Source organism: Perna viridis, chromosome 3 (genome assembly GCF_037379345.1).
Source record: "Perna viridis isolate PV_CMFRI_1.1 ecotype Kerala chromosome 3, ASM3737934v1, whole genome shotgun sequence".
NCBI classification, from domain to species: domain Eukaryota; kingdom Metazoa; phylum Mollusca; class Bivalvia; order Mytilida; family Mytilidae; genus Perna; species Perna viridis.
Genome location: NC_142447.1, coordinates 47,591,002 through 47,723,003, shown reverse-complemented (window position 1 = coordinate 47,723,003; position 132,002 = coordinate 47,591,002). Strand labels below are relative to the sequence as shown.

Below are 132,002 nucleotides of genomic sequence, written 5' to 3'. Positions count from 1 at the left end.
GACGAGTTACAAGAGATCCCAAGTTTATTTCAACAGATTCATTTAAAACTTATCATTTTTAATATACATCTGTTGACACTTGAGCAGGGATTAAAATAAGATGCAGCTTTTTGGTCAGTTGTGCTCGTCGTTCTCGAATATCCTTGTTTTTGAAGTTGACAGATTTCTTCAACTACAGTCTTAGATATAAAACAATATACAAAGAAGAGACTTTCCAGTACCTTGTAAGGTCAAGCTCACCCCCATATGTTGTATTCAAAGGCTTTATAAAAGGCGAGACTATAATTCGCCACGTTCAGAAACAGAACGAAAACTAGTATTAATTGTGTTGGACACCAACACAGATTCCTATTGTCACAGGAGATCCCAAAATCAGCTTTTTACGGCTCCAGGAATTTGTTAGTTTGGTTTTTTTTTTTTGTTTGTTTGTTTTTTTTTCTCTTTATAAAATGCTCGACCTGCAGCCATCTTCGAATGGCGGCCATTTTCAAAATTTTAAATTTTGCTGATCGGAAGTTCTTTTAAGCCAAATATCAAGTCTCTACATTTTTTCTCTCAATTTTTTTTATGATTTTTTACGTCTTTAAACGGTGACCAGGTTTGAAATTTCAAAAATGTTTGGGAACATTTATATATGGTCCGTATTTCTGTGCCAAGTTTGGTTTAAATTCATTCGGCCGTTTCAGAGGAGTTCCGCGGACAAAAGTAACAGACTATGCAAACTAAAGTTGGAACAAAAACAACTTGTTAGCCCGCTACGTTTAGGGAGCTTAATTAACCTTGTAGACTTATTGGTGCATTCAAAAACTTTCAAAAGTAGATACCGAAATTTAGACATTTGAAAAAATCATGCTTGAAAACTTCGGAGACTCGTAAGTTAAAGTAATGATGTATTACAGTGAAATTATTAATAGAAAATAATAGGAACCTTTTACTGAATGCAGGTTTAAAATATTTAAAGAGAGCGATAATGAAACACGTCGGAACTTACTCCAATACATAATCAAAAATGCATTTTGGTCTTTTGTAGTCTATAGTTAAAATAAAAACTTACAAGGAATTCTTACAGAAATATAAAATGAAATGCAGTTAGATACACCCGTAGAGGTAGAACCCTGCATGACAGACGGGGAAAAATATGGACACACAATTTAAGCTAGCTGAATACATGCAGCTTGGAGTTTTTAATTAGTGTAGAGATATCACTGAATATTGTCCAAACATTGGAACTATCCTGTAGGAAATCGATCTCCAAATAATATTCATGAGATGGAGGTGCGTTCGACCAACCCGACTTAGATGATATAACTGTGAAGCTACCTACATGTATATACAAATTTTAATAGTGTATGGTCTGAGATAACCTCCGTCCACCCCACTAATTAACCAAAACATGATTCTCAGGAACCCTTATACCTCTCATAGACAAATCATTTTATCGCCAACAAATAAACTGAAGTATTTTTTGTATTTTGTGGGCACTTTTAGTACCTCTTAGAGGCAAAAATCCAATGTTTTTTTTATTCTTCTAACTTCTATTTTCTTCAAATCGAAGTACATTTTGTAAGACAGCCAAATATATTAGCTTTCCATTGGTACCAAAAAAGTTGCAGTTAAAAAAATACGTACAACCTACCCCATCGAAAAATCGCTTAAATTGACACATTTTTTTTTAAATGTTAAAACCCCTAAAGTAATCATACTTCAGTAAAAAATGGCTTATTTAGTATTTTCTATTTAGTACTATCATAATTAATACTTCTAGTGTTCTTTTGATGACTTTTGTCGATTTTCAAAGTCAGAATTAATAAAAAATTGCAAAAAAATGCAATTTTTGGACTATATATAACCAACCTTCTAGGCATTTCTTACACCAGAGTCCCTTTCAGTTGTAAAGTGTTTTTATATCAAAATAAAAATACTGAAAGCAACCCATATATTTCTAAAATATTTTTTAAGATGGAAACGAATGTTAACCGTACAGAAGGGAAAGCGCTTTCAAAAAAAACGAGCTTTTAACAAAATTGCAGTTCGTTCCCAACTAGTTCGTTGACATATTCAAGCATCTTAACGAACCTTCATGAATATTTATCGAATTATACTGCTTTTTCAGACTGTTTCAATATACAAATAAAACAAATAAAAGAGCACGCCAATAAATCAAAGTACTCATGTACTGAATCAATTTATATCCATTGAATAAATTCAACGCCTCAAATAATCGTCAGATTGTAAAAATATGGGATAATAGGAAAGTACAGGGGTCGAATTCAAACGTATCTAAACACAAGATTACTGTTTTAAATGATTAATATTGAACTCTGGTATATTTTTTGAATACACCATTCTGATTACAAAGGACATTACAAATAAAACACACACACACAAATTGATGATGCATGGTAGCAGTGCACCGATTTGCGTGATATTCAGATTCGATGTCGCGATGAAACAGGAAGCAGTTAATTAAGCGGGGATATGGGGCCCCCTATGCACTCAGAACCTCTGGGTTATTTGACGCAAAATCCTGCTTTCTAGTTACCAGAATATGTTTGCTGACACTTAAATCTACGGATACACAAAGTTCTTTTTGTTGGAATATTTGAAAAATATGAAAATTTATAACAAAATGTTTAGGTTTAATATATTTCCTTAAGGTTTAATAGACTTTGGAATTTGTCTCACCACAAAAGAAGTGACTGAGAATAAGATGTTAGTCAATATATATTCTATAGCTTATGAACTACGTTGGTGTCTAGTTAGTAAACATATGGTAGGTGATATCGATTCTAGATGGTGAGCATAACGGTATCTCGTTACAGCACAGTAAGAACTGGTTAAAAGTTGAGTTTTATCATTGCACCAAAACGGGACTACAAGACGCCAAGTTAAGTACATATGAAATTGAAATCAAGGAAGCCGGGATTCGAACGGCGACTAAGAAACATCAATGACGGACAATAAATAAAATATCCGTTTCCAAAAGTTTTACAGGATTATTTTTTTCTTTTCTGATTTCTAAATAAATGTAGATCCGGTTTTCCCATTTCCAAATTAAAACGTGTCACCACACTCCTTTTTAGGTGACTTTATCGCATCACAATGTAAGTGAAGTGGGAATGTAAGCCTTAGGTTATTTTATGCATAAACGTTAACCTTGAGTCTGGTGCAAAATGCTTTTCCCCCGTACATATACATTCTGATAGGATTCCAAGTGTATTGTCATGCTAAACACTGATAGAACATATATAAACTTTTGTATTACAAATGTATCGATGAAAAAAGAAAAACCCCTAAATTAAGAAGTTTTTTTCTCAAATTTTAATTCAATTTACTTATTTTATTAACAATAATACTTACTGTTGCCATGCTTTAAACCATGTCTAAGAGTAATTTATAATATATAAGATATAGGGCACATATAAAGGACATTAACTTTTTTGTAATTTTAAAAGATAGGAAAAGGTTTTTTAATGAGAATATGCATCGCACCCATCCCCACAGCCGATAAATATTGACGGTTCCTTTTTTCTCTCAGTCACAGTCTCTTTTTCCTTCAGTTTTATTGTGTTTGTTTGGTTTTTTTTTTTGTTTTTTTTTTATCTTGTGATTTCCCCCACCCAAACGAAGTACTTACTAATTTGTTATTTATATAAATCGATTGAGTATCAATATTCGAACAAATATTATTACGGTAATTAAAGATAATTTTACTTCTTATCGGAAGTAAGGAATCACTGTATTCATCCTGGATGGAGAACCACCATTTTGAATGGGAAAGCGTGTAGAATTATTTGCAGTCGATGAAATGCACACGGCGAGTTAAGGAGGGGTTCCCATAACATAAGTTTTCTCTCAAAGTGGGCATGGTGCTGTAAATCTCACAAGAATTGCCCAACCTGATAATTTATATAGGAAATACATCTATTTATTTGCAATCTATTGATACGAAGTTTGAGAAAATCCTCTTACATAATGAACCAGTATATCTAAAAGGGATCCATCCTCCTAACGGTCTTGAATAATCCACCTGACAATTGATATGTATTGTATCTACTTGCGTAACAATATCTTCGTATTGCATATATTACATGAATTGCATCCAAGTAAAATTCACTTAACGGAAATGTTGATGAAGGGTTGGCTAGGAATATTTCTATGGATCAAGGGCACATTGCCAAGAAATATGTCGTTCAGTTATTATGTGATTATGTAAATCTTGCAAATTCTTGTTTGTTTTCCATTTTCATCACCCACATGCACCACTAATTAAATCTTATCCATTAAATAAGGTCACTATATGGTTGTATCAGCCTTCAGTCAATAAACACCCAATAATTAATAGATACACTTAGACAGTAATATATATTGTAACGAAAGGCAAACATTATACACATTTTTATCCGAATATACAATACTAATTTATATACATGTATATGTAGATATATCATGACTGATTCACTGAAATAATTTAATTGAAGAATTACAAAACAAAATGTTTTCTCGAAGTTTTCTAAAAAAAAATGTTGAGTCTTTTCGAGGCTTAGCAACTAAGAAAGTCTGCAGACTCAGAACTATACTAATATCGAAACTGGTAGATAACGAGGTATAGAAAGAAAACAAAAACAGCAAAATAATCATTATGTAAGAATAAATAAATAGGCGATGAATCGAAAGTTCTTCGGTTCTCTCTCGGGGAAAACCATCTTTAAAATCATAGCAATACATTCAAATTTTTGAATTTCAGATGTCAACCAAAAAGCCATTTGTTCTTCATAACCTTTTTGGTTTGATAATATTGAGAACTTTCCTCTTCTATCATATTAAGTGTTCATGATTATTCTTATAATGTTTTACAATATTCAGTATACTTAATTTAAGTTTTGTAGGATCTTGATTAAAACTTTTCATTGCCCAGTAAATGTGAGTCTTGATACTGGCACTTTTATTCTAACTCGGGATGCCAAGTTTGCCCCTCTTAGTACTTTGGCCCTGTACAAATTGGTTTAATTTCCTTTGCAATGTTTTTTGTTGCATGTATCATTGGTAGATTTGGTATCCATTCCATCGCTCCTCATGAATTTGTTCACACTTGTATTTCTGTCATGACAATGAACACGGATTTTTACTTCATACTCATCATGTAAATTGTTAAAATACTCGTATATTCTTTCTGTTCCAATCAGTTCGTGTTTCTGTGCACTTGAACAATCTACATTAGAAATAGTTTCGACTTGTAACACTTTGTGAGTTCTAGAACCAAGACATACAACATCAGTAAACATGGAGTTCTTCCTAGTTTCGTGTCTAGCATCAGTAACAATGTCAATGCCGTCTTGAAATTCTTCATAGGAAGCAATTTCCTCGAGAAGTGCTGTTTTACATAACTCATATACTAAACCTTCTACCACTGGTGAATATTTTGGAAATATTCCATTTAGTGTAATTTCGCCAATACATCCAATATTTGAGGCCTGACAGAATCTTGAGTACTGGTTTGGTAAAATACAAGAGACATAAAATCCAGGAGCCATCCGAAGGTGACAAAGAAATTTGTCACCAAGGTAGGATGAAGAAGACCAAAGTAGATCATATTGTTCATCTTCACAGTTGATTTGACAAATAAATTGCTCTTGCAGATTTTCCCGTGTTACTCTCTAAATGACGTTTTCTATAGACTTTTCACCAGTTATAAAAAGCTGTTGTTGGGATGCATCAGTATCACAATCTGTTAACGAACAGTCTAAAAATGTAACATACTCATCATCATTTTGGTTCTCAGGGTCCAACTTTTGTGTTAGTTTATTTCTCGTATAAAAAGAAAATACTTCCAAAAGCATGTCTATTTGTTGTTCTATTAGGATTCCCACCACCCATGGCACACTTAATGTCATTGGCCATTTTATATATACAGTCTTTTTCATCATTGAATTCACATGTAAAATTAATTTTTCCATCAATAGGTTTTGGTTTATCTTTTCTGGCAATATTTCTCTTCTTGACACTTTCAAAATTATCTTTTGCGTATTTCATTTTTTCTGGTCGTTGATTATTTTCATTATTTATATTAATATTCTGAAGAGGTAGTGCTTCCATGACGATACATTTATTTTCATTTATTCAAAATTTCCCTCAAAACTGTGACAGTTACAAATTTCCCACTAAAACATGAGCCATCAAGGAATTTATAGTTAAGCATTTTATTTATATTAATTGATGTATTTTGTCAGGATCACCATTACCTTTTGACACGTTTTACTTTTGACAGGTATATACCTCCCATCCGATTGATTGTTGCAATGTTGTGAAGACTGGGATAATGATTAAAAATCTCTATCCTTTAAACCGGACCTACCGCATACAGAATTGACAGGGAACTACATGTCTGAACTCTAAGTCATTGTTATGTATTTTTCCCGATTGTACTGTATGTTAGCACCAAATTTTGGGGATCAGAATTCGAGGTAGAGAAGTTGAACGGAACCACAACGTTGCAACAATTAAGAACAATCAAGGGTGCACTATACAGTTACATTACGGTGGGTGCACTGTTTCGCACACCAAGTTACCCCGGTCAGATTTTGTAAAACTTAAAATAAAAAGTTGAAATTTGGTGGATATATTGTTTAAATGTAGTTAAGCATTTACACATAGACAGATGTAGTATATGTAATGGTAAACAGGTGTAATTTAAAGGAAGAATGGTATCTAGAACGTTTCAGTCCCCTGCCGTATTAGGTTCTCTCCTCAGTACCAGATGGTACCAGTATCGTATTGCATATCCCTGAGCAGGTGTACGTCAAAACATGGATGCTATAAAAATATAGTGCATTTTCTTTTTGCCTCTCTACAAACTAATATTTTGTCAAAAGATATGAACAATGACTTATAAAATAGAGCAAACATCACACTGTAAGATAAAGAACTTTTTTAAAAGAAAATCTAACATAATATCATAAAAATGTTCCACTGAAAAGGTTGGTTTGGTGAGTGCAAAACGAAAGTGAAAGTAGGGAAAATGGCTATTTATAGTTCGAGACTACTTTTCTGTCCGATCTTCGTGGACTCACCCTATTTTCTTTGCGGGAAATTATTTTTTCACATGTCCTTAGAAATGCTACATAAGTGAAAGTTTTATTGAATCAATTTACATATTTTTTTAAAAATCCTAAAAATATGCACTTCACTATAGAAGTCTATGGGAAAATTAATACGATACTGAGACCAGATGGCTGGTTTTCAAAATACCTTATTTCGCATAGACTTTTGGAACTAAAATTGTGAGAGAATGAATCGAAAAGGGTCTTATTATTTTTACCCTTTTTCCAACTACTCATGCATGCTTTCACCCTGTGGTAGTGTCTAAGTGCCTGATATTTTGCAAAACATAGTAATTGGCTGTTAGTTTTGGAAAGACACCCCTGATTTGTACTAAAACTCAGTAATATTTTTTTTTTCAGAATGTTACCATGGCTACTGGATTTTATAACAAAAATCACTTAATTACTTATAAATGACTTGAACCTCCACACACCAAGGATTTAAAAAATATGTACTTTTTATGACAAAACACTAGAAATTTCTGTTTGGACTGCCTCAAAACAGCTTTATTAACAAAATGAGACCAAATATTCAAAAATGACCTAAATGAATTGTACTACCTTATGGCAAGTTTTTGGGAACCCTATAGAAACCACAATTTCTTGTGTAGGTTAAGGTGCACTGAGTAAGAAAATGTAGTTTGTGTCAAGAAATTTAATTGTTTGGTGCAAATAAGTCCTTAGCAACCAAATTTTCTAAAGTTTCATCATTTCAAATGCGACGTCATAGAAGATATTCTTGTATCTTCTTGCAATATGTGCTATTCTAACCTCTTTTAAGTAAAACATGTTACTTCTTTAGCTTATAATAAATAAAATGGATAACCGAGCAAACTTTTTCTGTGCAAATAAGTATTGCAATGCAGAAAAGAAAGTAAAAACAAGCTTGTTAGTACCCAGTCTTAAGTTTTGGGAAAACGCCATGATTTTCTATACTTTCATCCTCATATGCTATTTTTGGGGTATGAAAACCAATGATGAGATTAAAAAACATCAAATAAATACTGTTTTCAGTGCCCAGAGTGTGAACAAAATCTGTGTCTTAATGTGTTTTCTCATTTTTGCCATGTATACAGCCTTTTTCATTATATGAATGCATGTAGTAGAACACAAGGCAGAATTATTCTCAATCTGGGGGAGCAGACCAAGTATCAGATTTGCTATAGAATCAATATCCTATGTTCAATTGTAATAAATCTGGTATTTATTAATTCCATATAAATAGAGCTTTCCAAAAATTACAAGACATAAACCACTTAAAAAGTCCCCTTCTCCTTAAGGGTGCACTATAAGTTACAGACCACCAATTCAACCAATGAGCATTTGGAACGTACGCAAAAATAGTCCTACGCAGAAATTACCCCTGTTCCTTATAGTGCTATAAAAAAAAGTTCTTATCTTATTTAAAAAAAATTAAACAGTTTCTGAAAGGAAAAACATTTCTGTACATTTTATAGGTGCATTTTGCTTCTTGTGATGTGAAGCCTAATCTCCATAATGATTTCTAAATATACCCCTATCTTGTGAAAACACTGGGATTTCCCATGCTATTTATAGACCCTTCACTTCCGGTGACCAATACTGCACTGCAAGTCTGCTAATCCCCATGCCATTCTGAGGATTGTGAGCTGACATATGTGGAATCATGCTGATATATAGTCCTCTGCAGGTTAAAGTTAAGGTTAAGTCCAGAGAAGCCATTGAATATTGTGAAATTAGCATAGAAGCCTATGGGAAGTGGAATTAGTGGTTTCTAGCCTTAAGCTCAAGCCATGGCAAAATGAAAAGTTTCTTGAAATAGCTTTAAACTACTTGAATGTGTTGTAAACTTTGCCATGAGAGGAATACACTACAAAAATCCTTCAAAATAGGCATTTTTTTTAGTTATAGGTCCAAATTATGGAAAATTGGTCTTTTTGGCTGATTTTTATGTCCTATCTTGTAAAAAGTGTAGAAAATTTAGTAAAAATATCAAATATTAAACTTTGAGGGCTATATTTACCTAAATATGGTGGTAATCAGCACTTGAAATCAAGTTTTGTGTAGATTATAGCAAAAATTTGGTTAGTAATGAGGAAAAACTCACTTTCATTACTACGGTTAAGGGCATATAAGCATTCCCCTATGGCAGCATGGAAAATCCATTATTGAGTACTTTTTTTGCTTTAGGTGCCCTTTACTGGTCATGTTTTAATGTGCAAACACTGTATTTACAAATTTATAGCCAAAGATATCACCTTTTGTGAAAATTTAAAGATTTAGGGTTTTTGACGTGATCAAGAAAAAGGAGGAGGCATGTCAGAAATAAATTTTTAAAAATAGACCAATTTTTCAGAAAATGATTACTTTTAAAACTATCTCTTTATTAATATTGTTAAAAACAAGTTGTGATTTTATTTGAAAAGTCAGAAAAAGTTCTTTGCAAATATTTGATGCATTTAAGTATGGTAGAATATTGTCACATTTTTGCTTGCGCGACTTGGTTACCTATATTTAAAAATCAAATATTTATAAAAGTGCTTGTCACATTTCACTGAAACTTTGCAAATGCATTCAGCATGTGTGTAGAAAGATACCTGTATATTTATTTATTTTTTTCTAAGACAAAAAGTGACCTTTAGGTTACAGACCACCAATTCAACCAATGAGCATTTGGAACGTACGCAAAAATAGTCCTACGCAGAAATTACCCCTGTTCCTCATAGTGCTGTGAAAAAAGTTCTCATCTTATTTTAAAAAAATTAAACAGTTTCTGAAAGGAAAAACATTTCTGTACATTTTATAGGTGCATTTTGCTTCTTGTGATGTGAAGCCTAATCTCCAAAATGATTTCTAAATATACCCCTATCTTGTGAAAACACTGGGATTTCCCATGCTATTTATAGACCCTTCACTTCCGGTGACCAGTACTGCACTGCAAGTCTGCTAAGCCCACATGCCATTCTGAGGATTGTGAGCAGACATATGTGGAATCATGCTGATATATAGTCCTCTGCAGGTTAAAGTTAAGGTAAAGTCCAGAGAAGCCATTGAATATTGTGAAATTAGCATAGAAGCCTATGGGAAGTGGAATTAGTGGTTTCTAGCCTATACAGTTACATTACGGTGCACTGTTTCGCACACCAAGTTACCCTGGTCAAATTTTGTAAAACTTAAAATAAAAAGTTGAAATTTGATGGATATATTGTTTAAATGTAGTTAAGCATTTATACATACAGATGTAGTATATGTAATGGTAAACAGGTGTAATTTAAAGGAAGAATGGTAGCTGGAACGTTTCAGTCCCCTGACGTATTAGTTCTCTCCTCAGTATCAGATGGCTGATTTTCAAAATACCTTATTTCGCACAAACTTTTGGAACTAAAATTGTGAGAGAATGAATCGAAAAGGGTATTTTTACCCTTTTTCCAACTACTCCCTGCATGCTTTCATCCTGTGGTAGTGTCTAAGTGCCTGATATTTTACAAAACATAGTAATTGGCTGTTAGTTTTGAAAAGGCACCCTGATTTGTACTAAAACTCAGTAATATTTTTTTCAGTATGTTACCATGGCTACTGAATTTTATAACAATAATCACTTAATTACTTATAAATGACCTGAACCTATACACACCAAGGATTTAAAAAATATGTACTTTTTTATGACAAAGCACTGGAAATTTCTGTTCGGACTGCCTCAAAACAGCTTTATTTCAACAAAACGAGACCAAATATTCAGAAATGACCTAACTGTATTATACTACCCAAGAACAATCAAACTCCAAGGTAACGTCAAGTATGGCTTCCAGTGAGGACCCAACTGATCTGCCTTTTAAAGATAAAGAAAGTAAAGATATTATTATAGAAATTCTCAAATCTATTAGATGACTAACAGATAGAATAGATAAAATAAAAAAGGAAGTAGGTGAAATTCAAGAAATTAAGGATACATTATCGCAGCTAACGAGTGGAAAGAAATGAACAAAGTATAAGTGATATTATTTTACACAAGAAACAGGTCGAAGAAACCGTCGAAGGAATTGGACAAATTGTCGAAAATATAATCGACAAATGCTTGGCAAATACAGCGGATACATTGCAAGTAAACGAGAAAATGGGATCAATGGAAAAGAACCACACAATGTCATCAGAAGAGAGCAAAGAAATAAAAGAATTAAAAGAAGAGTTAATTGATCTAAAATGCAGAAGCATGAGCGAAAATTTAGTATTCTCGGGTCTTTCATACCAGCGGGATGAGATTTGCATACCCAAAATTCAGAACTTTTTACAGCAAGAACTTAGTTTACCGTATAGAGTTTCACTTACAAAGACACACTGTTTCGGAAGAATTGGATTTAACGGCGTGAGACCGATAATAGCTAAATTTGTCTATAGAAGATAATTAAAAGATGTTCTGAAACACACTTTCCGCCTAAAAGGCAAACAATATGGCATCAGCGAACAATTCCCCGTGGAAATAGAACAGAAGAGGCGTGAATTCTATCCAATTATGAAGAAGGCTAAAAACGAAGGTAAGAAGTGTAAACTTGTTAAAGATTATTCATAAACTGAAAACCATATGAATAAAAGACATAGAGCAATGGAGGGAGCGAGTTAAGAGAAATCTTAATACAACAACGGGAAAATCGATCGCACGAGGATAAAACAGAACCAGTAAATGAACATCGCTTTAAAAGAATCAGACAATCTTCCGGGAATGACGAGATCAACAACGAATCAGTTACCACTAGAATGTAGGACAGGTCGAGGGAATTCATAAAAAAAATCAGTGACAGAAAAATCCCTTTTTATGAAAATTTTAAGTCTAAATTGTTGCGGATTAAAATCAAAATTAAATTACCCAGAATTTACCGAATTACTAAATACTTCAGAAATTGCCTGCCTAACGGAAACAATGGTGATCTCGATGATACTAATCTTAACGGATATGAATTCTTTTTAAAATCAGGACTCATATATCTGCGAGACGATCAGGTAGCATAGCGGTAGCTTTTTAAAATACTCTTCATTATGAAATAGAAATGATAAAAACGGATGGTAATTTTATTCTAGGGTGCAAAATATCGCAAACTGTATGCAAGGGGGAGGACATACTCCTCGGTGCCGTATACATTCCACCAGAGTATACAACATATTCTTCTATAAAGGCGGTAAACGAAATTGAAACAGAATACTTACAGTTATCACAGTTCGAAAAAGTTCTTCTTGTCGGGGATTTCAATGCACGAACAGCAGCGGAAGACGACTTTATCTAAATTTCAGAATTTGAGTCAAATACAGATACGAATCACATTCAGCTAAATTCCGTCCCCCTCTTAGAACAATATGGTTTCTCAATAAAGAGAAAAAATGGATAAAATAAAGAACCGATTTGGCAACCAATTACTTCAAGTTTGCAAAGGGAATAACTTCTTTGCCATGAATGGTAGAACAAAAGGGGATATGGACGGTCATTTTACGTGTCGTAGTTCAAGTGTAGTTGACTATTGACTTAGTAGTTCTAAATTCTTACCAAATATAACTGACATGAATATTGTCGAATTTTCGCACCTCTATTCCAATGTGCATAACGCTCTAGAAATTACCGTTAAGCGTACCGAAGATGGTAATCTCCAGAAAAAAAAGAACAAAAAACAAAACACTATACCTATGGAAACACACAAGAAAATAAAAGGCTGGAACAGCAATCTTACTACAAATTTCCTTGACAACTTAAACCTCGCAAATATAGAGAACATAAATCAAGTATTAGATGAACTTGAGGATGTTACTCAAGAGCAGATAAATTTTATTGTCGACAAAATTGGCAAGCTTTTGATAGAACCGGCTGAGAAAACATTTGGCACAAAAGATCGAACAGTTTTTTTCTCAAAACCGCAATAGAAATAAACCGTGGTTTAATCATGAATGTAAAGAATCGAGGTCAAAATACCAAAAAATAAAACGGAGCAAACATCTTTCTATTTTTAGCCGGAACTTAGCATTAGATGCAGAAAACAGTACAAAAAGACAATTGATAAAGCTTACAGAGCTATTTGAAGGAAAAAGATAAATAACCTCAAACAATTAAAGGTAAAAGAATTGTGGAGAACATTGAAGGGAAACAAACACATCTGTCAACAAAATATTTAATTTAAAAAGAGAGTTATCTTTAAGAACTTAAATAGTACTAGCAAACGATGGCGAGACTGAAATGCAAGACGCAAACGCAAACGAAATTATAAATGATGAGCTGAACAGTCCAATCACAAGAGAAGAGATACTAAAAGTTCTTAAAAATCTTAAAAAGAACAAAGCTGAAGATCAAATACGGAACGAATATTTAAAATCATCCGCATATCTTCTTATTGACATCTGCGTTAAGCTGTTTAATTTGATCTTTGATCCCGGAACCAGTAAAATGGGCCCAAGGAACTATTAAACCTTTTTACAAAAATAAAGGGGAATAACCCGAAGAATTACCGTCCGATAACTATCTTAAGCTGTTTACGTCAGTGCTAAATAGTAGCCTTCAAAGATATTCTGACAACGTTTCTCTGTTAAAGGATAACCAAAATAGATTCAGAGAAAACTACTCAACCATGGAATGTATTTTCGTATTACGATCAATTATTGAAATTTTACATTATAGGAAGAAAAAACTCTATTGCGCATTTGTGGATTTTGAAAAGGCGTTTGACACCGTTAATCGCAACGCCTTATGGTTTAAAATGCTAATTAATAATTTAAATGGAAAAAATGTATAATATTATATTTAGTGTGTACCAGAACATAAAATCTTGCCTTAATTATGGTGGTAATACTTCCGAACCATTCCCATGCGAAGCTGGAGTGAGACGGAGAAAACCTGTCACCTTTTTTATTCTCGTTATACCTAAATGATTTAGAAGAATACTTGACGATAGAAATATAATGGGAGTAAAAACCTTAATTGAAAATACTGAAGAGAAATTATGAATATTCTTAAAGCTGTTTGTGATTTTATATGCAGACGACACTGTTATAATGGCAGAGTCAGCCGAAGGTCTTCAAGACGCTCTTAATAAATTTGAAAGGTACTGTGACACATGGAAAATGAAAGTGAAAGTAGAAAAAACAAAAATAGTTATATTCAGAAAAGGAAGGATGACAAACTACCCAATATTTCTCTACAAAAATAACCGAATTGAAATAGTGGATGACTTTAACCATCTTGGTATTATATTTTCAAGGACAGGGAGTTTAAAAAAGTGCACAATGAAACTAGAGCAAAAAGCGACAAACGCCATGTATGATGTTTTCAGAAAAGCAAGAACACATAATTTATCAATAAAATGCCAAGTAGAATTATTCGATAAAATAGTGAAACCAATTTTGACCTACGGATGCGAGATTTGGGGGTTTGAAAACATTGAACTTCTGGAAAGAGTACGATTAAAATTTTATAAACTTGTCATGCGCTTAAAACCGTCAACCCCAAGTGATATGGTCTATGGAGAACTAGGACAATATCCCATCGAAATAGATATAAAGTCCAGGATTGTTACATTTTGGTCCAAAATCTTATTAGGCAAATATACGAAACTGAGTGCTGCTATTTTCCACTACATGTACATTCTAAGTCAAAAAACAACGTTCCGATCAAAATGGCTCGACAAAATTAAAAATATACTTGATACTTGCGGTTATTCTTATCTCTGGACTTGCCAGAATACAACGTCGAACTTACATAAAATAATTAAAGAAAGACTGGAAGATCAGTTTAGAAAATCCTGGTTTGGAAATATACAAACTTCACCTAAATCCATAAACTACCGAATATACAAAGAATCTTTGGAATTTGAACATTATTTGGAAATACTTAGTGATAAAGACATAGTAACATTAGCAAAATTTAGGACAACAATTAGAGACAGGAATGTGGATAAATATTCAAAGAGATCAAAGACTATGTCCTTTGTGTAACACAACTATTGGGGGTGAATACCATTATATTATGGAATGTACTTTATTGAATGACGATCGGAAAAAATACATAGATAGGCAACTCATAACAAGTTGCAATGTTGTTAAAAAGTTATCAAGGGAACCAAGGTTATAGCGGTAATCAAAAGAATGTAATCCAGGGACAAAGACCAGACATGGAAAACAGACATGCACAACAAAGAACATAAGTAACTAAAATCATACATACAACAAAAGTAACAAAAGCAAATGAGCAACCCGGACTCCACTAAAAACTGGGAGCATGGACCAGGTGCACCGGTAGGGTAAGCGTCCTCTGCTTTTCTAGAATTACCCGCCGAGTTGCTCATAAAAAGTCAAGTCCGGGGTAGACAAACGAGGAAAGGAAAACTATGACCCGTTCAATAAATCAGTTTTCATGGTGCAGATGGATACACCATAACGATCCACGAGTTCATGATGACGACCATAGAACTTCTGTAGTGCACGACTTCAATCTTGTAGCAACATAACCCTGTTCCAAAAGCCTATTTGTTAGAATTCTAGTATATAAATTCGAGAAAATAATGAATCAGAAAAAAAAAACAGTCAAAACTGAAAAACTTGTGTATATTTATTCGTAAGATAAATGATGTATTGGATTCTCTATGACGTTCCACCTACATTATCTTCTTCCTATTATTTCATTTTGTTTTAACTTGTGTATTCATATTGAATAAGATGTTTTATCCCTCCTCGTCAACTTGTACAAATAATGATATTTTGATGTAATTTGTTTTTCTGTATACCTTTGTACATACATCGGTTTATCAGAATAAAGTTATATATACTATAACCTTGTTGTCAAAGGTCATGCATTTTTGTTTCATTAGAGGGAATGATATTTTCTAATTAAGTCACCTAATAATAAAAAAACAATCTGCCCAGAAAATAAAATTTTACGAACAATGAGAAATAAATTTCTAGCATTGACATGTGGTAATCTTTGGTCAACAAGTAATTCATAGTTAATATTATAGACACTTTACCCACAGAATAACCCCAAAATGCCCATAAAGTTGATTCTGACCCACTTCAGTAAATGATGACACGTCAACTTTGTAAAAGTCAGTGAAAATGGAAAATCTGCAGAATGCAAGTATGCTTTCTTTGGCTGTTACTGAAGAACAAAGATTAGCTATACAAGCTTTTTTCAATCACAATAATTTGGATTTTAATGAAGTTAACCCGATGACGAAAATTGCTGTATCGGAGAACCAGCTGAAAAACACCAACAGAAATGAGTCTGAAGAACAACATGTTGATCTGCAAACTTTTGAAAGTGGGCCAAACCATCAGGAAGACATTCAGCGTGAAGTAGATTGGGATATGTGTTTGGAATGTTTTTGTACTCCATGTGTAACTATAAAAAGGCAAAGTTGGCTAGGTGAAGGGCAAAGGGCTCACATTAGAAATAGTGCTATTAGGAAAACCAAATACAAACTATTTTGGAGGATGATGCAGAATAGAGGAGCCTGGAGTCATGAGCAGTACCTCAGAAAAATAGTCGTCTTCTTAATAGAGATAGAGTAGATGACTCAGTAGTGGTTGTGAGGAGAGAGGTTATGCCTATCTGTGTTTTAAATCTTGTGAGAGAACTTAATCCAAATCCTAAGTCAAAGCCATACATGGGCACAGATGGTAATGAAAATTGCTAAGTGTTAAATATGAAACTCTGTTATTTAGATAGACTTTTCACTTGCAGTATATTAGAATAGATTGATGTTTGTGTAACATCTTATTTGCTGACATATTCTATTCTTTGGATTTGTGTTTATGGATTTTGGTATCAGTATTTACTTGGAATAAGGATAAAATTACATGTATTGCTAACAAGGTATGTGAAGCATGCCTGTAACCACTAACTTGCATGTGCAGTTGTTTACAAACAAAAACAGCTGATACCAACTCCTCCCACTAAATTTGTACAAAACTGTGTCCACTTCAGATTTTTCAAATGTAATTTCTCTAGAAATATTGAACAAATAGGAGATATGTTTTCACAATTTGTTTATTGTTAAGGTAGAAACATTTGAGACAAAGATTGTCAATAAAATCTGCTTCTAGCTCATGATATTCTAAAATTATATTCTCTGATCTTACCCCTGTCAGTTACAATAAGATTTTTGAAAAGCAAGGGATGCAACCCTTATATACCCAGGCTGCTGGTTTTTAAGGAACAAATGTTATACAAAATAAAAACAGTTTGAGATTCACGCGAATTACAATTTTCGAAGTTATGATATGAATTTATTTTATTCAATTTTGAGTATGAGTAAGCTTAAAAGTGAATTAAGTGCTTTATTAATTGTGAAGGATTTCCATTGGAATTATGATAATCCAGATTAACTGCACTGGTTTTTATAGTTTGGGATTAAGTACCATGTTAATAATAATTTTCATCTGTGTTATATTTTAGGATTTAGTGCATTGAGTTTGATGGAAATTATAATTTGGGATTATAAGTGCAATGATTTTCAATGAAATTTAAGATTTGGAATAAGTGTTATTTATATAATCAAGAGAAAACGGACAGCCGGACCCCTTGGACGTTTTTAGTGGAAACAGAATTTTATTGAACTTTAAGTGCTGGACATATTGTTTATTTTATCGTTTTAAGATTTTCTTCATATTTATAGTATCTATAATAATTGATTGACATTTATTTATTTTTAGTTGACTTTGGTCGCCCATTGTTCTTTAATCCCCTGTTAATCTCTATGTTTGTCATTGAGCTGAGAAACCGCCCAAAGCAAAGTTATCAATATAGCAATTATCGCTAAATGATGTAATACCTAAAAAAAATCGGAATGTTGTGTTAGTGTTTTATGATCCTCTTGTAAAAAGATAGAATATGTTTTTTGTCTAGTTGAATCGAGGAGTCTGTCCCTGACTTCCGAACTGTACACATGTATTTTCACCAGATGTAAATAAAGTTGTACATAGTGTACTCGGTCTTTGCAATTATTGCATTTCATGCCGTAAACCGTTAATTATAGACCAAATGCATAAAGAATGTGTAACCCGCCAATTTAAAGGGTTATATTTACATTGATTGAAACTTCGATCTTTGGATTAAGTGCAGTTCATTGAATTTACAGCCTTGGATTTAAATGCTGTTTTTCATGAAACTTTTGTGGATTATTAAAGTGCATTGATTTTCATTCAAATGTAATAGTTTTGGATTTTCATTACCGTAAAATGTAGTTTGGGATCTACTGCAATGGTTATTTTTAAATTAAAGATTGGGATTCATTGTTTTTTTTTCACTGGAAGTACAGCTTGTGATTACGTGAAATGATATACATGTAGCTGGAATTATATGGAGAATATTTCTTAGTCTTATTGTCATTGTAATTGTTGTTCGGGATTAAGTGGTATGATTTACAGCTCTTATTTGATTGTTTTATGTGAAAAATGATTTTATTGGAATTATACTTATGGTGAAGTGCATTAAATTTCATCAGAACTATATATACTTTTTGCACATGTACATTTTAAATAATATGAAAACATGTGCAAGAAATTTATAAGAATCCGAACTATTGTTAAAGTAGATACTTTGAAGGAGTATATTTCAATGCATATATTTAAAGAAACAGTATTCAACGGATTCTGCTTTGAGATGGGACAATTCAAATAATACAATTCAAATAAATAGTAGGATAACTTTGTAACTTCAAGTTAATGTTCATTCCATGAAAGTGTTACCACTTTACCATTTCATATTTGCTATCCACTTGAAGACCTGTGGGTTTAAAGCTTTTTTTTTCTTGGAATAATATAAAGTTTAACAATATTCACAACCAAGTTTTCCACATTAGTACTTTTCCTGTGTTAGCAAGTACAAAAAAAAAAAAAAAAAAAAAACCCACAAAATTATGTAGAAAAACACATTAAATTCCCTCAAAATACGTTGTGAGTAATATTCACAATGTGAGAAAATTCCATATGATGTGAAACATAGCCAGTATTGGGTGCCAGGTAAATTTTCTTGGGTGAGTGGCTACCTATTCATCAACTGTCCTGATAGCTTTATCAGTCCTTGTTTTGTTCAGCAGATTGGTAATACAAGAGTGTCATGGTTGTAGGAAAGTCACTGTAAAAATAAAAATCAAAGTGTCGATTTGACCGAGTCCCGATTTAACTTGTTAGTACAGGTGCCAATTTAAACAAATGGCGATTTGACTTGTAGCCAAGCTTTACGTACACACACAAATGTGTAAGTACTACACGTATTGAAACAGTGTATGATTTTTTGTTTTTGTGAATGTATGTTGTGTTGATATAAGTTACACATTTTGGTGTGTTCCTGTGATATAGGTAAGAATTACAAAACAAATGTAATATCGATATACAGATCTGATCAGTGTGCAATAATTATAAGAGGTCTGTGTCCTCATAGCAGTTATCAATACAAATTAGAACACTTCAGTTGAGAGCCAGATTGGATGTGATTGAGGCGGACTTTTTTTTTTATACAAAGTTGACCCGGAAGTAAAACTCAAGAATAAAAGGCGAAACTTGGTGGAAATACTTATTGTGGGTAGTAGTATGGCAATCCAAAAAGGACATAAATCAATATTTTGTAATATTACTATTAGAAAATAACCTTTTAATATTACAAAATCATTTTATTAATATTAGAAATTCATTTTGTAATATTAAAATTCATTTTGTAATATTAAAATTCATTTTCTAATATTACAAATTCATTTGTAATATTACTAAATGTGTGATATTTTGTAATATTACTAAATCAGGAATTTGTAATATTAGAAAATGAATTTTTAATGTTACAAAATGAATTTGTAATATTAAAATATCTATTCTAATATTGAAAAAATGATTTTGTAATATTCGAAAAATTATTTTCTAATATTACAAAATATTGATTTTTGTCCACTTTGGATTGCTATAAAAATCAGTCAATGATTTTTTATATTACAAAATGATTTTCTAATATTAAAAAAAATCATAATTAAATACAACAAATCCACTATCTAATATTAGATGATAAAATTTTAATATTAAAATATCATTTTTTTAATATTAGAAATTCAATTGAATTTTTAATATTGAAAAAGGGTTTTGTGATATTAGAAATCCAATTTGTAATGTTAGAAAATGAATTTGTAATATTAGAAAATGAATTTGTGATATTAAAAATCATTTTTAATAGTAGAAAGCACTTATTTGTAATATTAGAAAACAAACTTTTTTGATATTAGAAAATCAATTTCTAATATTAAATAATCATTTTTAATATTAGAATTTCATTTTGTAATATTAAAAATTCATTTTCTAATATTACAAATTCCTGATATAGTAATATTACAAAATATCACACATTTAGTAATATTACAAATTAAATTTGTAATATTAGAAAATGAATTTGTAATATTAGAAATTGAATTTGTAATATTAGAAAATGAGTTTGTAATATTGAAAAATCACTTTGCAATATTGCAAAATCAGTCACATTTTTTAATATTGTGCAAAATGATTTTCTAATATTAAAAAAATCTTAATTGAATACAACATATCCATTTTCTAATATTAGAAAATTAATTTCTAATATTAAAAAATGAATTTTTAATATTAGAAATTCAATTGAATTCTTAATATCAAAAAATATTTTTTTAATATTAAAAAAGGAATTTGAAATATTAGAAATCAAATTTGTAATATTAAAAAATAAATTTGTAATGTTAAAAAATCATTTTTTAATATTAGAAAATACTCATTTTTGTCCACTTTGGCTTGCCATATAGTAGAGCATATGTAGCAATCAGGGGCGGGCCCAAGTTAGGGTGTAATGGGCGTACGCCCCACACTTTTCAAAGAAAATAACCTCAATAATCTGTCGTAATCTGCACGTGGTAATCTGCTAAATATTATTATGAATATGGCAATTTGTCATATTCATTCATTTTAACATGTCGTAGCTTTTCTTTTATACTGATTCTCGTAATAAACTAATTAGGGCTCCCCTTCTTAATATCCTGGATCCGCCCTAGGCGATTCTTGTGAAAAAGTGTAAAATAGTGTTAAAACTATCCGGAAAAAAATCAGGTCCTTACCCGATTGGGTTAGATCTCTGTACCAGTTGGCTGTTTCGCAACAATGCATTATTTTGCACGAACTTTAAGAGATAAAATCATGAAAAAAAACGAGCGGAAAAGGTTTCACTTTTTTCCCAACAATACCATACCTGCTTACATTTCCTGGTATCCTGATTTTATACATCCTGTCATTTGACAGTCTATTAGTTACGACCTAGAAAGTCAAAGAACTTTAATAAGTGACACATTTCTTAGCTTTATATATATATAATTCTGATGTTTACAACCTTTGGTTTTATCTATTGATAACAAATGTGCTTGTTATATATATATATATATATTATTGTCATTAGTCAGGGAGCATACATGAACATTACTTTTCAGTCTCCTCATGGAGTACATCAGTCTGCAATGTAGCTGAGAATGGTTAAAACTCGGACATATCTTTCAGGAGCAGCTTGTGTGGCTCTGACTTATTTGATGTATCGTTTCTTTGATGAAATTTTCAACACCCTTCAGTTCAATTTAAACATAGATAAAAACCCTCTCTATATAAGACATGAGAGATCCAGTGTCAATTATTTGCAAGAAATGGCAGAATTGAATCAAGACAAAGTAAGCATGGATGACCCAAGACTGATCAAATTGATTCGAAACTATTGGATAGAAAATCCATCCGACGATGAATACAATCTGTCAAAGCCAAAACTTCTAGATCCTTCAGCGGGACAAGCAGCATTTGTAGACAATAGAATGCAGTTCAAGGTGAGTGCAAATTTCACCTTAAAGTGGAAATAAATCAATGATAGTCTTTAACCAGTAAAATGGTAAAAGCACATAATCAGTGACATAACCTAATCGCTTTTAGTCGTTATTTGGCAGATCTAAAAAATTATTACTATTATTGAGCTCATCTGGCCAAAAGGGTCTTGTGAGCCATTGCAATCACTTGACATCCGTCGTCATCGACGTTGTCGTCTATGAATTTTTTTTTCAAATATCTTCTCTGAAAATACTCGACAGATTTTAATGAGTTTGCTTGAATTTTCCTTAGATTATAATGCACAAAATGTACGTTTGGATTTTCGATACGTTGAAAAACATTGCCGCTATGTCTTTTTGTAGAACATAAGGGATAAAGCCATTTATTTCAAGGTACATATCCAAAAACCATGAGGTAAAGAGAAAATGAGGGCGACCAGTCTTCTTCGGCTTAAAGGACTTTATAAAAGCCTCCATTAGATCAAAGTTGTAGGACGACTCTTTGTAAGAGTTATTGCCCTTGACAGACGAAAATTACATTTTCTTGCAGTTTTCAGCCAATATCTTGATAGCCATAGTAGATAAATTAATGGCATTAATGAAATAATGATCATTATGATAAGGCCTACAAATGTCTCTATTTGGATTGACGTTGTAAGATGACCCCTTTTTAGTTATTACCCTTGAAAGAAGAAGAATGACATTTTTTGTAGGTTTTAGCCAATATTTGGAGAACCATAGTAGATAGAAGAAAACCTTCAATTGATGATATGCTCTACAAAAGTCTTCACAGGTGGTAGTTGTAGGAAGTTTTAGAAATCCAGTTTTTAGTCGATATCTATAAAACATAGTAGATATTAAAAACCTTTAAATTGATGAAATGATCATTATGATCAGGCCTTCAAAACTTTTCAATGGGTTGAGTTTTGGGACGATTCCTTGTTAGAGATGTTGCCCGTGAAAGGCGAAAAATTGCATTTTTACAGTTTCTATACGCCCGTCTAAGACGGGACGTATTATGGTATACCATTGTCCGTCCGTCCGTCCATCCGTTGTCCACACTTAGGACAATAACTCAAAAACACTTTACCAACTTTACTGAAACTGGTGAATTGTTCATATCTATTGATGTAAGCTCCCTTTCGATTTTGATAAATTTCATATTTTTCGTTTCTGTGTTATGAATTTTTTCCTTAAAAAAGAGGGATTTTCAATTTTTCGAACAATAACTCAAAAACACTTTCACCAACTTTTATGAAACTTTGGTGAATTGTTCATATTTATTAACATAAGTTCCCTTTCGATTTTTATAAATTTCAGATTTTTCGTTTCTGTGTTATGAATTTTTTTTAATAAAAAAGGGAGATTTTCAAGTTTTCGGACAATAACTCAAAAGCGCTTTCACCTACTTTTATGAAACTTTGGTGCATTGTTCATGTCTATTGATGTAACTCCCTTTCAATTTTAATAAATTTCAGATTTTTCGTTTCCGTGTTTTGAATTCTTATACTTAAAAAAGGGGGATTTTCAAGTTTTCGCACAATAACTCAAAAACACTTTCCATAGCTTTTATGAAACTAGTGAATTATTTATATCTACTGATGTAAGCTTGCTTTCGATTTTTATATTTTTCAGGTTTTTCGTTTCCATGTTATGATGTTTTATTCTTGAAAAAAGCCTGAAACGACCAAGGGAATTTTCTTCGTTGAAAAATCGTTTAAGAGTAATCAAGGGAACCAAGGTTACAGCGGTAATCAAAAGAATGTAATCCAGGGACAAAGACCAGACATGGAAAACAGACATACACAACAAAGAACATGAAGTAACTAAAATCATACATACAAAGTAACAAAAGTAAATGAGCAACTCGGACTCCACTAAAAACTAGGAGCATGGACCAGGTGCACCAGTAGGGTAAGCGTCTTCTGCTTTTCTAGAAACACCCGCCGAGTTGCTCATAAAAAGACAAACGAGGAAAGGAAAACTATGACCCGTTGAATAAAGCAGTTTTCATGGTGCTGATGGATACACCATAACGATCCACGAGTTCATGATGCGAAGGTACATGGTAACTTTCATGTAAATCATGTAAATTCATTAAAAGCATAAGGACAAGTTAAAAAGGCAATCGGCGTATCATGCGCGTAAAGCGCAGTTCTTTATTAGACAATGTCTTGAAAACCATTGTTGATACATAAAAATTGAATGGATGAAAAAATCTTTTTATGTTTTAAGGTACGAGTTCACAATTAATTCCCCTTGACTTTTCGTTGTATGCGAATATAGTTCCTGTTTTTTAGTGTGTTTCTTCCTGATTTTTTTCTTTGCTGTCATAAACTTTATTGCTTAGTATTTACTGCAGAAATCTAGGGCAAGGATCAAATTTACAAGGATTTTTTCATTCTGTAATTTTATGTGGAAGTCGTGATTTGGTCCTATGAAAGAAGGTCAAAATTTAGGACATTTGGCAGTGGTCACTTTTCATGTCTACGGGGCCTCGAAGCAAAGTTGCTAAAAATAAAAAAAATGATGGTGAATTTTTTTGACACTCGTATAGAAATCTGCTTTTATACATGTTTCCATATTGGTGAAGATTAATTGAGTTTGAAGCGGTGGAATTTTTTATATGTCAAGATGGGTCTGACGAAATGCACTACGAAATTAATTGTGTTCTGGCACCAGAATGCAGTTCAACTTGTAGGATGTCTCCTGGTTTGAGTTATAGCCCTTAAGGTAAAGATACATTTTATTAACGTCGGTGATAACAAACGTCAACAACTAACATAAGCTTTGTAGAGCTTTTTAACTGATGGCGAGATTAACGACTGTTTGGCTAATGTGAGCGTCTCTCATGGTCGCCAGGCTTGTAGGTGGAAAGTCCGATATTCCAGGCTGGAAAATCGGTGAAACCCCCGGGCTAGGGTAGGTGCCAGAAAACCTGGACACATGTGGGACTCTAACCCTCGTGACGACCTCGTGATTACAAGCTTAAGTTCACCGCCTTAACAACTTGGCCGACCTGCTCATCTTGAAAGAGGAAAATAATGTTTCATGCAGTTTTTAGCCAATATATTGAAAACCATAATAAATGATCTTTACAATAAATTCTACAAAAGTCCTCTTAAGATTGTTATTGAAGGTTACTTCGTGATTTAAAGACAAGACATTGTTATTGTTGAATGGCGAAAATAGACGTTTTTTTCAGCTTTTAGTATGAAATCTGCCATGAAGTTGTTAGATTGGCTGTTCAGAGAGTGGGCTTTCTTTCTTGTTGTTGTTCTTCTAAGCTTTTCTTACAGTATGTTATTAGGCTTTCCGTTGTTCTGTGTTGTTCTGTCTGTAAGTCGTTGTTCGGTGTTTTTTTTTGTTTTAAGAAAAGTGAAATCTGTCATGAAGTTGTTAGATTGGCTATTTCTTTCTTGTTGTTCTTCTTAGCTGTTCTAGCAGTATGGTATTAGGCTTCTTGTTGTTTAGTTGTTCTGTGTTGTCGAAGTCGTTGGTGGCTTTCTGTCTTGCTCTTTTTGTTCGGCTTGGCTGTTCTGGTTTTAAGCTTACTGACGTTATTTGGCGGTTGTCATACTGTTGATGTATTAGCCAGTGTTTTCAGTATTCCACGTCTGTGCCGTTTCGTTATAACTTTTCCAATAATTGTATTTTTTATTTTTTTTTCTGTCTGAGTATTTTCAGGATATTTTTTTTTTAAATGTCATATTGACTTACAACATTTTATTGGAACTTTTAACACTGGGCTTGAATGGCAGTATCAGTTTATACAAGTATAATGAATTGATATGCCAGGCAAGCCCAAGCAGACTAAAATTTTAAACTTTTGAAAAATGCCTCATCCTGGCATCATTAATTCAAAAGTCTTTAGGAGATGTCACGGAACTTTACATGTTTTTTTTTTCAATTATTCAAAAAATGGACCGGTGCACCTGGTCCATGCTTCCAGTTTTTAGTGGAGTCCGAGTTGCTCATTTACTTTTGTTACTTTGAATGTATGATTTTAATTACTTTATGTTCTTTGTTGTGTATGTCTGTTTTCCATGTCTGGTCTTTGTCCCTGGATTACATTCTTTTGATTACCGCTATAACCTTGGTTCCCTTGATTACTCTTTCAAGTTGATGGAGCCCATACACATTTTTATACCCCTGATTTGAAGCGGGAGGTATATAATGATCATGGTGTTCCACCGTTCTTTAGTTTGTCCATCTACACTTTATTATTTATAGATCATTCCCATTACCCATCAAACACACTTTTTTTATTTTACCAGACGCTTTTTATAGGTATACCATATCGCGGACATCACTGTTAACTCCAGCAATATTAACTTTCTGTTTGACGACTTTGTAAGGAGCGCGGGTGAGGGTATCCTTGTTTTTTCTAGTTTTTAAAATGTGATAATTGAGATTTATTGAATCACTTGATCTACTTAAAACATTCAGGAGCATGGATTCTTTGTTGAATGTGGTGCTTTAGACGGTGAATTGAGATCTAACACATTAATGTTAGAAAGACTGAGAAGATGGGATGGTCTACTAATAGAAGCTGACCCAGACAACTACAGATTGCTAAAACAGAAACACAGGAAAGCTTTCACTATTAACGCATGTCTTAGTGTTTATAACTACCCTGTCATAGTAAGTAGATATCAGTTGTGTAATTACCTTAAAACCTAACATTGTAGGAAGTCCATGTGTAGTACTTGATTATAGCTTGTCAAAATGAAATTGGAAAGTTTATAGTAACAACTTCAGCATGCTTGTTTGTCTTTGATACGACAAGTCAACAAATTGATACTCCAGCAATGCTAGTGGTTGTCTGGCAAGCTATTTTCTGACTTGGTGCCATCCTAACCTCTAGCATCTGACATGTTGAAAGCCATCGCAGATGTTAATTAGCTAAACTTGTATGGCAAACCGTTGTGGAATTTATTCCCCATTTATTGATATCAATAAATTATTTACAACTTTTGTTTTCTCTGTATTTATTTTCAATTGCCAATTTTCACAATAAATTGCGAATTTATTCAACAAAACCTGTCACATGTATATGAAAAAAAAAACAACAACAGCAAAACCCAAGCCGTGTCGTGCCCTTAAATTGAATTACTTTCTCAAGGGAATGGGACTCTTCAACCGTAACTATATGATTTATTCTAACACTTCAACATTATTATTATATATACTAATAATAAATCAAATATGGATGGTCACCCCTTTGCGTGTCTTGAAGTAAGCTGTTTCAATTTCATACTGAATAATATAGCAGAATACACACTTGCACACTTAGACCCATTTGATAACGAAATATACCGTATATAACGGGTATCTGGTTTACCGTTGTCATGTGCCGAAATCGATTAGTACCGAAATGACAGTAACATTGGATATTACCCGGCATGCGAGTCTTCCGGAAGAAGATTTAATAACATGTTAATAATTCGTTCTATTTATTGATATTAATAAATGATTTATCAACATGTTAATTATTCATCTATTTATTGATATTAATGAATCGTTTATGCACATGTTGATAAATATTTATTAACATGTTATTATATATTGATTAACATGTTATTAAATATTTATTGATATCAATAATGGGGAATAAATTCCACAACGGCTTGCTATAAACATGTGTTTTGAAATACTTTATGTTTTTTATTTACATAAAGAAGTTTAACCTACCGGAAATTGAACGATAAAAATCCTAAATATTTGTTAAACATTTGAACTGAAGACAGTTGTCAAAATGACCAGCAATTTTGAATTAGTCACTAATTTTACGGAATACAATATATTTTTTGACAAAACGAACTTAAAGTAGGTAAAGGCAATTCGTTGGTTTATTTGAAGTGTTCGTTTCGCACATTTAAAAATCCGTAATTTTATCAACCGGAATTGCACACTCATAAAGCTAAAAAACCAAATATGAAGTTCATTTTAACTGCTTATTCAAAAGATGTCCAGGATTTCTGGATTTTATCATCAGGTAGGTCATTGTTTTTCTTTAGTCACCTTCTTCTGTGTAATGGTAAAGAAACTGTGTAAAACGTTTTAAATGGAAAATAGTTTACTATAATTCTGCCGATTTCAAGGAACGGCGGAACGAGCGTTATGCAATATGGCGCTCGGAAGTAAGAGGTTGGGTATGGAGGAACGGAGTCCCAACCTCCTAATTTGTAGGAGTAAACAAATTGACAGAGTTGTCTATTTTTCTCTCTATGCCTTGGTCGATGATCAGTACTTATGAGTGAGCGGCAATGTCAAAGCTAAATAGTTGTAAAGCAGTTCCATGAACTATGAATCGGCGTGCTTTCATACATATGCATCACACATGTAGGAATAGCAAATATTTATAAACTTAGTCCCAATTTTGTATTTGTAGATGCGGTTTAAACAGAGGTTTAACCAAGGGAAACTTGTAGAAAATGATGCTGACTTGGGCGGAAAGAAAGGAACAATTATAACTGTACAGTGCTTCCCTTTATATTCAATACTGCTAGCTCTGAATGTAGCTCAGATAGATTTCTTTAGTCTGGATGTCGAAGGAAAGGAACTTGAAGTGCTTCAAACAGTTCCGTTCAATAAGTTAAATATAGATATGATGACAGTTGAATTCAAACATATAGATTTGGGAGAGGAATACCTGAAAAACTATGTAGAAAGTAAGGGATATGTTTCTCTGGTAAAAATAGGTCATTATAATAACTGGGCTAATGATATAATATTCAGGAAAATGACAGAACCACCGCACAGGCATGTTTTACAGGATTAGTGCTGTCATTTCTATAGAATAACATCAAAGCACCGTAGAACTATGGCAAATAATACTGAAGAAGAATGCTGGACTTCCGATTATGGGCTTATATGACAGCTAGAATACAAATACACAAACGTGATTAAAACATGTAGAAGAAAGTTGTATATACATGTAGTTACATAAGCCGTTAGATGACATCACACTGAGATATTACTTCAATGTGGACTGAACAACTCTCAAATACATATAAAGGTTTAAAAAAAATGAAGTAGGAAAATACAAAGGTCCCCGGTATAATGGTAACCTAATGCCAAATAGTTCATATAAATCTGTAGGATGCCAACATAATGGCACATAAAAGTAAATGTATGGGAGGTTTTTATAAGCAGATGACCATATTTTAGTGCTTGTTAATTCTTTTCTGTCATGAAAAGTGGTAAAAGAAGAATTCATATTGACTGAACAAAGTTGTGCTGTTTTGGGGATAAATTGAACTTCAAGTCCATTACTTTCATTGTAAACACAATTTCTAATTTATATCCTTCAGAAATCAGAAAGTTTTATCGTTTTACTACTAGAGAATTTCTAGAATTTTTTAACCGTCCTTCTCTGAACATAAAGCACATGCTTATCCTTTAAAATGACCGTGGTTTGTTTTTATGTGTGATTGTGCTTACGACTATTTCTTTCCAAATTTCTGTTTATAAGGCCTGTAATACTAAATGTACGGTACAAAATATGTAATCCGTACCCAAAAATGTTTTGCCAATTATTATTACGAAATACTTAGTAGTGCGATATACATTTTATATCTTGAAATTTGACCCTATGTTAATGTACTGCTTTGTGATAGCAAGATCAAATTCCGGCAGTTTCAGAATATAATTTGATAACGGCGTATGTATTATGGTGATTTTTGTTACTTTACTCTTATTTTGTCAATCTCCGATATTTTCCCACTGTTTCCAAGTTATCTACTATGTTTACATCATGATGCTTAGTTAAAATTAATGATTTCGCCCTAGTGTAAATGGGGCGGAGCTGCATTATTGTTGCCAGATTATTACCGGATTATACTCGCTTGCAATATGGCGGCTGACGACACAGGCGAAGCAGGACATGCTTACCCTTCTGGAGCATCTCGTGTCACTTTCGTTTTTTTCTGTGAGAGTTCATATTGCTAGTGCTTTAGTTTTTTTTTATAGTTTTTTGGGGAAAGGGGGGGATGCGTCATGTTCCCCTTATTTTCATTTTTTAGTTGTGAATATATCTTTTCTAATTCGGTTCGCAACATTGTGTATGTAGATCGTTTCTCTATCATGTTTTCACGTTTAGACCATGTTTTTTTTTGGAATTTGACGTTTTTGAATCACTTCGGTATTTTTTTCCCCGATATTCTGAAAATTGCAGGAGATGCACAGAAGTCCGTTTCAATTCATTACAAGTCATAAAGATATCTATATTTTTCAAATATTGTTTTTATGGCGAATTTTCTGTTTTCAAAGGGTACAACATGTGTAACCAGAAAGTGCCAAACTGATAATTAACTATTTCTCACTTTCTTGTCCGAATTTTACATTTTTCTGAAAACATTGAGAGGTTTTAAAAACTTCAGTTTAATACTTTGGGTAAATCTTCGACACATTTTGGTGGTATGTCGGAGTGTAATATCTGTACCGTACTTAGAAAGTCACATAACTTTATGGACATATATTTAGAACTTGGCCATTTTCCTCTGAATTCTGACCTTATGTAGGGCCAATTAAAAAAATGGACGAAATTTTCATTAGAGACTGTAGAAAAACCCTTTATTGGTGAATCTGTGAAGAAAAAGTGGATAGAAGAAAAGTACAAAAAATAAAAACAAACATCGTTGAAAATGCATTTTCGACAATTTTGCTCTATAGGCTAAAAACCACTAATTCCACTTCCCATAGGCTTCTATGCTAATTTCACAATATTCAATGGCTTCTCTGGACTTTACCTTAACTTTAACCTGCAGAGGACTATATATCAGCATGATTCTACATATGTCAGCTCACAATCCTCAGAATGGCACGTGGGGTTAGCAGACGTGCAGTGCAGTACTGGTCACCGGAAGTGAAGGGTCTATAAATAGCATGGGAAATCTCAGTGTTTTCACAAGATAGGGGTATATTTAAAAATCATTATGGAGATTAGGCTTCACATCACAAGAAGCAAAATGCACCTATAAAATGTACAGAAATATTTTTCCTTTCAGAAACTGTTTAAATTTTTTAAATGAGATGAGAACTTTTTTCACAGCACTATGAGGAACAGGGGTCATTTCTGCGTAGGACTATTTTTGCGTACGTTCCAAATGCTCATTGGTTGAATTGGTGGTCTGTAACCTATACTGTACACTTCGGGCGGGAATTTCCAAAGAAGCACTGTTGCAAGCATTACAACATATGGGATTTTTTTGTACTGTGATTTAAGAAAACACACCTTTTAAAGCGCTAGATGGTTGGTGATGTGCTTTTAGTCAAAATGTAAATTTTTGGTTAAACAAGCTCTAGACCAATCGATGCCTGGACTTGAATCGCACTGCAGCTGTGATTTATCGTTGTGTTTATAGTTATTGAGTAAAATGCGACGAAAGAGGTATTACAGACGGAGATACGGAACTTAAGAACATGATTCCTATGAAACTAGAAGGATAAAATATTATACAATTATTAAATGGGTTGGATGCAATAGATCAGAATATTTGTACTGAGGTACTGAGAATGATGAAGTGTTCTATTGCAGGAGACCAACGGCCTGTTTTATTACCTAATTTGTCTATGAGATATAATAAAGAATGGAAATGGGGAATATGTCAAAGAGACAACCATTCGACCAGGAATAGGAAATTGACCGCTCCATGTTTACGAATTGGCAGACGAGAGTCACATCTACGTTTTTACACACGAATTTTTGGTTTGTAAATTCCAATTCAATGAAGCGCTTAAAAAAGTTCAACCAATCAAAAGACTTAGTTAAAGGTCATTATGGGGTCAGTGCAATAGCCTCATCAAGGAGACTATTGCACCGTGCAATAGTACATCGACAGTGCAATAGATCGCCCTGTCCTGAATAAATTTTTAAAATAGAGAAAAATATGTGTATATTTAATAAACAAGATAAAACCTTATAATTGGGTAATAATACTGATTATTAACCAACATATAGTTATATGGTTACATACCAAGTTTTTTTTTTAATTCTGTAGACTTAGAAGAGTTGCAATGACAAGCTGATACATGAATGTCTAAGTTCAAAGCTCCTATAAATATACGAGAATCCAAATTTACGGTTGATATGCACAACAATATATAGTGTTCTTGCTACATACCAAGTTACAGGAATTTCTGTTGCGTAGTCTTGGAGGAGTTGTGATGACAAACTGATACATGATGATTTATGGTAAAAATTTCTACGTTCAAAGGTGCATAGCTCTCATACGAATTAGAGAATCAAAGCTTCCCGACAACATGCACCACCACATACGGTGTTCTTGCTACATACCAAGTTTCAAGAATTTCTGTTGAGTGGTTACAGAGGAGTTGCGCTGACAAGGTGAAGTGTTATGGACGGACGGACGGACGGACGGACGGGGTGACCCAACTCCTAGATCTGCTTCCGCTTTTGGCGATGCAGGTATAAATACAACACTGAAACAGTGTATGTAGCTTATTACGACATGTGTTCGTGGTCCAAAATGACTTGATAGTGATACTGTCAAGATAAAAAAAAGTCCGTAGTATTTTACACATTCGTTGATTATGAAAAGTTTAGTTCGAGTCTGGTATATTTGTTTTATTTTGTGTTTTTACTTTAAACGGTATTATTGAAATATCATTTCTTAGTTTCAATAATCGATTAGTCTTTATATGATAGCTCGTATTGTTTAGTTTTTACGTTGTAACACATACTTTCCCAATGTTTTTTAGGCTTGCTTTAATGATAACATTTTTCTCCGATTATAAAATTATCTCGATATATTTCCCCACTTATTTAGATAGTAATGCAAATAATGTAAGATTAAAAGTGTACACAAGTTTTAATAAAAAAGACTACTATTAACATACTTGCTGAGTACTTTTAATCATAACACTAGTAGACCATTTTGTCTTAAACTGTGGGGTAATCTTTGTGTATGGCCAATATATACTTCTTCGAGGAAAGTTTTTTTCCTTTTAAATTTCCGCGAAGGAATATGTCCCGTGTTTCCATCGATTGTTCTGTAGTTAGACAATAGGGTATTTCTAAAGTTGCCCTATATCGGTCAGTTAACAAATTCCTGTGTTCTTCTTCTTCTTTTGTATTTTATTGTTTTCTTGGTCGATCATTTTTCTTGAAATTAGTCTAGAAACTTTTTTATCGCCGAGTTTATCTCATCTGGGTTGTGTACATGCGGCCAATGTCCCTCGTTAGGGAAATGCCTAATTATGACATCCGGTACATATTCTTTGGTTAGTTCAGCCAGCTCCAGGTCTAAGCTGTGGTCACATGATCCCCAAAGTAACAGTGTAGGTGTCTTTATCTCTGTTGTAATTGTTCCTTTACTGTGCCCTAAAGCTGCTCTGTAAAAGCCTAATTGATTTGAAAATCCTGAAATGGTAAAAGATGGATAACGAACGTAAGCACAATCAAAACTGTATTTTCGTTTCAGCAAATCCAGAGATAAATGAGAGTGAAAAAAATAGGAATGATATTTACTTGTTTTATTGATTTTGATATAGCAATACTATTTATCATTTATTCAGAAAAACCCATTTATTCAGAGAAACCCATTTATCCCATAGGTATACTGAAAACATAACATTTTTAAAACATATGAACAATACATCGGAAAGGTTGTTGAGGAATGAATATCACTTATTAAACAAAGAAATTAAAAGGAAATTTTGAATTATTAGAGAGAATCCAGTTTGTCATTTACTATATCCTTATTTACTGTCACAGCTTTCGAAATTTTGAGTGCTTCGTTTGGTTCATTATAGCACTAACCTTTATAGAATTATGATTTCTGGTAAATTTTCTATCAATATATTTATTTCTGTCGGGTTGAAAAGCAAGACATTCCATTATATAGTGGTATTCGTCTTCTATATCGTTTCTACATAAAGGACACAGTCGAAGTTCTCTTGGTATATTATTCCATCTACCGTTTTCGATTGGAATTAATTGTTCTGCATTTTACCAATGTTCGTATATCCTTGTTTGACAGTAAATCAAAATAGTCCTCGAACTTTAGTGACTCTTTGAATAGGCGATAATACTAAAATACCTTATTATATATTACATTAGATCGTTTTCCTGGTGTTTTTTTTTTAGCTTCTCACATAAAAGGATATTTTTCTAATTTCAGAAGGGGACCAGGTCCCACCTTTGATCCTCTTATTAACATGACTGAATAAACTTTTAAAATATTACCACGCGTCGATTGGATATTGAACGGACAACGACCTCTATCTGCCGTAAATATTTTATATACTTTCACTAGACATATTCAACGAGTAGGACTGCGAGTTTCTAATAATAAACAGGAACTACTCATCCCAAGAGCACCTGTATGTAGTCCTTTTTTAAGTTAGGTTCGTGTCGTACGTTTTTCTGTACTATTTGTACTTTTAATTATCTTTGTTGTACGACTTGTTCTTTGTGTTTGCCCTTTCAGCGTTCCAAGTATTGTCTATGTGATTCCCCTTTTGTATCCTACTTCAATATCCACTTGAAATAAACTATACTGTTCACCAACTGTTATGTGAACAAAATATGGGGAATGAAAAAAATTCTTACCATATCGAGAATAGATATATTTATACGCTTCTTCGTCTTCTTCTGTGCATGAACTACCGAGTTGTCCTCCACACAAATCGCGCATGAATTCATAGTGAAATATAGTCAAAAGCATTTCTGGAAGCCATGATGCTTGGAACAGGAACATATACCTACGAAGATAATTGATGTTTCGAGTTATTCAATAAACGCTTTGATATCACATATTTTGTCCGTACACCAGACGAAGACAGCTAATAAAATTATTCGATTATGAATTTAATTGGTACTTGCATTATCTGGCATTATTATTCCAATATTCATAGATAAACTAGTACACAGAGGACCACCAAAAGTGGTAAAATAATGAAAAAGGTTTCAACATGTATTAATTAGACATAGATATTATAACAGAAAAACGACACAGTAATTATGAAGGATATGTACTCAGACGTCTTAGAACAGCAACCCAATACTTTCAGGATATGTAGAAGAACAAGAGGCTCACAGGAGCTTGAATCGCTCACCTTGTTAAATTTTTGTCTTTCAAGGGCAATAAATTTAACAAGGAATGGTCCAAAAATTATGACTGAAGAAGACTTTGGTAGGACTTATCATACAGATCATTTCAGCAATTGAAAGTTTCTTTCTATCTATTATAGTTTTCAAGATGTTGGCTGAAAATTGTAAAAAAAAAAACCCATCATTTTTCATCTTTCAAGAACAATAACTCTTACAAGCAGTCATCTGACAACTTTGATCTCTCAAAGACTCTTGTAGGCCTTATAATAAGGATCATTTCAGCAATTGAAAGAATTTGGCTAAACCGAATGGTTTTGGAAATATAATAAGCCAAAAACTACTGTCTGACCCTATGTTCTATTTTTGCTAAAGACGGCAATGTTTTTTTTTTGACGGATCAAAATACCCACATCAGTTCTATACAGAATACCCCAAGAAACATTCATAACAAGTTTGGTTCCAATTAGTCAAGTAGTGACACAGAAGATTTTTGGAAGAAATAACATTAAAAATAGCAAAAAAATGTCGAAAAGGGGCAATAACTCCAACATGGCTAAACAGATTAAAATGAAAATTTGACCACAGATTGATCTCATCATGCTAAACAAATTTACTTCAGAATTTGAATAAACCTAACGGTTTTGAAGATAATTGCGAAAAACAACTCTGACCCCATGTTTTCGACGGATCAGATATCCCCACATTAGTTCTATACAGGTTACCTCAAGGGTCACGTGTTACGGATGCCAAATGAACGCCTGCCAAAAGTTGCCCAATGATGGACAAACCTGCGAAGAGAAAACCTGGCAGACCCCGTACCACCTGGAGGAGAACAGTCCTAGCTGAGCTTCAAGATCTTGGATACAGCCTGGGAAAAGCACAACACGGGGCGAAGGACAGAGGGAAATGGAGGAAACTTGTTACGGCCTTATGTCCCACCGGGGACGAAGAGGATAGGTGAGGATACCCCAAGGAACATGTAGTGTCAGAGGAGAAGAGTTTTGAAAAATTGTTAACGACGGACGACGGACGCCAAGTGAGCTTAAAAGGACTAATGAAGGGAAAACATTACATAACAGGACACAATCGGTGATGCGAACAGAAAACATCGCACTTGACAAGAAAGTTCAGCAAATCCATAGCGGAGATCAACTTGTTTATGCTTAGTAGACATAAATCAGTCAAGGAAAAAAAAAAGAAAAAATCCTTGCGTTGATATAAGAACAGTACGAAAGATGGGGGGGGGCAGTATCTGGCTAATCTATTATACAGATCAATCCACACCTAGATATAAGTCAGATAATTCCACCAGACAGGCTGTTGATTGAAACCCTCTCAGAAGACAAGGTGAGGATGAAAACAGTGATATGGAGAACGTTATGCTCTACACTACAAAGAAAGAACCGTCACTACCCATGTTACATCTCCATGAAAAAGATAATCCGAACCCAACCTTGTTAAAAAACAAGCTAAATGAAGCAAAGCAAAACAACGCAGGACTTAACCAATCATAAAAAGTAATATTTACCAAGATTTGGACTTTTGTGATTTCCTATTCTTCAATGAATTCAGAAAAACGGCTGGATGTGGAGAATTAATGACAATAAGTTTGTCGACGACTTCTGGAAATGCTGTAGTTACGTGATAAGCTAGTGCCCCTCCAATGTCGTGACCAACAATGATACAGGACTTATAATCTGAAATGAAACAGAAGAAATAATGGTTACAATTTAATTCATCCAGAATCTTTAATTAGCCATGCTTAATCTTAATGTATCCAATTACCGAAATTCTCTCGGCAAGAGCTTTTAAGTTTCACTATCGAAGTTTTGCAAAAAATAAAATAGACCAGTTTATATCTTGCATGGTCAGTCTGACAAAGATTTTTTATCATTGTTATTTAAAAGGTAAAAACATCGTTTAATTACAGAAAAACAAATCCTGTACATTTTTCATAGAATGACGACCTTATACTTCCAGTATGTAAAATTTGTGTGGGCAAATACAAAGAGCGCGAGTGTGAGACATATCCTTTTAACTTAAAAGTATAATTTTGATTTAAAACAAAATCCCCGGCCTTCCGCCGTGGTAAATGTCTATCATATCTGAATCATTACACTGATTATTTGTATGTATGGCCATTATACAACAAAGAAATAGAAAATGAAGGTTCTCCTGCTGCACGGATAACATTAATGTACTACAGTTAACAGTACATAATTTTGTAAACCCTTTTATGCACATTGATCTTTGTTAAGGCCTTCATTTTATAAAAATGATTATCGTTGGCTGTGTCTGAGGCCTAAGTCATGACGTAGTAAATTTGTAGTCAAGTGTGGTTGAGGTCTAAATCACAATCTGTAATAAGGTGAATCACGATCTGTAATCAGCTTTGTCTGATGCCCAAATCACGATCTGTAGAAGGTTATGTTTGAGACTAAAATCACGATGTGTATAAAGCTGTATAGAGCCTAAATTGCGTTCTGTATTAAGGTGTGTCTGAGGCCTTAATCACAATATGTAGGACCTAAATAACGATCTGTATTAAGCTGTGTCCGACGCCTAAATCACGTTCTGTAGTAAGGTCTAAGGCCTGAATCAAAATCTATAATACGTTGAATCTGAGACCTATATTTCTAAATCAAGATCTGTAATAAGGTGTGACTGAGGCCTAAATTACTGCCTGTAGTAAGGGGAGTCTGAGGCATAAATCACAATCTGTAGTAAGGTATGTTTGAGGCGTAAATCATGATCTGTATAAAGCTGTGTTCGCGGCCTAAACTGTGTCTGACGCCTAAATCGCGGTCTGTAGTAAGACGTGTCGAAGGCCTAAATCACAATCTGTAGTAAGGTGTGTCTGAAGCCTAAATCACAATATGAAGTAAGATGTGTCTGAGGCCTTAACACAATCTGCATTAAGTTTAATGGTGTTTCTGAGGAAAGTTGTGTCTGAGGCCTACAATGTAAATCACTATCTGTGGTAAGGTGATTCAGAGACCTAAATGTAAATCACGATCTGTAGTAAGGCGTTTCAAATACCTAAACAACTATCTATAGTAAGGTGTGTCTGAAACTTTAATCACGATCTGTAGTAATTGTGTGTATGAGACGTATATCACAATCTGTTATAAGGCATGTCAGAGACCTAAATCACGATCTATACTAAGATTTTATCACGATCTCTATTAATGTGAATCTGAGGCCTAAATCACGATCTATACTAAGATTTTATCACGATCTCTATTAATGTGAATCTGAGGCCTAAATCACGATTTGTATAAAGGATAAATACCAAAGGTTTAAACGAGGGGAAAAACCAATAAATTGACAGCAGTCGAAATCAGGTCGAACAACATAAAGGAACTGAAAAAATACATACTAAAAAAATCAAACAGCACGGGCCCACTAGAAAACGAGGTAAAACACCAGTGCAGCAGAAGAGTGACCTGTTACTGCTTCTTGCAACACACTCGCAATATTGTTCTTTGAAGGTAAAGTCCAATAAAAACAAGTACTATCTGTAAAAAAAAGACAGCCGACGCAGTAAAATTTTACTTCTTAGTTTCTACATTTCTTTCAAGGAAATAACACGTGACAGTGAATTTCAAATTTTCGATACAGTTTTGTTGAACGCCACTAAGTTATCAGTATTTGGCCAATCGGGAAACAGAATTGCGATCAGATGACTTGCGTTTCCATAGAAGAGCGTTCTTAGGGTCAAAGGATAAAAAGCTAAACTATACCGACTGCATCGGAAAAAATGTGGAATAAACGGACACTTCATATCTGTCAATTAGGCCATGGTGACGACCCTTTACAGAGTTGCAATTTTAATCTATGGTCAACAAGTCCTTGTAGATTTGTATAAGTCGATGATCCCTATCTGAATAAAGTGGTGTCATGGTCGTTATTTTTAAGCATGCACTATGTGTTGTGAGACAAAAACTCTATACGCTAAAGCGACTGGAATGTTACAACATACACAAAAATAGTTGACAATGATAGCAGTAATCAAAATAATGTAATCCAGGGACAAAGACCAGACATGGAAAACAGACATACACAACAAAGAACATGAAGTAACTAAAATCATACATACAAAGTAACAAAAGCATATGAGCAACTCGGACTCCACTAAAAACTGGGAGCGTGGACCAGGTGCACCGGTAGGGTAAGCGTCCTCTGCTTTTCTAGAAACACCCGCCGAATTGCTCATAAAAAGTCAAGTCCGGGGTAGACGAAAGCGGAAAGGAAAACTATCACACGTTGAACAAATCAGTTTTCATGGTGCAGATGGATACAACGTAACGATCCACGAGTTCACGACGGCAATCATAAAATTTCTGTAGTGATGACTTCAATCTTGTAGCAACACAACCCTGGTCCAGAAGCCTATTTGTTAGAATTCTAGCGCGATACAAAAAAATCTGCGTAGTTACGGCAAGCTCTGGCATAACGTATGAGTTGTGATATGAACACTCCATACGCAGGTGCTGAAGGAATATTGCCACAGATGAAAGGAAAGTTGACAATTCTGAGTGAAAAGTCATCACATTTGTCGTAAAGTTTGGTCAATAGTTTTCCTTTTCCATTGATTTCTAAGTGTAGGTCAAGATATGAGGTTGACTTCATAGTTTCTGTAGCATCCTTTATCTCAAGTTCTTTGGGGTAGATGCGATGTATCAAGTCCCCGAAATTAGGATTGTTTAAAGATAATACGTCATCTATGTAGCGGAAAATGAGATTAAAGGATCTAGATAAACGATATTCTTTCATTCTGATCAGATCAGCTATAAAGTCAGCCTCATAAGAGTGAAGGATTTGGTCAGCAAGTAGAGGAGCACAATTTGTTCCCATTGGAATGCCGACCGTTTGAAAGCTTTCCTTTTCTTCTTGAATGTAAAAATATACTGGTAAATACATAGATATGTCAAAGAATTTTACTAGTAGATACTTTTGGTATCTATAATTTTCATTTGGGCGACTAACCATGTTGGATAGCAGAGCCTATAGGCTATCGGGTATTACGTAGGTTATAGGCCTGCAGAGGACGCAATTTTCGATTGGAACTACTCTACCAAAATATTAAGTGTTATTCTTTGTGCACGGAGAAAGACTGAGTACAGTCTACCCGATTGGCTTAGCTTAAAAAGCTTATTATATCTCCTGCATTTTTCTAGATGCCCAATCATCGACCTTGCCATGCATTGATGCTTATTTTAACACATTTCTAACTAACAACGCTCATTTTTTGTGTTGTTTTTTCATTGAGTTGTACTTAAATTATGCAATAAATTTTGTTGATGAATGTATCGTGACAGACTAAATTACTATCCATCTGTTCCAGGTAAGCTAGAGAGCGATAGGTACATTGTTCTGCACTGTTCAACTTTGCTAATATATTTAACATTTCTGACGTTCAAATATAGGAACTATAGCTACAGTGACGTGTTTATGTTATGTAGATGTCCCGCCAGCTAGGCTAGGTTTATATTTGTTTGTTTGTTTTTTTTTTCAATTAACAGACGTATTTTACTACAAAAATCATGTGAAAATGGACAGATATTAGAGTAATCAAGCTATCTTTTTTTTAATTATTAATTAGTAGTTTTTTTTCAATCCATTATTTACTTGTTCTACACATGACAGAAAATGGAAGATGATGAAAATTGTATTTATGTATTGGAGCGTTAATTGATTTTTGTATAAAATAGTGAAGTAAAGACGCGGGAGTGTCTCTATGACAACCCATCAACTAGCATTTACAAATAAAAAATATCTACGTGGATCTTTTGCCGTCTACCTTTCGTTTGATTCTTGTTTATAGAGTAATTATTGGATGCGTAATGTACGGAAGCATATTAGGGGCATACTTCTCATTACTAATTTTTTATTTCAAGTTATTTATTGGTTATATCAAATCGATAATTTGTTCAATTCAATTCTTTTATAAACTTTTAGTACACCATGCTCATTAGTATATAGCAATACAAAATGTAGCATCAATACTATGTCAACACACTTTTTCATGATAACATCAGAGAACCATACCATATAACTAAGTTCCATTTAGAACAAATAAAGTTCTGTCCTAAGTTTTAAAACATACATCATGTGTCCACATAGATTACTCATATCTTTTGCGTTTTCCGTACAAAATAGCTAATGAGGAAGGATGACGGTAACAATAAGGTTTAACATAACGTCTTCTTAATGCTGAATAACAGTTACATTGTAATACAAATTAAAACTCAACTTCGACAGTGTCCAAATTACAAAGTGCACATTTCCTATCTGATCTATCTAAATCATGATACAGTCATTCATTCATTCATTCATTCATAAGTTTATTTCCTCTTACAAGAGATACAATGACAATACAAACAATTATATAAAACATATCATCCAGACAAACAGAAAATATAAGTTGAAGTAATTGATACATATAAATACTTTAGCAAGATCAATACACAAAAGAAGACATCAGTGATGTTATTCTACTAGTCTAATACTTTAAGTTATTCCTGCATTAGAATATTTACATTCCGGCCCTCAAAAGTTTATTGTTGTGACTTAGGCATTGAACGATATATGTGGCAAAGTCTCATAAAGTCATAAGGGACGTCATCAAATTCTACATTTTTTCCAAGTAGTATTACGATTAGATGATCGTCGTCATATTCATATAATTCGGTAAATACAAATAGCGGAAAATGTTTAATTAGTAGGTTCCAAAATATATCTCGAATTGGAAGCGTTGCTGGACAATTGCATATCGCATTAACATATACGTCATTGAACATACAGTTACATGGTACACATAAGCCTGCTATAATATTTGATGGGTCTGTAAGAAGTTTAATCACAAAATAATCATACTTTGTTTTGGCTAAATTCCAGAACGGTGCTAATTCAACACAGTCTATTACGCGTTTAAATCTTCGAAAGTCATCATCGACATTTGTTCGATTGTTTCATTTGTCATCTTGTACAGTGGAGATCGAATTGTTCACATTTTTTTCCACTCAGTTTTTGCTGGGAGTATACCAGTAAGTAAATAGTCCTTTAGGTAACCATGAAGTTCGTAATCGAATAACATATCACATATATCCGGCACAAAACCAAGACGGGTGCGATCAGAGTCAGCTAAATAAGAAAGGAGTCGAATAAGGAATAATTGTTTAGTTAAATGAATGTCACTTTATGCTACCAGTTTTTGTAGAAACAGTAGTTTCTTTTTTCTATGGGAACAGTGATCGGACGTAGTCCTTATAGACTCTCACACATATCAGATCGTGTCCTCGGTTTCAAATCCAGAATTTGCTTCGTTATGAATCTTGGAAACGGTTCAGAATACATATTTCTGAAAATTTAATGTTATTTTTTGTTTCACAACCATAGAATACAGAAGGTAACACTATGGAATTGTAGATTTTAACCATGACTTTCGGATTTACAGATTTATCATTAAGTTTATTCAATGCCAAGAAGGCATTACACCCTTTCCGACATGTGTTTGATATACGTTAGACCGATTTAAATGTACAATTAATTTGAATTCCCAAGTGAATATAATCAGCCTGTACAGGAATCAAAACGCCACCTATTTTCCAAGAATATATAATTTTTTGGTTGCGGTGATATTTATAAAAAATGTAATACTGCTGATTTCTCTGGTTTTAAACGGAACCGCCATTTGTATGCGTACTGTGTACATACATTTAGCACCTCCTGAAGACCGGAAGGTGATAGACTAACGCAGGAGACATCATCTGCTAATGCAGGCCAACAACTAACAACATTATATACCCCTGTAATGTTGTTAAAGTTTTCTAATTTATATAACATTTCATCTATAAATATCAAATAGAGGAAACCTGACAAGACACCCACTTGCCTTACCCCTGTTGAAACCGGGAAAAAGGGTGAACATGACTGATAGCAGTTACAGCACTAAATGTATCAGTTTGCATATCATTTATAATAGACCAAATTTTGTTGGTTATGCCAAGGCTATATACAATTTTTATATTGATCCTACTCTCCTCTATCTAAAAATGCTACATACACTTTACCTGACAATTCAACCATGTGAAAAATAGTTTCATGCAGATTAATTAAATGAGGCAGTGGAATAGCCAAGGTGTGTTTGAAATACCCGCTGTTGGGGATTTGTAATGATCATTGAAAATATGGGACGTAATACGGTTTTTCAGTAAACTCTTAAATAACTTTAATACAGAGGACAACAATCTAATGGGTCTATAACTTTCAGATGCAGTTATGGTTTTAGTACCACCTTTGTAAATTGGTACTATCAGTCCGAGTTTCCATCGTTTTGGTATTCGACCATCGAGAACATGAGATTAAGCAATGTACATAGGAATTGGACCGTTTGAATTCCGCCGAATTTTAAATGTTCATTTTGGATTCTGTCATGCCCTGGTGCTTTTTTAAGCTTTAAATTTGATATCACTTCGCAGACTCCTTCTTCTGTTGTTACACTACCAGATAAGACTTCAAATTTGTCACAAGATGTTTTTAGAATATCAAAGTAATTGGTTTCAATTTCACTTTTAAAGTTATTGTGCGATGACAACCTCAACCTAGTTAATTACATCAAGGATTTATATATAGCATCTATATTTAACTCCTTCATTACACTTTAAAATTGCATGTTTTGTTATGTAGTTTTGAATGCAAACACTGTTATATCTAATTACAAATTTGTTTTATTTAATTATCAAAGTGTTAATTTGTTTTATCAAATTATTAATGTGTTATATCAAGACTAGTTAGTTATTAATTTGTTTTATCAAATTGGTAATTGTCAATTAACAGTTTTAATTTTTGGTAAATTGAATGTCCTTCGCGATCAGTATGGTGAATTTAAATAAGAATTTAATATTAACAATTTACAACTATAAATAGGCTTGTGTCTAGATATGTTTCAAGTAAATACCCATTCTTCACTTTTAGCTTATCCATATTTTTGCAATTTGACGATTATTAAAGGCGTAAAAATTCAAACAATCGACATAAATTGATTCAGTGCATGAGTACTTTGATTTCAGTCGTAATAATCGATTTACCATCGGTGCATGTGTGGGGTATTTCAGCCAAATCTTTATCATTACCTCGTTCATGTTTAAGCGAAAAAAGTCTAATTCTTATATTTATTGATCATGTTCTTTGACTGACAGCTAAGACAGTATTGTAACAATGTAGAAAGAAATAAGCTCATAAAAACTAATATGATAGTAATGATTTCAGTCTTACTGAAAACACATGTACACGTAAAAGAATATGGTATCTACAGCACCTAAGACTTTGAAATTAAACTTTCTACAGTGTACAATGAAATATAGACAGGTTAATGAAATATGTTAAAGAAGCACGAAAATAGCAGTCAAGTTTTATTAGCTATAGAAAAGCTAGGAATAATTCTAGATGTCTGAAAAAATAATCTTCTTATCCATTTTTGGAAATGCAATTTAATCCACAAAACTAATTAATTTCAAATATTTTTTTCAAAACAACCACAAATACATCAGTTTAATTAAAAGGAATTTCTCATCCAAATAATAGATCGAACTATTTATAACTCATCAAAGCATCCATCAAACTCTCTAGAGAACAAATTTAATGAAATCTCTTACTTAATCTTCGCTCCTGCCGTCTTCCAACAGAATGATCTGATCGTCGGAAGAACTATTTTATTTTGACATATTATTCCTGCCACCCTGGTCTCCTGTAGCCCCCCGGTATGATTGTGACCGTAACTCAGCAGAGGTCTTTAGTCAGCGACTTTCCAAGGTTAACGAACCCACCTACCCAAAGCTTTTGTCCCTCCTCTAAAAAATACATACAGCTTCGTCTGCTGTACATGAGATTTGTTTGTTGTTGTTTGTTTGTTGGGGTTTAACGTCCGAGCAGCAATATTTCAGCTATATTCAGACAATGAGCATGAAATGGATGATAAATGAACATGAAATGATAAAAAAAAAGGATGGGTCACAAGGATAATAGGGTCGACAAATTTTGATTGCCACTGAAAAAGGGGGGATGGGTAAGGTAGGGCAATTTAGCCTCCTGTGGCGGAGCGCATAGGTTCCTACTCCTATCGAATACCACAGCAGGGTTCTTTAACGTGCGAGGAACGTGGCATCTTTCCCAACACGGTGCACCACTATGGTTTGCGGTCAGGTTTTCCGTATTATAGCCTGACAACCCAAGCATGTAACATGCCAGGGGTACCCCATTCCACCACCTGGGGCACACATCCCAGTTGCTCTGTGGGCAGAGCGCCTAGCCCCCGGGTAGGTTTCTGAGCACTATTTAGTCGCCTTTTACGACAAGCTTAGCGCTGCTGCAGGCCTATTCTTTTGACACCCGGACCTGCACGGGGTGCTGTACATGAGATAAACACTAACACAGACATGGGGGTGTTTAACATAAAATCGTTGATTTTTTTAATAGTTCTAATGGATGAGAGAAAACCCTTTTACCCATGCAGTTTCTTGAAATTTTTATTTCACCTAATCATAGGACCCTTACTGAGCATGTAAATCAGCACGTACAATGTGACAAAACAGCATGGCATACACTGCTTATGGCAATTGAATACAAAAATAATTTGATAATCAGAAGTAACACGCTTTCTGATTTGGATAAAAAAAAATTATCCATCATCGAACAGACCACTATTAACTATTTGCCATTTAAAACGTTTTATATAGTTTCTTTGCAATAACACGACAGAAGGTGACTAAACTGAAGAAAAACAAATGACCAACCTGATGAGAAAATCCAGCAATCCTGGAAATCCTTTGTAAAAGCAATCAAATGAACTTCATATTTGGTTTTTAGCTTTCTGAGTGTGTATTTCCGGTTGATAAAATTACGGATTTTAAAATTTGCAAAACGAACATATCAAGTTAACCAAAGAATTGCCTTTACTAATTACTAAGTTCGTTTTGTCAAAAACATGTTGTATTCCGTAAAATAAATGACCTAATTCCAAATGGCTGGTCATTTTGACAACTGTCTTCATCACAAATGTTTTCTAGGTATTTAACAAATATTTAGGATTTTTATCGCTCGATTTCCGGTAAGTTAAACTTAGGGCAATATCCAAATGAAAATTTAAGTTGTGATCTGATGTGTATCAGAAGAGAAGGTCCACCTACGATGTCTGATTTATCGTAAGCCTGTTCTAAGGTGCTAAGTTTAACATACTACATAAATAATACATGCATATTGCCGGAAAATATCAAATTTATTTGACGCGAGATCACGAGGGTTCCCCGAGCTAATCCAACTATTTCGAAGCAAGTACAAATGAATATTAGTACAATATTTTTCGGTAATGTTCATGCGTTGTTTTTATCCTGCAACCACATTTTCTAAATAAAAAAAAAAAGAAATTTGTCCAAAATGGTTTAATGTTTTTCAACGATCTTTTGAGCACGGCGCAAGGGCACTTTTAAACTGGTTACCTGTTTCCTGTTTTTGACGTTGCTCATATCTGAAAAGGTAACCAGGAGATAATATTAAGCAGACTGCATTATTCGAGACCCATTATTTGTATAGTAGAGAACTTAGTTACAGGATAAAACTATATACACTGGGAAAGTATGCTTACCTAAAGCTGTCACTAATTCTGCTATGTCTTCTCTGAGCGAGGTTGTTAGATACGAAGTTATATTATCTGGTTTGTCCGAGTCTCCATACCCCTTTAAATCTATGGCAACCGTTCTGTTAACATATAAATAATGCAAAAAGTTGTGTGTATAAAAAGAAAAATAAACAAATACAAATACTCAGAAGGTAAGAAAAAAAACTACTTACGAAGTAAACTAAGTAAATATTGAATTAAATCAAAGCGTAAGTGTACTATAATTCAAATAGTTATCACGTACCAAACATGAAAATATGAAATTAATGTGATATATTAAGGTCTAATAATCAATTTTATTTTCAGAAGCGAACTTGAAAGGGGAAATAAATCCAACAAAATTCGAGGGATGAAATTTCCTTGTTTTATGCATACTACTTGTTTGATATCAGATACTTCAGTAGTATATTACAGGGAACTAAGTTCAAAGGGGCATAACTCCCGACAAAAATTTAAGAGATTTTCTGAAAATATGCACAATTTATACCTATTGTGTCCTTCCTATTATTTGTGTTTCGTAAAATTTTGTTCAGTAGTTTGAAAAGAGTTGCAATGAAAAAGGGAGGATCGACGGACGGACAGCCGGACATGCCGAAACACAGCAACCTCTACAATTTCGTTGCGTTGGGTTTACCTACCTGTAGTATTTGCTGAACTCTTTTATCTGATACCTCCAAGCGTACCAAAAATCGGGAAATCCATGAAGAAACAACATGAGTGGTTTAGCTGCATCGCCTCTTATGACATAATGTATCTTTGTACCCTAGAAGAAAAAAAAAACATGTCAAATAAGTATGGCGTTTTGTACGATATAATCAAGTCATTAAAATATTACATGCACGAAAAGGTTGGCAAGCCAAAGTGGACAAAAATCAATACTTTGTAATATTAGAAAATGAATTTTTAATACTACAAAATCATTTTTTTAATATTAGAAAATATTTTTTAATATTAGAAATTCTTGATTTAGTAATATTATAAAGCATCACACATTTTGTAATATTACAAATTGAATTTGTAATATTAGAAAATGAATTCGTAATATTAGAAAATCACTTTGCAATATTGCAAAATCAGTCACATTTTTAATATAACAAAATGATTTTCTAATTTTCGGTTATCCATTTATTTATTATAAGCTACAGAAGTAACATTTTTTACCTAAAAGTGGTTAGAATAGCACATATCGCAAGAAGATACAATAATATCTTCTATAACATTGCATTTGAAGTGATGAAACTTCAGAAAATTTGGTTGCTAAGGACTTATTTGCACTAAACAATTAAATTTCTTGACACAAGCTACATTTTCTTCCTCAGTACACCTTAATCTACACAAGATATTGTGGTTTCTATGGTGAAAATTCTATTTTTTCAGATGTAGGGTTCCCAAAAACTTGCCTCAATGAGAAGGGGACTTTTTAAGTGGTGTATGTCTTCTGTTTTGAGGCAGTCCGCACAGAAATTTCTAGTGTTTTGTCAAAAAAAGTGCATATTTTTAAAATCAATCCTTGGTGTGTGGTTCAAGTCATTTATAAGTAATTTAATGATTATTGTTATAAAATCCAGTAGCCATGGTAACATACTGAAAAAAATATTACTGAGTTTTAGTACAAATCAGGGGTGCCTTTCCAAAACTAACAGCCAATTACTATGCTTTATAAAATATCAGGCACTTAGACACTACCACAGGATGAAAGCATGCATGGAGTAGGTGGAAAAAGGGTAAAAATAACAAGACTCTTTTCGATTCATTCTCTCACAATTTTAGTTCCAAAAGTTCGTGCGAAATAAGGTATTTTGAAAATTTATTTTTTTCAGATGTAAGGTTCCCAAAAACTTGCCATAAGATCACTGATTAGCGACGGAAAGGAATAACATTGACGTGTTATTCAGGTTCACAGTAAAAAAAATAACATCATTTAACTTACTTGTGTTCTCCACGCGGTTGAGAATATAGTCTGAAGGAGGATAAATTGAATGAAGTTATTACGTATACTCTTTTCAGATAAAAAAGATTTCTTTCATGCTTATAAAGCGTCTACTTGGTGTAGAGGTAGAAAGAAACGATAACAACAATACAATTTTTCCATTGTGGAGCTTATACTTCTTGTGAATGATGATTTTCAATCTTTCAATTGCTTTTCTGGTAATTATTTTGGAGTATTTATATATACAAACGGTTATTACTGCTCACAAGGGCCCTTTATCTTAAAACATTAACATCTCAGTTTTCAAATTTAATGAAGTAAATAAAATTGATGTATTGCTCTCGTTTCAAAACGTAAACTAATGTGATAATGTAAAAAAAACTTGCAAAGGATAATATGTTTGTTCTTGGAATAGTCATTGGAACTCTTTGTAGTCCGCCAAAGCAGAATACAATGTATCACAGGAGCTTCATCAGTGTGGCTAAGCCCTGGAATTTAGTCATGGAAACTCCTTGTAGCGCCACCAAAGCAGAACACAATGTATCACATGAGCTCCATCATTGTGGCTAGGGTCTGGAATGTCTTGGATTGGAAGACAAGATTTCTCAGATTAGAATTATACTAGTAATTTACAATGTTACAGATTCATGTACATGTGCATATGAACAGATTTTTAATTGTTAAATTTAAGTAGCATTTCATTAAAACTCTTCAGTGTTCAGCAAGAGGCTGTATTGTTGACAGCCAACCGACTTTCCTGTTGAAATTAGAGCAGTGAACAATCAATTGCAGGAAGTATTATTGAATGTCCTTGTGAAAATGCACATGTACATTTTCCAATGCATAGAAAAGAAGTCGAGCCAAACTTTTAGTCGTTGATGTTGGTGCATTGGTTGCATTTCTCCATATTCGTTCTTTTTCTATTGGAAATGGAAATCCGGCATCGTTTTGCACATGAGTAGATTTGTATCCTGCTTGATATGCTATTTTTTTACACATGAGTAATCTCGTATCATGTTTAATTTGACATCGTTTTAGACATTAGTAGTTTTGTATCCTGCTTGATCTGATACTGTTTTAACCATGAGTAGTCTTGTATCCTGTTTAATCTGACAATATGTTACACATGAGAAGTCTTGTATCCTGATTAATCTGGCACTCCTTTTCATATGAGTATTATTGTATCCTGTTTAATCTGACGCTGTCACACATGAGTAGTCTCGTATAATGTTTAATCTGACACTGTTTTACATACGAGTAGCCTCGTATCCTGTTACTCTGACACTGTTACACATGAGAAATCTTGTATCATGATTATTCTGACACTGTTACACATGAATAGTCTTGTATCCTGTTTAGTCTGATACTGCTTTACACATGAGTAATCTTGTATTCAGTTTAATCTGACACTATGTTACACATGAGTAGTTTTGTATCCTGTTTGATCTGATACTGTTTTACACATGACTAGTCTCGTATCCTGTTTAATCTTACACTATGTTACAAATGAGTAGCCTCGTATCATGTTTAATCATGTTATTGTTATTGATTTTATTTTTTACCTAAACCAGTGTGAATTCAAAGTAATGGTTCATATCAGGTATATCTGTAGCAGAGAAAAAAATATCGACTACATGTGGTCTTATCACGTACAATGATGTATGTGTTCTGACCATTTATTAAGGATTGAGTTGATATAGTGGTTTGATCACTTAGTATTACGGGTCTAATCAATTATTACGGACGTGTAATGTGTGGTCTTATCACTAAATTACGGACTTACTTTATGTGGTCTGATCACTTATAGCGGACAGTATATTTGTTCTGATCAATTATTACAACATTGATACGTGTTGTTCAATTACAAATTTTGGACATAATTTAAGTGGTCTGATCACTTATTACCGACTTAAAATATGTGGTCAGATTACTTTACAAAGATATGAATTTGTTATAGTGGTCCAATCACTGATTACGGTCTGTTTATAAGTATGGTCTGATCAATTATACTGACTTGATATATGTAGTCCTATCACGCATAACGGACTTGACACTTTCAGAGCTTATTTAAAAGGTGCGTTTACACTTATTGAAGACCTTTCAGTAATCTCTGCAAGGATTAACAATAATTTTATAAAGGTTATACGATGGCGCGTTTGTCGTCTTATCCTCTAATGCGGTCTGATCACTCATTTCGGGTTTAATATATACAGTCCGATCACGTATAACGGATTTGTGGTCCGGTCACTTATTACGGACTTGACACACGTGGTCTGATCACTTATATGGACTTGATATATATGCAGTCTAATCACTGATGGACTAGAAATATGTGGTTCGATAACGCATATCGGACTTTTAGTCTGATCAGTTATCATGGACTAGATATAATAAGAAGACCGATAACTCATGAGAGACTTGTGGTCTGGTCACTGATTTCGGGTTTTATATATATAATCCGATCATGTATTACGGACAAGTGTAAAGTTTGCGATCCGATCACTTATTAAGGAATTGATACATGTGGTCTGATCACTTATACGGATTTGATATATGCAGTCTGTTATCATTTGTTATGGACTATATATATATATATATATATATATATTGATTTGTTGTGACATGCATCATTAATTTGATCCTCTATCGCTGGACTTAAATAAAGATAAAAAAAAAAAGGGCGCTGGACTTTGGCGGTGTTGCCATAGATGTCACAGCGGTACGAGTTCGAGTCCCGCGGAGGAAACGACCAAAAATTTGACAGTTCTAACATCGTTGGGAATTTTTCAGACCTTTCTATACGTTTACATATCTTCCCTGTATCAATTTGATCCGATGGAGCAGTGTAGCGAATAGAGTCGTCACATTCTGAGACGTTGTATATATATATATATATATATATGTGTGTGTGTGTGTGTGTGTGTTCCGATAACGTATAACGGACTTTTGGTCTGATCACTTATTATGGACTAGATATGGTGTGTTCCCCGAACGCCTACTGGATTAAAACAACATCTCATTAGGTATAGGGATTAAGAGGCCTCTCAAGGGGTGTGTAATTATTAATTTACCTGTAAAATTACCTTTAATTGAAAAGTAGACATTCATAATTTAATAATGTGTAGTGATGGACCCTTCATTTTAGTATAACATTTATATAATTTTCTATATCTATATATAAAATAAGAATAAAATTGTAGATTTGCAATAAACTATATTTCATAATTTCATATAAATAAATAAAAGCTAACAACATTATTCATGATGTTTAAAAAATAATAGAAAATTTAATATTTTGCAATAATTATTTTCAAAGTAAGCATTATCTAACAGTTATTATACTGAGCAAATATTTAAAAAAAATAGATAATTCATAAAACAAACTAAGTGGTGCAAGCTTTGCACATGGACGCCATTGAGGATGTTTGGTTCCAGGCTCTTGAAGACCGTGACGACGCCAACATCACACAAATAACTCAGACTTTTACAGATTATGTCACAGAGCAGTGGGTGGAAGGAGACCGAACACGTTGGAACCACTTTGGAACACAAGGACCCAGAACCAACAACAACATCGAAGCGTGGCACAGCAAAATAAAGAAGATGACACAACAAGCCCACCCCAACATATTTACTGCAATTAAGATGTTTAAAGATGTTCAAAATGCCAACGACATCAACAGAATACAGAGAGCAGCCGGTGGAACTACCAGACCACGCGCCAAGAAATACATGAACATCTACCGCCGTCTCGCCACATTGAAGAACCGTTACCAGGAATCATAGATTTAATGACGTATGCTGACTCTGCTTCCGAACTTCTTCACCTTGCTTGAACATTTCTAAGAACTTAAAAAAATGTGATTCATGTTTTCATTTGTGACATTAGTGCTGTACTGTGATGTGTGCTTAGAATAATTATGTTGTTACTTGTTGGAAATTCATGTTTTATATTGATATTTATATTAAATTACATATAACATTTGGATAACATGAAATTGAAAACAGTGGAATAGTGCTGTACTGATAATGTATGTCTGTATGTCAATTATTGTTATAACTTTATGTTGTATGCTTATTTATATTTCATATGACATTTAATGAAATAAAATTGAAATCTTACATTTAGTCTTTAATAATTATAATAAAAATATATTTCATAGGTGAAAACAACAAATGTAAAATTTAAAAAATATAGCCATATTATCATCAATAAATTAAATTTTAATCTTTGATGATAATATGACTATATTTTATATTTGTATATTTTATATTTGTATATTTTATATTTGTATATTTTATATTTGTATATTTTATATTTGTATATTTTATATTTGTATATTTTATATTTGTATATTTTATATTTTTTGTTGTTGTCATCTATTAGATATAGATGTGTAGAATTTGACATAAATTCACAAAAAATACAGGTAACTTTAATTGTATGCCCCTTTAGATGGCCTCTTAATCCATAAAATTAATGACATGTTGTTTTAATCCAGAAGGCGTTCGGGGAATAAACCCTAGATATACATGCAGTCCGATAACGTGTGACAGACATGTGGTCTGACCACTTACAATGAACTGTTATAAGAGGTCTGGACCCTCTACAATTGATTTGCTACAGTCGATCTTATTATTTTGTATTGGTCAATATTTTACTTTAGAACCATCGAATTAATTAGCAAGAATTGTCTTGTTTATCAATCAATATCGTTAGATCATTGTGATAAGTACTTAATTAAGATATCGTTTACCACATCCAACACACCGAAGTATTATTTATTACGATACCGTACTCAGAAAGTTTTTAACTTCTCTTAATTTTATTGTCAAGAATTTATTCAGCACGTATGTTCATTTGAAAAATGATGTAAGTTTTCATGCATCTTTTAATGTAAAATATATACATGTATATAACATGCCAAACACACCCACATAAACAAAAAAACAAATCGGAATTTAACACTTATTTTGATATTACTGAAAAAGTCAGCTATAGACGGTGTACATTATTTGTCATTTAGTTTCTAATCTTTTCCTGTCGATGAGATGACAATTTAGTCATTTTGGCTAGATTCCAGCCATTAAGTCTAAATTTTCTCTTGGGTTCTATACACCAAGATACGATTCCCCGCACTTGTAACCCTTCAGAAATATTCTAACCATCCGATTCCTGTTCATTATATATCATGTAAGAAGAAGCTAAATACATTTATAATAAATACACCATTCATGACAATTTAACGGCGACAAAAAGTTTAATGTAAGGCTGACCTACCTTTAAACAAATAAATTGATGACTGCCGAAACTATCGTCCTGTAAACATTTCGGGGCATCACACTTATATTTCCTCAACCTCTGGGAATACAGCACTGGCCGTCGAATAAACCTCCACATTAACTGAATTAATATGTAGATAGCGTAAAGTATCCCGATGCATTGTAGTACAAACCGTTTAATTACAGTCATTTCTTCAGGTCGGTTAGATATCCAACACTTCTTACTTTTGGTACTAGAGGTTATCGGTAATAACTTCCCGGGAGAGAATACAAGCAACACATAGGTATTTATACTCAGACGTCCACTCCTCCTGCATTGTGTTGGAGGAATGCACTGATATTCAATATACACTAAATACCTGGGTTTTTGTTGTAGCGTCATCATGTTTACGTTATAGTAGAAAAAATACATTACTTACGGAAGGTTTCTTTTTAGATTTGGTTACAGATGAAAGATAGAAATAACCGTTGCGATTAATCATGTTTACTATTCAAAGAGGATTCGTAGAAATTTCTAAGGTGATATATGGAGAAAATTATGAACAAAAATGTTTATTTATTTCAAAATAAGAGACTGTGTTAAATTAAAGCGCCCAACACTTTTTGGTCGGAACTACAAATTACAATTCTCAACGATGTTAGAACTGCCAAATTTGCAAAGCAAACATTTTGGTCGTTCCCTCCGCGGGACTCGAACCATTGTGATATCTGTGGCAACATCGCCAGCACTAAGTCCAGCGCCCTAGACCACCCGGTCAGCTAGGCTATATGAAAATATAGTTTTCGCTGGTCGGGTCATTCCTCCTAGTAGGATTAATCTAGGGCTGTAACTTAGTACACGATGTATGGTAGTACGGGACAGTTCATCTATGTGTTATTATGTAGGATAGAGGATCAAATTAACGGTACATGTCAAAACAAATCAATATTATGTAAGGTCTCAGAATGTGCCCACTCTATTCACTACACTGCTCCATCGGATCAAATTGATACAGGGAAGATAATTTAAGTATAGAAGGGTCTGAAAAAAATCCCAACGATGTTAGACCTGTCAAATTTGCAAATCAATATTGATTTGTTGTGACATGTATTGTTAATTTGATCCTTTATCCTACACTCCTAAATCATAAATCATAATAGGAAATTCAAATGACCCCCTTCTAATCTATTTTTTTATGTTGAACTTACAATTAAGTATGAAATTTCAATGTGCATGTAAGCCCCATTTATACCCTCATTCTCCTCATTTCCAAAACGATTTTCACGTACCCTTATTTTTTTTGCATACATGTATAAAAATAAAGAATCGTAGCATTTTATTATTTCCTAGACCATCCTTTAAACCCCGGCCACTAGGTCCCAAAACCCTGAAATTTATCTGACCGAGTTCTCATGAAATATAATCAAAGCACCGAAGTTGCTGAAACTCGGAAGTTGCCTGGCGTGCAACCTGCAAGATAGGTTCCCGATGTTTATTTTTTAAGCAATGTGCTAGAGTGCGGTCATGACATGGACTAAGGTTTGAGAATGTTTTGGTGTTGAACCCATATTTCCCTTGCAACCTGCAGCAAAACAAAACAAAGCTGTACACAAATATCGTGAAAATAAGGTTATTGCATTTGTTTACGTTCTTGAGACCTTAAACTTGAAAAAAGGCAGCTGATGATGTTGATTGTGACGCTTCTTGATAAAATGATTTTTATTATACATGTAATAGGAGAGTTCGCCAATCTCATTAGTAATGTCATATTCACTAATTCGCATATCATTAGTGTCAAATTGGTTGGCAAATAAACAACTAAATAAACAGTTAAAAATTTCATGATTAGAATCCCAATTTTCAAAACTTTATAGCTTTGTTATTTTATATCCAATTTTGGTTCTGTAAAATGTTTCATTTAGATAAAAGAATTCATATTTTGTACGTGAATTTACAATATTTTACTTGGAAAATAAATTTGAAATGATATTTATATGTAAACCTCTATTTTCAAATAATCTTATTTTTAAAAAAATATGCTCAAATAGTCTAATTACTGAATATTTATTTAAAAATCACATGGATATTAAGAGTTGTATCGGCAGTGTAGAGAACCAAAAGAATTTTTCAATTGTCTTAAAAAACGAAAAAATCATGATGATTTAAAGTTAGTGCCCCATGCCACTCAATGGATTTTTTGCCAACCAAAACCAAATCACAGGTGATGACATCACGAAGAACTCTCCATTTACGAGGCATAGTTAAAATCCAACGCCACCCAAAGAGAGATAACTCCAATTAAATTGTATTGCCTTTTAACTATCTTCATTGAAATTACTACGCGGCCAAGCGCAAAAAAATAGTTTGGCGTCTCGCTTAACCAGTTCGACAATATTTAGCTGAAAATTAACACTTCAATTCAATTCTTTATTAACTTTAAACTTTACAGTTTATCAGTATAAGGCGAACAATTATAGTAGATATAGTTAACAGCAGTGTATATAATGACATATAGACGTCAGAAATTATTGTTACAATATTATATAGATGCGTTTCTTATTGTAAATGCATGACATAAATATTTGCCTGAGTTGCATAACTCTTTTGTGTTTTCAACAGCTAGTAGTTGAACAAGTTTAAAGGCGGAAGGCCTAGACCAATAATACTTTTTTTATAAATCTTTTACGTAAATCAATATAACAATTACATTGTAAAATGAAGTGAAAATCATCTACAATTACATTCATTTGACACATATTACAAAGCCTAGTATCTCTACTAGTATTATAATACCGCCCTGTTTCAATAAGCAGATTGTGCGCAGACAATCTGATTTTAGTGATATATTTACGATAAACAACAGGAATAACACATTTTATCAAATAAAATTGAAGTTCAACATTAGAAACTACGTATTTATAAATTCTACCTTTTGAAGTAGCATCTAATACAGAGTAAAGATCTTGTTGAGCATGAACAAACAAACGTTTTTTGATATCATATAAACAAAAATTATCTAAAGTAATATCAAATTGATTGTCCCACAGGTAATATAAACCTATACGATATAATATTTGCTTAATACACCGTGCCCAGTTGTTATGATTGGCACAATTATCTACCAATTCTTTGTAGCAAGACTGCAAAATACAGTTATCACTTTTCAAAATTTTATATCACAATTTTATCATTCTAAAATAACGTTCATATTGTAAAGGATATCTTCCAAGTTCATAATAAATCATGACGTTACATGTTGTCCTTTTCACTCCAAGTATCATCTTACAATAATCTAAATGTACTTTTTCAACCATTGGGGCTTTATGTGCACCCAATATTTCACAACCATACAATAATACACTAACTACGTAAGTGTCAAATAGATTCAGCATAGTAAAAACATTCAAAAATGAAGATGATGTAGTTTTTCGTAAGCCAAACATGGCTTTTCTACCCTGTTCAGCACAATGCCTTTGTGTTATAAGAAATTTACAATTGTAATGCAACAATACACCTAAATAACAGAATTTGTCTACAATATCCAATCTATTACCATTATAAAACCATTCCTCTTGAGCTCTAACAGCTCCACCTCTACGAAATATAACTATCTTAGCTTTTCTTATGTTAACAGTAAGACCCCATTTTTCTGTATAGTTCGACAAAGTGTTAAGCATATTTTGCAACCCATTAATTGATTCAGACATTAAAGTCATATCATCAGCATACATTAATAAGAAAAGTGTAATATTTTGAAATTCTAGTGATGTAATACCTTCTGAGATAAACTCGAACTCAAAATCATTAACATAAAATGAAAATAAAATAGGTGAAAGAACTTCACCTTGCATGACACCTAAACTATTGGTGAAAAAATCAGAATTAAACCCATTATAGCGAATACATGTTCTAACATTATTATACATGGATTTCAGAACTGTAAGTAATTTTCCTCTAATTCCCAATTTAGCAATTTTATACCATAAACACATGCGATCTATTGAATCGAACGCCTTCTTATAATCTACAAAACAACAATATAATCTATTTCCTTTACACAATACATTTTCTATAGCAGAATATACACAAAATATTGCATCTGCAGTACTATAACCACTACGAAAACCAAATTGTGCATCAGTTAATATATCGTTACTCGATGCCCATTTTAGCAATCTAAGATTCAAAATTGTAGTAAACAATTTACCTAGGTTACTGACAAGCCTTATACCACGATAGTTTCCTGGATCGTTGACATCACCAGATTTAAAAACAGGAACAAGAATAGCATAAGTCCATGATGACGGAAAATAACCAGAATCAAGCACTGCGTTAAAAATAGTGCATAAATATGGTAACATAATGTTCCTGTATTCGATGAAAAATTCGTTTAAGAAACAATCAGGGCCATGACTTTTCTCACGTTTCAACTGTCTAATGGCGTTGACGATCTCATCAGAAGAAATATGCGAGTCCAAGACTTCGAAAATACATTTATTGTCGGGCATCTCCAGATCAACATCACCATCTGATACATCAGAAACTAGATTTTTGAAATATTAAAAAAAATCAGTTGCATTCAAATCACAGTTCCTACTATTTTTTTTCCTAAATTTTGCATAAAACAGCTTTGGATTATTAATCCTAAGTTTATTGAGCATATCACCTTGCTGTCGCTTATAAAGACGGTTACATTTACGTTCATAGACTTTGTATTCTTTTTTAGCATTGTTTAAAGCGTTATGATTGAGACGGGTTTTGCCTCTGTTAAATATAAACAGCGCTGAATGATAGTTTGAATAAAGTTCTTTACACCTTCGATCGAACCACGGTTTATCTTCGTGGATTGTGTCAGGTTTACGATTTTGTCTTTTGTTTTGTCTGAAGAATGGAGACATAACATTTACAAAGGTCTCTGAAAAATGATTTATACTATAGTCCATTTGTTCCTGGGAAGCAAATTCAAAATGATTAATTGTTGCATTCAATATATCAGAATTAACTAACAGGGCATTAAAGCAAGGGTCCTTAAAATGTTTGAAATATCATTCAGTTGGGATATCGGTGAAATATTTAAAGTTTAAAAGAGAATCATGCATTAATTTGAAGAAAGCATTTCCGTCCGTAAAGTTATCTGCCGGAAGTCCTTTTGTCATTCTTATACTTATAATACTCGAAGCCACTGATGTGACTTCCGAGTAAAATTTGAAAAAAGCCTTTAAATGAACGCGTTGTAAATATGGCATTGAAATAATATCTATATATTCAATTGGTTACCTAAATTCTATTGTATTTGTAAAAGATGTTACTCTATCCAACAGGACACATTAAAATATATCAGTCTTTCAATTGATTCATTTTAAAGTCATGATTTAGATGGTGAAATATAAATACTTGCCTCAACAACTTGATGCACGTTAAAAACCTCTTATAGTTGACGCCACTGAATTGAGTATGGCATTGCTACTAAGTAGAGTCAAGAAACACAAATTCAATTAGGAGCCTTACATTAAAAATCGGAAAATATTACATCTAAAAATTTGGGACTCATAATGACAGATATGCTAATTTTCGGAATGTGAAGAGAATAAAAAACTTTCGAAGTTGAATACAAAATAGATTCTCTTCGGTAATGAATGGTTTGAGGGGATGTTAAAATCTCAATTTTATCAGAGAATGGGGAAATAATTTCAATCAAGAATACACTGAAAAAGGGGGGGGGGTGGTTTCTGTCATGAAATATGAAAAGCGGCTCCCATGAGCCTGAATCGCTCACCTAGTTAAATTTATACCTTTCAAAGGCAATTACTCTAATAAGTCGTCCGACAACTTTGATCCCTGCAGACTATTGTAGGCCTAATAATAAAGATCATTTTTGCAATTGAAAGAATTTGACAGTTTTGGAGAAGTATGAGAAATTCTTCTGACCTCTTTGTTCTATTTTTAGTAATTGCAGCCATGTTTTTTTCGACGGATCGAAACCCCCCATATCAGTTCTATGCAGAACACCATAAGGAAAATTCACACAAAAGTTGGTTCCAATTGGTCAAGTAATATCAGAGGAGAAGATTTTTGAAAGAAAAAAAAACATTAAAAAGGGCAAAAAATCGATAAAGGGCAATAACTCAAACATGGCTCACTAACTCATTTGGCCACTCCCTATGTAGTACCAAAAACACTGAACCTAGATCTATGCATTGTAAGTGCATTATTTGAGTGTATTCTGAGCATAAGTAGTCACAATAACGCTGAGAATGTATACTTTAAAAGTCATATTTGTAATTTACTACTAAAGTGTATGAATATTGTTTACATATGTGATTAATTTGCCTCCATGCTGTCAGTTAGCAGAAAAGGTTAAAATGTGGATTTCCAGTATTATTTATTCATTGACAAGTAAATTTTATGAAGAATTTCTGTGATCATGATCATCGTACCATTAGCATAATAATTTTGAAAGCCTTATTTTCAAAGCTTCGCAATGGTATGCTACTTTAAGATGTCATTTGTCCTGGGAATTCACAGTAAAACTTTGAATGAGTAATCAAGGAAACCAAGATTCTAGCGGAAATCAAAAGAATGTAATCCAGGGACAAAAACCAGACATGGAAAACAGACAATCACAACTAAGAACACAAAGTAACTAAAATAATACATACAAAGTAACAAATGTAAATAAGCAACTCGGACTCCATTAAAGACTGAGAACATGGACCAGGTGCACCGGTAGGGTAAGCGTCCTCTGCTTTTCTAGAAACACCCGCTGAGTTGCTCATAAAAAGTGAAGTCCGGGGTAGACGAAAGAGGAAAGGAAAACTATGACGAATTGAACAAATCAGTTTTCATGGTGTAGAGGGATACAACGTAATGATACACGAGTTCATGACGACGAAATAAAACTTCTGTAGTGATGAATTTAATCTTGTAGCAACATAACCCTGTTCCAGAGGCCTAATTGTAATGCAAAAAGTCTGCGAAGTTACGGCAAGCTCTGGGATAAGGAATGAGTTGTGATATGAAAACTCCACACGCAGGTGCTGAAGGAATGCTGCCACTGATGAAAGGAAAATTACTTTTTTAACATGTAAAGTAATGGAAACGTAAGAAGTAGTAAGTGAGAACATAACAGATTAAAACGAAAGTTTGACCATAGATAGATCTCATCATGCTGAACACTTTTACCTAATGTCAGAATTTTGCTGCTACACCCAATGGTTTTTGAGATACATGCGAAAAACTTCAGTCTGAACCCTTTGTTCTATTTTAGTTACAGCTGCCATCTTTTTCATCGGATCGAGAATCCCCACATCAGTTCTATGCAGGTTTGGTTCTAATTGATCACGTAGTGTCAGAGGTGAGTTTTGAAAAATTGTTAACGACGATGACGAACGCCAAGTGATGGTAATAGCTCGCCTAATCTTAATAAGCTAAAAAGGCATTTAGGGTTCTTATCGGTGTAAAATACAACTGAAAAGTAACCCGCAAATGCTGAAAGAGTTAATTATGGATTTGGAAACATGAATCGATAACAACTGTGAAAAACAAACGATTTCCGAAAAGTCTTGCATAATTTACCAAAATAAAGCAATTCTGTTAATTTTGTAAAAAAAATCATCATCAGGCCATAATTCTGGAAAAGCACGAGTCCGCACTTAAGAAACAACTTCAAATTTAGTGAATACATGTACATTAATTTTGACCTAGTTTATTATTTGTGAAGGTATAAACTGTTTCTTGTGTGTTAAATTAGTTTCCTGGATGTAAATATTCCGAAAAAACAAAACAAAACATAATTTATCATTTTCCCAGTTTTTGTTAAATAAATGTAGCACCACTGTGACCAGTTTTAGCGGTGGATTCTGTTTTACGATTCAACGGTGGACAAAAAAATTGTTGTTCGATGTATTTGTATGTCACTAATTACCATTTGTCAAAAAAACTGTCAAAAAAGTTCAGTCATTTTATTAACGTTGATTTCTGAATGTATATCTGAGAATCTTAGTTGGGTTACCGCTAGTTCTTTCGCCAGTTTGTTTATCACGAACTGATGTACACTTCGTAGTGATGACTTGCAACTTCATGCACAAGAGTACATGTAATTTTGTATAATATGATAGCTACTTTTAAAGACCACATAATTTTTTTAAATAACAAAGAAATGAGACAAACCTTTTAGCTTTTCCATTGGAAAACAATATTATGATAAAAATGCTCTTAGATCAGGCCATGTCATAGGAACTCCGTATCATCAACTGTTCACATATCGACCTCTTGCTATGGATCAAAGCTGCTGTAGGTCATGGTTCACTCGAAACGTCTTTAAACGAATGAATACAGTAATGTTGAAAATACCCAATATATACCGGAAGCGAATTTAGATCACGCGAGTTACACAAAAGACCTAATTGGAAGTCAAAACAGATTTATTCGGAGACGTCAAAACAATAGTTTAAGTAAAGAAACAATGAAATGCTGTTGATTCGTAAAAAGAAATCACTCGCACTTCGGGCTCGTGGTTTCTTTTTTACGAATCAATGGCATTTCATTGTATCCCTATTACAAAACTGTATTTTGTCGTTTCATATAACTTAAGCCCCCCCCGACAGAATTGGTCATGAACATTCGTTTTATATGCTCAATTTTCTTGTTAACTTTCACAGGTTAGCCAATGGCCCAGAACGTATTTTATTGAACAAATGTTTAATAATCCATTATTCATGTACCTGAATGTAACAATAAGATTATGTTACAGTACCAGTACGTAAATAACAGTTCTTCAGTTTTTATTTCCGGCGTGTTGTGTAACTTGTTCTTCAACTTTAATCTTTCAGATGTTTCATCGGGTTTTTTTGCCCGCAGGTTTCCCCTTAATACATTGGTATTCCTACTCTGTTCTTCCCTATTCCACGCAGGAAGTTATATTTTTATGTCACACAAATTGTTTGTTACTGATTTTTTATATATTTAGCAAAAATATCTGGATGAAGAAATAAGTCAGTCTGGAAAATGACAGTATATTGATGGAAAAGAAGAAAACATTCAATAAAAAACAATACATGTATTATATATCCTTTACTATAGAGTGCTGTAGCATACTACAACGCACAGCTAGGTAACAAATGCTTAGTCTGGAATATCAATGGAAAAGCTGAAACATTTTCTTAACATAATTAGCATACTGTCACTGATCCAACCATTCTCTCATAAGTTTATTAACAGTATCAGGTGTATCCATCTGCACCCAATGACTTGCATTTTCTACATATTTAATAGTTAGGTTGGTGACATATTTAGATGCAAGCTGGGCCAGGTCTGTATTCAGGGCACTATCTTTACATCCCCAGATTACTAGAGCTGGTTTCTCTATCTTATTAAAGATGTACTGTCCACGTTGATAACGTAAGCCCGCACGGTAATAGTTAATGGGAGCTGTCATCCCACCTATTAAAGTAAATTGATAGTATAATCTGTCAAACGGAACTATCTATAATAACCTTAACATCCATCAAGCCTATAAGTAAATAAGCAATCTAAACTCCTTTAAAAACTGGTAATTAATATGGAGTTGATATCGTATACAAGCTGTTTATAGAGAAACATATTATGATCTACAATCATCATTTTTCATCAATGTTCTTTACAATTTTCAAAATCCTATCTGATGAATGTCACTTTTTGCATAACAAGTATTACAATAATTTCGGAGGGTTCTTGGCTGATTCAGCTATAAAACCTCCTCATACGGATAGTTTCGAAAGTTTCCGTGGACGCGGTTTAGCAAAGCTGCGAGTTTCTTTAAAATTGTTCATGAAAACTGACAATAAATATTTAATATTTTTAAATACATGTATGTCTTGTATTTTTACAAGTTGGGACATTCCAGTACCTTACATTTAACCGACATTACCATGTTTTTTTTCTTTCTATATCTCAGCTCTCTGAATTAAGGTTTGGGTCCATATTAAATTAATATTAAATGGTACAAAGTAGGAGTTCTGGGTTGAAGCGAGACTATTCAATTCATTCATCACCTCCACCTGACCTGCATTTCAAGTACTTTATTTTGTAGTCCTTTGTACAGGTTACTGTGGCTTTTCCGCTTGAAAGTAATACAAATTTGTGTTCTGTGACACATGAACACCCCTCTGCTAGGCATACCCCTAGGACCCGAAAATTGAATACATATTTCTATTTGTATTTGTAAATCAGTAAATAAACAGACTATGGTAAGGAATATCTCATGTATAATCATGGAGCCGACAAAGAACGCGCATGTAAACATCAAGTAATCTCTGAAAAGATGAGAATACCAGGAGTCAATACAAACCTGGCCTTGAAAGAGCGTAAATATATGCCTCAATATCGTCCTCGGATATCTTCCCAACAGCCAGGCCACTACGACTTGAAGTGAACACTCGTCTTATATTAGCATAATCAAATGCTTTCATTATAAATTCAGGCACCCATGGAACTTGGAAGAACATAACATACCTGGGAAAAAAATCGTTAGGAGTTTATCAACTGAACAAATACTTTCAAAACATGAGTTTGCGCACATTCTAGTGTTAGGCATACCCTACTCGTACAGAAAGTTGATATCGGACAGCATTCAAAATAGCTTACAATGTATGCCCTATCTATAAGAAGCCACGCAACAAATTTGTAATCAATTCATCAATTGGAAACCGAGATTTTATAACAAAAAAATTCTCCATCATTCCATATTATGAAAAATTGTAAAGTCTCATGAAACAGGAAGCTGATATCGGACAGCACTAAAAATTGCTTACAATGTATGCCCCATCTATATAAAACTACACACCAATTAATCTATTGAGAGCACAGATTACTGTGACGAAATTCGGACGTACCGAATGATGGATAGACAAAGTTATTCCAATATACCAGCCACTCATTGAGTGAGGGTATAATAGCATACATGGTGTCATGCCTAATTCATCCATTAGGGCACTGTAAGTTTGCATAAGTGGTTTCGAAAAATACTTTTTACAGGAAATGAAGGGCAATTAAATGCAATTATATAATGATGTCAAGAGAGGAGATTTGACATCTGCAGTACCTTTTAACATTATTCCTTTTAAGATACCTAAATGACTTCAGCATTATGATTTCTTTAAAATATAGTAGCATCTTAATTATCTTGAATAATACGACAGAAATCTGAAAGTGGGTGTTGTCATGTTTAGTCCATCAAATTATTGATTTTTATATTTAGTGTCGCCCTCTTTTGTAATGTTGACAGCTCCTCAGAGTGCATTGACAGAGATACCTTATTACATGTACATGTATTGCTGTCAGAAGATAAACAATATATATTACATGCACATGTGTATTACTGTAACACGATACTATGCAATATTGTATCTTAAAAGTTTCTAAAGCATACCATGACTTCTTTGCCTGTTGAAAATTTCCTTTCAAATAACTCTCCATCGTAGCAACATGTGGAGCATTCATTACAATCAATTTGTCAACCATGTCTTGATATTTAGCAGCAAACAGAAAACCCAGAACTCCTCCCCAGTCATGGGAAACCAACACACAGCTTCTGTATCCTGAAATATAATTTGTCAAGTTAAATCTTTAACAGTAATGTATTGTAAAGGTGTACATCTGTTTATAACAGTTTCCGGTCAAACTATGTGTTGGAAATTTTAGCTTCCTAATGTTTTTATATGATTATCATAAATGTAGTAAAGTCCCAAGATTGTATCCATAAAATTGTTATTGTTATTTCCAGGGATCACAAAAATGCAGCACAAAAAAAAACAAAAAAAAACAAACACTCACAGAAAAGAAAACTTGTGGGCTACACATTTCTGCCTAGCCTGAACTACCGGGTAGTAAAAAGCATACTTGGTTTAAGATTGTTAATGGTAACAATTAAAAAAAATTCTTCAATTGTTTAATTCATTACGGAGCCTCGTGGCATTCATATAGTGTATTGTATCACCCAATAAACTCACCTAGGGCTGGTATCAACTGTTTTATATCACCCAATAATTTATCAACATTGTATGAAGCAACACCACTTGGTTTATCCGAGTCACCATATCCTCTCAAATCAATGGCCACAACCCTGGAAATATAAGCAAAGATGTAACAGATGTCACAGGGAACTTAATCATAATATTTGAAAATAGACCCATTTTCTAGCATTCAAATATAAATACGATTTCAATATCATAAATGATTAAATTCCACTGCCGAACACAACTTGTGAGGATCGCACTTTTCTGGAACCATGAACATAGGTGGATGGAACAAATATGGTTCTATATGCTACTCGATTTATAGGTTTTAGTGCGAGTTCCTGTAAGTTATTGTTTTAGTTTCATTTTACCTTTTTAATGTGACCACTTATTTATTATTCTTATTTACGAAACTCAGCCATTTCGCAACATATATTAATATACACATGCAGGTTTTTTTTATGTTTTCAATGTATCATGTACGTCACGTGTGTATGTATGTTTCGTTTCGTTTTTGGCCAAAAGTTCTAACGGTACATATAATGTCGACTTCAAATAAATTTCAACAGGACATGAGCCAGAAATTTTACAAAAAACTTATTGGATTAGCATGCTCGTTATCCAATTACTTCCTAAATAGTTTGTTTTTACAAAATTGAATTTTGAGTACAAAACCACAAGAGTCCCATTCGGCGCCCCGTATGAATAGCTGAGACATTGAGCTACTTGAATTGTGATGTCCCAGAACGACCCAAAAGTCTAGGTTTTTTTTATCATCAAGTGGGTACAAATGTAGGCTCATACTGAAAAATACCCGAGAATATTCTTTGGTTATACACTGATTCGTAAATGGAAGGTATAAAAGTACTTGGAAACTATCATGACGTTGATGAGTGAGGCTTCGACGGTGGACCCTCCAGCCTATTTTCTACTTGTTGTCTTTCTACAAAGAAATACCTGTAGTCTTTCTTAAATTCTTTAATCTGATAGCGCCATGAGTACCAAAATTCTGGAAAACCATGGAGAAAAAGCATAAGTGGTTTACTTTCATCTCCACTAGCAACATAGTGTAATCGCACCTCCTACAACAAAAAGGTGATTTAAGAAATAAAGACTTGTCTTCTAATCAAGGTTTTGTTTACCCGCGAAAAGAGTTCTGTTCTATATATTAAAAGAAAATAAGTAGTATCTACAATACAGTAATAAAAAATCTAATAATGTCGAAATTTCATCTTCATGTAAATGTGGCTTCTCTAATGAAATTACATCTACATGAAGATAAATTTAAAATAATATTTGCTCTATAGAGATCATAATATACAAATGATGCTGAACAACTTAAGTGCATGTAAATGAGAATGATATTAAAGTGTCAGTCTCTGTAAGAATCAGGCGGTGGGTGAAACATGGTATAAAAAAACATCATTTTGATAGTGTAATATACCTATTTGCACCATCAGAATTAAGGAAAAAAAGACAATATTTTCCATATCATTTTGGTAAATAGAGTTATAGCTTTATTGAAATGCTCTGAAAACGAAAATTTCATGGGCAGACAAGTCTGTCAAAAACATTATTTTTCTAACATTCTATTGAACAATTTCTGAGCAAAGCCAGTGATGCAGAGATCAAATAATAGTCTTTCCAAATAAAGAAAGTATCCTTGAGTGATATTATATTGTCAGATCAGTGGGGTTTTGACTTGCATGTTACTGATTTTTCCCATTGCTTCGTAGTGATGACTTGCAACTTCATGCACAAGAGTACATGCACTTAATTTTGTATAATATGATAGCTGCTTTTAAGAACCACATCATTTTTTTTCAAAATAAGAAAGAAATGGGGACAAACTTTTTAGCTTTTTCATTTGCAAACAATACTATGATAAAAATGCTGATCGGAAACTCGATAAAATAGTCGAATTGACGAACTGGCTCTTAGGTCTGGCCATGTCATGTGAACAACCATCAACTGTTCACATATCGACCTCTTGTTAGACAGTCAGTACATTTTTGGGAGGAAGAGGCGTTAGCCGAATCCTTCCAACAGATCTACTGACCAGGGACAAAGACCAGACATGGAAAACAGACATACACAACAAAGAACATGAAGTAACTAAATAAATTAATCTTTGTATCGAAACTATAGGGCCTCAATTTTTTTTTAATTATTCGGTGGTTGCTAGGTAAAATCTACGTAGTACATTCCTAAGATTGTAACCTTTAATAAAATTGTTACTGTTATTTCCAGGGATCACAAAAATGCATCACAAATAAAACAATAACACACACACACACAAAATCTGTTTTTGTCTTGGCGTCCAAGTCAACTAATTGAAATGTATTCACACTGGCCGGTGGCGTGATTGAACTATCTTTGTCATTCAGGTCAAATTGTTTGAAGTACTTTTATGGTCATTTACATATTTTTCATTCCAATATTTTATCAATAGCGGTTGAATTTTCAACGTATCATTTTCATTTGGATAATACTGCTTTGTTTATTTGAACAAATGATTTTGTAGAATCAGTGGTCAACATACCGCAAATTCATACAAATGTATTTAAATAGTTTCATTGGTTACTTTGAGATACGACGAATCACCCCTGCCTGGTTCTTAGGCAGAACCATATTTGAAAACAAGGACTTATTTAAAACAACAAATTGGTCTAGAACAAGGTATTTTTTACACGTCTGTATATACTGAGCATGTTACTGATATTTGGTGTATCAATCTTGCTCGTATATATCTATGGCCCGTTCGAATTATATAAATTCTTCGGAAACAAATTTTTGTAAACTCATTTTACAAAATAGTTCATTTTTTGACTCCATTATTGTCAGAATGTTCTCATTGGCTTAATGTAATTCCAATTGTAAATATTTTAATTCGATCTTGTCTGTCCGAATAGGAATATAAAACCTAAACCCATGTGGTTAGGCTACATAACACAGCTTGGCCACTTCAAGTAATCTGATTATCCATATGACTGTGAGATAGTCGATAAGTATGCATGGAGCATGCTCAATTATACAATTAGCTTCCTCGAGGAAATTTTTTTGTTCTTCATACGCACTACCTCGCGGAAGTATGTGTCACCCATGCTCATCGACTCAACATACGTCAAAATAGATTAGAAAGGGAAATCAAGTAAACCCGGATTCTAACAAATCAAAAAGAACACAATAAAGGATAACGACTAGACAAGGAAAATAGATACAAACACCAAAGAACATAAAATAAATAAAATAAGCTTCACATGGAAACAAATAAATGGGCAACCCGGACTCCCCTATATACTTGAAGCATGTGAACCAGATGCACCGGTAGAGTACGTAAGCGTCCTCAGCTTTCTAAAAGCACCTACCGAGTTGCTTAAAAATGTCACGTCCAGTGTAGATGAAAAAGGAAAGAAAACTAAGACATGGTGAACAAATCGGTTTTCATGGGGCTGGCGGGTACACCATAACGATCCGCGACTAAGTTCATGAAGACGACCGTCTGTATTTTGTATCGACATAATCCTGTCCCAGAAGCCTAGATTTAAGAAGTCTAGCGCGGTAAAAAAAGTTCGCATAGTTTCGGCAAGTTCTGGCATATGAGTTTTGGTATCAAAACTCCATACGTAGGTGCTGAGATGTTGCCACAGATGAAAGGAAAGTTAACGATACGGAACAAGAAGTCATCGCGTTTGTCGTGTAGTTTAGTCATGGGTTTTCCCTTTCTATCGATCTCTCAGAGGAGTAAAGATGTGAGGCTGACTTCATCTGTAGTGTTATTCTAAACGTCATCTATAGAGCGGAAACTGAGACCAAGGGATCTGGCTAAACGATGTTCCTTCTTTTCATAAGATTTGCTATGAAGTCAGCCTCATAATAGTGAATTGAAATAATATTAACCCTAATAAGAATGTGCCTGTTTGCTGAGATAAAATTCGGAAAATATTTCTCAACGTGTGTACTGTAAAAATTGGCACCTGTAGTAGAAAAAGTAAACTATTTTGACGATCGACTTCGTTTTTCGAAGATTTATAAAAACTCAAATGCAATTAAGTGAAAACAAATTAAGTATGACACTGAACTCATAAAGTCTTTTTTACTCGGTCCATTCATAGTATCTTGTCAAAAGAAAAGTTCATCTATAGAAGTAATTGCGGTTTTGGGAGACTTCAGCGTGATTTCGTAAACCTTATTTCAGCGCACAGATTTTAAATTGAGAAGTTGGTATCAGGGTGTTCCAAGACAGAATAGTCTGTGCCTCAGGTGTACATCCTCTGAAGTTGATGATGTAAAACATTTTCTATTTTCATGAACCACTGCTCCTACTTTAATGATATCCATGCAAAACATAATCAGAAACAAATGTTCAAACTTTGATCAAACCAGGATAAAAAATTAATCTGGATGTGGAACAATGAAAATGTGGAAATTTTAGCCTCTATTTCTTATTTGATCTTGGAGAATAAAATATAAAGAAGTTTTGCTGTCCTTGTTTGATGGGGTAGCGGGATAATTTAAACAAGAGGCTCACAGGAGCCCGAATTGCTCACCTGGTTAAATTTTACCTTTCAAGTGCAATATATTTAACGAGTTGTCCAACAATTTTGACTCAAGAAGATTTTGGTAGTACCTATCATAAGGATCATTTCAGCAACTGAAAGTTTCTTTTATCTATCATAGTTTTTAAGATACTGGCTGAAAACAAAAAAAATAAACTTTAATCACCTTTCAAGGCCAATAATTCTTAAAAGGAGTCGTCTGACAACTTTGATCCCTTGGAGATTTTTTCTACGCCTTATAAAGAGGATCATTTCAGCAATTGAAAGAATTTAGATAACCAAACGGTTTTGAAGATATATGCGAAAAACTACTGTCTGACCCCTGTTCTATTTTTAGAAACGGCGGCTACCTTTTCTGACGAATCAAAAGTACCCACATCAGTTCTATGCATTACACCCCAAGGAACATTCATACCAAGTTTGGTTCAAGCTGGTCAAGTAGTGTCAGAGGAGAGGATTTTTCAAAGAGATAACATTGAAAATAGCAAAAACAAATGTTGAAAAAGGCAATCACTCTAACTTGTCTTATCAGACTAACACGAAAATTTTACTACGGGTAGATCTCATCATGCTGAACAATTTTATTTATGTCAGAATGGGCTAAACCTAAGAGTTGATGGGATATATGCGAAAAACTACTGTCTGATCCCTTTGTTCTATTTTTAGTAACGGCGGTCATGTTTTTGACGAATCAAAAATCCCCACAATAGTTCTTAGCAGGATACCACAAGAAACATCCATATAAAGTTTGGTTCCATTTGGTCAAGAGTTTTGAAAAAATAGTCTACGACGGACGACGACGACCGAGCGATCTAGGGTTCGATCCTCGGTGGGGGAGTATAATTATATGAGTCAAATCATGCTCTCCCGCTACATTTGGCGCCCAGCTAAAAAAACCACGGGGTTTGGATAGCTAATGAGCTAGTGTTAGAGTCGTTCATAGTACGATGACTTAAGATGGGGGAAATATGGCAGGACGACCTACCTGCGTTATAGTAGGTGGTGAGAGCGGTCTAGGGTTCGATCCTCGGTGGCGGAGTATAATTTTGAGAGTCAAATCATGCTCTCCCGTAACAAGGTGACGCCAAGTGAGCTAAAAAGGTGTATATTATTGATGCATGACTTCAAATTTTATATAAATACATACATATATATATATTAATTCAATAAAACAATGTATAAACGGAACATTGAAATCATGCCTGGAGCGTCGTCCTTTGGTACTATTTGTATTTAGGTAACATTGGATTTAAAATAATTGTATTCGGAGTTTGAGGCGAATGTAGAGGTTAAGTCTGTGCATGAGGTTCCAGCCTTTACCAGAGTGTAGTCCTTGTTTTAAAGGAAATCTGTTCTAGACATGTCATCATTTACATATAAAGTTATGTGTTTTGTATGAACCATGATTGTTTGTACTGTCAACCATGCCTCAAATGGGGAACTTTAATTTGGAAATAAAATCTTCTTCTCCTTCATATCAAAATCATTCACTACCCACATTTTCATAGATTTATCAATGTTAAAATCAAAACTGTATCGTATGAAGGAGCATATTCATAGGGGCGGACCCGGTGCATGACCCCCTAAAATAGGGTAAAAAATCTTTATGTATAAAATCTTGATTTTTCACAAATACTAACCCAAAAATTCTCGAGTCCCTCCGCCCGGCCTTTAGATACTATTTACGCCCCCTAAGGGTATATGAAATCCTGGACCCGAGTTGTTAAGAATATTTTACAGATGTTCAAGAGATATTAACGAATGACCACGAATGGATTTTTCGTTTAGGATTCGTAAAAAAAAATTACTCCAGAGCAACAAAGTTTCGACAAATGCTTCATGAACTTCATAAAAAATAGCATATATTTTTCACAAGGAGCTCTAGTTTTTTATGTCACTCCCCAGTAGTTTTCTGTTGTTTTTTTTAATTTCTGTTTGAATTGACATTCATCAATACAGAAAATGTAGAAAAATCTAATATTTACGTAATGTAATTTTATGTAATATTACAGCCAAAATAAACGTTTTTGATGTTAGATATTACGAAAAATCTATTCATGAACCCATATGATTTGATATTCTGATGTATTTTGTGGTCGAGTTCAATGGTACAAGAGGGCATGGTGAGAAAAAAAAAACATTTCCCTTTATAAGACAAGAGACTTATTACGTCAAGGTTAGAGGTTTTTATGAGTTTTAATGGGTTAATGGATTTAACAAGCAATTGCAGGGGTAACTTTAAAAACGCTGGTTATTACATATTTTGTAGATCATGATGTAGAGAATATCCTGAAATTCAAACTTGGTTTTCAAACATAATTAAAAAGCAAGATTTGTAAACGAATGTACTTAAAGATAAATCACACTTTAATTTAAACATTTTGAAGATCTTGACATACTGAGTTATTGTTTTCTATTACTTGTGTGTTTTCGGGTCAAATAACAAGGACAGCTACAGGGTTTCCCGGAAATCTATGTCTCTCACTGTAATGATAAGAGACTGGTAAATAATACAGCTTACACGCCGGTCATCAGAGATACCCAGTTCAGGGGAAACACTTATCTTTATGTGGTTTGTATTTTTCTTGTTCCTCTACCAAAACCAAATTAAAACCCGAAATAGCAAACAATAGCTAAAAAAGTTAGGGGGATCGACCCTTCAGAAATAACTTTTGACGATTTTGACGTGTTTAGCATAATTGTAACTTTATTACTAAAGTTCTGCTCTAGCTTTGTTTCGAGTTTGTGAACTACAGACAACATGCAGGTTTTCATGAGACTACATCTCTACCCGAAATGACAGGATCAATAACTCGGAAAACAATTAAGAAAGAAAACCTAGTTAGATGATCTGCTGCATTGGCTCCAATGTTGAAGATGGCTAATTTGGAGCAGTAGTTCGGTTTTAGGGGAATATCTATAATATTTCGTAATCACTACAAACATGTAGTTCTCTTGTAATTGGACAAAGTTATTTGGAAATTACGACATGCTACCACTGATCAAAGACTAATCGCATTTAATACATTGGAGTTGTGTTATGATATGCAACATATGCAAAGGGATAAATAAAAAATTGATTGCTGGTAACCAGAATACATTTTACTGCTGAAATCTAGTCATACTACAAAGTATATACGTAGAACTAAATCTCTATACATTCAAGATGAATTAAGGAGATGATGATGATGATGATGATGACTCCTACAAATACATCTTTGAATTCATGATTTCGACAAATAAATATAAATTGTATCATTCTCCAGAGGACACTACAATTGCTCCAAAATCTATCTGATATCTTGATCTAAATTTAAAAAAAATAAGAATGAACTTCAAGAAATGCACACATTTCAATAATGATTCTTATTTCCTTATCATTTTGTACATATTTCTTTTTTTAATCCAATGAACTTTATACTTGTGTAAATGGAGAAGCACTTGTCGAAAATTCCCGATTGGGCCAATTAGGGATTAACTTCCAAGAATAGAGATTAATATAAATTTGTGATTAAACCACATGGACTAGTTGGAGTTTCCCACTCTTATACCACCCAGGACTCAAATCAGTTTCTCTTGCATATAATCACTGAACTCACTTGTACCAACACCCATGCTTGAAACTTGTCAAGTCCAAGGGGTGGATCTAGACACTTTGAAAAAGAGGGGTCCTAGCTGGGGTTCCTGAGACAAGAGGCTCCTAGGAGCCTGAAAGGCAATACATTTAACAAGAAGTTGTCCAACAATATTGACTCAAGAAGACTTTGTTAGGGCTTATCATATGGATCATTTTAGCAATCGATAGTTTCTTTTCTTTCTGTCATAATTTTCAAGATATTGGCTGAAAACTGTAAAAAACAACCGTCATTTTTTCCCCTTACAAGGGCAATAACTCTTACAAGGAGTCATACGACAACTTTAATCCCTGAAGACCTTTGTAGTCCTTATAATAAGGATAATTTCAGCTATTGAAAGAATTTGGCATATCATGTTACAAAATGGAGTAACATTCAATTTGTCTAATGGAAGAACTGCAAGAACTTAAGTAGCCCGACCCCAATTCAGTTAAAGCAACCAATCAACATCATCACATTTCAGACATATCGCTGTCAATTTTAAATTTTATAAAAAAGCCATTATGTGATATTATTACTTTAATAAATATGATTAATCGGTTCATTGTATTACATAACCGGAAATTTTGTTGATTAAATGACACTTTTTGTTGATCAATCGGTTTATGTAGATCGCCTAACCACTAAATAATACTTTTAACCATTCCGCACACCATAGATATATGCGAAAAACTACCGTACATTTATACCAAGTTTGCTTATAATTGGTCAAATAGTGTCAGAGGAGAAGATTTTTTAAAAGAAATAACAATAAAAATAGCAAAAAACGTCAAATGGGACAATAACTCCAACATGGCTTCATGGATTAAAACGAAAATTTTATCAAAGGTAGATCTTATATCATGCTGAACACTTTTACCCGTCAGAATATCGGCTAAACCTAAGGGTTCTGGAGATATATGAGAAAAACTGCTTTCTGACCCCTGTGTTCTACTACTCCAGCAATGCTAGAGGTTGTCTGTCAAGCTATTTTCTGACTTGGTTGGGGTATGGAGGAACGGAATTCCAACCTCTTTTAAGTTGTAGGAGCAATGTTCTACGAGTAATGCCTAGTGGGGACGACAGACAGTGTTAGTATCATACGATAAGTTTATAGTTCAAACAAAAACAATGTTTTTTAAGTGTTTCCAATCCACATTATGAAAATGGCTTACCTCAAGATGAATGAAACCATGCGAACCTAGAGAAGGGTCGTTTAAACACGCTGGCATCACATCCCTTCGCTTCGGCACTATTGTTGATAAAGATTTTATAGGGTGGCGCAAAATGCGCCAAACTATTCCTAATATAGCTGTTGATGCAAAGAAAAGTCCCAAAATACATGCTAAACCGAAGGTAATATAATGGCTCACGAATCCCATATTTTTTTGTTCAGTCTTCAGTGTACTTTGACCGACAGGTTCATAATGTAGAACTATAGTGCAAAAAATGATACTTTTGGTTTATAATCTTTACGTTAATCTAAGGTTTTGGATTTATAAAATTATTTAAAAGGCAATTTTGGTTATTGTGTGTGTGGATTCCACCTAAAGTATAGATTCAAGTTATAGTTAATTTCATTTTTATTTTGATATGGGACGAGGTGGATGGGACGACCCGAGCGTAGTTCGGAACTTTACATAGTGGCGGAGAAAAACTCCGAGAGTTTAGAAATTTATTATGAAAATGGCGTCGAGTGCGAACACTGAAGCTTGTTATGTTGCTCTTCTTGGTTTGGCTGAAAACTTCAGGACATCCAACCCCCCTAACATTAAGCTTTGCATACATTGCCTTCAAAGCATCTTGACACTGCAGCTTTCTCCGAAGATAGAAGCGAGAACAAGAGTGCAGCTAAGCAATATTCTATTAGCTCACACAAAGAACACCGACTTGGCTATCTCTAATTTACAGAAGGCGGTAAATTTCTTAAACCAGTCCTGCAGATCTTTATTAATAATATGAAGGAGGTGAAACTTTGAATGCTTTCAAAGAAGCACATTATTAATGCCTGAATTCACACTTGCCATTTTGCTCCCAGATTTGCCTCCGAATAACTTTTTGACATCAATAATAAAACTCAATTGTGACTTCATTGATCTTCAAACAGAAGTAGAATTCAGTATGAAAACAACAGGAAAATGTATTATTTTCATCACTGACGTCCACAAGTGTAAAAACGTCTTTTTTCAAAATAGGAAAATCTGTTTAGGTATATGGTTTTTATTGTCCAAATGCATTTTCCTAAATATTTTTGGTCTGAAATGTCAGGCATTCGCAATGAACTATGGGTCGTCAAGGTCTGAAATGTGTGGGTCGTAATTGTCTATTATTAATTACTTCATTTTTGTGAAAAATTGGGTTGGGTGTCAGTATTTTGTGTAACCCGCAACTGGAATTTTCCACAGGTTGATTAAATTGATTATACTAAGTGTTTCATATACTAAAGTTCGGTTTCAGCTTAAGAGAGAGTTGTTTTTATCCCCAAAAAATTGGTACAGGAAGACATTAAAACTAGTAAATATACAAAAATGTATATTAAAACAAAAACTTCAAACGCACAAACAATTAAAATGACTTTATTTTCCTTAAGTCATGAATTATAAAGAGAACAGAATTTTCTTCTGGAATTCCAGTTTAGGTCTGTGTTGCACAAAAGTGCATTCACTCAATCAGGTGCCCTGTTTTGACCATCCCTCTTTTGGAAAAAGCTAAGATTCAATTTGTATTTAATCATTGAAGCTAGAGTATGTTTTCCAAGACTGGTGTTGTTCTAAATTGCATTTACAAAGTATATGAGAAAGAAGTTGCCATGATTCTATTTTTAAGCTCCCAATTTTACATGCATAAAGCAGATATTGATAATATTTCTAGCTATACATGTAATTACATTTGTATACTGAACCCAGTTGATATACAACCATTAATTCTCTCTTTGGGAGCATAAACATTCAAATGCACCATTGTTATTGTCTTGGAAAATTTGTTGCTGAGTTTTACAATGTTCTGTTGATTAACTTGCCAGAAAGTTGTTTTCTGCCAGACAGAATTTTCTCTGACCCTGCAACTTTTTCTATTTTCAAACCCTCTGCAAAAGAAGTTCGGAGGGTATATAGGTTTCACCCTGCTTGTTAGCCATCTATCTGTCTGCAACTATTTTTATAAGAGGCTCATGGTATTGTTATAAAACTTTGTGGGATGTAATATAACCACATAGAGATGTGCATACTGTCAGGAATTAAAGTTTTGGCAAAAATTGTAGAAATGACACCTGGTGGACTTAGGCATTTTTCAGCAAAACTTGGTCTTATGCATTGTCCTCAACCTCAAGAACTACTTGATTGTTATGAAACTTGATGTTAAATTATTATATTGGGATGTGCATGTTGTCAGGAATTAATGTTTTGGCAAAAATTGTCTGAATATTAGTTGTCATTAGCCATTAGTAACAATAATTAATTTTTCTTATTGTTGCTTTGCCGAGTTACTAATCCAATACCATATTCATTTTTCAGCAATAAATTTTGAAAGGAGGTAGAGGTATAGTAACTCAATCTCATGTATAATATGATATGATATTATATTATGTTATCTTTTTTAGTGGGAACTAGCAGCAAATGTATCCATTTACTTACAGTGAGCTTTAAGTTCATTTCCCCCAAGTACTGTGTGAACAGCCACAGATCTGAAGGGATGCCAGCATGTTTAAATGACCCTTCTCTAGGTTTACATGGTTTCATTCATGCTTGAGACCAGTAAAAATCGATATGCACCAGTAGAAACAGAATTAAGTTCATTTGAACATGAAATCATTGAAAGAAGTAATCAGGCTAGTATATGAAAAGGTTTTTGGTACTGAAAGAAAAAAAAACTAATTACATCTACTATGCTTACATTGACAATGTCCTTACTAGATGAAAATGGAGGGGCGCTGAACCGAACTTGCCATGAAAGACTTGCTCCCTCTGAGCACTTTTGTGTCCTCCTTCAAAATTTCAAAGTGCCCTGATAAAATTTTGATAAACATTGTCACCTAAGTTATGTTTTCATGTTTATTAAGTGTCAGTCCCTGTAAGAATCAGGCAGTAGGTGAAACATGGTATGAAAAAAACCCACCATTTTGAAAATTTAATTTGACTAGTTACATCATCAAAATCAAGGAAAGCTGATAAGATTTTCCATATCATGCTGTACCATTGAGTTACAATTTCATTGAAATGCACTGAAAATGAATATTTCAAAGGCAGAGAACTCGGTGGAAAACCACTGTGACATCTATGGCAACACCACCTATACAAAATCCAGCGCCCTAGACTACTCGGCCAGTTAGGCTATATAAAAATATAGCTTTTATAGGTCATTCCTCCTCAGTTTAATGCTGTAACTTAGTACATGATGTATGGTAGTATGGGGCAGTGCATCTAGGTATTATTATGTAGGATAGAGGATCAAATTAATGAAACATGTCACAACAAAACAATATATATATTGTAAACCTTCTTGGTGTCTTTGGTATGCAAATTAAACACAAAAATGTCTTCCTCTTGTGTCCCTCTATTTCCAAATAATAGTTATTTATATTTGTAATGAGAAGTACTGTTGGATGTTTTTTTTTTTTAATAAATGTGTTCAAGGAAAAGAAGGGGATACAATTTATAACATAAATGACTCTTGCAATGCTAAACAGTAGTCTACTGAGTAGAACAAGAAAATCAACATACATGTACATGTAAAAGCAACTTACTATTCATGGTTTTTAAACATGAAAGATAATTACATTACAGCCATCTTTAAATTAAACCTTAACAATGCATTAGATAAGAGATTCTGATGATGTCATGTTTGAATCAGCATGTGTGTTATCACAAGTCTATGAACAACAGGTAAGTTGAAAGCTGTGTTATAATTGTTAATTTCTTTCTGACTCAGTATGACATAACTGAGTAAAAATTGTCTGTCCTATCAGTGTTACTTTATTTCAGATCTAGTATGACATGGCTGAGTAAAGATTGCCAGTAATGTTAAGGATACCTCTTTCTGATCCAGTATGACATTGCTAAATAAGGGTAACAACAAAATTACAAAACACTACCGTAATTTGATCCACAATCAAGTCTAGTTCAAAACAGATCTGGCAAAATAGATATTACACTAGAGCAGCTAGTACTACAATGGTTCTGACTTGGTACAGGCTTTTCAAACAAAACGGTGGGTTAAATTTAGGTTTCATAGCATGCTAAACCTTCTTATTCCATTGCAACATGAATATACCGGTGGTGATTAAATAGCATCTGCATGCTATTATGTCATATTTGGTAAATTGGCTGTCATATCAGCACAAAGAACAATTTACAAAAAAACAATCTTTACTCATTATTTTAGAAGAAACTGATTATCTTTCAACCAGGACTGATATCTAAAAAAGAATTTGAGAAGACCCTTTTGAGACACATTCCCTCATACCCCTGATTCAGAAGTCTGTTAAGCAGATATTTATAGCATTCAAGGAAATCAGAGTGGTTAGTACTTGCTCTAGCATAGCAAATCTACTGTAAAATGTAAACCCCATATGCAGAAGATGAAGGTATAGTGTTGCACAGGTAAGGAAAATTTATGATATTAAATTAAATTTGTCTCTTTTATCATAAATTTTAGTGCTGAGATGACCACTGTTGTCACATTCAAGATGTAGGTCTAAAAAGATGCAGAACAAGCTGTTTCTGTAGTCTCCTTTATTTCAATCTTTGATTGATACATTGAAGGCAACCATTTACAAAAAGAAGGGTTGTTAATGGACACTACATCATCAATATATCTGTATGTAAGATTAAAGGATTTAGCATCTTTTATATTTTTCTTTTTCATGAGATTCTGAAGAATTTCAGTCTTGTATAAATATAAAATTAAATTGGCTATGAGATGAGCATAGTAAGTTGTAATGTCAACTTTTTGAAAAATAATCATAACTAAAGATTGTCATTCATGTCAGGGTTATTTTCTTTCTGACCCATTATGACATGGCTAAGTAATGATTGTCAGTCATGTCAGGGTTACTTTCTTTTGTACCCAGTATGACATAGCTAAGGTATGATTGTCAGTCTTGTCAAGGTTACTTTCTTTCGTACCCAGTATGACATTGCTAAGGTAAGATTGTCAGTCTTGTCAAGGTTACTTTCTTTCGTACCCAGTATGACATTGCTAAGTAAAGATTGTCAGTTGTATCAGGGTTGCTTCCTTTCTGATCCAGAACGACATGACAAACTAAATATTTTCAGTTATGTCGATGTTATTTTTGTTTCAGACCAAGTATGACATGGTTAACTGATTATTGTCAGTCATGTCAGTGTAACTTTCTTTCACACTCCATATGACATAACTAAGTGAAGATTATCAATCATGTCTGAGTTATTTCTTTCTGACCCAGTATGACATGGCTAAGTAAAGATTGTCAATCATGTCAGGGTTATTTTCTTTCCGACTCAATATGACATTGCTAGTAAAGATTGTCAGTCATGTCAGGGTTACTTTCTTTCAGACTAAGTATGACATTGGTAATAAAGATTGTCAATCATGTCAGAGTTACTTTCTTTCTGACTCATTATGACATAACAAAGTAAAGATTGTCAGTCATGTAATGGTTACTTTCTTTCTGACCCAGTATGACATTGCTAATGAAGATTGTCAATCATGTGAGGGTTACTTCTTCCTGACCCAGTATGACATGGCTAAGCAAAGTTTGTCAATCAATCCAAGGTTACTTTCTATCAGACCCAGTATGACATAACTGCGTAAAGATTGTCAATCATGTCAGGGATACTTTCTTTCAGACTCGGTATGACACTGCTAATAAAGATGGTCAGTCATGTGAGGGTTACTTTCTTTCTGACCCATTATGACATAACTAAGTAAAGATTGTCTATGAGATGAGCACAGTAAGTTGTAATGTCAACTTGTTGAAAAATAGTCATAACTGAAGATTGTCAATCATGCGAGGGTTATTTTCTTTCTGACCCATTATGACATAACTAAGTAAAGATTGTCAGTCATGTCAAGGTTACTTTGTTTCTGACCCAATATGACATGGCTAAACCCTTACTACAGACAGCACTTGAAGCATGACCCAGTATGACATTGCTAATGAAGATTGTCAATTGTGAGGATTACTCCTTTCCGACCCAGTATGACATGGCTAAGTAAAGTTTGTCAATCAATTCAAGGTTACTTTCTATCAAACCCAGTACAACATAACTGAGTAAAGATTGTCAATCATGTCAGGGATACTTTCTTTCCGACCCAGTATGACATGGCTAAGTAAAGTTTGTCAATCAAGTCAAGGTTACTTTCTATCAGTATGACATAACTAAGTAAAGATTGCCAGTCGTTTGAGGGTTACTTCTTTCTGACCCAGTATGACATACATGTAACTGAATGAAGATTGTCAGTCATGTCAAGGATACTTTCTTTCAGACCTAGTATGACATAACTAAGTAAAGATTGTCATTCATGTCAAGGATACTTTCTTTCAGACCCAGTATGACATAACTAAGTAAAGATTGTCATTCATGTCAAGGATATTTTCTTTCAGACCCAGTATGACATAACTAAGTAAAGATTGTCAGTCATGTTAGGATTACTTTCTTTCAGACTCAGTATGACATGGCTAAACCCTTACTACAGACAGCACTTGAAGCATCTCAACAGTCACCATACTGGCATTGTAGAATTCTTTTCCAACTGGTAGTAAGTATTGTTAAAGGCATTCTTCCTGCACTTTTTTCTTTTTCATGTACATGTTTTAGGATTAACTTTTAAACTGTTTGAACTTATTTGTAATAATATTTGTAAACACCTAAAATGTTACAAAGTAATTTAAATATGACAACCTTTTTACCACTGTTAAGTTATGATTATTAAAAGTTGCTGCTAGAATAAACTTGAGTGAAAAAATAAAAAACAGAATTAAATCTGAAAGGATCCTTTTTCTGTATACATTTTACCTCAAGTCAAGTTTACCAGCATTGTATATACACACTTTAAATGATTTTTTTCCTGTCTATAATAGTTATTGTAAGTACATTTATGTTGTCTTTATCCAGCATTCTGGGGTGAAAATTTGATGTGATTTAGTGAATGAAAAAAATGTTTATGTTACAGCAACTCCATTCAAGAGAAAGAGACTTCAATACGGCAGTCAGTTTACTGACATCAGGGGCTGAGGTGGCTGGCAGGTCTAGGTCAGATTACACCAAACTCTTGTTCCTTTTGAGTAAAGGGATGGTAATACTTATCTATTTGTTTTCACAAAACACTTACATAGTTATATTTTAATAAATTTTTGGGATTTTTTTCTGCGATACATGTATCAGTATCACATCATGCCTTCATTGATTTAACATGAAAATTTATTGAATTGTGTTCTTGTATAACAAAATAATTCTTTGTTTCTCTCTTAACAACTGTTTGACCATGCAAAAGAATGAAGTACACTTACTTTATGATAAAATCTGAATAAAATTACTATTTTGGTTGATGTTATTTTTATAGAGCAGAGATATTCCATTATTGTATATGCTTGTAGTTACTGCTAATTGACAGACAAACAGCAGCTGTACATGAAACATTAACCACTGTCAGTGCATTGATAGAATCATACAGTGGACCCCCTATACAGAAGGAATCACTCAAAGTATTTTTTCTCATCTTACAAGTCTGTCATTACCTAATGGCTGGACAGGTTAGTTGATCCAGATAAATATTGATATAGATTTTTTGTGGAAATATTTTTTTAATCTGCTCAATTTAATATATAGGTCTAATTATATATGTATTATGTAAAAACTAAAAAAATAAAGCAACCAAATCTTAGGCCAATTAAGAATTATTTATAGATTTTTGTCACCCATCCACCCTCAGCAAAATTCACTTCCCTCAATTTTGTTTATGCTTTCAAAGTCATGATTTCACAATATTTTTTTTATGCCAGTGTTTGGTAGATTTTAAATATTAGTGTATTCATTACCCATCTGCTAAAATACTGTAAACAAAGATTTTCTTAATAATACAAGTTGTTGCCATGGAAGTTGTCAACCAATATGAGTAATGACATGGCATTTTATGTATTCAAAAATTTCATCATTGGTTCAATGGATGGAAAACAACTGTGAAGGGACTTTCAATAGGCAAGGATTACTTATTGTGATTTGTTGATGACAGTCATGCAATTTTAGAAACTGCAGCTGAAAATGTTCTGTGGCACAGTCCTTTTCATTTTAAGCCTAAGATAGGTAAAACTAAGAAAGAACAAACTGCTGGCAGTATTCCAATCACTGTCTGTTTACCATACATTTTATTCTATCCCTACATGAGAAATTGTAAATAGAGGTTCTGTATATGTAGATGCTCTTAAACATGAATGACTCAGAGTTGTTCTGTCTGATATAACATATTTAAAATTGATGTATGCAGTAAAGAAGTGATTGTTTTGAACTTTTAACACAGATACACAGCAAGTGTTATAGAAAGTCTCATATATTCCGGTTAATTGAGACATTGGGGACAAAACAGTGTAGCGGTGCATTTCCAACTAAGTCAAATATTATTTAGCTCCATTCCCTATAGACATAGCCTTAATTCATATCATATGTACCACATAAAGTAAGCTTTGTTTGAAAATTCATACATTAACTTATGTCTAATTTATTGCATAACATATACTTGTGGAATTTTCAAATACTACAATTTCTGTGAAGAACTCCAAAGATTATCAATTTTAAAGGAATCATGTAGACTGAACAATTTACATTTTGATTTTCCTTTATGCCTGGGAGATAGATAATTGAGTATCTTGTAGTTATCAGGAGACTTTTTCAGAAATAAAGATTGTGAGAATACAACTACTTAATCTAAATGCTTTTTGGGTTCATAGATGAAGGAATGGGACTGGATCGCCCTTAAACTTTTCATTTACATCTTTCGTTTTTTTTCTCTCTCTCTTACTGAGAAAACCAACCTCATTCAGACACAAACAAACTAGCTGAAATAAGCAATTAAACTTATAATACTGATTAATTAAGAGAGAGATTTATTCAAGCATGTATTTCTTGGTTTCCCCAAAAATAATCATTTCAATGCTTTACATAATGTTTTATATCTTAATAATAAATTTGAAAAAACTGATCAGTAAAGCTGTAATAGTGATAGCTGTATAATTTGTACATTGAATTGTTAATGGTTTGGTAGGTAAAAAGTGTGAAGCCAGCATTAAAGAATCTACAACAAATAATTCAGACCATTACACAGTTACATACTGATGATGGTAAGTGATCAGACCATTACACAGTTACATACTGATGATGGTAAGTGATCAGACTTTACACAGTTACATACAGATGATGGTAAGTGATCAGACTTTACACAGTTACATACAGATGATTGGTAAGTGATCAGACTTTACACAGTTACATACTGATGATGGTAAGTGATCAGACCATTACACAGTTACATACTGATGATGGTAAGTGATCAGACTTTACACAGTTACATACTGATGATGGTAAGTGATCAGACTTTACACAGTTACATACAGATGATTGGTAAGTGATCAGACTTTACACAGTTACATACTGATGATGGTAAGTGATCAGACCATTACACAGTTACATACTGATGATGGTAAGTGATCAGACCATTACACAGTTACATACTGATGATGGTAAGTGATCAGACTTTACACAGTTACATACAGATGATGGTAAGTGATCAGACTTTACACAGTTACATACAGATGATTGGTAAGTGATCAGACTTTACACAGTTACATACTGATGATGGTAAGTGATCAGACCATTACACAGTTCCATCCCTACGATGGTAGGGATGTGACCAATACACAGATACATACAGATGATGAAAAGTTACCAGACCATTATGCATTTGCATAGTTCGAGGTTAAAGAAAACATTAAATTAGGAAAATAATGAACAGTTTTTATGTACCTGGTTACAAAGAAAAAATGTAGTATATTAAGTTGAAATAAAGATGTATTTGTGAATGATAAATCAGGCACATTAGCTACTTCATCATTTTACATAAAATAGTAAAAGCCCATGTGTGCTCAGAGTCACTTTTATGATAAACCAAGTACATGTCTTTGTAAGAATTTGGGAAAATTTGAAAAATCTGAAACATGCTTATCAAAAACTTGCTGATCTAATAATATACTTTTACCAAAGAAATACTTTTGTATTTTAGGTCCAAGTTTGAGACATGGTTATTGCCCCCCCCCCCACAACTATTGAAATGTTCATTTGCATTTCATTTCAATGCAAATATAAATTATTTCATTAAAATGATATTGCAAATCTTGTCTTAATTCCTTGATCCCGGTTGTCCAAATAGTGAAAGCGGAGGGTCATCTCATTCCATGTTTCATTCAGTTTGTACAAATGGTCAAAGCAGTGGGTTATTTCATTCCATGTTTCATTCATTGCCTGATTCTTACACAGACTGTAGAGGTGTTTATTTTTACAGATTCCCTCTATTTTCTATGAACCTTACAAATTACCCTTACAAATTGTGAATATCTCCATAGTAACCATATGAAAATTTCACAAAAATCAGGATTTTATGGATCATTTCCATAGAATAAAGTAAAAAATATGGATTGGCATCAAATAATATAAACAGGTTTAAAAATGACACTTTATGATGGAAAGATGGAAAAAAAAAACTATAACACCAAACTGTACTCTTACAATCACTTTCTGGTTTACATGGGTAGCCCCTGTCCCCAAGTTCCTGTCAGACTGAAGTTGGACTTTCAATGCTTCTCTAAGGTCAAATGTTAATTTCACATTGATTACTATTATAAGAACTTAAATATACTGAAAACCAGTAATGATATGATTTTTTGTGTATTTTTTCTTATATTCAGAACCTGATTCATCAAACCCTGTAGATTTATTTCAATGGTTACCTATAGAACACATGTGTGTATTGGTTTACCTGGTAAGTTTTAACTTAAAAGAGACTGTTAAGATGTTTTAACAGGTAGCATATTAATTTTGTCATTGAAGTTTTCTGTAATTCTTAAGTAAATAGTGGAAGTTAATTTTCATTTGAAAGAAACATCATTCCACCAGTCTCCGCATGGTATCATTTGCATATCTGGTAATATAAGCTTTTAAATCCCACTCCAACTAACTGCTTGTCAACTAATGTTATCATGAGGTTGCACTTATTGTGCTGCTCAATATATTCCCACTCATACAAGAAGTTGATATCCGACATCAATGTAGCTTTCAATGTGTGTTCTCCTATACCAGATTTCAAATCAGTGCATCCATTGGGAGTCAAGATATTTGTGAGAATGAATGGAAGGGCAGACCTGGGTTTTCCAACATACCACCTACACGTTAAGTGGGGATGTAATATTATATCATGGGACTCAAAGTTTTATTATAGGCTCTCACAGTGGATTCTAATTTTGAAGTATATTGCCCTAAAATTATTTTCAGTTTGAAATCACCGATATGACATTTCAACAGGGAAAAAAAAACATTTGTTATTCCATTTCAATCCTTCAGTAAGTTCTATTAAAAAACTCTATGATTTTAACTGAATTTCTCCTAATAATAGTCTTTCTGTTACTGTAAATACAGAAATAATTGTGATGTTTAATTTACTGTGAAAAGTATGACTGACTTAAGATAGCAATACATGTATTATAAACTTGCATGGTTATTGATTTTGTAACATAAATGATGTAGATTTATTAAAGAATTGAAATTTCATTTTTTACTGAAACTGGAAAATTGCTACAACTAATGCACACAATAATTTCTGAATTGACATTATCTAGTTCAGTCATGGCACCATGTTGTCATCTTTATGTAATTAATATTTACAGGTTACAGTTATGCATTCGATGCAAGCTGGCTACATGGATAAAGTCCAAAAATATACAGATAAAGCTCTCATGCAGATAGAAAAATTGAAAAGTAAGGACAAAGTATATTCTTGTCAATATTTAGGTCTAATTTACCTTAAATATGTTTGATTACATGATCACAATTAATATTGATTTAATGTGTTTGAAACAAAGTTGTTTGTTTTTTTTCTGTTTCTAAATATGTATATTGTAGGAGTATATTTTTTCATTGAAAAATAGACATTGCACTTCCAATTAGAATTGAAATGATGATACTTAATGAAAGAACCATTTAATTGTTTAAATGATTGTTATGTTAAGGGCTACACAGTTTTTATAGATTCAAGTTATATGTGAAGCTATTGCACTATAAAGGTGGAAGATGATCTACACTTAGAGTTCGATGTTAAGGGAAAACTATTGACCAAACTATACGGCAAACATTCTGTATCGTGCTAGACAGGGTTGTGTTGCCCCAAGATCAAAGTCATCACTACAGAAGTTTTATGGTTGTCATCATGAACTTGTGGATCATTATGGTGTATCCATCTGCACCATGAAAACTTATTTGTTCAATGTGTTATAGTTTTCCTTTCCTCATTTGTCTTCCTCAGACTTGACTTTTTATGAGCAACTCGGTGGGTGTTTCTAGAAAAACAGAGGAAGCTTACCCTACCGGTGCACCTGGTCCATGCTCCCATTTTTTAGTGGAGTCTGAGTTGCTTATTTGCTTTTGTTGCTTTGTGTGTATTGTTTTGGTTAATTTGTGTTCTTTGTTGTGATTGTCTGTTATCCATGTCTGGTTTTTATCCATGGATTACATTCTTTTGATTTCTGCTAGAATCTTGGTTCCCTTGATTACACTGTATTTAAGAATTTTTTCTGTTACATGCCTGAAAACCTCAATAGATTAAAAGGAGAAATTACCTTTATAATACAAAAGTATCAATTGGGTTGAACTTGTGTGTTAACTCTTTTTAGAAAAAATGCCCTGGAATGGCCATATATGGTGTTTTTTTTTTACTTTTTTGCTTATATCTGTAAAATCTTAATAGATTGAAAGAAAGTTCCAGTTGATGAAAAATCCTTATGATGAGGACTACACACATTTTCTTTTATCTAAGTTGTAGGACAACTTCTTATTAAATTTTGTTCTGCTTGATCATATGGTACAGCCATTTCCGGTGACTGATTTAAGCACTTGAGACCCTCTAGTTCAACTAACTAATGGGTCATGATAACATGACACTTAGTCATGTGAATGCAGGTTCTAATAACTTTTGTTACAGTGGTATATACCCATTAATTATCATACATTAATAATGTGATTTTTTTAACAGTGTTAGATGCCCATCCAATCTTATCCTCGTTCCAGTTAATGTTGTTAGAACATATCATCATGTGTAGACTTATCATGGGAAACAAATCTGTTGCCATACAGGAGGTAATTTGCACGCTATATGTTGTCATACAGAAGGTCACTTGCACACTATCTGTTGCCGTACAGAAAGTAATTTATTCACTATCTGTTGCCATACAGAAAGTAATTTATTCACTATCTGTTACCATACAGAAAGTATTTTTTTACTATCTGTTGCCATACAGGAGGTAATTTATGCACTAGTTGTTGTCATGCAGGAGGTAATTTACACACTTTTTGTTGCCATACTAGAGGTAATTTATACACTATCTGTTGCCATACAGAAAGTAATTTATTCACTATCTGTTGCCATACAGAGAGTAATTTATTCACTTTCTGTTACCATACAGAAAGTATTTTTTGACTATCTGTTGCCATACAGGAGGTAATTTATGCACTAGTTGCTGTCATGCAGGAGGTAATTTACACACTTTTTGTTGCCATACTAGAGGTAATTTATACACTATCTGTTGCCATACAAGAGGTAATTTACCCACTATCTGTTGCCATACAGGAAGTAATTTATTCACTATCTGTTACCATACAGAAAGTATTTTTTGACTATCTGTTGCCATACAGGAGGTAATTTATGCACTAGTTGTTGTCATGCAGGAGGTAATTTACACACTTTTTGTTGCCATACTAGAGGTAATTTATACATTATCTGTTGCCATACAGGAGTTAATTTACCCACTATCTGTTGCCATACAGGAAGTAATTTACCCACTATCTGTTGTCATACTAGAGGTAATTTACACACTATCTGTTGCCATACTGGAGGTATATTTACCCACTATCTGTTGCCATACAGAAAGTAATTTACCCACTATCTGTTGTCATACCGGAGGTAATTTACACACTATATGTTGCCATACTGGAGGTAATTTACCCACTATCTGTTGCCATACTGAAAGTAATTTACCCACTATCTGTTGCCATACAGAAAGTAATTTACCCACTATCTGTTGTCATACTGGGGGTAATTTACACACTATCTTTTGCCATACTAGAGGTAATTTACCCACTATCTGTTGCCATACAGGAGGTAAATTTACCCACTATCTGTTGTCATACTGGAGGTAATTTATACACTATCTGTTGCCATACAGGAGGTAATTTACCCACTATCTGTTGCCATACAGGAGGTAATTTACCCACTATCTGTTGCCATACAGAAAGAAATTTACCCACTATCTGTTGTCATACTGGAGGTAATTTACACACTATCTGTTGCCATACAGGAAGTAATTTACCCACTATCTGTTGCCATACAGAAAGTAATATACCCACTATCTGTTGTCATACCGGAGGTAATTTACACACTATATGTTGCCATACTGGAGGTAATTTACCCACTATCTGTTGCCATACAGAAAGTAATTTACCCACTATCTGTTGCCATACAGAAAGTAATTTACCCACTATCTGTTGTCATACTGGGGGTAATTTACACACTATCTATTACCATACAGGAGGTAAATTTACCCACTATCTGTTGTCATACTGGAGGTAATTTATACACTATCTGTTGCCATACAGGAGGTAATTTACCCACTATCTGTTGCCATACTGGAGGTAATTTACCCACTATCTGTTGCCATACAGAAAGTAATTTTCCCACTATCTGTTTTCATACTGGAGGTAATTTACACACTATCTGTTGCCATACAGGAAGTAATTTACACACTTCCTGTCGCCATACAGGAAGTAATTGAATAAAGAATTACAAACTTTGTTTTTGATTATGATAGTTGGTAGATGTCTATTTACAGAAAGATGTCTTTTGAGTTAATTACTTTTTTGAAATTAATGAAACTTACCTGTTGTTGGTAAATTGTTTGGTGATTCTGTCAATGTCAAAAATTGCTGTACACATGCACAAGATCATTAATATATTTTATTTTATATGTAAAAGGCTGCTTCATATGACAACATTGTCAGTAGTGAGTTTAATAAATATGTCCACTAGTAAACAAGATTGATACACTTTTCCGAAGTTTCACTGTGGTGTTGTATCCTTAATATTGGAAAGTGTAAGAATACAAGAAATTGTTTCATGATAGTATATAAATAACATATAGTTCAAGAGGGTGATAGAGCAGTTTGTTGCCTGAGAAAATCAGTGTAAAACTCTCTGTCACCCTCTTATCTATAAGTTATTTACTTTATTTTACTGAATGTTCTATTTCCATTTTTTCACTCTAATCCTAATAATCAGTTTTGTATGTCTTTTTAAATAATTGTCTTTAGTTTTATTTACTTTATTGTTATTGTTTTGCCTTCAAATTTGACATCAGCAAGCATTTTGTAAATTATCTGCTGTTTTGATCACTTTTATTCCTATTATTTAAATTAATGATGCTTATCATTCTTATGCAAAAGTGGTTTGAACTGAACAATTGCTCAATCTTTACCAAAGCCAGTTGATGAGTCTTTACAAAAGGGTAAAAGATGGGAAAAAAGTATTACTTTCTGAAGCATGTGATGGAGCAGAATATTACCTTTCTACTGAACCCATCAAAATTGAAGTATAATAAAAAGACTTTGTTTTAACTGTACATTTCTATAGAAGAAGATAAACATTCTGTACTGTCCTTTACTGGTACACAACATTTAATCATACAACTGAATTTCAACAAAATCTCATTGACAATGAGAAATTTTTATTTTTATGCAGTGTTAGAGTATGTTTTTATACTGCCAAAATCTTTCAAAATCAAGAAGGTCTATTTTATTCTCTTGTCTTGATTTTTATTACTTAGGTAACATTCAATAAATCACTGCCATCTATTATGTAAGAGGTTAGACTTTGATAAATACATGTAATTGTCCGTCTGTCTTCTAAAACATGGCCTGAGCTGTAGAATTTAGTTATCTTTATTGTAAAATGTTTTATTCATTTCAATTACTTAATATTTCTATTTTCTAATACAATGTAGTTGAAAACTGATTTTTGCTATGAACTTAGTAGTATTTATAATATATTTCAGATATTCCAAGTTTGTCATGTCTGCCAACAACAACCCAGATTATTTACCACTCATGGGGCACAGATTCACACTCTACTGGTATGGTCATTTGTTTGATGATTCTTGATTTTTCGCTTCTCATTATCAAGATGTCATCACTTTGTGTCCATAGTCTTTTGTAAATGGTCATGCTAAAACTGCTTAGTGGATTGTAACCAAATTTTGTCACCAGCATTCATTAGGTTTCCACTTCAAGAATTTAATCAATTGTACAGATTTGGCCAGAAGCATTGCTGCCATGTCTATTTTTAGAGCACATGAGTAAAGCCATTTATTTCAAATTATATCTCAAAACTATGTGAGGTAGAAAAAATAAAGATAAATTTTCTTCTTTGGTTTAAAGTCCTACTAAAGTCTTTGTTTTCCTGATATCTGGACAACAACTTAAGTAAAAGTGCTTGTATTGTATCACAATGTGTCATACCCCTATAGGAAGTTGAGAATTGATTTTTGTTACTCATTTGTTACCACTTGGTCAGTTCTGTCTTTTTACCATCAACAGTGACAACAGGTCTGGTAACCACTCCACTCTGTCCATCAGTTACATTTATGTACTCACTTTGTGTAATCTACCCATGTAAAAATCAGGTTATAGTATGGTGAGTCAGTTGAGCAGGAAATTATTTTTGTAACACTTTTTTTCAGCAGCTACTAATCACAGCCCTTGATATTTAGTATTCAGCGTCAGGTTAGTGTTCCATATCGTTGGATCAGATTTCAGGCCTGTTGGACATCTACTTCCTGTTTAACAAAATTCTGCCATTTCTGTCAGACTCATTTTTGTCACTTTGTGTTGTCAACAGTACCTACTTTGCACAGTGATTACACACATATTGAAGATGTGCACCTCCAATTATGGAGAAATTTGATTTTTTCCTACATTTTCAGCATGTTGAACTTAGCTTTTTTTCAGCAGTATATGCTATCATTAGGACATTACACATGGAAATGTAACCTACCAGTACTTTGTATTTTTTTTTAATTTGCGTAGTGTTTATTTCCATATTGAAGACACTGGCAATAGGGTTTGTAAGTCACGTTCTTGTTTCAGTTTCCCTTTCAGAATTTTCGATGTAGAACATACTGAAATCCGAAGACCGATCTGCATTTTATTGTTTACTTCCGGGAAATCAAAGCGCTGCATTACAATCCAAAATCTTGTATTTTAATACCTTTCCTAACATTTTTATCTTTTATAACTAGATATTTGTCATTTTTAACAGTATTTTTACACAGAAAGATATTTTGCTTTTGTATGTTGAACTCAGTGCTATGTTCATGATGAATCTCAATGCATTTGAATGGTAGAGGACGACCCATTCTCATGAAACCACGGAGTCACGTGACAAGACTTACATACCCTATTATATGATGGTGATTCAAGTCCAGACATGCATTGGTCTTGTTTTAATTATTCTACCTGGAAACCAATCAATATTTTCTATGAATCCTGCTTTATTATGTCGACCTAGATTAGTTTACTTTGTTACAGGGTTTATACGCCATGTCTATGAATTGTATGGAGGCAGCTGAAGCACAGTTTCATACAGCTTTAAAGGTAATCAATATCATTTATACTAGAGATATGCTACAACTCATTTTTTGTACTTTCTCATATAAATGTATAGATATCAAAAGAAGCCTTTTTAAGTGTAGGTGTTTTTGTCATTTAAAATGATTTTACATGACTACATTAAATGACTTTAATAATTCATTATTTCAATCACAGACAAAATGTTTTAATGTATAAGCTGATGTATAATATGTATTATTATTTTTTGTAACATTGTGAAAGTTAAATGATAAAAGTATTGGTAGGTGTTTATAACATTGTAATGTAAGTGATTTTATAGTCGTAAGAGACAATAGAAAAATGCATGTTTTATCTACAACACAGAAAAATCTGGTTAAAATGTCATAGAAATAGATTTAAGATAGTGAAAGATACAAGAAAATAATTTGTTGTCTTCCTTATATCTGCATTTTAAAATCAAGCACTTTAACAATTTTTATACTTTTTATGACCTTGATGTTTTTTTGTACATATAATCAATTTATGATTATAGTTAGAATCTAGGGTAAAATGTGATGTTTCGTTGAGACATTCAAAACTGGCATTATTATGTTATTGGCAACATCATCCTCCATCTGACATATTATAATTGAAAATTGTTCAATTTTTTTAGTATCACAGCAATAAATTAAGTTAGATTCCTTCATTTGTATGAGGCTTATCTAGATACTTTGGTCTCAGTTTCCCCGATATAGATGACATATTATCATTAAACAATCCTAGTTCGGAGATTTGATACATCCGTTCTACCCCAAATAATAATGTGATCTTGAACTACACTTAGAGATCGATGGTAAGGGAGATCAATTGACCAAACTTTAGGACAAACATGATGACTTCTTATTCTGAATTATCAACTTTTCTTTCATCTGTGGCAATATCCCTTCAGCACTTGCGTATGGAATTTTCATATCATAGCTCATACATTATGCCAAAGCTTGCAGTAGCTGCGCAGACTTCTTACAATTAGGCTTCTGGGACAGGTTTATGTTGCTACAAGATTGAAGTCATCATTACAGAAGATTTATGGTTGTCATCTTCAACTTGTGGATCATTATGGTGTATCCATCTGCGCCATGAAAATTTATTTATTTAATGTGTTATAGTTTTCCTTTCCTCATTTGTCTACCCCAGACTTGATTTTTATGAGCAACTCAGCTGTTTTTTCTAGAAAAACGCAGGATGATTACCCTACTGGTGCACCTGGTCCATGTTCCCAGTTTTTAGTGGAGTCTGAGTTGCTTATTTACTTTAGTTGCTTTGTGTGTATTGTTTTGGTTAATTTGTGTTCTTTGTTGTGATTGTCTGTTTTCCATGTATGGCTTTTATCAGTGGATTACATTCTTTTGATTTCCACTGGGGTCTTGGTTCCCTTGAGTACTTTTTCTGAAAAATGTCAGGCAGTTAAAACAATAAAAAATGATTAATGTAATTAGAAGTGATGTATGATTAATGAATGTAGAAAGAATTGGAGATAATGAAGGAGGTAATCACCTAACAGAAACAAATATTTTGACACATGTATATTATGTAATTCATGTTGTACCTCTTCCACAGTCATCTAATGGTTCAGAGTTAGCAGCATTAATCAATCTGAACTTAGCTATAATATACATGAGAACAAATAAACAGGATGAACTAACACAGATACTGGAGGCTGTTGACCCCGACAAACTTCAGTCACAGTAAGTCAGATCATGTGTTCACTTCTTATACCAGTTATTTCACTTTTTGAGTTGACGGATAATTTGTTTTTATTAATACAAACTGTTACTTGATGAAGAGGGTTCTGAATTTAGTAAATCACACAAAATGAACAAAGATTAATATACATGTATTATATACTGGTATTGTCTTCATAAATAATTTTTGTGTAATAAGTTTTCAGCAGCCTTTGAAGTATGTGTATCCTTAACTATCTGATAAACAATGAAGTTAAAATCAAGAAGTTACAATTCTGATTGTATGAAGTGATCTATGCCTTTTCAATGAACTTAATGTCATGTATACTTAAGTGCAGAACCATTTCCATGTGCTCCTAGATTTCTGATAATAAAATATCTAGTGAATTAGAAAAAATCTGAAACATATTTCAACCAGTGACTGAATCAGCTCATTCTATGATAGTAAAACCTTCTTGACAGACTTAATCTGTGTTATTTGTTTACAGTTCACATGGTCTAAGAGCCTCAGCTAACTATGTTAGAGGATTACAATCATTCTTCCAAGCTAGATATAATGAAGCTAAGTAAGTATACCTCTAGTTCCCTTTAGTTTTCTTAGTATTAACTGGTATAGTAAATTTGTAGAAAGTTCTTATTTATGTTTTAAATACATGTAACTTTTGTAATGTTCTTGTTAATTAATGAGTTGTGGATGAGGTTGTCTGGAGCATTTCTATGAGTCATGAAAATGGTTGCCAGCAGAGGTTGCAGAAGTCGGTGTGTTTGCCAAAAGTGATTATTATTGTCACAGATTTGGTTCCCTTGGTAGATTTCATGAATCCCTTTAGTGGTTGCCAGAAGTGATTTTTTTGTCACAGATTTGGTTGCCAAGAAAGACGGAAAGATTTAATGTGACTTTGTTGCCAGAAGTTGTTTTATGATGCATGAACATGGTCACCAGGAGAGATTATTTTGTATGTTTTTGTAAATATTCTTCTATAACTTATTTATCCCTCATTGATTTAATTATTAAATTCTTTTTCAGACATTATTTACGAGAGACTTTGAAAATGGCTAATGCTGAGGAAATCAATAGAATGACATCTTGTTCACTGGTATTACTGGGACATATTTTCTTATCCATGGGCAATAACACGGTATGAGTTAATAAAGGTTTAGATAAGGCAATACTATGAGTTAATTGATGTTAAAATTGGACAACAACATAATATGAGTTAATAATGGTTTAGTTGTGTTAGATTCTAACTAAGGACTAGAGAATTTTTAGATATTTCTTACTTGCTACTCTGCTATGTTGTGATGCAATTTAATATCTGATGGAAACTGTGTCATATACTACTTATACACAACTTTATTATAAAGATACTAGTATTGTGTGAACAAATGAAGTTTGGTTTGTTTAAAGCAGACCAAAGTGTTGTGATGCCACCTTTTCTTGTGGATGTATTTGCACTATTAAATCTTGTAATAAGAATATTTAAACTTAAATTTAAGGAGTCATTGAACATGGTTACCCCTGCCATGAAATTAGCAGGAAAAATTCCAGATGTACATGTGCAGCTGTGGGCTTCATCCTTACTAAAAGGTAATTTCAATTACAAAAGTTGCTTTGCTATTAATTCATATTGAACAACATCCAAATTTAAAACATATATGACTTTAATTAGGATAAGACCTTTATTGCACATGAGTGCTTTTTTTATATACATGTAATGTGATATGCTATAATATTTGTTGATGAGATGCTCTATAATGTATAGCCTTTGTTATTGGTTATGGGCTTGAAAAATCTTCTCATGTTTATGGTATCTCCCTCTTTAAAAAAAATCTTAAGTGTTTAACTATTGTATATGTCATCTTATGTCATAATTTTATTTCTAAATTATTTTCCCCTGAAACAATGTAGTGGTCGTATTGTATCTAAATATGACAAGGGTATCCACTTTACACCTCATGTTATAGGAGTATGAGCTGAGTTAATGTCTCCTTACAGAATTATTGCCTTCAGTGTTTTCAGTGGAACAATTTGATTTATTTACAATGCGAATGAGGCATGTTTTCTCAACATTTTTATTTGATAAGATAAATAGAGATCTTTTTTATGTTACTGCAAACAATATTTGCTTGTATAATGGTATCATTCTGTCATCATCATCAAAGATCTGTAGACAATTTGGTATCCAGACAAATTTGGATCTTTATGAATTGTACCACAAGGTGCCATACCACAATGAAAGGCTGGGATGATATGTATACAACAGCAAAAAAATTGGGGTCATATATTGGAACGACACTGTCGTCTGCCATAACTTGAGTATTGGTTGGTTGATCTATATAAAATTTCATAACAAAGTTACAAACCACAAAAGGAGGTTGTCATTGATTTTGGGAGTAAAAGCCCTACTGTTTTGGAATTAGGGTGACCAAAAAGGGGCTTGAAACAATCATTTCATAGAATTCAACTACACCAGTAAAAGCATAGGAATATCTATGATATTGTTCCACAATATGTAGTACAATTTTCTGACTTGGATTGATTTTTGGGGTAAAGACTTGAACTTTGCAGAAATTAGGGGCCAAAAAGGTGGGGGCCAGAAACATGCATTTTCATGATGTCCAGACCATAACTTTACTATTATTATCTCACTTGGCCAAAGACCAAGTGAGCTTTTGCCATCATTTGGCATCTGTTGTCGTCGCTATGGACAAATTTTCAAAAATCTCCTCCAAAACCACTACTTCAACAGGATGTTATTTTGTCCCTAGAGTATTGTGCACAAAATGACCATTGGAATTTATGATCCCAGAAAAAACATGCCGTCGTTACTAAAAATAGTACATAGGGGTCTGAAGGCAGGTTTTTGCAAATAACTCAAAAACCGTTGACTAAAGCAAAATTCTGCCAGGGCTAATATTTTTCAGCATCAAGAGATGGACCTATTCCGAAATTTTCAAAACAATTTGTCAACTGATGTAGTAGTCACGGCCCCTGAAACAGTTTTTTGTCATTTTTTGCATGTACAACTTCGAAACTGTTCTTATCAAAAACTTCAACAGAACTCCATGAAAGTTGGCATGATTGTTCCTTAGTTTATCCTACACAAAATGACTGTTGGGATTTTTGATTCATGAAAAAATATGGCCCATTACTGAAAATAGAACATAGGGGTTAGACCATTAGAAGGCAGTTTTTTTGCAAATAAGTTGTTGCCTTAAGCAAAATTCTGACAAAGTAATTTTGTTCAGTATCATGAGGCGGAGCTATGCCAAAATTTTCAAAACAATTCATCATTTGATGTAGGAGCAACAGCCCCTGATGCAGATTTTTTGCCTTTTTTTTTTGCATGTACAACTTTGAAACTATTCTTATCAAGAACCATGTTACAGAATTCAATGACATTTGCCAAATTTATTCCTTAGGGTATCCCACACAAATTGGCTGTTGGAATTTTTGATCTGTAAAAAAAACGTGGCAGTTTTAAATAACTCAAAAACGTTGCCTTAAGCATAATTTTACAGGAGGGATAATTGTTCGGCATCATGAGACCAACCAATGCTGAAATTTTCAAAACAATTCGTCTACAGATGTAGGAGTTACAGCTCCTGAAACAATTTTTAATTTTTTTTCCCACATGTGCAACTTTGAAAATCTACTCTACAACCATTTAAGATCATTTAATGAAAATAAGCATTTTGATTCTTTAGTGTATTGTGCTCGTAATGACTTTTTATTTTTAATCCATGAATAGATATGATTGCCTTTAGTAAAATTCTGGTTCAGGTCAGAAAAATGCTATTAAAAGCATTTCCTGCATTTGACAATTCACTTTATTTTAGCTTAGCCTGTCTCATTCTGCAAGTTTTTTTAAAATAAGCAAATGGTTTACCAGGTGAGCAATTCAGTTTCTCTTGAGCCTCTAGTTTATTTTTGGTCCTATTTTGATTTTTTTTCATTGGATACCTTATGAAAATCTGTGCCTGTGTTTTTCATTCAGATTTCAGATACCTCTTCAAGTTGTTGAGTAATGAGGGTCTAAGGGGCCACACCCCAAAAAATCAACTTTATTATTTTTGGTCTGATTTTGAATATATTATTGGATACCTTATGAAATTCTGTGTCAGTGTTTTTCAGTCAGATTTCAAATACCTCTTCAAGTTCTTGAGTTATAAAGGGTCAAAGATGCCACATCCTAAAAAATCAACTTATTTATTTTTGTTCTAATTTTTGATTTTTTTATTGGATGCCTTATGAAAATCAATGCCTACATTTTTCAATGAGATTTCAGATATCTTTAAAGCTTTCTAGTTATAAGGGGTCAAAGGGGGGGACAACCCAAAAAATTGACTTTTTATTTTTGTGGTCTGATTTTGAAAATTTTCAATTGAATTTCAAGTTTTGTGCTATATTGTGTCCAAACCAATTGATGTGTCCATAATGAATTGTAAGTCACCATGCTTAAGTGTGTCAAAAACTAATATTGCTTTGTCCACACTTGTCCAAATTGTTTAGGGTTTGACCACTGATTTTGTATCATGCTGTTCACGAAACTTTTTATTTGGGGTTGTCACTTGAACTGTTTAGGAATAAGGGGCCAAAAAGTGAGCAGAAACAAACATTTTTATTATGTCTGGACAATGACTTGACTATAAGTAAATAGATCTATTAGAAATTGTTTCACAAAAGGATAGCTGGGATAGTTATTAGGGGTTGTGTCTTTGAACAAGGTCCCATACTACAAAAGGATAGCTGGGATAGTTATTAGGGATTGTGTCTTTGAACAAGGTCCCGTACTACAAAAGGATAGCTGGGATAGTTATTAGGGGTTGTGTCTTTGAACAAGGTCCCGTACTACAAAAGGATAGCTGGGATAGTTATTAGGGGTTGTGTCTTTGAACAAGATCCCGTACTACAAAAAGATAGCTGGGATAGTTATTAGGGCTTGTGTCTTTGAACAAAGTCCTGTACCACAAAAGTGGGTTGATTTTGGTGGTTGTGTCTTAATAACTTGACTATAAGTGAATTCATCTGCTGAAAAGCTGGACTGATTTAACAGGTTGAGATACCATTTCTAGATAAAAGGCCAAACAGGAGCTACTTTTATTTAGGTCAAATTCTTATCCTGTGTCAAGTATTTAATCAGAATCAAAATTGTGTCCATATTTTCCCCAACTGTTCAGGGATTGACTTCTATGGTCCTATCAAGCTACACCCTCAGGGGCATTTTATTTAATTTTATCTGTCTTCTATTGCATATAATCTACAGATTTATACAGACTAAGTGGTGATAAGGCCCAGGAAGAAGAAGGATACAGACTACATACCAGTTTCTCCCAGTCTCTCCTGACAGACCATCTTCAATCTTCTCAGCTCCCAGAACATGGCCTGATACATGTAAGTATGACTGTATACTAGTCTCTTGTTCTCACAACTCTCAGAATATGGTCTGATACACCAAGTATGACCCTCTATTAGATTCTCCAATCCTCTCATCTCTCAGAAAATTCCTGTTAGGATGACCCCATGCAAAACAAAATAAAGATTCACCAAACCCAACCAAACAAAATAATATTTAAAATCCTTACCTTAAATGAGATCTAAAGTTTCCAACTATATTTAGTCAAGTAGTCAGTAACTACTGCTCGCCATTCAACAAAAAGCAGGATATACCGGTAAGTAAATCTAAATTAAACTGTGTTTTCTATCTAATATATATATGTAAATCAAAATATCAACTGTTATTTATATATGCTTCTGTATTTACCGGTATGAGTAAATAAAGAATACAAATAACTACAAAAACTTTTAAATATAAGTGGATCCAAAATTGAGAATGTGCATGAGAAAGTCAAAACAATTGAGCTGGTGAACTAGCAAAAATGATAAAAATAACCAATTAGAATAAAATGAAGGAAAGAACCATGTACAAAACTAATGAGAGAGAATGTTATTAATCAAGCAAGAAAACTTTGCAACCAACTAACTCTGTGAAAAGCAGTCATATGTCATATCAAGACTGCTGCTGCAAACCATATGTACATTTATAATATAGAACAAGAATGAACATATTGACAGTTTCTCTTCTGATGTTTCTTCTACAAACAGTAACCCATCATGTCAATAGGATGTGTAGATTACTTTACTATTCAAGCCTTATAAGATAAAATAGTGAAAATGGTTTATGTGATCTCATATTGTTTTGAAAAAAAGATCAACTGATCTTCATTTAACTAACTCCCATTGTTTTTTTCTAATATACCTTATGCATTTGTATTTGGCATGGGATTGATAGAATGATATATTTTTTGTGATAACTCTTCATTTTTCTGTTTGTTTGCATAGTAAATGGTCATTTCAAGTGTTAACTTTTTTTTATTGTGATTGCAGTGGACAGAAGGACCATGTCCATTTCACCTGAATACAACAACAGACGCATCCAATGTATTGTGACATCATGAACATCACCATGGTACTGGTACCTACAGATTTGAGCTGACAGAGAAGCATGTGCCCATTATTTTCAGTTACTACTCTACTGATATGTTGTGTTCATGAACAAAAAAAACAACATAAATGTGTTCCAATGTAAACCTAAGCTCATTTTTTAGTTCTTCTTTGGGTATTTTACTACACTGTCATTTAGTAACAGTAAATTATTATATAGATAGCAGTAATTTACCGAATGTTCCCAGTGTAATTTTTTTTTTTATATTCACTGTGAAATAAATTCGGTAATTTCACTCTCACTCTTTCTCCCGCCAAAACGTCACAACACAAATATCAATCCGACATTCACAAAATTTTAAATTAATGTTGAAAATAACAATGAACAATGCAGGAAATCTATATAATAAATAAGATAATCAATTGGTTATCGTGAATAACCAAAATGTGATCACTCGTGCCAAGAACGCATTAAGATTTACCTCATGCACAGAACAAGTTCTGCCCACTCTTTAAATCTAGGCGTTCTTCAGCACTCATGATCATATTTTGGTTATTCACTCTTTCCAAATAATTATCCTATTATTATTTGTTTTATGAATTTCAGTTTCACTCCATTTACTATTGCTACTACATTTGTATTAGAAAGTGTTGAAGTTAATTATAAGAATCTTTCATTTTAGGTGAAACTTGAGAAAAATAATATGGGGATTATTACTGACGTTTTTGTTGCACTGAAATACATTGTAATTGTGGGATTTTTTACTGACTTTCTTGTTGCATTGAATACATTGCAATTAGTGATTTATTTGTATTTTTTTTATATTTTTAAAATATAAATGGGGTAATTAAATGTCAGGGACTGGAATTGATAAGGATAATATTTTCTATCAAGGCAGTTTTAGTTTCAGAGATAAAATAAACATTTTTCAACAGTTGGAATATCAAATCCCTTTATATTAGACGTCATGATTTGTCTTTCCAGTGTGTGCAATATTGCCTTTCTGTAACATATGGTTTTGTATATATGTGAAATAAAAGAATTTAGATTTTAAAACTAATGTAACTCTAGCAGAATAAGACATCAAATAACTGTAGGCTTCAATCGTATCATCATCAATACTTTGGAGGATTTTAATTATCATCATCATAATTCATGTGTAAATATTCTTCCATTTCTAAGATTACTTGAGTTAAAAAATGAATGTATTTTGTTTGATATTAAAAACAATTAACTCATTACACTTAAGGTGTTTAACTAAACTTAGATCATATAGGCAGGGTGTACTAATGTAATGTAAACTACTTGTATTTCTTGGAAAGATATTTTTTATGACTTGTTTTATTAATTTCTTTCTCACATTTTTTTCAGATGCAGCATTTGTACATAACATATTAGAATAGTAAATTCTGTTAGAAAATGTTTGTCCCTTAATATTTCTAGGCATCAATGTGAAAATTAAAATTTGTTTTGTATGTGCTTCCACACTTAGAATTATCACTTGATTTAAAAAAAATATATATACCATGAATTCCAGACTGATATCATGGAAGAGTTGTCACCCTTGGAAATTTTAATTTCTATTGTTTTGTAAGCATTCTCGTTCCTACAATTACAATGAATTTTTATAAAATTTATACTGAAGGTTGCTGCCATATGAATCTCTGACCAGTTGATAAAATGATAATTGATAGTGACTGGAAAGTGAGAGTTGTCTCACAATGGAGATCAAAACTTCATCAAAATTCAAATTTTACACTTTAGACATTTTGTTACATTAGCTACTGTTCTTTTTTGTCTATGCCATGTAATGTTCATGCTATGTCATGATTCATGTCTTTGGTAGGTAAGTTGTAATAAGTTTTTGGAAGGTAATTTAAGAAGTTATATTTGTAATATGAATAATAAGGGAAATGTGGTACTGATTAGTATAATTTTCTGATAGGATTTTTCTGGATAATTTTTCATCACAAATCCACTTTCTTTCATAGTTCAGAAAGTGCTGCAATATCTTACCAAACAAGTAACTTTTGAAGCCCTTTTTTAGCTCACCTGGCCTAAGACCATGTGAGCTATTGCCATCACTTGGGGTCCGTCGTTGTGGTAATCAATTTTTCAAAACTCTTCTCCTCAGACACAATTTGACTAATTGAAACCAAATTTGTTATGAATGTTCCTTTGGGTATCATGCATAGAACTAATTTGGGGATTTTTGATCTGTTGAAAAACATGACTGCCATTACTTAAAATAGAACATAGGGGGTCAGACCGTTTTTTTTTGCATATATCTCCAAAACCGTTAGGTTTAGCCAGAATCTGATAGAAATGTTCAGCATGATGAGATCTAACTGTGGTCAAATTTTCATTTTAATCTGCTAAGCTCTGTTGGAGTTATTGCCCTTTTTTGACCTATTTTTATTTTTATTTCTTTCAAAAATTTTCTCCTCTGACACTACTTGACCAATTGAAACCAAACTTGTTATGAATGTTCCTTGGGGTATCCTCCATAGAACTGACATGGGGATTTTTGATTTGTTGAAAAACATGGCTGCCTTTACTAAAAATAGAACACAGGGTCAAACAGTTGTTTTTTGCATATATCTTGAAAAACCCTTAGGTTTAGCTAAACTCTTACAATTGCTGAAATTATCCTTATTTTAAAGCCTTCAAAAGTCTATGGGTATCAAAATTGTCCTTGAAAGGTGAAAAGTGATGTTTTTACTTATTTCAGCCAATATCTTATAACAGATAAAAAGAAACTTTCATTTGCTGAAATGATTCTTATTAAAAGTTCTACCAAAAGCTTCTTGAGTAAAAATTGTTGGACTACTTGTTAAATTTATTGCCCTTGAAAGACAAACTTCAACCAAGTGAGCAATTCCGGCTCCTGGGAGCCTCTTGTTTTTGTGTTGCAATTTTGAGTTTTCATCAAAAGATATTGACTGAAATTGAACAAATGTATACGTTATGATAACACTCACAATCATGTGTGTTTTCTTTTCATTTGCATGTAACAGCTAGCTTCCAACCCTTCGTTTTAATTGAATATTTTGTTGGAACAAATTTATATTTTTTAATGAAATGTTATTATCAAACTAGGAGACAGTGTAAACAATAAAGAAACAATCATAACTGATTATTGCTAATTTGAGGAGAAAACGGTTTGGAAAGGGTTTTTTAGTGCTAGTGCTAGCCCATAAAGTTAATAGTAGGACCACATGTCAGTCTCGTTAAACAGAGCTTATAACAGAACCACCTATAAGTTTTTAATTAACCCTAAAAGAAACTAATGAAACTAAATGTTACTAAAAATATAACATAGGGGTCAGACAGTAGTTTTTCACATATATCTCCTAAACCGTTAGGTTTATCCAAATTCTTTCCATATCTGAAATGATCCATATTATTAGGACTACAAAAGTCTTCAGACTCCTTGTAAGAGTTATTGCCCTTGAAAGGGGAAAAATGACTTTTTTTTATTGTTTTCAATCAATATCTTGAAAACTATGATAGATTAAAAGAAACTTTCAATTGTTGAAAAGATCTTGTGATAAGCCCTACCAAAGACTTCCCAAGTCAAAATTTTTGAACAACTTGTTTAATTCATTGCCTTTGAAAGGCAAGATTCAGGCTCCTGGGAGCCTCTTATTCAATCAGATTTCAAATATTTCTTACGTTTTTTCAAGTTATAGGAATCCAAGGCAAATGTCTCTGATAAGCACCCTTAAATCAGAATTAGTTTCACCTTTAATTGCATTTCAAATTTTGTTCAATATAGTGTCCAAACCAGTTGTCATATCCATAATGATCAGTAAGTCCATGTGCTAAAATTTGTCAAAAACTAATATTTAGTACACTTTTCGCGAGTGAAAAGAGTTCAGCATGCTCTGCTCTGCGAAGCTCTCTATTGAGTATTATTAAGGATAGATAAAGTCTAAACCCCCCACCAAATTTGTTTTTCGATGAATTAGTTATCCGACGTTGAATATGAATAGGTGATGTTTTTCGATTAATTTGAGTTATATTTTCTGGAATGCTGAAAAAAGTTGGAAGTTCATTTGTAACGCTGGGCAAACAGGAAGTTGGTGAATGTGCGACCGAGCCGAAAGCTTATGTCATTCAATGTTTAACTCGCCATTCAAATACATCCAATGAAGGATATTGACAACATTACCTTCAGTGTTCTCCACGGGTTCTTTTTGCATGGCGCTGCGCCATGAAATCAAAACGAGCGCCACGTGTTCATTTGGTGTACGCCATGTATTCAAATTTGCGTCATGCATTGCAAATCGGCACTGTATTTCCCAATTACTCTTGTTTATTAATCACCTATACCTGTCATAAATCTATATGTTTGGCGCGTGTGTTTATTCTATCGGTAATTTCAAAGAGGGGTCTGATGGATTATTTTCATTCTCCGTGATCGGCGCATTTTTCGCTCTCGTGATCCGTTTTTGTACAGATATATTTTCTTCAAAGTTTTGATTGGTAATTTACGGAGGTTTATGTATCAGAGAGTGAAACGCGTGTGTAAACACATCTCGGATCTGTCAAATTTTCTATAATCATCGTTGGCAAAATCAATATGATTTAAAAAGCTGGATGATTTCTACTGTTTTTTTAATGAACAAAATTTGAAAATTTTCATTTAATTGAGAATTGGCAATAATAAAAATTTTGTCTATTGAAAAATAACATAAATTTTTTTCCAGTAGACAATTTTATCATAGCCAATTCTTATAATTTAATTTTAAAACTTTAAACATGAGAAAAGTAGCTCTGAATTTAACTGAATAGGGGCGTGTCAATATTTTTTATCCATTGAGATATAACAAAATTATGTTAACCAATCAGATTACAGTATTTGTCTCAAATTAATCTACTAGTATTAAAATATAGAAAGCATCAAGAGTGTAAATCAATTTGATAAAGATCGATGTGATCGGACAGGGAGCAAGACGATCTTAACTTATACAACAATGTCTTAACAATCTCGACAATTATCTGACAGGGAAAAGCAGTTCAATTCGCCTAACTTTTATGAAAAAGTCGAATTCGAAAAAAGAATTGTTTAATGACACAATTCGGACGAAAACGACGTTTTACTGTCCAAGTTCTTGTGGTTAAACTATAAAGAACTTGTTAAATGCACGTGGTTTAATGGTATCAACAAAATGACCACACCTACCGGTGGTTTTAATTTCTCTAGAGCTGTGGGCCTATGGTCAAGCCTAGGGAAGGGACAACTTTATCTTGTTATAATTGAAATAGACAATACAGACAGAAAAAGTACCATTGTTGGTTTCTGTGTTGTAGCTTGTGCTATTAAATATGTCACATTCAACACATTTTTTGGCAAGTTAATTTCTGCGCGAAAGGATACGCGCCGCGATAAAAAAATTTGTCCAACCAGAGAGTAAGCCATGTGTTCATTTTGATCCATGGAGATTCCTGACCTTACTGATAAATTCTATGCAGTAGTCTAAAGGAAGTCGCCTAAATGGTCCTGATTTGGTATGGGCATTTCAAAATGATTGATTGATTGTTAGGGTTTAACGCCCGAGCAGCAATATTTCCAGCTATATTCAGGCGAAGAACATGATATGGATGATAAAATGAACATGAAATGAAAAATGAGATAGGACACAAGGACAACAGGGTCGATGGGTTTCGATTGCCACTTGAAATATGGAGGGGTGGGTAATCGAGCAATTTAGCCTCATGTGGCGGAACGCAAAGTTTCTTACTTTGATAGAATACAACAGCAGAGTTCTTTAACGTGCAAGGAACGTGGCATTTTTCCCAACACGGTGCACCACTATGGTTTGCGGTCAGGTTTTCCGTATTATGGCCCGACGACCCCAGTATGTAGCATCCCATTCCATCACCTGGGGAAGACAACCCAGTTGCTTTGTGGGTAGAGCGCCCTAGCTCCCGGCCAGGGTTCTGAGCACTTTTCAGTCGCCTTTTACGACAAGCTTAGCGCTGTTGCGGGCATATTCTTTTGACACCCGAAACCGCACGGGGCTATTTCAAAATGAAAGTTTAGGTTAAAACAGGTTTTATTGTGCGCTAAACCTCCCGCTTCCATTACGGTTCATTATTTCTGGTATGTTTCAACACAAAAATCGGTAAAACCAGTAGATGTGAACAATAAATAAGGGAAAATAAAAAGAACTAAATACAATAAACATTGTGTAAATCCTAGCCACAAGTCTCACCTTTGTATTGAAGGAGAGTCAAGTTCAAGATGAAATAATATTAAACGAGTGAAAACTATAGCAAATTCTTAGACAATATGAAAATCCATCATCTTTAATCTGACAGAAACACAATAGTTTTCAATATGATATGGATAACGGAAATATAATTTTTAAGGCTGCAGTGTATGAGACGTATTTTCTTGTAGCCTGTCTCTTAATGCAACGGGAGCGTCTTAAGAAGTCAGAAAAGTCGCTGCTAGCGCGCTGAAATATATGAATGGAACTGAGATATATAATTTAACACCATATGTATGGCTAGCTAGCTGATGTACTACTGCACAAGAAAGGGAAATTAATAATTTTAAAATCAAAGTCCAATGAAAGGTTGCTGAGATTTAGGCGACGAAGACTTAACCCCTCCCCCCACCCCCCCCCCCCCAAAAAAAAGCGACAAAATCAGTCTGGCAGGTAGTAACTATATGCTAATCGAAAAGCTTACACCACCACAACCTACTGCATACTGAATGTTAATTAAATAAATCCTAAATATTTTGAAAAGGGGTGAGATTTAGCGACGTAAATGACAAGTTGTTAAAAAGATAGCATCAAGTTAGTGCAAGTGGACAAGAAGTTGATGAGGGATCATGTGGAAAAGCTTACATATCAAGACGAAGCTGCACACTAAATAGTACAAGAGTACAGGGCAGCAATAGGTTTGTTCTATACCCATACGAGGAAATCTTTTGTAAAATTCGTTCTTATGTAGATACTATGAACTCTTACTAAACAAATTACGTTTCTCCTGCTTAGTGATGTCGTTGATGTTTCTAAAAGCCTTAAATCAGAATATCAACATCTTTTTTCTTGTTTTCATTATCCATTTTATTCTATTGATTTGCAATGTTGAACAAGATCCTGGACCACAATCTGAATTAAATTTATCCACAGAATCAAATTGTGAAAAAAAACTTATCCATTTGTAATTTAACATTCGAAAAATAAGAAATAAATTAGAATTCCTAAAAACAATTTTGAAGTCGACTTGCTAGTCTTAGCAGAAACCCATTTTCCTGACCTAATCATGTGACAGAATCAAGATATCCTTTTTGACGGCTTCAGTGATAGTATAATTCGGAAAGACAGATCAAATAACGGTGGTGGTTTTTTGTTGTAATTCAAAGAAGATATTAATTTATCTAGAAAATTAGAATATGAAGACGACTTCGATGAAACCGTCTGGGTCGGAGTGCATGGACGAGGTAAATAATTTCTCCTTTGTAACACTTATCGACCGCCCGTGACTACACATGATAACCGTTTACGACTTTAATTCGCAATCGACCCGTGCGGGTCCGGGTGTCAAAAGAATAGACCCGCGGCAGCGCTAAGCCTGGGTTATGTGCTCCTGGTGGTGGAATGGGGTACCCCTGGTGTGCTACATGCTGGGGTCGTTAGGCCATAATACGGAAAACATGACCGCAAACCATAGTGGTGCAACGTTTTAGAAAAGATGCCACGTTCCTTGCATGATAAAGAACCCTTCAAGGGTATTCTATCAGCGTATGAACCTTTGCGCTCCGCCACGGGAGCCTGAATTTCCCGATCGTACTCAACCTCCCTAATTCAAGTGGCATTCAAAATTCGTCAACCCTACTATCCTTGTGTCCCATTCCATTTTTCATTTCATCATCTATTTCATGTTCATTGCCTGGATATAGCTGAAATACTGCTACTTTGGTGTTAAACACCAACAATCAATTAATCAACCAATTCACAATCGAGCTGGGCCTTCAAACCGACGATACAGGTAACCTAAATTCGAATCTACTTTGTGGAAAAAAAAAACCAAATTCGTTGATTTAATAAACTTATTCGACCTAAAAATATTATTAATAAACCTACATGCGTCACGTTAACGAATGATACCTTACTCGATCCGATTTTCTGATGTACTAACCAAGCCTAGAGAGATAAGTGACCATGATGCGTCCATCCAGTATCAGCAAGTTCATTCGTTCGTGAAGTATGGTTATATTAAAAACCGGATGATAAAATACTTAATACGAAAATGAGTGAAACTGATTGGGAAAGTTTGCTATAAGCAAAAAATCATGCTGTTGATATGTACTCCGAATTTGAAAACAAATTTCTGGAAAAAGCTAGATCCGTGACACCCACAAAAACTCTTAAGAGTACGAGAGCACGACAAACCTTAATTGGTTAAATAATGACATACGAAAAGAAATCAGGAAACAAGATCGGTTACACAAAAAAAAGTACTGAAATGGAATCGAGAACAAGATATGATTAGATATAGAAAGCAGCGAAACAAACATGAAGAAAATCGCGAAAGAAAATTTTGAAAAAATATCGATAATTTTATAAAAACATATATATATAAAACATTTCAAAACCAAAAACTTATTGGAAAATAATGAAAATGCTGATTAAGTAAAATAAAAGGTCCTACGCAGTCACGCCAATTTTAGATATGTAGGACAACGAAAAATAGATATTGTATACGATGATAAACAAAAGTGTGAGCTACTAAATAAATATTTCAGTTCAGTTTCATCAATTAATGATGACGGTGTAGTGACACCACAATTTTGTGCAAATACCGCGAACCACCTAAATAATATACAAATTACGGAGAATGAAATAAAAGACGTTATTCTGATTCTAGGCCCTAAAAGCTACTGGTCCAGTCAAAATCAGTCATCGTTTGCTTAAAACAACTTTACAATATATAACAAAACCACTTGCATTGGCATCCCTACAAGAGAAGTTTCCCTCCGCGTGGAAAAATAGTGACGTCATTTCTATACTTAAAAAAAAGGTGACAAAAATCCCTACCTTCAAATTACCGACCCATATTGCTGTTAAATTACATAGAGAAGGTAATGGAGCGAGTAATTTATAAATATGTGTATAACCATTTGATAAATAACGATCCTAGAACTGTATGAATATCAATCGGGGTTTTTGCCAAACGTTCAACCGTACATCAGCTAATCGAAATCTATTACACCGTTTTAAACTCGTTAGAAAAGAAAGCTGTTTTGTATTTTGGGATTGACCGAGTGTGGCATAAAGGTCTGCAGCACAAATTCAACCCATATGGAATTGTAGGCAATCTTCACAACTGGTTCAAAGATCATTTGAGTGACAGAAAACAAAAAAGTAATATGTAAATCAATCTTCTTCATCATCATTATTAAATATAAATGCAGGTGTACCCCAGGGTTCGATACCAAGGCTTCTTTTATTTCTAATCTATCTAAAATGTAGGGTCATAAATACGAATGTTTGCAGATAACGCTTCCTTAAACTATTCTAGTGATAATTGACAGGAAATACAGAGTGTTATAAATAAGGATCTAGAAGCCTTAAATAAATGGTCACAACGGTGGCTTATGGAATTTAATCCAGAAAAAAAAACAGAAATGATGGTCTTTACTAACACAGATAAAGAAGATGAACCATCACTCCCCCTCAACGACAGAACTACACCTATCAAAGAAAATCATAAACATCTCGGAATAACTATCACAAGATGCAAAGTGGACGTCCCATATCAATGACATGATCAAAAATATCAAAAAACATTTAAACATGTTACGAAAAACTAGTAACTGGTATTAATATTATTAAGCTTTATGCCGTCTACATTCGGCCATTATTCGAATAAAGTTGTGACGTCTGGGAGTAACTCAACGCGTCTTGAGAAGTAACAACTTGAAGCCCCATGAATCACAGGATTACCTACTTTTACTGGCTCAGAACCATTATCAAATAGCAGACATCGAAGAAAACTACAACTTTTTTTTTATAATATTCAAAGCGGAAATGCCCCAAAATTAGCTAAAAACAATCATTACCGCTCACAATTCAAAGTACTACTAGCTACCCATTTCGAAATGGCTCTGATCTGACTGTACCTTTCTATCGACTGTCAATGACCGCGGATTCATTCGTCCCGTCAACCGTTCGCGAATGGAATTAACTTGATAGATCCACTGGCGAACTACAATCCTCCTCTAAACTTAAAAACAAACTGTTGCGTCAGGTACCTAGTTTATACAGACTACTTAAAGCATTCTTACTACTCACACGGTTCCTGTAAACTTAATGTAATATTAACTCAACTTCTATATTCAACTTCATTCCTTAATGCGGACCTTTTCAAAGTAAATATTATATCAAGTCCACAGTGCAGATATGGGGCACTGAGTGAAGATGTTTATCACTTTTCCATGGAATGTCCAAATTACTATGAGGCCGAGATACTCTTTTACATAATTTAATCGGATTAAATAAGCATCCATTTGTTCACTAGCGGTGACGAGAGTCTACCAACTGAAACTAATATAACCATCTTTGATGGTTATTAAGATACATAAAAAATCGAACGCGCTTCCTCGTAAGTTAAAAAGGGTGTTTACTGTTGTAGAGTCCGAATTTTTTTGTACTCTTATTATGTTTTGTATGTAAATGTCCATAGAAATTATTGTTCAATTGTTATATGCTACTGTGTTTATATTAAATTTGTTGTCACAAATGGTATTGAAGGGTGGAAGAGCCACGTAATTTGGAAAAACTTGTGTCGCATCCCCTTTTGTTCTTTGAGCATATTAAAATTGTTATTAACTAAACCAAATTAAAACCATTCCCATTAAAATGTTCCGATATTTTTGCGATGAAAATTTGAAATAAACAAGTGATACTGTGTTTGCAAGCAAAACACAAAGGTCGCCAAAACCGGCAAATGGTCGGGTTCAGTCAAATTCTGAAGCTACCTTTGAATTTGGAATGTAATGTTTGTCTTAGAAATTAGTTTTCATTGAAATCTAACAATGTTGACATTTTGATAATTTTGGCGGCCAAAAAACTGAAACTGCCATTGAATTTAGAATATCTACCCTAAATATAAATTTTCATTGAAATCGAACAATGTTGAAATTTTGCCGATTTTGGCGGTCATTTTGAAAGAAAAATGGCGGCTTTCTAAAAAATCTTTTTTACGCCTTTTTATGTCAGCAAGCTAAGATCAGCGTTCTGAGTTATTTTCATATAATTAATGAGTTCCACTTATTTTATAGATTTTTTTTTCATTTTTCTGGTTTTGTTTTGGTGGCCATTTTGAAATGGGCAGCCACTTTGAAATTCTGGTAGTTTTTGCACATCCCCTGAGCATACTTGATTTATGAGCTAAGTTTGGTATGAATCCAAAAAACGGTCCCCGAGTAATCGTCCGGACATCTTTATGTTCAGAAGAAGAAAAAAAAACAAAAACAGTAGGTCGCAAAACTTCGTTTTGGCGACTTAATAACTTGTAGAATTATATACGGTCAGCATACACAATTTTGCGGTGTGAAATTTTCTGGAGAAAAAAAAAGATACACCCGAACATTTGAACATACGTGCATGCATAATGTATGAAATGAAATACAGTTAATTTGACTGAAAAAAAGAATCCTGTTACCACATTGGAAACAAGAATCCATTCCTGTTTTTCTGTAACTTTTAAAGAAGTAAATGGAAATTCTAGAAAGTAAACCTGTAGAAATTTGTGCATATGCATGCCATAAGATGTTGATGTCTTCTTTCGCGAGATATTGTCATAATTCTGTGTTATAAGTTTGATTTTTATAGAATAAGCAATAGTGATAAAAATCAACTAATATTACACCGAATTCTATACAGTATGTTTCTTCTAAATCTCGTAAGTAATTCTTAGTTATAAGCACACAGAACACCACTGAATAAGTCTTATTGGGCGAACCCTGTAGTAATTCAGTAACGATAGGGCCACAATGTCAGTCTTCACATCTATAGACTTCATGTCAACACCGCTGTGCAAGTCTAGATGAAGATAGGATCACGATCATGTGTATAGAACTTACGGTACGATCACGACGCGAGTCTAGTTAATGAAAACTTATAAAAAGTTTAGCAAAACATCGTTGTAGCACAGGCATACATTTGTTCTCGACTGACATAAAGGACAGTAAGTAACTCTTGCTCCTTTGATGGGATACCGTTTTATAAGCCACACTTCTATATCCGCGTCATCTGGTTAGCTATGGAGCTTAATATACATTTTCCTTAAACAAATTTGGCGAAAAATATCTCCGTTTGCGATTGATGTATTTTATAGTAGGGGATATGAAAATAGCAATGCACCATGCTAATGTTAGCATGCAAATTAATAAAATGAGTGGAATCGGAATTAGACAACCTCTTACTGTCTTTCAGTCAAGGTTTAATATTTCCTGTGTATAATATATTCATTTTTTTTCTTTCACAAAATTAAACTGTGCGTGTCAAAAGTGTAAGCACGCATACATTTTAAAACTTTTTTTTAATTCACTCGAAAATTTTAACGCAACAAAATAAATAGATACGAAACAATTAACAAAACAGCAAAACAAACTATAACAAAAAGTTAATAACAAAAACAGACAGCTTTTATACGTTTGGTAAACATGCATTAGCATTCAACAACTGATTGAAATACCTGCATAATTAACGATTAATTTTCTCAAAGGATTGTTTTCTTCGTTTTTGTTTGTTTTGTTTTTTGTATACATATTATGTATACATGTAGTTTTTGGCGCTGGCATATTCTCTCGTAATTAAATAGAAATCTTTATGGTATCAATTTCTTTAATTAGATCTAGGTCTTCATCACTAGAGCATGACAACTCGCCATTGTAACTGTGGATAAGATAAGTAATAACATAAATTGATCTAAAAATATCTTGATATCGATTTTTAAATGCAGACTGATTTTGTAGAAATGGTTCTTTTTTTGGGGGGTTACAATCATTTTGATAGACATTAATTGGTTAATTACCTTAAATTTAAGCAGTACACATTAAGAAATTGCCTGGTGTTACCAGGTGGTTAAAATATATTTTTATGCGTGAAAAGAGATGTGTGTCTATTTTTAACCGGAGGGTCACTGAATTATATTGCCACATAAAGCATGTTCGCAGGTTCCTCAAAGAATCACGTGACCTTTTCAATCCAATCATTACGAGAGTGTTGTTTATCTGTCAACAATTTGTTTGTTTGCTCCTTGTAACACTGTCAGTAAACCCCAAAGTGATTGGATGCCATCTTTGGATAAAGAGGATGGAGTGAAAGTAGTAGTGGACAAAGAAGAAGAATATTGATCTTGACTTTGAGGGTCTTGTTTTTGGTTGTTAATTGTTTATAGTGTAAGTTGATATCTTAGAAGCATTTTGATTAGTTGATCGCTTCTTGTGTAATTATTAAGGAAAAATGGACGGATGGAGTCAAAAGAATGTTACTAACTCCCCCCTTTTAGTGAATATTACATACGTGTTCGGTGCCCGGATTGATGGGAGGCAAATACGTCTTGTCTGACGAGGTAACCCATATATATCCCATTCTTTAATTCAAAGAATCCTTACATGCAGATATTATAGATAAATTTCTGTATGAATGGAAAATATTACACCGGAAGTGCACAAGGAAATGAAAAATATTTTTACAACAGCCATCATGTTCGTTTTTTTTTTTTTAAATCTTGGAACAATTATTGCAGACTACGACATTGGTATATGCTTTTACTTTCGGGGTCTCTGGGATGAAATGAAGTGGTTCAACCCAACACCAATCAATTATTTGGCAGACTTGTCTTGCTTTCATGGTCATACAACATGCTTGCGAAACTTCATGGTTGTTTAGAGAACTTCAATTCACACACCTTTTCATACAACAGGGCACTTCGAGACACAGGCACTTGTTTCTGTCTATGTGGGGGAAATACTATCAAACAGGTCGACTATCAATGCCCAAGTAGCTTGGGCATTGATAGTTGACCCCTGTTTGATAGTATTTCCTCCACATAGACAGAAACAAGTGCCTGTGCTACGAGATCTTGATTGATTGATTATTGGGGTTTAATGCCCAAGCAGCAATATTTCAGTGCTTTCATTATGAGCCTGTACCTGGTACTTTTACCCAGCTCCGGTAGCGTCTGGTTATTATTGTTTGTAAAATTGGTGTCTTTGTCGAGGTCTGTGTCGGAATCTAATCGGTAAAGCGCTTATACTACGACAATTTAATGTAGTGTCAATTTATAGAAAACAATCACCGATTATTTTGTGCAGAACAAAAAGCTAAACAAAGGTGAAGATTCTATGGAAACGTGTTAAAAAATGCTGTTCGTATTTGGAATTGCCCCATACCCGTAATTTTCCCAATATTTGTTGTGATTTGTGCAGACGAGTGCAGGAATTTTTAGAGTTGACTACGAGTCAACATGTGAAATAAACTTTTTACAGATTATGATTTAAGGGTCGACCATTCGATTGGTGGGGTAGGAGAGTTTTGGTAAAAATGTTCTGGCAACCCTAATTTTGAAAAGAACATGTCTGAACTTGGCTCAAAAGAAAAATATTGGATCCGAGATTCAACACTGCTATAGATAATAATAGAAAATTAATACATTGTAATGTTTAAAACAATTCTGTCTGTCTAAAAGTCAACCAGACTAAAACTGCCAGTCTTGTTCTTTTCCAGAAGCAAAGAATTTCTTATCAGACTATGATTTTAAGACCAACATTTCACAATGCAACACATGCAATTGCTCTACATGTCACAGTAATAATTAGGCAATAAACAACAATAAAGTTTTATTATGAAAATAATCGGCACTAGGAACCACCACAAGTTATGGAATTTCATTTAATAAATGTTTAGTTTTATTCCTATGTTTTTATTTGCATGTGTTATTGTTATTGTTCAAATTTTGTAACAAGTAAATAAAAGCCTAAGAAAAAAATATGACAGGTATCAAAATTTCATATAAAATGGCATAGTATTAAACAGTCAATGAAGTTATTCAGCATTAGTCTAGAAATGGATCTGGTGGGAATCATAGGGAGCTCCTGGTTTTCAGGGTTTCGAGACTAAATCAGTTATGATTCATCATATATCTTGATTTCAAATTAATATATTTTAAAGAAAACTGAAGCAAATATTGCAGACTGAATCCCATATTTTCAAGTCAAAAATTAAATCTCAAAGTGGCTAACGTCCAGGAGCTTCCGGGGGGCTTTGCCCCTCAACCACCCACTATGGCATTGCCCTGGACTCACTGGGGGCCTTAAGCGGCACCCAGACCCCTTACCTCCTACTTTCTGTAAAGTACCTCCAGCCCTGCCTGAAAAATTAATGAAACACCTGATATTTCAGCTTTATTTAGGCGATGAACATGAAGTGGATGATAAAATGAACATGAAATGATGTTGAAATGAAAAATGGGATGGAATGTGGCATCTTTCCCAATACTTTGCACCACTATGGTTTGCGGTCAGGTTTTCAGTATTATGGCCTGACAACCCCAGCATGTAACATGCCAGGGTTACCCAATTCCACCACATGGGGCACACAACCCAGTTGCTCTGTGGGCAGACCGTTCTAGCCCCGGCCAGGGTTCTGAGCACTATTTAGTCTCTTTTTACGACAAGCTTAGTGCTGCTGTGGGCCTATTCTTTTGACACCCGCATTGGGCTAGGTGGTGTGGGGAGGTTATGCTTCACTCGTCATTTGCCTTTAGTTTATGTACATAGAATCCCAAAAGCTAATTCAAAATCTGTTTTAGCTATTTTCAACTGATAATCCAGAGCATTTCAAATATTTCTACATTTGGAAACATTTACAAATGAAAAACTAGGATTTTTCTATCTGGACAAGTGGACTTGGTAGTTCCATATTGCTTCTGGTCGATTTAAATTCCTTTAATTAACCAATCAAATTAAAAGTGTGACATCACACCGAAAATGAGAATAGACAACTTTCATATTCTATATTCAGAGCTGTATCAAGCTTCAGTTTTATGTTCATATGTTTTAGTTTATAAATCTTAAAGAAAAAAATCCTTACTTAAGGAAAAAAATTCTTATAAAATAAGTCAATTTTTCTACTGCATTTGGTTCTATAGTGCATACAAATTCTTGAGAAGTATTTTCAGAATGTTATCTCAACAGACCTAAGAAATTCCCATTAGGCTTGATGCAATTTTAATTTAAATATTTGAATATAATTTTGTTAGTTTGAATGTAAAAACAGCTATTTGAATATTTGATGTACATGTAAATAATAAAAAAAAAGCCATTTGCTGAGGCTTAATAATAAAGCTAGGTTACTTCAAGTAATTAGGATGTCTAGAGGTGTCCATGCAGGATTAGAAATGATGTTCCGGAATCTTTAGATATTAAAATGAGTTGACATAACATGACTTAGTTATTCACCTGAATATTCAAATGGCTCTTAGCCTCTTACATGTACTAGACTTGCTGCAAGTCTCTCTGTAATATATATTTTATTTATTTTATTTTTTTAAATATCATTGCTATCAAATACTCATTCACTATCCAGCTGCTGTACATTATATATTGCAGAGAGACTTGTAGCAAGTTTTAGCTCTTACAGTAACTAAACTAGGCATACCAAAAAATATATAAAATGGAAATTACATAAAGCTATATAGGAAAATTTTTTGTTTATTGATATTTAATTCTTAAAATATTTTCCTGAGTTTGTATGTACTGTCAAAATGGATCTGCAGTAAAAAAGTTTTTTTGAAAAATTAATTTTTCTGATTTTTTATTTTGAAGATTCATAAAGATAACTCAAACAGAATTAACATGCTTAACATTTTGTTGTATTGTTAATCTTTCAAATTGTTTTCAGAGAATGGAAAGTGATGAAGATAAAGTCAGTAGAAAAAGAGGTGAAGATGTGGTAACAAATGGCTATGAATCTGAATCAAAAAGGTAAAGAAATGGTGAAGATGTACTACTTGCATCTTTTCCTGAAATAAAAATATTTTTATGTCTACTTTCTTTATTACTTTGCATTGTTTACAAGAAATAATAATAAACAAACCTATTGCATGTATTTGCACATATTCCAATCTTTGCACCCACAAAACTGAGACTTCCTCGAGACTTGTTAAAACCCTTTACCAAAAACATTTAAGGTATGCTAATTCTTTTTGGTCAACTACACTCTCCTATCACAACAAGACTTTCAGAGTCTTTTTTCAGTAGCTGATATGTCGTGTACATAAATATGTGCCCTTAAAAATCATGAAATGGATAAGCATGAGAAATCTAATATATTTGCATTCAGTTATACTGTTTCCTGTAAAGGAAAGTAGTAACAGATAAAAGCAGTTTATATAGATATACCACAGTTTGAAAGATAATGTAATTTTTTTATAAAAGAAAAAATAAAAAACAATTCAGACACCACTAAAATTGCTAGAAATAACATATCATTTTTAAATGATTTTAATGTTAGTGTAAACCTGGTGAAAGTCTTCTTGTTTTAGATTGCACAAATGTCAAATTTGTAAAATTGGTCATAAGTTATGACATCATAATAGAAAATGGTATTATGACATCTTTACTTTCAATCAATTTAACACAACTTTTTGTGGAACTAACTGCTGATTTGCTGATGCCCTTGAAAGTGAAAAAAATAAAGTAAAATGAAAAACTATCGAAGTTTTGATTATGGTGTTACCGTATACAGACAAAAATTTTATTTGCCAAAAAAATTCATTTTTTAGTTATTTTTTAAATTGGTATTTCAGGCCCAAATTTGATGAAGGTTCCGAAGACAACAGTCAATTTTCAGAAAGCAGTATTAGCGATTTGAGCACAAAAAAAGAGAAAGATGATGATGCATCAACAGTTAAATCAGATGACAGTGAGAAAGAAAATAGACAGAAAAATGGAGAAACTCCCATAGATCTCAGTACTAAAACAGAGAATTCAAATGGAGATGTTATTATGTTATCAGATGAAGAAGAAAGTATGCTTATGAATGGGCATACAGATGGAATAGCTGATAGTAAAGTGAAAGGGAGAAATAAATTTATAAAACAATTACAAGCAGAGCTTAGAAATGAGGAGGCAAAATTGGTGCTTTTGAAAAAATTACGGCAGAGTCAAAATGCCAACCTCACAGAGCAAAATAATACAGTTAAACAACCTAAACAGTCATCACAGCCACCACCACTGGTTAGAGGACCACAACCACAAGCTCGACCTGCTCATAGTCAACCACCACAACTCATAAGAAACAATCAACAAAATAACAATAGAGCACATCAGCATGGGCCACCACCTCTTGTTAACATGGGTAGACAACCTGAGGGGTATATGAACGGTAATATACCAAACTATCGTTCTAGTCCTGTTCAGTCAGCTCCTGTAGATAATCAAACACCTGCACAGCGACAAGCTGCAGCTAAAATGGCATTAAGGAAGCAACTAGAGAAAACATTGCTACAGATCCCTCCACCAAAACCTCCTCCTCCAGAAATGAACTTCATACCAAGTTTGGCAAGTCCAGATTTCATATATTTATTAGGACTAGAAGAAGCTGTTAATTATATTATTGATGCTAATCTTATATCAAAAGGACAGAAAAATGCTGATGAGAAAATGATATGTAATCCATTCACTTGTGTACAATGTAACACTGACTTTACCCCCGTCTGGAAACGTGAGAAGCCAGGTTCCAAAAATGTTATTTGTGAACAGTGTGTTACATCCAATCAAAAGAAAGCTTTGAAACAAGAGCACACAAACAGACTTAAGAGTGCATTTGTCAAGGCACTCCAACAAGAACAAGAAATTGAGAGAATGCAGGCCACCCAAGGTAGTAGTCCATCAAATCAGACTTCATCTAACAGTCGGCAGTCAAGTAATTCGCAAATGGGGTCAAGTCATTCTCAGTATGCTAGTAATTCGGAGGCATTGCGTCAGCATCAGAACTTTATTCAGGCACACCAGCAGGCTGCTGCTGCTCATCAGACAGCTCTACGGATGGGCCAACCATTAGGTCTGGCATCATTTGCTGCCAGAGGTGGTTTCCCTTATCAAATGCCATTTGGTGGCAAACCCTCTGACTTACAGTTACAACGACAGTATTTGCTTGATATGATTCGGCCAAATTCACCTTGGAAATCCTAGTCAATATTTTAACTTGTTTGCTGTGTTCATACTTCTAATCTTAGTTTATATCTGTAACAAAATAGGACTACATAATTTGTTGTTCTGTGCTGAAGTTATGAAAAAAATTGTTTGTACAAGATACATGTTAGGGTTAATTATTTTTACAGTTAATTATATTATTTTTCTATAAATGTATTACATTTATTTAAGACAGCATTCAGTAAGTGACTTTGGTCAGAATTATGTCAACATTCCTGAGAATCATGTATGTACATGTTCATGTTGTATTTTGTAATGGATATTGAACAGGAAAAAAAGTACGGTGTTCTGCTAACATGCTTTCAATGAGTGTACATGTAGTTACATGTTTGTCAATATACATCTAACTTTTTTCATGATCAGAAGTTTTGAATGCATGAACTTTATCCAAACTTGAATCCAAATTAAAATACCAGTAGTTATTTGGGTATTGAATCATATGGAAATGCTTAACAGTTTGGATTGTCTCCCTTATTGCTTTATATAAAGAGTGATGTTACAAGTGAAACACTTGACAGCACATATTTTTAGGAGGTCTGCTTTCAGAAGGGATACTTTGTATCTCATCCCTGATTCAGGATTGTAGTCATATTAGAAAGAATTTAGATTATAGTTCTCCAAGTGTTAGATGACAGCTTATGGAATACTTTTCTCTACCCTCTATGTTCAAGTGTGCTCATTTATTTTAATCCTTGAAATGTTCTGTCAGAGGTTATAACAGTGTCAATGAAATGATTGATTTATAAATGAAGTTCCTTTACAGACAGTACGTAAGTTACATGGTTCTGTACTATGGTGCATGTATTTATTTGTACATGAATGTACAATATTCATCATACATTTTATTTATTAGTCATGGGTCTGTTATCTTTCTGAAGGATATGTATGTCCATTAGTGCATTGTATCAGACTAACTTATGTGAGATCAGTGCTAATATGTTGAATTAATAAATCAGAAAGTGCGTCAAATATATTTTTCTCATTTTGTAAACTCTGTATTGCTGTAAAAATGACCATGGTCACCAAGCCCTGATACATTCTGGAGATATTTCTTTGATGATCTATGATGAAAGCAGGTCAAGTAGCTGCTTCACTCCATCGGTCAGTCAGTCCACCACATTCAAACCATGCATAATCAATGTTTATATACACATTTAAGATGTTCACCTATTATGGAGGATACGAAAAATACTTGTCTTACAAACTTATCCATTGTTTGCCACCATTTGTTTATATACATATTCTATTGCCGAGAAATAATATAAATACTTTCCTTTTATCATGTTGAACTTAGTTCATTTTTTGACAATTTAAGTCGATGAAGTACCTCCAGAAATGATTTTTTCCATTTAAGCAGAATTCCGCTTTTTCAAATACAGTTTACTGTTACGATTCCTTTTCAGCTCGCATGGCCAAAGGCCAAGTGAGCTTATGCCATCACTTGGTGTCTGTCGTCGTGGACAAATTTTCAAGAATCTTCTCTGAAACTACTAAACCGACAGGATGTAAACTTAGCATGATAATTGTTCCTTAAGGTGTTCTGCACACAATGATGGGATTTTTGATCTGTGAAAAAAAACATGGTCGCCGTTACTAAAGGCAGATATTTACAAATAACTAAAAAAACATTGCCTTTAGCAAATTTTAGGTATAGGGTAATATTGTTCAGCAAATGGTAAGAAGGGGATCCATGCTGTAATTTTCAAAATGATTCGTCAGTGGCCCCTGAAAGTTTTTTTTTTTTTGCATTTTTCGCATGTACAACTTTGAAAATCTTCTCAAAAAACATTTTACAGAATAGAATGAAAGTTGCCATATTTGTTCCCTAGGATATGCCACACAAAATGAGCATGGGATTTTTTTATTGGTAAAAAACATGGACGTGGTTACAAAAAAAAAAAAAACGCGGATCAGAAGGCTGATTTTTGCAAATAATTCCAAAACCGCCTTCAGCAAAATTTTTGTTAGGGGCAATATCATTCAGCTTCTTGAGACGGACACATGCCGTAAGTTTGTTAACGGCGTCGACTGATGTAGGAGTTGTGGCCCCTGAAACAGTTTTTTTGGGCATTTTTTTGCCAGTGCAACTTTGAAAATCTCTAAAACCATTGTCCTAACTTCAATGATGTTGGCAAATTTGTTTCTCAGGTAGTACTATACAGTTAGGTCAGTTCTGAAAATCTGTTTCATTTTGTTGCTATAAAGCTGTTTTGAGGCAGTCGGCACAGAAATTTCAAGTGTTTGACATAAAACAAAAGTACGTATTTTTGCAATCCTTTGTGTGGAGGTTCGAGTCATTTGTAATTAGTGATTATTATAAAATCTGATGGCCATGTTAACATACTGAAAAAACATATTACTGAATTTTAGTTCAAATCAGGGGTGCTTTTCCAAAACTAAAAGCCAAATACTATGTTTAATGAAATATCAGACATTTAGACACTAGCACAGGTTGAAAACATGCGTGGAGTAGGTGGGAAAAGGGTAGAAATAATAACACCATTTTCGATTTATTCACTCGCTGATTTAGTTCCGAAAGTCCTTCTGAAATATCGTATTTTGAAAATTGACCATCTGATGCTGACGAGAGAACCTAATACGGCAGAGACTGAAACTTTCCAGATACCATTCTTCATTTAAAATACACTAGTTTACTATAATACATATTATTACATCTGTCGATGTATAAATGCTTAACCACATTTTAACAATATATCCACCAAATTTCAACTTTTAGTTTGAAGTTTTGCAAAATTTGACCGGGTCAACTTGGTTTGCGAAACAGTGTGCCTAAGAACACCCTTAAGGTATACTATACAAAATGACCGTTGGGATATTTGATTCGTGAAAAAAAAAACCATGACTGCCGTTACTAAAAATTGAACAGGGATCTGAAGACAGTTTTTTGCAAATAACTCGAAAACCGTTGCCTTTAGCAAAATTCTAGTTGGGAGTAATATTGTTAAGCTTCATGAGACGGACCTATGCCGAAATTTTCAAAACTATTCGCCGACTGATGTAGGAGTTGCGGCCCCAGAAACAGTTTTTTGGGGTTTTTTTCCACATGTACAACTTTGAAAATCTTCTCTAAACCATTAAAGATCATTAAATGAATATAACCATATTAATTATTAGTGCATTGTGCTCAAAATGACAGTTGTGATTTTAATCCCTGAATAGATATGGCTGCCTATACTATATCAAAGCGCTGATGTCGTTGAACCTTGGAAGTCATGAGATATTTATAGGCATTTGAAAAAATTAATAATCCGCTGATAATAACAATTTTTTGTATGTCCAAAAAGATTATTTTCAGCGGGATCAGCGCTTTTACCACTACTAGAAATACACAGCCACACGATACTGATGATTCAAAATTTTAATATAAAACTTTCTTTTTCTTCTTTTTTAATTTGTTTTATTCCGTTTTTTTTTTGTTTCTCAATGTGTAATCTTGACAACCTATTTTGTGTATTAAACGTAGCCAATCATGTGGAATCCATGTATGGATATCAAAGGCATTAATAAACAAGTGTGACACAGTGTTTGCAAGCAAAACAAAAAGGTCGCCAAACCGACAAATGGTCGGGTTCCGTCAAATTCTGAAGCTGCCTTTGAATTTGGAATGTAATGTTTATTTTAGAAATCTGTTTTAATTGAAATCTAACAATGATGACATTTTGCTAATTTTGGCGGCCAAAAATCTGAAACTGCCATTGAATTTAGAATATCTACCCTAGATATCATTTTTCATTGAAATCGAACAAATTGAATGTTGAAATTTTGCCGATTTTTGCGGCTATTTTGAAAGAAAAATGGCGGCTTTCCAAAAAATCTTTTTTACGTCTTTTATGTCAGCAAGCTAAGATCAGCGTTCTGAGTTATTTTCATTTTTTTCGGGTTTTGATTTGGCGGCCATTTTGAAATTCCAGAAGTTTTTTGCACATCCCCGAGTATGCTTGATTTATGAGCTAAGTTTGGTATGAATTCAAAAAACGGTCTCCGAGTAATCGTCCGGACATCTTTATGTTCAGAAGAAGAAAAAAAGCAAAAACAATAAACTACGTTTTGGCGACTTAAATATAGTTCAAACTTATTATATAAATTTCAATTTTTCTTTGAAAATCAATCATATAAAATATAATTTCAATGGTATACTTTAAAAAAAAAACGGGCCAAGTATTTATTCGAAATAATCAATTTGTGTTTTTAATATTTTCCGCCAGAACTCTTTCGCGGTGGAAGTGCTTTTAAGGCAGTTATGAACCGGAAATCCTTGTGATATCAGATGGTTTTAAGACTCAGAAGTCACATGACTTCAGAGTAAAAATTGAACATAGGGGTCGGAAGAAATAATTAAAAAACTGTTGCCTTTTGCAAAATTCTGGTTTAGGTCATAAAAATACTGTTAACAGCATTTCCTGCATTTGACAATCCAGTTGATTTTAACTTAGCCTGTCTCATTCCTCAAGATTTTCGAAGAAGCAAATAGTTGACCAGGTGAGCAATTCAGCCTACAATCGTAATCAAAATTTAAAGCTGTAACAAGTTAGAATGGTGTGTCTTTAAGTTACAGACCACCAATTAAATCAATGAGCATTTGGAACGTACGCAAAAATAGTCATACGCAGAAATTACCCCTGTTCCTCATAGTGCTGTGAAAAAAGTTCTCATCTTATTTAAAAAATTTAAACAGTTTCTGAAAGGAAAAACATTTCTGTACATTTTATAGGTACATTTTGCTTCTTCTGATGTGAAGCCTAATCTCCATAATGATTTCTAAATATACCCCTATCTTGTGAAAACACTGGGATTTCCCATGCTATTTATAGACACTTCACTTCCGGTGACCAGTACTGCACTGCAAGTCTGCTAACCCCACATGCCATTCTGAGGATTGTGAGCTGACATATGTAGAATCATGCTGATATATAGCCCCCTGCAGGTTAAAGTTAAGGTAAAGTCCAGAGAAGCCATTGAATATTGTGAAATTAGCATAGAAGCCTATGGGAAGTGGAATTAGTGGTTTCTAGTCTTACTATACTTGCCCCAACTATTCCGGGTTTAACCTCAGCAGTTGTATCAAGCTATGCCCAGCGAAACAATATATTCATTTATAAATCCGAAAAAATCCTACATCTTTGTTTTTTTTCCATTCAATTCTAACTTTGCACAGAACTCAAACACATATTAAAGATGTGCACATCCTTTCAAGGACACTTTTGACAAATTTTGGTATGATCTAACTGCCAATGCTGCTCAGATTTTTATGTTTTGAGTTATAGGACTTAAATCGTACATAAATGGGTCTGTTTTTGGACTTAAACTCAAAAACCTATACATCAATCTCTGATTGAAAATTTAGAGTTATATATAGAACTTTATTCATAAACAAGAGGCTCTCGAAGACCATGCAAACCATGCCCTATTAACTAAGTAAGTAAAGGTATCATGCTTTGTTACCATGTTTGAATACAAATTGTTGAAAAAGAGTATATATTGATGAATGCTGTAAGTTCAAAAGAGTACCTAAGGCACTGTAAAAGGTTGAAAATGCCTTCAAAGTGTTTTAAGAACCCCTGGGAAAAATGTTATTCAACCAGGTCTGAGGGGGCATTAACCCAGTATACATTAGCTGAAAAGAACACAAAATGAAGTTAAACCATGCTATCCAACATTTTCATCATCACCGTTCATATCAAGAGACCATGATTATTACACAAACCAATTATCGTTGAAATCAAAGCAAGTGTAATCAAAGTGCTTTGGCACTGAGTTAAGGAAGGTCTCAAAGTAATAAAAAATATTCATGTAACCAAATTGTAAGCTAAATGAACCGATCAAAACTTAGTCCTTAAAAGAAATAACAATTTGTTTTAACGCAGTATATATTTATACAGTCCGTTTATCATTATATATTTTTGGATCTCCTTTTGTTCTTATGTATAATTGCTTTTGGTATTCCTGGCTGTACACGTACGTTGATGTCGTAAAATTTCCTAACACTTGAATCACTATTTCTTACAAAATATGAATTCCACTGAGAATCACTGACTATCAATATTCGATGAATTTTCGAAGTAAGAATGGATCCACACCTTGACATTTCGGTTTGGAGATGCATGTAGTAAAAATGAATTCTGCAGACTGGAGGAAGTTGAACAAAGGACTAATCCCAAAGAAGAAATGAGTAAAAAACTTTTCCTTGTTTGTGCTCACTTTGATGTAGAATTTTGTTGTAATGAATTAGATTAGGCTATGGGTTTAACTCGTCGAAACTGTGCACGTATTTGAAATAAATGATTACCTTTTTCTAGGAATTTTCAGTTCGAACAAGGATAAAAACTGTTGTTGTAAAAATTACTATGCAGTTTAAAGATTATTGAAAAAAAAACTGTGTAGCTCATAGATTTGAGCAATTTTAGATTCCAATTAAGTTGGAAAGTCAATGGTATAGAGATGTGGTGAATACAGGGAATATGATTTCTTAATAACACATGCACTTTGAGTATAATTAAATACATCTTTTTTTCTCTTCAAAACATAGAAGTTACTAGTGAACCCATACCCCATGAGTACCACTTTTTTATGATGAATCACTATTGTGCTAAAGCTGAGTGTTTTATACTTGTCTGCCTTCAATAATGTATGCGCATTTCTTTCATTTTTTTCTGCATGATTGTTTTACAAATACGTATTAGATTACAACACAAGTAACTCCTATGTTTTGCATACATAAGTACTAAGAAACCAGGCTTCATGTTTGTATAGTTTTTTATTAAGAGATGTTTTCTTCTCACTTCATTTAGTGATAACCACTGAAAAGAAATCGTGAAAAAAAATCATAAGAATGTTTGATACATGTATATGCAAAATGTTACAATGTAAATTAATGAAAATATACATGTATTGTAACCATATGATATGTAGAAACCTCCTCTTGTTGGGAAATATTTTAACATGTACATATAATTTTGTGCAAAGACTGTAAAACTAAAAAGTGGGTGGTTATAACAGACCCAGGTTTTTACTGGTTTTTAAACCACCTGGTCTATATACCCACATTGGATTATACTGGTCAATCAATGGCGGATCCGAGGGGGGGGGGGGGTATGGCGGGCTCCCGCTTAGAAAATTGAAAATTTCAATTTTTAAAAATTGTTGAAAAATTGTGTGTGTTAAATCATAAAAAAACACTCAGAAAGAAGTATGATACAATAGTAATCCAGCAAATTAGTTATTTAATGATTTCTTGATACTCAGTGGTGTACATGCTACATGTATGTTTGTGTACATGTATGTTTATTATTTTATTTTATTTATGTACATGCAGTAATTAACATACCTGTACACAGTGCATTTTATGTACAGAAGGTAAATTCCTGGGATCAAATTAAACACAACCCCATTCACCTTCCCCTGGATCCGCCACTGTAATCTATACTTACAACACAAAAAGTGTACATTGCAGCTCCAAAAATCCGTCATTAGAAGCTCCCGACATCCTCATTAACAGGAACAAACTGGAAAATCTCGATTGAGCTTTCCTCTCTGCGAATGTTCGGGTCAATTCGACAAAATAGTCCAGCTCTCTGTGTATTGTAATATATATATATATATATATAATATTGCAGTTCAACACAGTCATATTAAATATCTTTAATATTGTTATACGCCCATGTCGTACGTAAAGTAAACATCGTATATTTTACATGGAGTATAATCGGCGGCGGAGCGATATTTTTACGTAAACTTTGCATGGAGAAGAACCGGCGTAGTGTTATTTTGGTAGTTATATGTTGAAATGTCTACCCTGGTTACGTAATTTGGTTGCCGACGATCTCTAAGTCATCTTCAGTCTATAAATAGACTTCCTTGACAAAAAGGACAACACAAACTATTCATTTCCAGGATTGAAAGAGGGGAAGTGTGTTTTTCCTTTGCTGGGACTTGTGAAATGGTAAGCGTTCACCCATTACACCATGTACGCATTTTCACATCTACAATTCATGACAGATTTTGATAGAATTTAAACTATTTTACACCGGAAACAATTAACTGTAATGGAAGCGGAATGTTTAGCATGAGTCAGAGTTACTCGTTTGTTTTTGTTGGTTTGTGTGTATGATTTAAGTTACTTTGTACGAGTGTTCTTTTTTGTGTATGTTTGTTTTCCATGTCTGGTTTTTGTCCCTGGATTGCATTCTTTTGATTACCGCTATAACCTTGGTTCCCTTGATTACTCTTTCAGGTTTAGAAGGTATATAGATTGAAAAGCCGAGAAAAGTTAGACAAGAAAATATTATGGGGTAGAGTTTTTGAAAAATCAAGTTTTCATGCACTAAAACCCCCAATGGGGGAGGGGTGCATGCCCGCCCATCCATGGGAAACGCTTGTACCAAACGAGGACCGTTGTGGTTGTTTCCACTTTCCATTTTTATTTGCCATGATATTGCCATTTGCTATATACGTGTATATAGATTTTCCGTTTGGCTAGATCCTTCAATCTCAGTTTCCGCTATATAGATGACGTATTATCTTTAAACAATCCTAATTTCGGGGATTTGATACATCGCATCTACCCAAGAGAACTTGAGATAAAGGATAATACAGACACTGTGAAGTCAGCCTCATATCTTGACCTACACTTAGAAATCGATGGTAAAGGAAAACTATTGACCAAACTTTACGACAAACGTGATGACTTTTCATTCAGAATTGTCAATTTTCCTTTCATCTGTGGCAACACCCCTTCAGCACCTACGTATGGAGTGTTCATATCACAACTCATACGTTATGCCAGAGCTAGCCAAAACTACGCAGATTTTTTGTATCGCGCTAGAATCTAACAAATAGGCTTCTGGAACAGGGTTATGTTGCTACAAGATTGAAGTCATCACTACAGAAGTTTTATGGTCGTCATCAACTCGTGGATCGTTATGGTGTATCCATCTGCATCATGAAAACTGATTTATTCAACGGGTCATAGTTTTCCTTTCCTCGTTTGTCTACCCCGGACTTGACTTTTTATGAGCAACTCGGCGGGTGTTCCTAGAAAAGCAGAGGACGCTTACCCTACCGGTGCACATGGTCCATGCTCCCAGTTTTTAGTGGAGCCCGAGTTGCTCATTTGCTTTTGTTACTTTGTATGTATGATTTTAGTTACTTTATGTTCTTTGTTGTGTATGTCTGTGTTCCATGTCTGGTCTTTGTCCCTGGATTACATTCTTTTGATTACCCCTATAACCTTGGTTCCCTTGATTACTCTTTCCTTTTTGACTATTGCATAGAGTTTGGTAATTGTGCTTACTATAACCCTATATTTAGTATCATGTTACGCAATTCGTATTTCATATTCATGGCGATGATATGAGCCATACAGGAATTATTTAACCTGGGAGTTTTGAAAATGGTCTTTTCTCTACCGGCCAATTTCATTTCCTTGCCAGTCCGGAAAATCAGTAGCAGAAACGTATGACAATTTACAGATTAATTTAAAAATTCCAAATTCGAAGTTTTCCGTTTTGTTTATATGTTTTGCTTGCAGGTATTTATTTGATATTTGGTGTTTTACCATAACGAGGTACATTAGATCGTTGTTCCGGTCTATTTAATTTTTTGTTTTTGTTTTTGCTGAGTTATGGCGCTTGGACTAAGAAAATACAAACATACACTCATTTCTGTACGCGTTTATTCTATATACGACAAATCGCCATGACGCCAACCTTTTCCTTTTCAGATAAGGTCTCTCGTTCTCTAGACAACATAGAGGGGTGAGATTACCAAATAAAGCCCCTAGTCGTCTTTTCTATCTTCTATATATTTCCACACGCGATTCTGCTCTCTCCGTACAAGCCAAGGCTTTCTGATTTGCATCGCATTGTACAATCGTTCTCTCCATTGTTGGGTTTTGATTCTTCTGCCTGCTGTTCCTGTTGTAGGATTGTCTTTGGTCCCTAGTTAGTATATCTTAATATCCTTTACGTTGTCATCTTTACTTTTATCGATGAAATTCGTGATCCGGACCCATTACATTCTCACCAGCTGTATATAGTCCACCAATGCCGCTTCTTATTTCCATCACTAACCATCAACCTTCCTTACATGCCTCTCATAGATTCCTTTTGCGATTTTAATTTGACTTAAATGTTGACATTCCTCAGATAGCTTTATCTTTATCTTGAAGTTATTAATACTAAAAGTCGAAAGATACACTCTGTTTGTAGTGGTCATCTTCATGGTAGTTTGTCGTTTTGGTCTTCTATTGACCAAAACGAAACATTTGAATGGGCATCTTCCGACTTCAGGAAGATAATTTTGCCTGTAAACGTGAGGTAAATGGTATGATAGACAATTGAAGGGTTCAGTTGTTCTCAAGACCTTACTCTTGGATGTTTCTTCTCCAGTTACTTGCATTTAGAATCTGGTGCACAACCTGAAGTCTTGAGGGCTTAGTCCAACTCCTCGTTCAAATTCTTTGAATCACTGCATCATCATAAATGTCCTGCTCTGGTTATGATGGCAAGTCCAATGGCATAGTCAGTTGGTTAATTTACCCTGGTAAGTCAATAGCATGTCAGAATACAACACGATGGCTTAGCTGAAGAAGTCAAACCCCTAATCTTCTCTACCAATTTAGGGTACTTCCTTAACATGTGCTTTGCCAATTCCATTATTCTTTTGAATGGTTTATTTTGCATTTCATTAAACCATTAGCAAATAACACTGCGTAACTCTTGTTTAAGTTTTTTGAAAGAACTTTTGAAATGTTTAAGAACTAATCCTGTTCTTCGAAATCATTTTAGAAGCCACGCTGGAAAGCACCGATTACCTATTCTTTAAATAGAATGTAAATACCTCACCGGGTGCTAATTTTGTTCCGATGTCTATAGGCTAGAAACCACTAATTCCACTTCCCATAGGCTTCTGTGCTAATTTCACAATATTCAATGGCTTCTCTGGACTTTACCTTAACTTTAACCTGCAGAGGACTATATATCAGCATGATTCTACATATGTCAGCTCACAATCCTCAGAATGGCATGTGGGGTTAGCAGACTTGCAGTGCAGTACTGGTCACCGGAAGTGAAGTGTCTATAAACAGCATGGGAAATCCCAGTGTTTTCACAAGATAGGGGTATATTTAGAAATCATTATGGAGATTAGGCTTCACATCAGAAGAAGCAAAATGTACCTATAAAATGTACAGAAATGTTTTTCCTTTCAGAAGCTGTTTATTTTTTTTTTTTAAATAAGATGAGAACTTTTTTCACAGCACTATGAGGAACAGGGGTAATTTCTGCGTAGGACTATTTTTGCCTACGTTCCAAATGCTCATTGGTTGAATTGGTGGTCTGTAACCTATATGAAAAGCCTGCAACCATTAAACAAGACCAATATTATGTAGTTTAAATTTCAGTAATCCAGTAAAACATCCCGCCTCTGTGTACCGTCATACTAATAAAGAATCTACCAAGCTTCTTTGCAAAAACTCCTAGATAAATTCTGAAAGGAGAAAAACTAAATCTGTCGTCAAACACAGTAGCTGTGGTTTTGGATTTTCCGTCCTTGCTACAGAAAGAGGCAATCCTCATTGGACAACAATGATAGTTGTTTTGAGATCCCTGGTCAAGTAAGCTGTTTCACCAATATTG

General features: G+C 33.6%; 5 protein-coding genes across 7 annotated transcripts; 3 read left to right on the top strand and 2 right to left on the bottom strand.

Annotated features, from left to right (window-relative positions):
* The first annotated feature begins 19,225 nt into the window (after nt 1-19,225).
* On the top strand, nt 19,226-29,579 carry LOC148622643 (uncharacterized). Of its 2 annotated transcripts, none has more exons than XM_088572606.1 (4): nt 19,226-19,305; nt 21,533-21,913; nt 26,360-26,554; nt 28,305-28,837. In XM_088572606.1, exons 2-4 carry the CDS (start codon nt 21,572-21,574, stop codon nt 28,692-28,694), a joined length of 927 nt encoding a protein of 308 aa, XP_088428732.1. In that variant the 5' UTR covers nt 19,226-19,305; nt 21,533-21,571; the 3' UTR covers nt 28,695-28,837. The 2 variants fall into 2 exon arrangements, with proteins under 2 accessions (XP_088428732.1, XP_088428733.1); XM_088572607.1 differs by lacking the exon at nt 19,226-19,305 and adding an exon at nt 19,329-19,406 and having other exon boundaries at nt 28,305-29,579.
* A 3,147-nt stretch (nt 29,580-32,726) lies between these two features.
* LOC148622642 (epoxide hydrolase 4-like) lies at nt 32,727-54,220 on the bottom strand. Its single transcript, XM_088572604.1, has 6 exons — nt 53,877-54,220; nt 47,304-47,428; nt 46,633-46,745; nt 36,517-36,685; nt 34,488-34,639; nt 32,727-33,296 (listed from the first exon to the last, which is right to left on the bottom strand). Exons 1-6 carry the CDS (start codon nt 54,066-54,068, stop codon nt 33,046-33,048), a joined length of 1,002 nt encoding a protein of 333 aa, XP_088428730.1. The 5' UTR covers nt 54,069-54,220; the 3' UTR covers nt 32,727-33,045.
* Nucleotides 54,221-62,858: 8,638 nt separating this feature from the next.
* LOC148622641 (epoxide hydrolase 4-like) lies at nt 62,859-75,456 on the bottom strand. Its single transcript, XM_088572603.1, has 6 exons — nt 75,200-75,456; nt 66,809-66,933; nt 65,846-65,958; nt 65,266-65,434; nt 64,186-64,349; nt 62,859-63,299 (listed from the first exon to the last, which is right to left on the bottom strand). The coding sequence occupies exons 1-6, from the start codon at nt 75,404-75,406 to the stop codon at nt 63,040-63,042; spliced, it is 1,038 nt and encodes a 345-aa protein (XP_088428729.1). The 5' UTR covers nt 75,407-75,456; the 3' UTR covers nt 62,859-63,039.
* A 223-nt stretch (nt 75,457-75,679) lies between these two features.
* On the top strand, nt 75,680-102,519 carry LOC148622640 (MAU2 chromatid cohesion factor homolog). Of its 2 annotated transcripts, XM_088572601.1 has the most exons (18): nt 75,680-75,941; nt 77,623-77,640; nt 78,839-78,904; nt 81,666-81,761; nt 82,176-82,298; nt 82,600-82,755; nt 84,261-84,336; nt 85,954-86,027; nt 86,929-87,019; nt 88,290-88,393; nt 91,360-91,437; nt 92,891-92,956; nt 94,529-94,656; nt 95,142-95,219; nt 95,681-95,792; nt 96,151-96,241; nt 99,921-100,048; nt 101,042-102,519. In XM_088572601.1, the coding sequence occupies exons 1-18, from the start codon at nt 75,705-75,707 to the stop codon at nt 101,102-101,104; spliced, it is 1,785 nt and encodes a 594-aa protein (XP_088428727.1). In that variant the 5' UTR covers nt 75,680-75,704; the 3' UTR covers nt 101,105-102,519. The 2 variants fall into 2 exon arrangements, with proteins under 2 accessions (XP_088428727.1, XP_088428728.1); XM_088572602.1 differs by lacking the exons at nt 75,680-75,941; nt 77,623-77,640; nt 78,839-78,904 and adding an exon at nt 79,180-79,229.
* An 11,858-nt stretch (nt 102,520-114,377) lies between these two features.
* On the top strand, nt 114,378-121,317 carry LOC148622639 (transcriptional repressor p66-alpha-like). Its single transcript, XM_088572600.1, has 3 exons — nt 114,378-114,528; nt 118,034-118,116; nt 118,941-121,317. Exons 2-3 carry the CDS (start codon nt 118,037-118,039, stop codon nt 120,325-120,327), a joined length of 1,467 nt encoding a protein of 488 aa, XP_088428726.1. The 5' UTR covers nt 114,378-114,528; nt 118,034-118,036; the 3' UTR covers nt 120,328-121,317.
* The last annotated feature ends 10,685 nt before the right edge of the window (nt 121,318-132,002 follow it).

Excerpts from the sequence above, each read along its gene's own strand:
- LOC148622642 (XM_088572604.1), bottom strand. The coding sequence starts at position 54,068 with ATGACTGTAATTAAACGGTTTGTACTACAATGCATCGGGATACTTTAC. Across the intron at positions 36,686-46,632 it reads AGAATTAGTGACAGCTTTAG|ATTATAAGTCCTGTATCATT; the intron begins GTAAGCATACTT and ends GTTTCATTTCAG. Across the intron at positions 33,297-34,487 it reads ATATATCTATTCTCGATATG|GATTTTCAAATCAATTAGGC; the intron begins GTAAGAATTTTT and ends TTACCATTTCAG.
- LOC148622640 (XM_088572601.1), top strand. The coding sequence starts at position 75,705 with ATGAAAATGGCGTCGAGTGCGAACACTGAAGCTTGTTATGTTGCTCTT. Across the intron at positions 78,905-81,665 it reads CACAAGTCTATGAACAACAG|ACTCAGTATGACATGGCTAA; the intron begins GTAAGTTGAAAG and ends ACTTTCTTTCAG. Across the intron at positions 94,657-95,141 it reads CCCGACAAACTTCAGTCACA|TTCACATGGTCTAAGAGCCT; the intron begins GTAAGTCAGATC and ends ATTTGTTTACAG.
- LOC148622641 (XM_088572603.1), bottom strand. The coding sequence starts at position 75,406 with ATGGGATTCGTGAGCCATTATATTACCTTCGGTTTAGCATGTATTTTG. Across the intron at positions 66,934-75,199 it reads ATGGTTTCATTCATCTTGAG|GAGGTGCGATTACACTATGT; the intron begins GTAAGCCATTTT and ends TTTTTGTTGTAG. Across the intron at positions 63,300-64,185 it reads TTACGCTCTTTCAAGGCCAG|GTGGGATGACAGCTCCCATT; the intron begins GTTTGTATTGAC and ends TTACTTTAATAG.
- LOC148622643 (XM_088572607.1), top strand. The coding sequence starts at position 21,572 with ATGGTTAAAACTCGGACATATCTTTCAGGAGCAGCTTGTGTGGCTCTG. Across the intron at positions 21,914-26,359 it reads ACAATAGAATGCAGTTCAAG|GAGCATGGATTCTTTGTTGA; the intron begins GTGAGTGCAAAT and ends TAAAACATTCAG. Across the intron at positions 26,555-28,304 it reads TTTATAACTACCCTGTCATA|ATGCGGTTTAAACAGAGGTT; the intron begins GTAAGTAGATAT and ends TTGTATTTGTAG.
- LOC148622639 (XM_088572600.1), top strand. The coding sequence starts at position 118,037 with ATGGAAAGTGATGAAGATAAAGTCAGTAGAAAAAGAGGTGAAGATGTG. Across the intron at positions 118,117-118,940 it reads TATGAATCTGAATCAAAAAG|GCCCAAATTTGATGAAGGTT; the intron begins GTAAAGAAATGG and ends TTGGTATTTCAG.